Source organism: Electrona antarctica, assembly GCF_951216825.1.
Source record: "Electrona antarctica genome assembly, chromosome: 24".
Lineage (NCBI taxonomy): Eukaryota > Metazoa > Chordata > Actinopteri > Myctophiformes > Myctophidae > Electrona > Electrona antarctica.
The window spans coordinates 5,174,588-5,302,121 of record NC_136803.1 but is presented as its reverse complement, the minus strand read 5'-3'; the positions used below and the strand labels follow the sequence as shown (position 1 = coordinate 5,302,121).

At 44.2% G+C, this 127,534-nt stretch overlaps 6 protein-coding genes and 1 long non-coding RNA gene across 14 annotated transcripts in view; 4 read left to right on the top strand and 3 right to left on the bottom strand.

Annotated features, from left to right (window-relative positions):
* The window catches only part of gart (phosphoribosylglycinamide formyltransferase), a 38,826-nt gene extending 32,743 nt beyond the window's left edge, over positions 1–6,083 (top strand). The window contains exons 17-22 of the mRNA XM_079495442.1: positions 1–102; positions 1,587–1,748; positions 2,753–2,883; positions 3,260–3,401; positions 4,473–4,588; positions 5,164–6,083. The exon at positions 1–102 is cut by the window's left edge and continues 105 nt beyond it. Coding sequence (XP_079351568.1) covers positions 1–102; positions 1,587–1,748; positions 2,753–2,883; positions 3,260–3,401; positions 4,473–4,588; positions 5,164–5,361 — 851 coding nt within the window. The 3' untranslated portion in view covers positions 5,362–6,083. The remainder of the gene's footprint in view (positions 103–1,586; positions 1,749–2,752; positions 2,884–3,259; positions 3,402–4,472; positions 4,589–5,163) is intronic.
* Positions 6,084–6,698: 615 nt separating this feature from the next.
* Positions 6,699–8,363, bottom strand: LOC306917187 (GTP-binding protein 2-like; the record flags this gene model as incomplete). Its single annotated transcript, XM_079495320.1, has 1 exon — positions 6,699–8,363. Exon 1 carries the CDS (start codon positions 8,238–8,240, stop codon positions 6,699–6,701), a length of 1,542 nt encoding a protein of 513 aa, XP_079351446.1. The 5' UTR covers positions 8,241–8,363.
* A 4,542-nt stretch (positions 8,364–12,905) lies between these two features.
* On the bottom strand, positions 12,906–23,865 carry LOC306917259 (carboxypeptidase O-like). Of its 2 annotated transcripts, XM_079495399.1 has the most exons (10): positions 23,615–23,865; positions 22,426–22,508; positions 21,888–21,927; positions 21,557–21,658; positions 20,718–20,825; positions 20,482–20,601; positions 17,916–18,018; positions 16,732–16,934; positions 15,311–15,395; positions 12,906–13,319 (listed from the first exon to the last, which is right to left on the bottom strand). In XM_079495399.1, exons 2-10 carry the CDS (start codon positions 22,491–22,493, stop codon positions 13,036–13,038), a joined length of 1,113 nt encoding a protein of 370 aa, XP_079351525.1. In that variant the 5' UTR covers positions 22,494–22,508; positions 23,615–23,865; the 3' UTR covers positions 12,906–13,035. The 2 variants fall into 2 exon arrangements, with proteins under 2 accessions (XP_079351525.1, XP_079351526.1); XM_079495400.1 differs by lacking the exon at positions 22,426–22,508.
* Positions 23,866–26,849: 2,984 nt separating this feature from the next.
* stoml2 (stomatin (EPB72)-like 2) lies at positions 26,850–38,795 on the top strand. The gene is made up of 10 exons (XM_079495448.1): positions 26,850–27,055; positions 28,904–29,056; positions 29,826–29,925; positions 30,927–30,985; positions 31,456–31,557; positions 32,910–33,044; positions 34,767–34,911; positions 36,162–36,241; positions 36,907–37,035; positions 37,799–38,795. Exons 1-10 carry the CDS (start codon positions 26,993–26,995, stop codon positions 37,913–37,915), a joined length of 1,083 nt encoding a protein of 360 aa, XP_079351574.1. The 5' UTR covers positions 26,850–26,992; the 3' UTR covers positions 37,916–38,795.
* A 2,256-nt stretch (positions 38,796–41,051) lies between these two features.
* On the bottom strand, positions 41,052–88,832 carry LOC306917299 (vascular endothelial growth factor C-like). 2 transcript variants are annotated; one of them, XM_079495447.1, is made up of 9 exons: positions 87,474–88,832; positions 68,355–68,601; positions 65,669–65,859; positions 60,155–60,285; positions 59,773–59,876; positions 58,068–58,202; positions 57,452–57,653; positions 42,769–42,907; positions 41,052–42,706 (listed from the first exon to the last, which is right to left on the bottom strand). In XM_079495447.1, exons 1-8 carry the CDS (start codon positions 87,582–87,584, stop codon positions 42,790–42,792), a joined length of 1,239 nt encoding a protein of 412 aa, XP_079351573.1. In that variant the 5' UTR covers positions 87,585–88,832; the 3' UTR covers positions 41,052–42,706; positions 42,769–42,789. The 2 variants fall into 2 exon arrangements, with proteins under 2 accessions (XP_079351573.1, XP_079351572.1); XM_079495446.1 differs by having other exon boundaries at positions 41,052–42,907.
* Positions 88,833–98,654: 9,822 nt separating this feature from the next.
* On the top strand, positions 98,655–111,009 carry LOC306917032 (kelch-like protein 24). Of its 6 annotated transcripts, none has more exons than XR_013789088.1 (15): positions 98,655–98,808; positions 101,196–101,278; positions 101,381–101,575; positions 101,751–101,885; positions 101,986–102,177; positions 102,986–103,129; positions 103,249–103,411; positions 104,377–104,496; positions 105,034–105,162; positions 106,072–106,236; positions 106,449–106,589; positions 108,905–109,103; positions 109,202–109,451; positions 110,505–110,676; positions 110,780–111,009. XR_013789088.1 is itself a non-coding variant. In XM_079495155.1 (13 exons), the coding sequence occupies exons 2-13, from the start codon at positions 101,198–101,200 to the stop codon at positions 109,362–109,364; spliced, it is 1,830 nt and encodes a 609-aa protein (XP_079351281.1). In that variant the 5' UTR covers positions 98,655–98,808; positions 101,196–101,197; the 3' UTR covers positions 109,365–109,770. The 6 variants fall into 6 exon arrangements, 1 of the variants encoding a protein (XP_079351281.1); XR_013789089.1 differs by having other exon boundaries at positions 105,031–105,162; positions 106,072–106,230; XR_013789090.1 differs by having other exon boundaries at positions 105,031–105,162.
* Positions 111,010–114,107: 3,098 nt separating this feature from the next.
* Positions 114,108–116,906, top strand: LOC306917451. Its single transcript, XR_013789181.1, has 4 exons — positions 114,108–114,270; positions 114,369–114,618; positions 116,402–116,573; positions 116,677–116,906. It is a non-coding gene; the product is annotated as an uncharacterized lncRNA (long non-coding RNA).
* The last annotated feature ends 10,628 nt before the right edge of the window (positions 116,907–127,534 follow it).

Below are 127,534 nucleotides of genomic sequence, written 5' to 3'. Positions count from 1 at the left end.
TGCTGGTGGTGGCCTCTCCCGACGCCCAGACGGTCCTGCGGCAGCTCCACGGGGCCCACGAGGACGCCTGGATTGTCGGCTCGCTGGCATACAAGCAGCCTGGTGAGACAGTGGTGGACAAAGCGCTTACATGTAAAACGAAAATGTGATGAGGTCGGCACATTTGGGCAAGTTACTATGGCCGTTTTTTAGCCCTAGGAGTGTTTTTCGTGCAAAACGAATGCTTGCAATGGATTCAGAATCATGAAAGACCCCTAGTTTGACACGTCACATGCTACTTAAAGCAGGGGTTCCCACACTTTTTTCCAGGTACCCCCTCATCTGAAGCGGCCGCAGAAACCTTTCAAGTGTCCTGAGTCTTTTTGTTGTTTCTGCAGCATGCGTCCTGCTGTTACTGTTTGGGGTCACGACAGGTTGACTGATGTTGTAGTTTTAGTAATCATGTCAGCTATTGGCCCAAAGCAAACATGGGAGAAACACAATGAACAACACAAAAAATACGTTTATTGCGCAACTTGGCAGAAATGACCACATAGATAAACATTATTTATTATTATATTATTATAATAAATTATTATTATTATTTCGGGTACCCCCTGGCTATGCGTCCCGTACCCCTAGGGGTCCGCGGACCCCACTTTGGGAACCGCTGACTTAAAGCATAATGAAATTTCGAAATCTTTGCCTTTTATATAGGATGTTAATTACATTACATTACATTACATTACAGTCATTTAGCAGACGCTTTTATCCAAAGCGACTTACAATAAGTGTATTCAACATAGGTAGGGAACAAAAACTACTAATCACCAGAAGTCTTTAGTGCATTTTCTGCAAAAACAAGCAACCAAGAGTATACCTAGCGCTAAGGTAAAAGTGCAATATATCAGCTACCTATTTCCTTAAACAGATGAGACAAAATAGCTAAATCAAATGAGCATGAGCTAAAACAATTAAGTGTATCGACTAAACAAGATCCAATAAACAATACAACAATAGAAAACAAGCGTTCGTACAACTAGTTAACAACAAGTAGGTCAGGCAGAGAGGAAGGGTAGTGTTTCCTGAAGAGGTGGGTTTTCAACCTGCGGCGAAATATGGGCAGTGACTCTGCTGTCCTAACATCAGTGGGAAGTTCATTCCACCACTGTGGGGCCAGAACAGAAAAGAGTCGTGACCGTGTGGATCGGCCAGAAGGACCCTTGAGTGACGAGGCAATCAGTCGCCCCGAGGTGGCAGACCGAAGTGGTCGGGCAGGGGTGTAGGCATCGACCATAGCCCGGAGGTAGGAAGGAGCTGTTCCTTTCACTGCCCTATAGGCTAACACCAGGGTTTTGAACTGGATGCGGGCCGCTACGGGGAGCCAGTGTAGAGAACGGAGAAGGATGGTTGTGTGGGAGAACTTGGGGCGGTTGAACACCAGACGATAATGGTGGGCATATGGATTTGGCTGCTGTGGCGAATGAAATATCCCTATTCTCCTCCACTATTCACCGTTCCATGATTGTTGACCAGTAACTCATTTATGACCAGTTAATGTTGGTCAGTGCATGACTGCCGTCACTAACCGCATCACCATTTTGCAGGGGCGGAGCCTGTAGTGGTCCGTAACCTGAAGCACAGCCTGTACGTTGTCCCCTCCTCCCCCGGCGTGGATCTGGAGGCGCCGCTGAACGGTCGTCACCATGGCGACGGTGACACCAAACCACACAGAAGGACCAAAGTGGGCGTCCTCATCTCCGGCACAGGTGTGTTTAATTCCTGACACGACTGTAAATACAGGAATGTCATCTCCGAACGATACCCTTACACATTGTAATCACAATATATATATGATCAATTATGGCTTCATTGTTTTATACGAGAGTATGGAATCCTCTTCGCGTTTGAGTAAGGACGCGCTATGATTGGCCAGTGCACTTGTGCAAGGACGTGCTGTGATTGGCCACGGTGGTGTCTCTCGTGGCTCAAGTTCGCTTGAGACAGCGCCCCTCCATCGTGGTCTAAAACCAAGGGGCCAGTGAGGCACTCCAACGTTGAAGCACTGGGCCCTAGTGGTAAGAGGAGGGACTACAGGCGGACCCGTGGATTCATGACCGGGAAACCCTGTGTAGCTGGGCGTTAACATTGAGCGCTCGGTTGCACTTCCGCATTTGACCACCAAAATTTGGTGGTCAAATGCGGAAATAGACGTTTTGAGACGGTCCTTCCGGGTGCTTCAAAACGCCACTGAGCAACTTCCACTGACATGAATAGCGGGGGGGGACTATACTTAATCCCAAAGTACTAGTAGGAGGGGGGCGTGACCATTTACTCAAACATGAAGAAGATTCCACGCTCACGATTTTTACACTGCACAACCACCTAGGCTAATTATTTGTCACATTTAATTCATGATCTAAATGGCAACATTCCTGATGATGCTAAAATAAATGCATAAATTAGGTATATGTTGTAAAAATTACAAATTTGTCTGCATTTTATTTTTCAGAAAGAAATCGTTGAATTCTGTTTATCGAGTTATGGAAAAACAATACAAAGATCAGAAAATTAAAATGTCTTCCATTCCAAGCTGTTTTTCATTTCGAACTGATTAACACGACTAGTGACAAAGACAAACTGATATCTGAATCAATAGCTTCAGTCTGACGCGTGAGCGATTTCCAAATGGAAATCTGTATTGGTCAGACTTTGCATCAGTCTTCATTGGAATAGATGTTCGCTCAAGCATTGTGACTGTGTGTCCATGCAGGCACCAACCTCCAGGCCCTGATCGAACAGGCCAAGCGTCCGTCCAGCTCGGCTGAGATCCTGGTGGTCATCTCCAACCGGCCGGGCGTGCAGGGCCTGAAGAGAGCCTCCCTGGCCGGCATCCAGACACGGGTACGTACTACGTACGGAGCAAAAGGGCCACACATACTCAACATGACGGATGTACCTGTTTACTCCAGATAATGCCATCTGTATGGAAACAGAAGTTGAGTTCTTGTCTTGTTCTGACCAAGGTGGTAGAACACAAGCTGTACGCTGTACAGTTTAGAAGTACAGTTAGGGTTAGTGTACAGAAGTTGAGTTCTTGTCTTCTTCTGACCGAGGTGGTAGAACACAGGCTGTACGGGTTAGAAGTACAGTTAGGGTTAGTGTACAGAAGTTGAGTTCTTGTCTTCTTCTGATCAGGTGGTAGAACACAGGCTGTACGGGTTAGAAGTACAGTTAGGGTTAGTGTACAGAAGTTGAGTTCTTGTCTTGTTCTGACCAGGTGGTGGACCACAAGCAGTACGGGAGCCGAGCGGAGTTCGATAAAACCATGGACCGCGTGCTGGAGGAGTTTGGGGTGGAGGTGGTCTGTCTGGCGGGATTCATGAGGATCCTCACGGGACCCTTTGTCAAGAAGTGGAATGGTGAGACCATGCTGCTGCATTTTGACAGCAAATTTAGATTTTAGTTTAGTTATAGTCTTTTGAATAAAACCTACATAAAATGACTTGTCTTTTAGTCCTACTGGATCTCTTCTTCACTAGTCTCTCATTGCCAGACTGTTGGCTCTTGCAATTTTCAAATTCTTCCGTCTTACAGTCAGAAGCTCTAATCAAGTGGGAAACTCCCCCTGTCAGGTGCATGAAGGAAGCATGAGTTCAAGTCCGTTGCTCTCCCCAGGTTGGCGGAGGGTGTGTAGAGCTCAGGATCACATTAGATAATTGACACAGGGGTGAAAAATGGGTTACAAAATCGTGGGATAAAAATTATAATAAAAAAAAGAAGCTCTAATCATGAGCCACTTCCATGATGACAATTACATATGATTAAAATACAAAAATGAGTTATTTAATAAAAATCACACCCGTGTGAAGTGAGGGGTGCTCTTATCATCATACAACATCATGATTTGCTCAGACACCATGACGTAAAATTCTCCATTCATTGTCAATGGGAATTTAATGTTAGAATCCAGTTTTCATGGATCTCATATAGGTTGGGCTAATTGCGAACGCAGTGATTGCGAACGCAGTGAGCATTTACTATGAGACCCAGCAGATCATGTCTGTCTGTGTGTCACGCTGTAACACCACCCGCCCGCCACCAGAGGGCGCAGCTGTATCACACACAAAAACACACACACACATGCACACACACACGCACGCACGTGCATCGCACGCACGCAAAAAAAACCCTACAAAAATAAAATAAATACATTTTAAAAATAAAAATAAATAATAAAAATAAATAAAAGAAAAAAAAATTAAGAGGAAAAAAAAGCTCTGTGTGTATGTGCGTCAGACTGCCACAACAGCTGCGTTCGCTTCCCGCGTTCACGCGTCTTACTTGTCTGTCAATCTGGGTGGGCCCAGATTGTGATCTGTGGATCACTGACCTATATGTAGTTGCACATCAGAACATTTGTTTTAATTCAAGATGGTAAGATCTGAAACCAAATTGTGTGCTAACCAGATGTGTGTGTGTGTGTGTCACAGGTAAACTCCTGAACATCCACCCATCCCTGCTGCCTTCCTTTAAGGGAGTGAATGCCCAGAAACAGGCTCTGCAGGCTGGCTCCAGGGTCACCGGCTGCACTGTCCACTTTGTGGCTGTAAGTACAACAGGCTTCCTGCAGTACCTTTTTTAGCCTGTGACCGAAAAGAGAGGTTTCATGTCTCCCCGGGTCCCAAACTAGGGAAAATGGCAGATCTACAAGCTCACAACACGTCGTGAAGTGACGCGTTGTGAGCTTGTAGATCGGCTATTTACAGTACTTATTAAACATTTGTTTTCTAATTCATGGAATTTATTTATTTTCTTTGTTTTCTTCATGAAAATACTGAAAAGAAAATCATTGAAATTGTTTTTAATTCATGAAATGTTTTGCTTTTTTTGGGAATGTTTTTTGAAAATGTTTTGGAATTAAAGAATTATAAAAGCAAAATGTAGGAAACAAAATGAAGGGACACATAAAAATGTGTCCATGACCCACAAAAGGGTCCCGACCCTGTGTTTGGGAAACTTACTGTACCCTTCATTATACTGTAAGGCCTACTGACTAACCAGCCATCATGTCTTATGTATTTGTTAACTTTTATACAAACAGTTTACAAAATGAAATGATGACACATGTTGACAGAAAACATTACACTTAAGTTCCCAACGTCTCTTCATGTTGTCGTTTAGGAGGAGGTTGACGCGGGGGCCATCATCGCGCAGGAGGCGGTGCCTGTCCTAGTGGGGGACACGGAGGAGAGCCTGGCGGATCGGATCCGCGAGGCCGAACACCGCGCCTTCCCCGCTGCCCTGGAGCTGGTGGCCAGCGGCGCCGTCAAGCTCGGGGAAGACGGCCGTATAGTATGGAACTCTGCCGTACTAAGCTAATAGGGTAGAGACAGAGACCCCACCACCACCCAACCTAAAGCCCCCCCCCCCCCCCCAGGGACGGCTCTTTAGCCCCCTCTGGTGGATGCTTAGCCCCTAAGCCCCCCGTCCAAACAAGCCCAATTGACTGACTTCTATGTAAACCAAGATACATTAGCCCCCCTTCTAAATAGCCAGCACCCCTATAGCACCCCCAGTCACAATTGTCTGGAGCCGTCGGTGACCACCGAGTGGCGCGCTACGAGCTTGTAGGTCTGCTATTTTTGAAAAGTCGAAGAACCACTGATATAGAAACATAGCTTTTTCAGAAAACTGTCAGGATGTAGAAGACATTTTTAGAATCAGAAGTAGGAAGAGCGATTCCGTGTGCACATAGCCCATTAGCACACACCTACGCTGGTTAACGTTGTGCTGTAATGGATAACTGTCTGGTTTCAAAGCTGGTAGTGGATCCATTGGATCCATTGGATCCATCCATCCATCCATTGGATCCATTACTTTCATCCTCTAAACATTCCTTGTGTTTTATCTCTACTTGAAAGAACTATACATTCCATTAGTGGTCGCCTACCTTTTAGAGCAATGTTACAAGAAATAGATTTTCACACATTTATTTTCGAATGTTACTTGCAATGCCGTGTGAATGCATAACCACGTGTTAGAATGATTACAATTAAATGTCTTGTACTGTCTAAACTACTATTATAAATTAATTACAATTGTTGTGCGAGACATCTCGATTTAATTTGATAGTGTTTCATAGAGAAATAAACACCAGGTAGTAAGGAAACACCCAACTATGGTCAAAGGGCCAAAAGTGTGATTTTTGTATGTCGCCAACCTGCTGGGCCACAAATTGTATACCCATTGAATGCACGATTATTGAAATGGAGTTATTTTCAGATACTTCTGTTATGTATAGTACCTCATATGCTATGGAGGTACGAGTGTATTCATAGTTTATATGCCACTTAGTCTTACTGCTATGAGTACTAGTGCTAAAATAGTGCAATAAAGTCAACGCGTCAACGTTTTTCCCAGGAAATATATTTCCAATGATTGATTTATTGATTATTGTATAACATTGTGTAACAGTTTGTAGAATGGGTACAGGTCAATACAGAAATTGCTAAGCGGATAAAACTAGAAAAAGCTTAGTTTATATCATGGTCCTCCATTTTCAAATCATCAAAACATTTAAAGACATACAGATATATTTGTATATCCGTTGAGCGCGGTTTGAGCGCGATTGGAACATTGGCGCTGTCTAGAGCTAGTATGGCACCCAAGCGCCATACCAGCTTCGTCCAGCAGGAGGCACTCATTGTGTTAATGCTTTAGACCTCATCCTCGGGGCTGGGTTGGTGGTACTGCCAGACGGGGTGTAGTTTAGTGACGTGACCAATGCCCTTGGTCACACCCTCTCTGAACACCAGCTTGGCCCCCACCTTCAGGTACTCTGGCTGCTTGATGAACTTGAACTGCACCACCGCCTTCTCTCCCGTCCTCAGCTCGTCCGTGCTGTGCACTGCCGCCACCGTGGCGGTCTGTTTCACGTTGCCGATGAGAACGGTAACCTGAAACCCCCGGCGAAACGTCTTCGCGTGGAACAGCAGCACGATCTCGGCCTCAAACAGCCAGCAGATGGTAGGGTCCATCTCCGGGCTCACCATGACCATGCCCTTGCGAAGCAGCGACCGGTCAAAGTCGCCCAGCGATAGCGTGGCGACCTGGCCAGCCCTGAGCACCCTGCACGCCAAGCGGTTTCTCTGGATGCTCCTGACGGTCACCTGGTGGAACCGGCCGAGGTGCGTGGGCCCCGCCACCAGCCGCTCTCCCTCGCGGCAGACACCACTGAACAGAATCCCTCCCACTACGGTCCCGACGTCGGGGACCGTGAAGATCTCATCCACCTGGAACTCTGTGAGCTGCTGGGTGAGTTCCTCCTGCTCCTTGCTGTTGCTGAGGGGAGGGATGACGTTGAGGAAGACCTTAAGCAGATCCAGGCACTCCCCCGACACGCTCGACACGACGAAGACAGGCGTGACGTTGGGCGACTGGGCGAACTGCTGCGCCGCCGTGACGGCGTCGTCCGCGTTGCCGACGATCAGCGGTGCCTTGTTGCATCCCGGCTGCTTCAGCAAGCGTGCCAGCTGCCGCACCGTGCGCTCCACTGTGGCCCGTGTGCACAGGTCCACCTTGGTGACTACCACGAAGATGGGCACCTTCAGGGCCATGGCCAGCCCCAGGTGCTCCCGCGTTGTTCCGGCGACGCCGGTATTCGCAGCGATGACCAGCATCACAAAGTCCGGGCAGGAGCTGGTAAGGCCAAAGATGGTAGTGTTCAGGTACTTGTGGCGGCCCGCCAAATCGATGAACGTGATGATTTTCGAGGCGCTCTCGCAGATCTCCTCCGCCGTCCGAGACTCGCTGTAATTCACGACCTTTCCTTTGCCGTCGAAGCCGAGGATTTCTAACTTTATGCAGGAGGTGCGTCCGGTCTGGATCTCGTGGAGATGTCTGAAAAGGTTGAGCCGTGCCTTCCCCCGTCCGTTGTCCAGCTCGCCTTGTGTCAAAACGCCCAGAAGTGTGGATTTTCCCGAGTCCATGTTGCCCAGAAGGGCAACTCGCAGGTCCAGGAACTGCTGGTCATCTGGCACCTTGCGGACGAGCACCTCGGCGGTCCTGCGAGGAGTGTCGGAGTCCAACTCGTGCTCCCTGAGGATGGCAATATCTGCTCCCACTTTCTCTCCCATCCTCCGGAGGGTCTGCAGTGACAATTCCATGTCTTCCTCCGATAGGCCCACGAACATGCCGTTGTCCTCGACACCAATTTGATACACGGCTTCGCCCCGCCCCTCCTGTAGACGCCATTTCATTTGCGTGGCCAGTTGCTCAAAGCGTTTTTCCGTGGGATTCAACAGCTTCCGCTTGTACTCGATATTTCCCTCTTCGACCTCTGGAGGTAGATCTGGGCGGTTGTTGCCACGTTTCAACTCTCTAGATGATGATTGACGTGTTGATTCCTCATTCTTTGCCCAAGATTTATTTTGCACCATTCCATAGCCATCACCAGGATTAGTTCCAACTCCTTGAGACCCGGAGTTCTGTTCATCAGATAATGTAATGTTACCAAAAAGCTCTGGTAACTGCGAGTGTGTATCCATTACATTGGCTTGGTGGTTTAAATTCTTCTAGATCAATATAGGGTGGCAGCGATCACTTGTCACACGTATTAGACCATAATTTGTGAATATAATTCTCGAAAGAATATGAAATAATGGCTTGGATAAGCCTTGACGGTCAGGGGCTCAGGATGTCATCTCATAGATTGTTCTGAATGTATACATAATATGGACTTTCCGACTGCTTTTATACAGTCTGGCAGTAGAATAGTGGATACCTGTTGCCACGGAAACAGGTGACAGTGTGACATCACAGTGTGACATCACAGCATGACGCTGGGGAGCGGATGATTTGATGATGTCACTAAAGTGTATTTCGATAGGGCTAATTTGGGCCCTTTCCACAGCCTGGGCAGGGACCCTGTCCAGAGCCTCTAGAGCAGTGCCCGTTGGGCACTGGCCTATAATTTTGTTGCACATTGGAGGAAATTATTCATTGTCATTTGTATTTAAACTGAATTTACCCCTCCTCGGGATTACAGCACCACCTCCATCTAAATAACAATTCATGACATTCTTCACTCAAAAAAATACGAAAATAAAAATATTCTTATGATTAGGATTACTAGAGCAGTCAGTGCCTGTGCCTACTAGGAACGATGCAAGTTGGAAATGCATGCCCCACCCAGTTATGTCTGTGTCCCTTTTTATGCCCATATATGGAGTTCTTTGTCAGGCATGCCCAAATATGGAGTCTATGCAGATGTCAGAATTATGTCGGAACAGGCCAGCTCCATATATGGAGATATAGGGGTGATCATGTCCAGAGTCCGGCAAGAGGTTTTTGTGCTGGTTCTCGACAACCGGCTATCCGACGGACTCGACACCTGGCACTGCACTCCCTGTGGGGGTGTGGAACACTGCCCTCCCTGTGGGGGTGTGGAACACTGCACTCCCTGTGGGGGTGTGGAACACTGCACTCCCTGTGGGGGTGTGGAACACTGCACTCCCTGTGGGGGTGTGGAACACTGCCCTCCCTGTGGGGGTGTGGAACACTGCACTCCCTGTGGGGGTGTGGAACACTGCACTCCCTGTGGGGGTGTGGAACACTGCACTCCCCGTGGGGGTGTGGAACACTGCACTCCCTGTGGTGGTGTGGAACACTGCACTCCCTGTGGGGGTGTGGAACACTGCACTCCCTGTGGGGGTGTGGAACACTGCACTCCCCGTGGGGGTGTGGAACACTGCACTCCCTGTGGGGGTGTGGAACACTGCACTCCCTGTGGGGGTGTGGAACACTGCACTCCCTGTGGGGGTGTGGAACACTGCCCTCCCTGTGGGGGTGTGGAACACTGCACTCCCTGTGGGGGTGTGGAACACTGCCCTCCCTGTGGGGGTGTGGAACACTGCACTCCCTGTGGGGGTGTGGAACCCCCTCCCTGTGGGGGTGTGGAACACTGCCCTCCCTGTGGGGGTGTGGAACACTGCACTCCCTGTGGGGGTGTGGAACACTGCCCTCCCTGTGGGGGTGTGGAACACTGCACTCCCTGTGGGGGTGTGGAACACTCCCTGTGGGGGTGTGGAACACTCCCTGTGGGGGTGTGGAACACTGCACTCCCTGTGGGGGTGTGGAACACTGCACTCCCTGTGGGGGTGTGGAACACTGCACTCCCTGTGGAGGTGTGGAACACTGCACTCCCTGTGGGGGTGTGGAACACTGCACTCCCTGTGGGGGTGTGGAACACTGCACTCCCTGTGGGGGTGTGGAACACTCCCTGTGGGGGTGTGGAACACTCCCTGTGGGGGTGTGGAACACTGCACTCCCTGTGGGGGTGTGGAACACTGCACTCCCTGTGGGGGTGTGGAACACTGCACTCCCTGTGGGGGTGTGGAACACTGCACTCCCTGTGGGGGTGTGGAACACTGCACTCCCTGTGGGGGTGTGGAACACTGCACTCCCTGTGGGGGTGTGGAACACTGCACTCCCTGTGGGGGTGTGGAACACTCCCTGTGGGGGTGTGGAACACTCCCTGTGGGGGTGTGGAACACTGCCCTCCCTGTGGGGGTGTGGAACACTGCCCTCCCTGTGGGGGTGTGGAACCACTCCCTGTGGGGGTGTGGAACACTGCACTCCCTGTGGGGGTGTGGAACACTGCCCTCCCTGTGGGGGTGTGGAACACTGCACTCCCTGTGGGGGTGTGGAACACTGCACTCCCTGTGGGGGTGTGGAACACTCCCTGTGGGGGTGTGGAACCACTCCCTGTGGGGGTGTGGAACCACTCCCTGTGGGGGTGTGGAACACTGCACTCCCTGTGGGGGTGTGGAACCACTCCCTGTGGGGGTGTGGAACCACTCCCTGTGGGGGTGTGGAACCACTCCCTGTGGGGGTGTGGAACACTGCACTCCCTGTGGGGGTGTGGAACCACTCCCTGTGGGGGTGTGGAACACTGCACTCCCTGTGGGGGTGTGGAACCACTCCCTGTGGGGGTGTGGAACACTCCCTGTGGGGGTGTGGAACCACTCCCTGTGGGGGTGTGGAACACTGCACTCCCTGTGGGGGTGTGGAACACTGCACTCCCTGTGGGGGTGTGGAACACTGCACTCCCTGTGGGGGTGTGGAACCACTCCCTGTGGGGGTGTGGAACCACTCCCTGTGGGGGTGTGGAACACTCCCTGTGGGGGTGTGGATCACTCCCTGTGGGGGTGTGGAACACTCCCTGTGGGGGTGTGGATCACTCCCTGTGGGGGTGTGGATCACTCCCTGTGGGGGTGTGGAACACTCCCTGTGGGGGTGTGGAACACTCCCTGTGGGGGTGTGGAACACTCCCTGTGGGGGTGTGGATCACTCCCTGTGGGGGTGTGGAACACTGCACTCCCTGTGGGGGTGTGGGATCACTCCCTGTGGGGGTGTGGAACACTCCCTGTGGGGGTGTGGAACACTCCCTGTGGGGGTGTGGAACCACTCCCTGTGGGGGTGTGGAACCACTCCCTGTGGGGGTGTGGAACCACTCCCTGTGGGGGTGTGGAACACTGCACTCCCTGTGGGGGTGTGGAACACTGCACTCCCTGTGGGGGTGTGGAACCACTCCCTGTGGGGGTGTGGAACACTGCACTCCCTGTGGGGGTGTGGAACACTGCACTCCCTGTGGGGGTGTGGAACACTGCACTCCCTGTGGGGGTGTGGAGCACTGCACTCCCTGTGGGGGTGTGGAACCACTCCCTGTGGGGGTGTGGAACCACTCCCTGTGGGGGTGTGGAACCACTCCCTGTGGGGGTGTGGAACACTGCACTCCCTGTGGGGGTGTGGAACACTGCACTCCCTGTGGGGGTGTGGAACACTGCACTCCCTGTGGGGGTGTGGAGCACTGCACTCCCTGTGGGGGTGTGGAACCACTCCCTGTGGGGGTGTGGAACCACTCCCTGTGGGGGTGTGGAACCACTCCCTGTGGGGGTGTGGAGCACTGCACTCCCTGTGGGGGTGTGGAACCACTCCCTGTGGGGGTGTGGAGCGCGTGTGTTGACATTTGAAGTCTGTGGGACGAACGGTTCTCGAGTTATGTGGATTTCAGACGTTCAGTTCAGTTCAGTTCAGTTCAGGTCAGGTCAGGTCAGGTCAGGTCAGGTCAGGTCAGTTCAGTTCAGTTCAGTTCAGTTCAGGTCAGTTCAGTTCAGTTCAGTTCAGTTCAGTTCAGTTTTATTTTGGTCATAAAAACAAAAAAACATTACATTACATGTATTCATTTTGTCGTGTTTTTTTACACTTCGACCAAAAGGGTTTAGGCTGAAGCCAATGGCTTATTGTGCCTATCCCAGGGGGGGAGTGGCTTATTGTGCCTATCCCAGGGGGGGAGTGGCTTATTGTGCCTATCCCAGGGGGGGAGTGGCTTATTGTGCCTATCCCAGGGGGGGAGTGGCTTATTGTGCCTATCCCAGGGGGGGAGTGGCTTATTGTGCCTATCCCAGCGGGGGGGGGGGTACGTACGTACACAAGTAGGCCATTCATGGCCAACTTGTGTGCAAAGCGCAAGTTGGCTGCTCGACAGAGTGCGTTTCTAGTTTCCTCTGCTCCTCACGAGAACTCCGTTGCCTTCCGTACGAGATAGGATGTTTGGCCTTACAACCCAGACAGGCCACCTCGTTAATATTCATTTGGCCTTACAACCCAGGTACCGTTGTGTCAGGGATTTAGACATCTCGGTTAAGTTCTTACTTACCGGACACCACTGCAGTGGGTTCTAAACTCAGACAACCCCTTTGAGTAGTATAGTGGCATTAGCCAATTCACTAATATGGATATAAGAAACTTTGTCTTCGTCTTCTTGATGCAAGTTTGAGAATGAGAATGTGTGCACGAACGAGTGCATTGACAGAGTGATGATGAAAAAAATCAATTTAATTGAAAAATATCAAATTGCAGACAGAAGTATGTGACAGAAATGGAAACAAAGTTATTAACAGCCTTTTAATTATTTAAAAGGTAGGTTAAGTCATTTTCTTTGGTTAATGTTAAATGGTGCAGCCGGTGACCCATGCCGCCACGCTGCCCCTCTCACAGTGCAGTGGTGCAGCCGGTGACCCATGCCGCCACCAACAGTGTGGTCCACAGTGTAGTAGTGGTAGCAGTGATGGCGACCGCGCCAGACCGACAAAAGATCTTGTCGTGCACGTGGCGGACGATGTGCAGCACTCCGGCGTAGGCCTCCTCGCACGTGGCCCTGACCTGCTCCTCTGGCAGCTCGAAGCCGTGCTGGCCCTTGTCCCGGAGCTCCAAGCAGAACGAGAAGGGGATCCCCACGAGACGGGCCCAGTCCATCGAGAGGCCGGAATGCGGGTCTACAACAGGGTAAGGGTTAGGGTCTACAACAGGGTAAGGGTCTACAACAGGGTAAGGGTTAGGGTCTACAACAGGGTAAGGGTCTACAACAGGGTAAGGGTTAGGGTCTACAACAGGGTAAGGGTCTACAACAGGGTAAGGGTTAGGGTCTACAACAGGGTAAGGGTTACAGGGTCTACAACAGGGTAAGGGTTAGGGTCTACAACAGGGTAAGGGTTAGGGTCTACAACAGGGTTAGGGTTAGGGTCTACAACAGGGTAAGGGTTAGGGTCTACAACAGGGTCTACAACAGGGTAAGGGTTAGGGTCTACAACAGGGTAAGGGTTAGGGTCTACAACAGGGTTAGGGTTAGGGTCTACAACAGGGTAAGGGTTAGGGTCTACAACAGGGTCTACAACAGGGTAAGGGTTAGGGTCTACAACAGGGTCTACAACAGGGTAAGGGTTAGGGTCTACAACAGGGTCTACAACAGGGTAAGGGTTAGGGTCTACAACAGGGTCTACAACAGGGTAAGGGTTAGGGTCTACAACAGGGTCTACAACAGGGTAAGCCAAGGTGAGCAAATGGTAAGCAAACGTTTGCTGTGAAATTATATTCAAAGATTTTCACACACTTTCACGATTTTTCAAAAATCAGATCTACAAGCTCATAGTGCCGTGCTATGAGCTTGTAGATCTGCTATTTTACAATAACTAAAGTTTAAAATAATGGTTAAAAGTGGTTAAAAGCCAAGGTGACAGAGATATAGTTATACAGTGGGTGCATTATTATACAGACGGATGTCACAGAGTAACAACAGATGGTGCAGACCAATAAATGAAAACATTCAACATGAAAAATTCACAATTTGTATTTCAAGTTCAATTCCAAGATCACCCACATAATCCTTAGTTATTTGGGGTGCGTTCGGAAATGCGCACCGGGAGCGCACTCGCCTATTAGTTTGCATTGCACAGTGCGCTCAGTGCGCTATTTCCGAACGCGCCCTTTAGATGGAGAGGTGCTGTATACCCGAGGAGGGTTTAATAGTTAAAAAATGATGATGAATAATACAAATAACTTCTGCATGTCAGGAGCACCTCGTTTAGGGAACTGTTATGACATTAAAAGCCAAGTGATTTAGATCAGTGGTTCCAAAACTTTTTAGCTCGTGACCCCAAATATAAATTAGACGTGTGCACAGGACCTGGGGAAAATAGCAGATCTACAAGGACGCAATGTGTTGCTTCACGTAGCGTTATGAGCTTGTATTTTCACTACTTGTTAATCATTTGTAAAAAAAAATGTATCGAATTTCTTTCTTAGAATTTTGTTTTGAATTCTTTTTGTTTTTAGGGAATGTTTTCTGAAAATGTTTCGAAATAACAATAATCAAAAACAAAATGTAGGAAACAAAAAAAATAAAGAGACTCATAAAAATCTGTCCGCGACCCACATATGGGGCCTAACCCACTGTTTAGGAAGCAGTGGATTTAGAACATTGCTATATAGTGGTTTTTGTGTAGTTCTTTCCACAGTGGTTCTGCTCCTACTTACACAGTATGTCATGAGATATCCCCACAGTGGTTCTGCTCCTACTTACACAGTATGTCATGAGATATCCCCACAGTGGTTCTGCTCCTACTTACACAGTATGTCATGAGATATCCCCACAGTGGTTCTGCTCCTACTTACACAGTATGTCGTGAGATATCCCCACAGTGGTTCTGCTCCTACTTACACAGTATGTCATGAGATATCCCCACAGTGGTTCTGCTCCTTACACAGTATGTCATGAGATATCCCCACAGTGGTTCTGCTCCTACTTACACAGTATGTCATGAGATATCCCCACAGTGGTTCTGCTCCTACTTACACAGTATGTCATGAGATATCCCCACAGTGGTTCTGCTCCTTACACAGTATGTCGTGAGATATCCCCACAGTGGTTCTGCTCCTACTTACACAGTATGTCATGAGATATCCCCACAGTGGATCTGCTCCTACTTACACAGTATGTCATGAGATATCCCCACAGTGTAGCTCGTCCCATGAACCCCACGTATGGCATCTGCTGCAGCAAGGCCCACCTCCATCTGACAACACAGACATTAGTTTAACGTTCATTGTGCGGCTTCTAAATGGTAAAATGGTAAATGGTGCATTTATATAGCGCCTTTATCCAAGGCGCTTTACATAGATTGTGCATTACATTCACCCGGCATTCACACACATATTCATACACTGATGGCAGCGGAAACCATGCAAGGTACCAACCAGCACATCAGGAGCAATTAGGGGTTCAGTGTCTTGCTCAAGGACACTTCGACACTGACTCTGGGGGAGCCCGGGTTCGAACTGGCGACCTTGCGGTTACCATCCGGAAACTCTACCCCTGAGCCACCGCCGCCGCCACTTCTACTCTTTATGACCACTCAAATGCGCTTCGCAAGGTACGATGGAGTGCTGTGATTTTTGTACTTTTTCTGTTTGTATGTGTCTATCTTCTATGGAGTTCGTCATACCTGACGAAGACCCACAGAGGTCGAAACGTTGTAACAAATAAATAAATGTTCCTGGGAGCTACAACTCAGTGTGCGGACATCCCTTCCTTGTACCTATATTTTTGACCAGCACCTGCAGAATGTCTTGAGATGTGCGTGCTTCCTGTCGGATCCTATATCTATGGAGTTAACATTACAGACCCCCAGGTGTGGTTAGAATATTAAAATATGTCTTCCCTGTGTATTTTTGTGTTTCTTCCTGAAAGCTGAAAGCCTTTGAGTCAAAAGGCCCAATCGAAATACCATCACTTTAGTGACATCATGAAATCATCCCGTAACCCCTCCTACATTAGCATACAACACACAGCTGTGGGCGAGGCTTAAGTTCAGGTGGGTGGTGCTAAGGTGAAAACCAGGTATGAACCAAGGGGCCAGTGAGGCTATTCAACGTTGAAGCACTGGGCCCTAGTGGTAGGAGGAGGGACTACAGGCGGACCCGTAGATTCATGACCGGGAAACCCCGTGCAGCTGGGCTTTAACACTCGGTTGCACTTCCGCATTTGACCACCAAAACTTGGTGGTCAAATGTGGAAGTAGACGTTCTGAGACGGTACTTCCAGCAGTCTTCCGGGTGCTTCAAAACGCCACTGAGCAACTTCCACTGACATGAATAGCTGGGGGGCGGAGCTTCGCGCCAGTTCAGTCTCTATCCTTTTATATACTCTATGGTATGAACTTATGGGTACATCACACCACATAAAAACATTATTTTAACTTTCTGTACACTCTTTTTGAAGAAAAGAAATACATAATCTCATAGTACTTGATGATCATATTTTTTTGGGGGGGGGGGGGGGGGGATCACGGCACTCCATTTCATTCATCAACTGCATGTATCTATTTCCTCAATGAAGACTTTCATACATACCAGCTCATTGTGGTTGGGGGAGATGATATTGGGATGCCCGTATGGGACCAGAACCATCTGGCCGTAGTTGTGGATGGTCAGAAAACACAGAATGTCGGCCTTCCTGCTCCCCACAAATTCGGTGACGGCCTGACTCTCAGGCTCGGACAGGGGTCCGGCACCGGCGTAAAACAGAGAACAGCAGTTGTGTGACATTCCAACGGCTGTGGAAACATACCGGAGACATTGACTGAATGTGCTGAGTAGTACGTATATTAAAGCATATATATATACACATTAAAGCATAATAGCATACTGAGTACACCTGTTGAATCATGAGGATCAGAAACAAAGTGTATTGCTCCTGCAAGTATTATGTTCATTCTATCGATGTGGTACAGTGGTGCCCTCGCTCTGTGACCACACACTTTTGTCTAGTGGTCGACAAAGTTTCATATTTTGTGTTTTGTCACTCATTATGGCCCCTCCAAGGCAATAATTATTGTCTCCACCAGGCCGAAGGCATGGGGAGAGACTCTGATGACTGATGTTTTTCCCTCCGTGTGTGTGTGTGTCAGTCCGTCCGTTACCAGCTAATCTCCGGCACCGTTAACCCGGTCGATGCCAAACTTTGCACACACACTCCCTGGATGCCAACAACGAACCTCTGCCCCACATTTTCCAGATCGGCCTGTTACCACCATGAGGCAGATTTTCACATTGTTACCTATAACTGCACCGATCTGTGTGAAACGTTGAATGCACACTCCCTAGAGACCAAGGAAAAACCTTGCTGCATTTTTCACATCTGCCTTTTATAGCGCCACCAAGAGGCAGACGTTTTTATATTACTCCTACATATTCTGTCCAAACATCCCGCACATCGTTACAGTATCTCTATAGTCATGTCATGTGCTCAAGACAGATCTATTTCATATCCCATCCTAATTGGCTAACATTGGCTTCCAAAGTGCAGGATAGGCCTGTTTTGAACAAAAAGACTCAAAAATGCAGCATGCAATTTACGCGACATTTTTCACGCACTTTCCTACTAGGCTGAGGAATAAATCCCACCCTTTTCACATTGGCCTGTTATAGCGCCACCAGGAGGCCACAATAACCTGACCTGACCTGCTTTGTGTTAGATCTGCCCAAACACGGCTGAATTTGGAACACATCCATGGATGTTGTAGAAGAACACTCACTCCCCCATAAGGCATCAAAGTTGCGGTTGAGATCAGTGCCACCGTCACCGAAACAGACACAGTCCTCGGGTCCAGGTGATCTGGTCTTCCTCCAGAGTCGAGTCTGCAGAAGTCAAATTCAATTCAATCAATTCAAAAACATTCAGTCAATCATTCACTTTATTATAATAATAATAATAAAAATGTATTTGTATAGCACCTTTCATGACATGAAATGCAGCTCACAGTGCTTTACAGAGCAATGGAGAAAAAAAAAGAAAGAAAAGCAAGGCATAAACATAAAAAAAACAAGAGCAGTAATGCAATACAGTGAGGACATGAATAACAAAAAAATTAAAAGATCAATTAAAAGCAAGAGTGTAGAAGTGGGTCTTGAGCTGCGCTTTAAAAATGTCTACAGAGGCTGCCTGTCGAAGGTACAGTGGGAGTTTGCTCCACGCCGTCGGCCCGTAGAAGCAAAGCGCTGCTTCCCCGTGTTATGTAAAGCATTTCCTATTTCTGTAGGCCTACAGATATTTGAGCTCATATATTTCATGTTTTCACCTTTTACCAGCATATGAAAGTATTCTTGAATGATAAAAGTGACAGACGTGATGCAAAAATCATTTATTCCACCTGATAAGCTTATATCTCATTGTAATTCATACACTAACTCCTGGCCTCTGACAAAGCCTTCCTTCTTCTCTTATCTCCACTCACTCCCTATAGGGCCATATATTGCTGTCGTAGCAAAATAGCCGATCTACAAGCTCAAAACGCGACGCGTTTTGAGCTTGTAGATCGGCTATTTTTGCTATGTTCGAATTGAAATCTTGAATTTTTGCTATTTTTGAATTGGAATCCTGAAAATTAACATGTTTATGTCATTTCAAATACCTTTAATTATACTTGTGTTGAGCATTGAGCTGCTAATTTAGACTGAAGTAATAACAGCGGGTCATGTTTGCATGTTGTGGAATTGTAAACAGCTGAAACCAATATTATAATCAGTATTCTGACATTAACCTGAGGGCCGCATTAAGTGAAGGTGGGGGCCGCATGTGGCCCCCGAGCCGCCAGTTGCCCACCCCTGGCCTAAGGAGTGCTTTTTCTTATCTGTTTTACAGGCTGCCTAGGACACCATAAAAGTAAAACATAAACAAGAGTGAACTGCCAAAACAATGGAAGCATCTGATGCAATTCAGAAAGTTATAAAGTACATTTAAAGCAGGGAGTTTTGGTGAGGCTTATTTTCATAATCTAAAATTCATCTCTCACCAAAATCAATAAAATCATTTGATTGATAATAATGAATTTGGAAATGGTTAGAAGTGCTAAATGGCCTGGGCCGTGGCACAGCGGTCCAGGCACCTTGGCTGGTAATCCAGTCTGGCAGTGTGCCGTGGGTTCGACTCCCGATCCCGGCCTTTACTGCATGTCTTCCCCCCCATCTCTCTCCCCATTTCCTGTCAGCCTACTGTCTGTCCCTCCATAAAAAAATATAAAATAAAGGCGAAAGCCACAAAAAAAAAAAGAAGTGCTAAATGGAATGCATTTAAATGTATTGTCCTTTTGACCACTCAAATGCCCTTTACAATGCTCTTCCCTCATTGTTCACTTCAATCGGTGTTCCGCCACAATGGCGGAACAAATGGCAGAACACTGTTAGACATAACGTGCTACAATGCGGTTCATATTCACACACCGACAGCGGAGGGAACCATGTAGGCCCCAACCTGCTCATCAGGAGCAGCTAGGGGTTCCGTGTCTTGATCAAGGACACTTCAACACGTAGCCAGTAGGATCCGGCCGGGATTGAACTGGGAACCTTCCGTCCCCCAGGCTCTATACCTCCTGAGCCACTGCCAGGCCCATCCCAGAAGAGAAGACACTAAATGCCAGTGAATCTACTGTATGTAAACAAAATAGATTCGCCCTAAGGACACTAATGTTCACTGAATAATATTGTCTTGGCACTGAGACAGTACTTTCTATAACTATGAACACTAGTGTTTCCATTACTGCACCTCCTGTAAGCATCAGACCAAGGGTTTGGATTTTTCATTATAGTTTAGTTTTTGTTAGTTTTGAAGGGAAAAAAATCTAATTCAGTTTCTTTTAATTCGTTTTTAGAGCGGGTTTGCTAGTTTTTACTAGTTTGTATTTTTGTAACAACGCTTTATTCGTTTTAGTGTTAGTTTTAGGGGTTTAGGGTTCTTTGGGTTATTTGTCAGGTGCTGGATTAAAAAAGCCTATTGTGTAACAATAGGCTTTTTGAGTGGTGTAAACCACTCCTACAACTGGCTTTTTTTGTGCAGAGAAAATGACCACGGTTGCTACGGTCATCCAGTTCACCCGGGTGTGATTTAATTACGTCAGAAATTATTTTGAACATAGCAACCATGGTCATTTTTTTATGCACACAAAAGCCAGTTGTAGGAGTGGTTTACACCACTCAAAAATTCAACAAAAGATACAATTTAAAAATATATATTCAGTCACTGCTGATAACTATAAGGGCATATACCTATAATTTCAGTATGTTTTAGTTAACTATAATAACCTTACATCAGACACTGGTACTCACTGTGTTATCCGTCCATGAGTAGATGTATCCATCCACGTTCAACACAGGGGTCACGTAGAAGTCCACGTTCTTCATCATCTCCCTCATCTTGGGGTCTGTTTTGTTGTATGCCTGGAGGATCTGATGGTGGGCGAGTTGAACATGCACTCGTGTGAACACAAATGAGATGCATAAATTCGGCCCTCTATTCACAGTTTATTTACACACACCCATACACACACAGACAGTACACACACCTCTCTGACAAAGTACTGACAGAACGCCGGGGCGATCCATTCTCTAGCGTGGATTCCACAGTCCATCCAGATAGCTTTCTTTTCCACTCCACTAGTTCTTTCGCCAATCTATGAAACAGATTTCGGAGTTGACTCGAGAAAGCTAATGTTTTGATACAATAGGTATGTCGTATGAGCAGTGTTGGGCAGTAACAAGTTACTAGTAATATATTACTGTAATATTATTTTAGCCAGTAACGAGTAAGGTATTACTCTGCCAAAACAGTAATATTATACCATATTACTTTGTAAAAATAGCACATATTACTGAGGATTACAGTTTGAAAACATTTCATTTAAAAGGTCAAGAGAGATTGTTGATTTATTGTCTTTTAGGTAATTATATTACACAACACAGATTGTGTTGTGTAATATAATTATTCCACTCTTGATTCCAAGTAATAAGTAATATACTATTACTTTTTTAAGGAGAAACATGTAACATATTACTCTCTTGAGTAATATTGCCCAACACTGTATGGCCTCACTCACACGGTCGCAACAGATTGCTGTATGCTTGTTGTATACAAAGGGTGTGACACAGCTTGCCCCAATGCATTTCCAATGGGAGTCACATGGTTTGACACAACATTTGTGTTGTATGAGGGGGAGGGGCGCAGTCGAAACACAGCCGAAAGCCATACAACAGCTTGTAGTCCAAAATGTGGACTACAAACCATGTGACTTCCATTGGAAATGCATTGGGGCGGCCATGACACTCACAACATTCATACAATCAGACAAGCATGCATCAATGTTTTAAAGGTCTGAGTGAGGCCTAAGAGAGGGAGATGGGTTACTTTGAGAAGGCTAATGGTTCTGTTTTCAAACGTCTTGCCATAAGCCTCTGTGGACACGAGTGAAGGGTGTTCCCTGACGATCTGCTGCATCCATGAGGTGATCTGTGGGGAGGAACAGAGCAACAAGGCCTGTGTGTATTGTAGAACGAATCAGACTGTGTGTGTGTGTGTGTGTGTGTGTGTGTGTGTGTGTGTGTGTGTGTGTGTGTGTGTGTGTGTGTGTGTGTGTGTGTGTGTGTGTGTGTGTGTGTGTGTGTGTGTGTGTGTGTGTGTGTGTGTGAGTGCTTGCCAAAACATAAGCTTACATGGTGCACACAATGTGTGTACTTACCTCTGTCATTGGATGGTATTTGTAGTAGCCATGTTCCATTCTGTCAAAATACACACACACACACAGTCACACACACACACACACACACACACACACACACACACACACACACACACACACACACAGCATGTCATAAAAACATGTTATTTTACTTATGGCATTTTCTACCTCTATGTATTCTTGTCATGTCCAGTGAGAAAAATACTTAGTTATGTTAGAAATACATTATTTTAACATACATAGTAAGAAAGCCTATACTAATGAATCACTTATTTATTACAAAGTCAAATAAACAATCGATCAAGTGTCAGGGTCCAGGGAGGGATGACCCCTAAGCCCTGCTATACAAATAGATATTACATAATATATTAGATGTTACAGGTGCAGATAGAAATGCGTTTGTAATTGTGTGCAGGCATAGCTCTATTGTAATGCAACAAATTCTATAGCAATTTATTGTGCAGAGCAGAACTCGCTATATACTCTAACTGAGCAGTTTAAACCCAGGAGATCTCTGCCATCTCCACTCCAGACTCACCGCTCCTCCATTGTCGCCCCAATCTGAGACAGCAGAATCAGAAAAGCAAATCCCACAGAGCGAAGCATTGTCGCCTGTTCTTCCTTTTTAGAAAATAAATACACTCTGAGTGACTGCATGGCACATTGGAGATCTATTTTAATAGTCTCTTTGGATCTGATAACGACAGACCTTTGTCTAACAGAATAGTGGGTCCTCCTCGGGTTATGCAAGGTCCCGTGATCTCATCTGATTGTTGCCTGGTTAATGTTTAATGCATTCTTTCCTCTTTTGTCGATAATCATCAGATGTCCAGGTTTAATGTTGTGTAGCCACACCCTTGTCTCAGGTCCCCCACGTACAAAGAGTTTTGTAATAATCCAAATTTACAAAGTAACTATAGTAGCTGTCAAATACATGTAGTGGAGTAGAGGTAAAGCAAGTATTGGAAGTTGGAAATACTCAACTAAAGTGTCTTTACACCTGCTATGTTGTACTATGTCTCAACCCATCTCTCCTCTTTTGCAGTATATATTTGACAAGGACATTGGTATTGCACCATCAATCTTGTTCCACAAAGGGGGGGGGGGGGGGGGGGGGGGGGGATCATATGTTTTATTATACCAGCTTCTGCCTTGTGGTCAGACAGACTGGACAATCTACATGCATCATGCATGCATGTTCCAAAAGTAGACTGATATTTATGTTTGCATAAACTTTAAACGTGTGCCGAGGTGAACAGAAGGTGGCGCTAATGCAACAGCAGTACTACTGTACTAGATGTCAGCCGCCGTGTTAAAAAACAAAGGCTCCGTCTTTTTGGCAAATCTAGAACTTCCTGTTTGAGAGCTAGCAAATTTAAGACATCCGGTTGCTTTCAGAATAAAAGTGTAGTTCATTAAATAATTATTACATTACATTACATTACATTATTAGTATTATTATTACATTACAGTTATTGTGAAGACACACATTATGTTTCTGTGTAAAAATAAGTAATGAAATAACGTAAAAAAGTTATCTAAATGGATTGTTGCATATAAAAATCCGGCGACCCAAGGATCAATTTGTTGGAAAGATGGCGAGAAAGGCCATTTAATGGATAAAAATAAATTATATCTATTCTGTAATGTTAATTAGAAAGGACTGTAAATATATATATATACCTTCAATAACCCAGCAGGGAGACCAAATACCGTGCTGTATTTACCTTACAAATGAGTGGATAGCCCTTTAAATCTTGAATGACAGCCACGGTACCATAAAAAATAGAAGGATACCTTAAAAACGAATTGGAGACAGACGAAATAAAGTTCTGAGAGGAAGTTTAAGGTTTTAACTGTAATTTTTAGTAGGTAATAAAGTCAATTTACATAGAGAATGTGCTACATGGTTCAGATAATAATAATAATAGTACTATAATTTAGAGTATTCAATTGTTCCAATATGGATCCGAACTGAACCTGAACCTGAACCTGAACCCCTCTTCACAGTATGTTACTGGCATTAATAGTGCATCTGACGTCAGTTGTTGATAAAATGTTCATTGGCTTGAGATAGTTCATTTCCGCAATATCCCACGGTGGTGCTGGTTGTCGAGCACTCATTGGACCAGCACATGGATGATATCTTCCTTGGTTCCGTCATTGATGGCCATAGACCGGGAAAGCACAGAGGCTGGCGTTGCTATGGCAACCTGAAGATAACATTCTTTCCCTGCTAGCTGTGAACTCTTTAACAGAGAAATGGCCGGCTATCTACTTTCTCACTAGGCATCAAGGTCAAATACATGTAGTCTCGAATCAAAATAGACCTTTCATTATGGCAAGTTTACTTGACTGGGGACAGACATTATGGAGACCGAATAAGGAGTCAACAAGATATAAGATATTAAATCTGAATGTGGCGTCAGGAAATCCATAATATAAATATGATAAAATAATATAAAGGATAAGATGAACAATCCTGTGTAAACAGGCAGTAGGCTATGAGTAAAATGATGATAAAAGGGCAAGATGACAAAATATGACCTATATGGAACACGGTCTGGGCCCAAAGTTCTATATGTGTTGACCAACAGAATATGATGGAATGGCCAACTTGACATGACGTGTAAACAACATGTCAGAATTTATCTAACATGGATAAATGCCCAAGTCCATGCACTGGAGTGCCCAAGTCCATTCACTGGAGTGCATGGACTTTATAAAGTGGATGCTGGACAAAAATCCCTTCTATGTATCGACTAGTGTGACATACGCACATGTCCGGGGAGACCTCCTCTACAACACCACACCGTCTGCTAAGCAGCAGAGGTGTAAAAATAATTGCACGCCATACAGCGAGGTCAGAGGTAAAATAAAATATCCCATTTCCAGACTAAAGTGGACGCTGGACAAAAATCCCTGCTATGTATCGACTAGTGTGACATATGCACATGTCCGGGGAGACCTCCTCTATAACACCACACCGTCCGCTAAGCAGCAGAGGTGTAAAACAAAAATTAATAGTGACAGGTCCATAGTGCTTTTAAAAGCCAGTATGCGTATCTTCAATCAAGATAGCATGAGTATGTACTTGTTACGCTGCTGGAGAATAGTGGTAGGAAAGGCAGATAACAAAGATTTACATTTCTGTACCACAAGGGCATGTAAGAGTAATTTGATGAAACAGGCAAGTCACATTTGCAAACAACAGTACATACACAGAGATAAGAGGTATACTTTGGCTATGTACATCTTCAGCATGTATGCACTTATAGGTACGTTGCACTTATAGTATCATTTTTAATTTTTGAGTGACGTTTGCACTGATTGACGTTTGTAGTTTTTGCATGTTTTGCATGTGTTTGAATAATGTTTGCTGTATTAACACAGATGCACACACATACAGTAAATTGATCAAAAGTTACTACTAAACTATTAAAGTAGCTTCTTAGTCCACCTTAAGACAAATTACATTTAAAAACAAATATTGTAGGGATTTGGAAACTTTTTTTGCAGAGTGAATTTTTCTTCTTCTGTGTAACAGTGAATGAGAAACACCGTAAGCAAACTGTATGCCTTTTTCTTTCCATTGAAAGTGTACACTGTTATATTAGCAATGATTAATTAAAAGGTATTTTTTTGTAACTTTCAAAGCCTTGTCTGTATTCTTTTATTCTTTTATATTCTATAGTATTTTAGTCCACTTTTTGACCTTTCACCTCGCTGTATGGCGTGCCAATTTTATTTTTAGACCTCTGCTGCTTAGCGGACGGTGTGGTGTTGTAGAGGAGGTCTCCCCGGACATGTGCATATGTCACACTAGTCGATACATAGCAGGGATTTTTGTCCAGTGTCCACTTTATAAAGTCCATGCACTCCAGTGAATAGCATTTATCCATTTAGATAACTTTTTAATTACTTATCTTTACACAGAAACATTACTTATTACTTATTTTTATTTTTTTACATAATGTGTGTCTTATAGCATCGTTTAAATGCTTAATTTATAGTTTGAAGGTGCAAATGAATCTTTTTTTCAATACTCTAGAGGGTACTTGTTGCGAAGGCTCTCAAATGGATCTCAAATGGATCTCCATATATGGGGATAAAAGGCCGTCACTTGGATCTCCACATATGAGGATAATTTATAGCCCATATGTGGAGATAATGGAAATATCCAATGCTGACATCAGATTAATATGGGAACCCCATATAGGGATATACACGTGTGTCATCGTCATATCACTTGGGCGACTGTGGCTCAGGAGGTAGAGCAGGTCGTCCAATGATCCATGGGTCGGCGGTTCGAATCCCGGCTCCTCCTGTCTACATGTCGAAGTGTCCTTGGGCAAGACACTGAACCCCAAATTGCTCCCGATGTGCTGGTTGGTACCTTGCATGGCTTCCGTCGCCATCGGTGTATGAATGTGTGTATGAATGGGTGAATGTAATGCACAATCTATGTAAAGCGCCTTGGATAAAGGCGCTATATAAATGCACCATTTACCATTTACCATTTACTTGGATCTCCACATATGAGGATAATTTATAGCCCATATGTGGAGATAATGGAAATATCCAATGCTGACATCAGATTAATATGGGAACCTCATATAGGGATATACACGTGTGTCATCGTCATATGCGATTGGATAGCATTGTCATTATGACACACATATAACTAAAAGTATAAAAGGATTACAGTCAGACACTTAAGGGGGCAGAATATATCTTCGGCCTGAGTCAGTTGGATAGGACGGAATATCTGGCCAAGCAAATTATAGAGCTTTTCATTGGAGGTTTCCATATCCCGGTTAAGTTCGTATCGAACACCACTGTAATGGGTCCTAACTAAATAACCAGCATTAGTCGAGCTATTTTTCTCTTATTTTGAAGAGATCGTCCACTGGAAGTCTTATATTTGCTGGCTTAGATTTGCCAAAAAAACAGTGCCAAAAACAAACGAGAAGGAGCAGGTTGTGGGCGTGTTGAGTGCGCGCGCATCGGTGGAGGAGACAGCAAGACAAAGCGTGTGTTGGTGTTTCATGACAATCATCAATTAAAAAACAACACAAACAAAAAAATAACTCTTCAGCACATCCATGGTTCAAACAAACATGCTGCGGGCGTTGTGTCGAACCAGCGGGGCACTTCATCTTCTGAAGGTACTACTTTCTCTTTGACTTGCTAACGCTTCTACTCTATGCCGGCTAGCTTCCCATGCTAACTTGGGCTAACTTACTTTAACGTTTATGTCGGTGACAGTTTGTTCCTAAACGCATTTCGTTCACAGGAGTGATATTATATGGTCGTTACATGATACTCGTGTGTTCACCGAGTGTTGACCGTGTGTCTACCAAGGAAAGGCTCGTGTGTTTGGGTTTTAATGCACTCTTGCATCAACCATGCACGACCTTCTGCTGTTGTAAAGTGTCATCATTCATTCTGCATGCTGAAACACACTGGTAACCTAGCAGGGCTAGCAACGTGCCTTTTAAAAAGCCCCAATTCATTCATGTTAGTTCAGTTACAACTCTAACCAAATGGGTAAAAAACTAAATAAGCATTTGACTCTGCTTTTAATAGAGACCAACAGTTATACACTTATAGAGAACAAATGCGTGGTTTTAAACTCCATTTGATATTTTTGGGGGGACTGAAAGGGATTTGTTTACATCTTTTTTTGACTGATTTAGTAACAGTTTGCAGAATTCCAGTACATTTCAAGTACAACTCAATACAAAAACTGTTAACAGTGAGTGGACGACACCATAGAGCATTACACTTGTTTACAATAGGGCCCACCATTTTCAATTCATCAAATCACATCAGTGATGTTTTGTAAATATTGGGCTTTGGGTGTGAAAGAGACTTATAGTTTGATTCATGATAGGGTTCCAGAATGCATATTTTGTCTAATAAGTACAAGCACTTGAGAATTGATGTGAAGAGAACTTAACACAAGCTGTCACACTGCAGTGCCAGTGTTCAGTCAGTGAGTCACTTTGGTTGCTCTCATCATGTCTATAATGCTTTATAAACATATTGTGCATAATAATCTAAAACTGTATAATTACAGTTGTCATTTAAGTAATAAGTACTACTACTAATCATAATGCCCCATTATTAAACATTTTATAATGACTTCAAGGTCAAGGTCTCTTTAATTGTTTTGATTCATTGAAAATGTCTTAGTGCTTTTTCTGGTTTTATCCTCTTAGCAGATTTTGTATTGACCTGTACCTTCTTTGAACTGCACCCATTCTGCAAACTTAATACAATTTTCTATCAATCAGTCAAATATCATAATCCTAATACTTCATATTTTCTGATCACTCACAGATCTTTTATGCACCCACTGGCAGAATCATAAATCCGGGCCCCACCTAGACCACTGACCAACCCTGAATTCTACCTTTACTATAAATAAGGATTATTTATTATCATGTGTCACATTGAACTTAAGTTACATAAGTTACATAAGTTACAAATCCAAATATTGTTTTTTTTTTTTTTATGTTTTATCCCACAATTTTGTAACCCATTTTTTCACCCAGTGTCAATTATCTAATGTAATCCTGGGCGCTACACTTCCTCTGCCAACCTGGGGGGGCAGCGGACTGACCTCATGCTTCCTTCTATGCATGAGGAGTCCAAGCTGCTTCTTTTCACCTGACGGGTGGAAAGAACACGTTATTCCGACCAGTTCCTTTCCCCTCCATCAGGCGCGGTAGGTAGTTTAGAGACCAGGATTACGGCATGTTTTTGTGAGGGTATCTACCCTAGGGGACACGGGGAGAACATGCAAACTCCACACAGAAAGGCCCTTTCGCCAACCCCGCCTCGGGTATGGGCACTGATGACGCGGAGGAGGGAACACGCCCCCAGTGCCCGCCCACAGCGTCCCCAGCGGGAATCGAACCCAGGACCTTCTAGCTGTGAGGCGACAGCACTACCGACTGTGCCACCGTGCACCAGATATTGTCACTTTTTGATGGTCTGTTTCTCCTCAGCATTCCCAGCGGACCGTGCCCAGGTTTGGGGCGACAGCAGCCCAACAGAGATGGGCTTCCTCACTGCCCATGAACACCGTCGTCATGTTTGTGCCACAGCAGGAGGCCTGGGTAGTGGAGAGGATGGGGCGCTTTGACCGCATCTTAGAGCCGGTATGTGCCACAGCAGGAGGCCTGGGTAGTGGAGAGGATGGGGCGCTTTGACTGCATCTTAGAGCCGGTATTGTCCTTGTATTACAACTACCTCTTTACCCATTAAGATCTGAGGACTCTACACATGTCTTCTAAATCATGAGCTTTCTGAAAAAACTATTTCTATATGAGTGGTTCTCAAAGTATTTCATGTCAAGGACCCCAAATTATATGTAATAGGCTGCCAACCCCCAATCTGAAAATATGTTGTTCCAGGGACCCCCCAGAAGCAAAGATATGAGTTAAAAATGTTTGCTGGGTGGGAACGAATATATATTCAAAGATTTGACCACTTTTCTTTTTATGGCTAAAGTTTAAAGGGTTAATGCTATAACTAGTTATTTAATACATTTTGTAAGAGGAATTGGCTGTTCATTATAATGTCTGCATGTCTCTCATTCGATCAATATCTGTTATTTATGTATTTAAATACTCTATGTAGCAATAAGAATAACCTTTGATCAGCAGCATCATATTCAATAATTATTGGTGAAAAGACATAACAGGACACAAGTGATAAAAATTCACAACAGGAGGAAACATGGGGGGGGGGGGGGGGACAAAAAGAGTAAAATTATAATCAAAATGAAAGTGGGGAAAAACAACTGTGTGGGTGGGTGTGGGTGTGAGACTGTGAATTGGTTTAATGGATGATGACCAGGCAAGAAGAATCACTGGGTTCTTATGATTGAAGATAATGAATGAATCCTCTTTTACTTCCTGACTGCAGGGATTGAACTTCCTCATTCCCATATTGGACCGTGTTCGTTACGTGCAGAGTCTTAAAGAGATTGTCATAGACGTCCCAGAACAGTCGGCTGTATCGCTAGGTGAGTAACGTCATTTCATTGATCGAAAAGAAAAATTCAGGGACGGATTTGAGTGTTATCAACCCATATCAACCAGTAGGTAACTTATCAAGCCCATTTAATGGAGCCAGTATAGGCTCTACTGGAGCGGAGACGTTCTTGTTGTCATCAGCCATTGTCCGACGTCACGTTGTCCGACTATTACTAAACCTAACCCTAACCTCAGTCTTAACTGGCCACGTAAGTCAGTTTCACGAGGTTTTCGCTTCGGCGGCAGTAATTTGTTTCCTAATCGTAGCCAGTAGGCTCCAGAGCCTATTGGCTCTATCATAGATATTTAAAAAATAAAGATGCCTCATTGGTCGCTGCACTTTCGTTAGAGAGACCTGTCTGCAACAGGAGGAGGAAGTCAAGCGGAATCTCGGAAGGCTACAGTCGATACAGATTGGATAACACAACGTTTTATTCATTCATTAAATAAAATAAGTCCTGGTTTAATGTTTGTAGAAATAATACATTGTTGTTAATTTGAAGATTTTGTGTATTGCATAATGTCGTTGATGTACTCGTCTAATCTCTGCTGTCAGGAAGAAACCACCTAACTCCAAAATTTCAGGAAATGAAGAAAACCGTATATTTTGAAAACAAAGCAATACTGCCCCATCAAAGTTGGTGTTGTGACTTTATATATTGTCAATTACTTGCATGAGAGGGGGAGAGGTGCTGGAGTTACTTTAGCAGACAGTTTGAAGGTCCAATGGAGTTTGTCCGAAGCACTTTTTACTACTTTCCATTGGTTCAATATATATTTTTTAACCAACACACAGGGTGTTCAATAGCACTGATTTATGCAAAAAAAATGCAGTTAGGTGGTTTCCTCCCAACAGCGGCGAAATGCACATGCTGGACACATGCTTCCTCTCAAAATTGTTTTCTTGTTTAGATAAAGGTAGGTTCACTTTGTGAATGTCCTCAATTCAATAAATGGGCAATTAATGGTGTTTCATTTGTGTTTCACACAGATAATGTGACACTACAGATTGACGGAGTCCTCTATCTGAGGATTTTGGATCCTCATAAAGTATGTTTCTCTTTTATTTATCAATCTCTGGTTATTGTATTGTTGTGAGATGTGTTTTACAATACAGTACAGATATATATATATATATATATATATATATAGATATAAAATAAACGTATCACATATAAATGATATACATATCCAATTTGGAAAAGGTTTTGATGGCTGATGTCTTTGGGGGATATCAAATACAACATTCATTTGATCATTTATTGCAAAACTAATTTTGTTACTTAATCATGATGTCAGAGCATATTACCAATTTACACGCACATCAATGGCGCGTGCTGGGCCAATAAGGCATGATATTCATAACTTGAAAAGAAAAGCATAACACAAAGCATAACTGTGTGTGTGTGTGTGTGTGTGTGTGTGTGGTGTGTGTGTGTGTGTAAATAGCAGCCGTGGCAGCAGATTTGAAAGTACACATGATCCTAGCAACTGATGATTGTTTTGATGTTTTGTTTTAGGCTAGTTATGGCGTAGAGGATCCAGAATATGCCGTCACACAGCTTGCACAGACCACCATGCGTTCAGAGCTCGGAAAACTCACCCTGGACAAAGTATTCAGGGTAAGAAAGAATCTACATTAGCAAGGCTGCAAAAACAAATGTATGCAGAAACTAACTTTGTGTTAATTCAGTTTGAATGAGACAGTGTGAGAGTAACATTTGATTCGGGGAGGGACACATGTTGAGATTTCTTTCTTATGTCACTTACATGTGGTATTACTGCAATACCAGATGCTGCCACGGGGTGGTGCTTTTGTTATGAAGTTCACACAGTGACATTACAGGTGATGGTGTTATTTATAACTTAACTAGTGAATATAGTGCCATGGAGTCCTGTCATTGTATGGTCACCATGAATGGGTATTGCGTAATAATGTGGAAATGTCCATTCTTGGTCTGTCAATTCTTGAGGCAGGTCATCTATCCTGCTTGTAGGCCACATCTAGGGCTGTCACGATTACACATTTAGGTTGACGATTAATTGTCACTCAAATAATTGTGATTAACGATTTAATTAAGAAATTAATTACATTTCTTTTTGGCTTTTAGGATTTGTAATTAAAAAAGGGCAGATATGACATAACTAAAATATAACAAGAAATTACTGGCATTTTTATAAATAATATACTTAAAAAAATGTTTTTACAAATATCGGAAATAGCTGATCTACAAGCTTAGACCACGTCACAACACAGTACACATTGTAAGCTTGTATATCTGCTATTTCATTTCTGCTTTTCTTTCAACATAGACATAGATTATGACAAAATAATTGCCATTATCTCAAATGACTGCGATTAGACGATCATGTAATAAATTGTGACAGGCCCAGCCACGTGGCCTCTACAGCTGCCCCATCATACTGTGTAATAGCATAACAGCCTAGACTACAAAAACAAATCGATAAATAAAACATTTTGGTAATAATAAATGGTGACCGTAGATGGATCTAGTCAGTGTGACAAGTACATAAAGTGTCAAATTGCAACAAACAAAGAGGTTGGAGCGCACACCAATAGTGGGGAGGTGCTGACCACGGGAGACAACTTGTAAAGGAAGGAGAGGTTGTACAGCTCGGATGCAAAAAACTCTTTTATTGAAAGACCCAACGTTTGGCATGTAGGACTGCTCACATTTATAGTAGAGATTATAGAGATTGGGACAAAGTTGCACTCATCTGGGGCATCCTTTGTCCCAATCGCTATAAATGAGCAGCCCTGCTTGCCTTGTTGTCATACCCTGAAGAAGGCATAATGTTTTGCCGAAACGTTGGTCTTAAAATAAAAACGTTTCTTTTGCATGGTGACTGCGAGCTGTGCAACCTCTCCTTCCTTTTATATGTTTCAAATTGCACTTGTCACTTGAACATGTTTCTCTTTTTCAAACGTATTATTATTATTATTTATCTCAAGGAAAGGGAGAACCTGAATTCCCAGATAGTCCACTGCATCAATGAGGCATCAGATGACTGGGGGATCCGCTGCCTCCGTTACGAAATCAAAGACATCCAGGTTCCGCCTCGCGTCAAAGAGTCCATGCAGATGCAGGTAAGACTCATTCAAATTAACCCATTTAGGCCTGACGTCGAAATAAAAAAAAACGTTCGCTCTGAAAGAATATATATTCAAAGATTTGTGCCGCATTTTTACGATTTTTCAAAAATAGCAGACCTACAAGTTCATAGCGCGCCACTCGGTGGCGTGCTATGAGCTTGTAGATCTGCTATTTTTCAATAGCTAAAGCATAATATAATGCTTAGTTAAAACACCAAAAGGGGTTCCCGTCCAGAATGGGTTAATAAAAAGAATTAACTTATTTAAGAATGTTCACAGAGCACAATGCAAAGAAAGACACTTTGGGTGATGTTAATACTGTGTAATTATGTACTTTGTCCAGCAGAGTGTGCTCTGTCTCCATTTTTGCAATCTCTGCATTGTCCCTGTATGACAGTTGAGCAGACAGTCCTGCTTGTTTGTGCAGAATACTAATGTTTTAAGAAGGAATAACCCTCATTTCTTTCAATAATATACACACATACATACTGAAAATTACATATAGCTATATAACATTATGTATAACTTGTATAGTATATTTACAGCACTGACGAAGGTCCCAGGACCGAAAGTCCATTTTGAGAACGGAGCACTTTATCATGAGCGTATAAAAAATAAAATAAATTATATTTAAGTCTCAGACTAAGGAGTCTTCCTTAATGTTTCATGCAGGGAACAAGTCTTTTTCTGCCAGTTTTGCTTATTGTTTTAGAGACCACCGCATTTGCAGTTAACCTGGAACAAAGGACGAAGAACGGCGCAACGGTTTCTGTGCTTTAGTTTTTAACTCGTATAATACATCATTTAAATACTACATTTTTTTAATCTGACCGTCGGCACTTCTCCGACTGTATTTAACCCATTTAGGCCTGACGTCGAAATAAAAAAAACGTTCGCTCTGAAAGAATATATACCTATTCAAAGATTTGTGCCGCATTTTTACAATTTTTCAAAAATAGCAGACCTACAAGTTCATAGCGCGCCACTCGGTGGCGCGCTATGAGCTTGTAGATCTGCTATTTTTCAATAGCTAAAGTATAACAGAATGCTTGAAACACCAAAAGGGGTTCCCGCCCAAAATGGGTTAATATATTCATTAGTTCTACAATCTGCTTTGAAGCACTGACGCGAGTGCTAGTGGCGAACTTCCTTCTACTGTATGTCCAGAGCCGTCATTCATCCATTGTATGCACAATTATGCAATGTTGCTAGCTGCCACAAATACTATATTACCACCAGTCCAGTAAGACGTGCTGAGAGCGAGAAGTGCACACATCCGCCTGGGTGACAGCAGATTGCTGGGCTGGCGCTTTGGCATGGGGGGGGTCAGATCAACATATGGAATGACTTCTGTACTGGCCGTGTCTTGAGTGTACAGGGTTTGATGAGGTCAGATCAACATATGGAATGTCAGAACAGGTCAACTCCATATACGGAGATCTAAGGGTGGCCCATAGATGGTGGCGTGACATCACATCAGAAAGGTGCCACGGCCCAGGCACCTTGGCCGGTAGTCCGAGTCTGGCAGTGTGCCGCGGGTTCGACTCCCGATCCCGACGGCTTTTACTGCATGTCACTCACCCATCTCTCTCCCCCATTTTTTCCTGTCAGCCTACTGTCTGTCCCTCTATAAGAAATATAAAATAAAGCCGAAAGCCCCAAAAAAAAAAAAAACACTAGAAAGGTTTGTCAGACGTTCTCTGTATTTCTCTTTAGGTGGAGGCCGAGCGCAGGAAGAGAGCCACAGTCCTGGAGTCTGAAGGGACCAGGGAGGCACACATCAACGTGGCCGAGGGCTACAAGCAGGCTCAGATCCTGGCCTCCGAGGGAGAGAAGGCAGAGCAGATCAACAGAGCAGCTGGTAGGCACATTCTTCATCTGATCACTGATGCACTGATGATCCACAACAAGATGACTCAATTTCTCCCAGATTTCCGTGGATGGTTATTTCCTTTTCCATTGTACTTGTCCTTCATTGCTCTGCATCTCATTGTTTAAGCATTTAACATGAGCAAAGCAACGCACGCCTTTTAGACCCGTGGTTCTCAATAAATACATTGCTAAAATTGTGAGAAATCGATTTATTTTTATTTTTTGGTACTTTTTCAAAATCCTTTGGAATAATAAAAACAACACTGCATGTAATGAACTTACAGTGCAGTTTAGTGTGCAGGGTTTCTCCGCATGTTGTCAGCACTGAGCCTAGCATCTTGTTCTGGATATGCATGTGACTGTCACACAATGTATTTTTAAAAAAAGTACATGGTCATGTTATTCACACTTGCCAGATTACAACTTGTCCAAAAATGCGGCAGCCAGAGAGAACATATTATTTTAGGATTGATTTTAAATTATTTGACTTATTTATCCCATTTTGGGCGGGAACCCCTTTTGGCGTTTTAAACATTATGTTATAATTTAGCTATTGAAAAATAGCAGATCTACAAGCTCATAGCGCGCCACCGAGTGGCGCGCTATGAGCTTGTAGGTCTGCTATTTTTGAAAAATCGTGAAAATATTTATTTCAGAAAACTGGAGGATTTAGAAGATTTTTTTTAAATTAACCCTAAATGGGTTATAAAGCTCTCAATGGTCTCGTACCTTCCTACCTACATGCCTGCCAGCCTAGATACGGTATGTCCCAACCGCTACCCTCAGGTCCTCCACTGCTGGCCTGCTCAATGTCCCTAAAAGAAATGGCAACTAAAAAACACGGTGAAGCAGCTTTCTGCTTCTACGGGCCGAAGTCGTGGAACAAACTCCCACTATACCTTCGACAGACAGCCTATGTAGACCTTTTTAAAGCATGGCTACCTACCTACTTCTACACTCTTGCTTTTAGTTGAGCTTTTAAAATTGTTGTTATTCATGTCCTCACTGTATTGCATTTACATTTTAATGTTTTACGCCTTTGCTTTTCTTTTTTTTTCCTCCATTGCTCTGTAAAGCTCTTTGAGCTGCATTTAATGTCATGAAAGGTGCTATACAAATAACGTTTATTATTATTATTATTACTTAAAGATGTATCTTTGTGAACATCTTGTCTCCTCTGAGCTATGCGAGGTCATAGTTTGTGACGTCCAGCTCTCGTTGTGCTGTTTGTTCCTCAAGGTGAAGCCCAGGCTATGCTAGCCAAAGCAGAGGCCAAGTCCAAGGCCATCCGTCTTCTGTCAGACGCTCTAGCCGAACAGGTACAGTGAACTAGTGTTGATTTTGATGTTTTAGTCGTAGTCTTTTGAATAAAATTAAATTTGGTTTTAGTCACATTTTGGTCGCCTGAAATGTTAGTCTAGTTTTAGTTAACTAGTGTTGATTTTGATGTTTTAGTTTTAGTCGTAGTCTTGAATAAAATTTCATTTGGTTTTAGTCACATTTTGGTCGCCTGAAATGTTAGTCTAGTTTTAGTTGACTAAATATCATACGTTTTAGTCGACTAAATGTAGAGTTGATTTAATCGACTAAAATTAATTTTGGTGGGCCTTGATGGTGTAGTAATGGCTGATTTTAGACTTGGTTGCATGCTGAAAATAGCAGATCTACTATTTTCATTTTTCAGCATGCAACCAAGCATAAAATGTATTAGTTCTACTGGAACTCTTCTCCACTAGTCCCCCCCCCCCCCCCCCTTTTTATTTGTTGACGAAATTGTGAACATTATTAGCCTTAGTTTTACTCATAGCATAGTTTTCATTTAGTATTTTTTTAGTTTGTCTGTGAAAAAAAGGTAGTCGACGAACATTTTTCGTCAGTTTTAGGTGACGAAATAAATACTAACAAGGCAGTTTCATATACACTGAACAGTGTATATATATATGTTTTGTAATCTGGAGATCTTGTGATTTTTCTTTTTGTACAGAATGGAAACGCAGCAGCCTCCCTCAGCGTGGCGGAACAGTACGTCACTGCGTTCTCGAAACTGGCCAAAGAGTCCAACACAATCCTTCTGCCTACCAACACTGGTGACATTAGTGGAATGGTCACACAGGTATGTGTGTGTGAGAGTCGTGACGACAGAATATTATTTTTCTTAAATGTAAATGATACTTGGTTCAAATGTCTCATGTCACATATTGGCAATACAGACTTAGGATGGTCAAAACAAGCAGCGATCAATAGAGAATTGAATGACCAGCAGTGGTTCCCTATGGAGACACAGAGTCTCCTTTGTGTCTCCTTAGGGAACCACTGCTGGTCATCACATTATTGGCTTAGGAATGCGACAACAAATATATATCCATGAATTCATGAAGTCTCCATGGGGTGAATAATCCATAGGAAAAAAAAGGATCGGATCGGTGATCCAACTCACCAAAGAAGAGTCCATGTATCTATGTTCGACAATTCAGTGCTGAATCAGTCGGATTATGAATCAGATTGTGACTAGGGCTGTGAATCTTTGGGTGTCCCACGATTCGATTCCGATTCTTGGGGTCACGATTCGATTCAACTTGATTCTCAATCCAAAAACGATTCAATACATAGGATTTCATCACAATCTACTCTAGTCTTGAACTGAAGTGACTACAGTAACTTGAAAATGACAAGACATGATGTTTACTGTGATTAGGGTGAGCTTACAATTCATATCAGACACAATGTAGTGAAAACACCTGTACTGTAACCAGAAAAAAAAAAAACGATTTTTGGAAATTATGAATCGATTTTGAATCGTTCATAACAGAATCGCAATTCTAATTCGAATCGATTTTCTTTGACACCCCTCTCCCGTCTTGCTCTTCTGCCCTCAGGCTTTGACCATTTATAGCACGCTAGCCAAGCAGAGCCCCCCAAAGGCAGAGATCTCAACACCAAGCCCAGCAGAGCAGACAAGCCAAGCTGCCCAAGCATCCACGTCAGCCCAGTAGTGGAGCTCAGGACACCATCATTTATATAGTTTGTTGCACGACCGCGTTGTTCTGTAAAAAAAAACCATATAATTGTGCTGTCGTTTGCAAATAAGCAATGGAAGACTGGTTTCAGTCTGCTCTGCACAACTGGGGGTATCTACATTTTGTTTGTCATCGTCGACATAGTTATGAGTGTTGACCCCTGAAGTTGTACTACACACAATACACAATTTAAATGGGATATTTCACTTACTAAAAAACATTCACTCATTTTATAATCTACTCATGCTTTTGTGAACACCCCAGATTCAGTATTTTTTATTCTGGATTTTTTTTATGCATCCTTATTCTTTTCATTTTCCAAAATAAATATTACAAATAAATGAAAAAAAGTAATTGAAAAAAAACGGGCACCTCACGTATTAGAAGGACAATATAATCAGTTACCAGAAAAAAGGACGGTGTTTTCGATGAATCTAACATGGTTAAAATTGAGTTTGAAATTACAATGGGTTTGTATAGGGAGGTGGCAGCCTGGCAGGGCAGCTACATTGGATATCAAATATCTAAATACTGAATCAAGCAACTTAAAAACTGTCAGGGGTGTCGTGTTCACATAAGCCTGATTAGACGATGAAATTACTAAAAGTTTTTGTGAAAATGAAAAAGATCCCTTTAGCTGTTGTGCTGTTCACTATCCTTTATTCACTTGGTACAGCAACAGTTCCAATAATACTACAAATTATTTTATAATAACTGCCATTCCAAATGAAGAAAATCCACCATTCACCTACTCGTGTAAAGTAAAAGCAGTTTTTTGTTTTGTTCTCCTCTTTTTGGATATAAAGCATTGTGAATAAAAATATATGGGCATTATGTGCCAATGTAAAAGTGCAAACCTGATTCCTTGATTTCAAAGCGTTTGTTCATCGTTTAAACGTTTCATGACATATTTTCAGTACACACTGACACTACACATGTTTACTCCTCATGCTTTTATTTACATGAGTCAAAATGCAGTGTTGATACTCACTAGTGGAGCAACAGAGCTAAAACACTGATTTACTATGGAACTGAAGTTCTTTTAACACAAATTGTAGAGTTTCCACTTTCCCCTGTTAAATGGACACTTTGACCTGACCGGTCATATTCAACACATTGCTGGCCATCAGGCCTGGAATTGAACCTGGGGTGGGCAACTGGGGACTAGTCTTGCCCCTAATTACAATGGTGCTTCAAACTGGTGGAAGTGCAGCAAGCCGGTTCATAAAACAAAATGCCTGCAGACGGTCCCCGAGGCTAGCTGGTTCACGGCTTGTTCCATGAAAGCACCAAGGTTCCAATAATGATCTAGAACGGAACCAGTTCTTGAACCAAAGTTATTTTTGGTGGAAAAGAGGCCTAGCTCTCTGGCCCTTTTCCCTACCAAAATAACTAGTCTGGCATGGCTAGGCCAGAGCCATAGAGTATAGACAGAGTTGCGACATTGAGGGGGCAGAAAACAGCCCGGTCACGTGGTTCATGTACTCGCGAGCCCATAGACTCCAATGCATTCCGTAAACTTCTGGTGTCCCTATTCGCCAATAGAAGTCTATGTAGACGAGCCGCCATTGGACTGGCCCCATGAAGTGAACTGAGTTGTCGTAACTCTGTCTTACTCTATGGCTCTGGGCTAGGCTAATATCACGGTGTAGATATTGTGGAACCTGCATTAAAATCAAAAAGGGACCATAGGCCCTACGGGCTTGGCCCCTTAATAATAAATTCCCACCCAGTTGAACCCTGCAGGAATGCCACTGGCTGTATGCTCCTATGTCACATGTCAAGCTCATGGAAGCATGCTCATTGGGCAGTCAAGTGTCAATCAACTCTAGTCAACTAGGGTCTGAAAGGGGGTGGGACTTAAACAAAAAAAGAGGAAGGAAGCCATTCTGAGAGTAATGGATGAAAACAAAGATGTGGAAGTGCTGGTTATAAATGCAGTTAAATAGAGCCACCTAAACCCAATTAAGAGCAAGGGATTAGTATCACTGTGGATCAATCGGCATGTGTTTGGAGTTGAGGTTTTCACTCAGTATTTCTATTCTACCATAGCCAGCTGACATTAATAACAACAACACCAGCCTGGAGGAGAAGACAGAGTGTGAGAGACATTTCAACACTGTCAGTGAGTATGGAATGGATGCTATAGGAGTACTAGAATGGCATGGATAAGTAGAGTTGCTCAGTCACTGCAAACTGCATACCAGAAGATCCAGGTACAGACTAACTCAGGGGTTCTCAACCCGTGGGTCGTGACCCCTCGGGGGGTCACCAAATTATTTGGGGGGGTCCCCAAATTATTATTTTATTTTTTTGCAACTGAATGTCTGGAAAGTGGAAATGAAGAGTTTACATATACACATAGTACATGCATACACCTTCCCTAATGATTATATCTGGTTTCAGTATTTATGTATGGTGTATTGTCTCTATTATTAAGGTTATTGTAGCAGTCAATTTATATTGGGGGTCGGGAGGGGGCGGGGCGGGGGTCCCGAGACATTGCCAAAGCATTTCTAGGGGTCCCCGGCCAAAAACGTTGAGAACCCCTGGACTAACTGACTGACTGTCTTCAAATGAGTTTTCAAAGGAACTGTGAGTATACAGACCATACTTTCCTCTTTGTAAACCTCTAAGGAGTACACGCAAAGGACAGCACTTTGAAGTAACAAGGACACAAACAAGTCGGTCCCAGTGAGAGTTTTAATTAATTACATTTTAATTATTCAATAAGAGCTTAAAAACTTGGGAGACAGCAGTTTCTCTGCAGCTGTTCTCTTTCCCCCATTGCTATGTAGCAGTAAATAACACTGCCCCGCCCACACTGCTAGAGAAAATGGAAAATAAAAATCTATATAACTTACCCCAATAATCTCCCATTCAAATACACATGACCAAGACCAAACGTGGAACTGAACCACTACTGCTATCTCTACAAACCACATGAAGAATGCATTCAGGGGGAACACTGAATCCACTTTCCTTCAGATCTCTGCATTTTCCCATACCTTGATGCAGTCAACTAACCTGACTCCGCCAGATGGGGCAGCAGAGAGTGGGGGAACCCAGTGTACTCTCTGCTGCCCCATCTGGCGGAGTCAGGTTAGCAGTCAACACAAGCTCAGTAAATGATTGGAGCATAAAGACATTAAGTTTCTTTTCAAAACCAGACACTTATCATCCATTTTGCAGAAAAAAGGTTAACATTAATTCTTAAATAATATGCAATTACAGAATATTATATCCATACAGTATATCAATACTTTAAATATGTTGAAATGTTTAAATATTTACTCACAAGTGAAAAGAATTGGACCGAGTCCTGGAGAAAAACAAAATAAACCTAAATAGGGTTTATTAGTTGTTAGCATACGTTTCGTATGTGAGATTTTGGGATCTATAGACAATGTACAATACATGTAAGTGAAACTAGTTAAAGGACCACTTCACCACTTTTCAACTTCTCTTCCTATAATTGGTCCTCACTAATGATCATGATAAAATACCGCAGTTCTTTTTCTACCCAATCTGTGTCTCATAGGAGGGCTGTGGGCCTATAGAAACTACAGGCTTTCTTTTCCTGAAAAGTTGCAATGCAAAAATGGAAGCCATCGTTCTCACGATAATAAAAAAAACTAAATATATTTAAAAACAAATATACCACAGCTACCCACAGCCCTCCTATGAGACACAGACCGAGCAGAAAAAAATGGTGGGGTTTTATCATGAACATTAGTGAGGACCAATTATATGAAGAGATGTTGAAAAGTGGTGAAGTGGTCCTTTAAGGTAACACTCCTCCAGAGCCGTCTTTTGAATGTTCAACCAAACTGATTAGGTTGGCAGTATTTCTAAACATCAAAATTGAACCAAGAAGAGTACATTCATGAGACTGGGGTGTTATCAAATGATCATCACAGGAGCATGCTAAATGAAGATCCACAAAGACCATACATTGTGGATGAACGGGAAACGTTCTTTTCTCACCATTATATTCACTATTCTTGTGTTTTCTTTTATTTTCTTCCCTCCGTTAGGAAAGTAGAGTAGTTGCTGCCAGCGGCCAGTATGGAGTCTGATACTGGTCTGGTCTCTGGTGCCCTGCTGGAGTTGTTCAGCTCCAACCAGCCAAGAACATCATGTGTTTGGGGGTGAATATAGGATCAGGATTAATGATGCGATTGTAAACACCACAGTCCTTTGAAATGTATCTTGCAACCTGATCACCCAGGTCTGTTCACTGCTCTGCCCTTTTCAAAAGAGTAACCCGGTTAGATTGCAAAATGTGAATATCTCACCATCCGTGATTAATGTAATTCCAGGTTGATTCTTTTTGTTGCCTCTCGGCCTCGAGGGCCACTCTCCTGCTCCAGCTCAATGATGGGAGTTCCCCAGCCTCCCTCCTTTCGATTGGTCCATTCTGGTTGCCATCGAGTCATATTCAGTTTCCATTTGAGTAGTTCGGTTCACCCTGGCCTTGTATGTTGAAACTTTTTGGAAGTGAGTCGTTACATGCCCACTCTCACTATTATGCGCCATAATATGCAATTTGTGGTCTTCTAAAATTCTTTAACCCTCGTGAAATTAAGTAGTTCCACTTTCCTCACTTCAGTTCCATCTTTTTGGCTCCATTTAAAAAAAGCAGATGATCCAAATCATTTCTCTCTCTGAGAGGAAGGTCAGAATACTGTTAAATTTCCCCCCTGGCTTATAGACACAGTTTGAAGTCCATATTGTCCAATCAAAGTTCAGTTGTGCTACTTCTGCCTAGTTCCCACGCATGATTGGTTACTTCTGCCTAGTTCCCACGCATGATTGGTTACTTCTGCCTAGTTCCCACGCATGATTGGTTACTTCCACTCTGGCCTCATGTGGTTTGGAATACACGTGCAGACCTGGTGGCTGTAGTAGAAACCATTCTGACACTTCCTGAAGTTCCTCGGCTTCCTGCATGGCAACCTGTAACAGCTGGACACAGAGAGGACATGGTCAGTAACAGCTGGACACAGAGAGGACATGGTCAGTAACAGCTGGACACAGAGAGGACATGGTCAGTGGTGGACTAGGCTTCCTGCATGGCAACCTGTAACAGCTGGACACAGAGAGGACATGGTCAGTGGTGGACTAGGCTTCCTGCATGGCAACCTGTAACAGCTGGACACAGAGAGGACATGGTCAGTGGTGGACTAGGCTTCCTGCAGGGCAACCTGTAACAGCTGGACACAGAGAGGACATGGTCAGTAACAGCTGGACACAGAGGACATGGTCAGTGGTGGACTAGGCTTCCTGCATGGCAACCTGTAACAGCTGGACACAGAGAGGACATGGTCAGTGGTGGACTAGGCTTCCTGCATGGCAACCTGTAACAGCTGGACACAGAGAGGACATGGTCAGTGGTGGACCGGAACCAAGTACATTTACTTGAGTACTGTACTTAAGTATTTTTACCCAAGTATATATTCTTTTTTAAATATGTATACTTTTTTCTTTCTCTTTCTTTTTTTTTTGAGGGCTATGCCCAGCTTTGTGTGTTTGTGTCAATCATAGCGATGATTTGATTGGCTGATCACCCCATATAGCGATGATTTGATTGGCTGAGCCGGAATGACAGAAAAATGAGGACGCCAATTGTGATCGGCCGGAATGTGATGATGTATGATGATAAGAGAGAGTGCCTCACTTCATACGAGTGTGAATTTTCTTTTTAAGCAATTACGCCAGTACTTTTACTCATGTAAAATGAGCAAACTCTTGTTGTTGAGTGACATTTTACCAGGATTGTCTATACTTTGACTTGAGTAGACTGGAGTTTTGACTGGAGTTGAGTACTTTGTCTTATACGTTGTCCATCGCTGCATTGGATGGAACAGATGGAGAGATGGGGAGGGAGATGTGGTGGGGAGAGTAAGGCCTCACTCAGACCTTTGCAGCATTGCTGCATGCTTGTTGTATGAATGCTGTGAGTGTCATGGCCGCCCCAATGCATTTCCAATGGAAGTCACATGGTTTGAGGACTACATTTTGGACTACAAGCTGTTGTATGGCTTTCGGCTGTGTTTCGACTGCGCCCCTCCCCCTCATACAACACAAGTGTTGTGTCAAACCATGTGACTCCCATTGGAAATGCATTGGGGCAAGCTGTGTCACACCCTTTGTATACAGCAAGCATACAGCAATCTGTTGTAAAGGTCTGAGTGAGGCCTAAGAGTGTAATTATCTGGATGGATGGATGAATGATGGTTCAATAGATGAGCAGAAGGAGGGTGGTCAGTGTAGTGGATCTGGAGATGGAGATGTTGGAGGGGACAAAGAGGGTGGGCAATTTGAACAGTAAGAAATAAAATGGAAGTGCAGTGAGAGGGAGGACGTTGGAGAGAGTGGGCGGGAAAGGAAGAGCGATAGAGAGAGAGAGAGAGCAAGAATGAAAAGATGTTAGTGGGAAAGAGATTATATCACTTGGCATGAATGCACTTGATCTTCCAAGTCCTCACATCCCTTGTGGATAGACCGTGATCCAAGCTGCCTGCTGTGTACAGTAAGTGTGCGTGTGTACGTGCGTAGTGTGCGTGTGTGCGTGTGTAGTGTGCGTGTGTAGTGTGCGTGTGTGCGTGCGTGTATTTTTCCCTAGGGAATGAAAGGGAATTTGGTTGTTTTTTTGAGAACTCTCTTCTTCTTCAAAAAGAAAAGGGGATTAAAAAACAGCAGGTGTACTACGTCCCACATGCGTCTGTGTATGCATGCATGTGCTGTGCCTGTACAAATGGACACTTATGCTCTGTGGGTCAGTGAGTGCTGTGCATGCGTGTGTAGTGTACCACCTCCTGTGACCAGATGTCAAATCAAACTCCCAAAAGATGACAAACAATGAAAAGAATGTCAGAAGAGATAGGCTGAGATAGGCCTGTTTTGCTCATAAAAGTGTCCGTCAAAAATAACGGACTCTCAATCTCTGTTATTCTTGTCTTATGAGTACAAGTAAGACGCGTGAACGTGGGAAGCGAACGCAGCTGTTGTGGCAGTCTGACACACATACACACAGAGCTTTTTTTCCTCTTAATTATTTTTTCTTTTTTTTTTCTTTATTATTTTTCTTTATTCTTAAAAAAATAATAATAATAATAATTTAATTTTTTTGCGTGCTTGCGTGCGATGCACGTGCGTGCGTGCATGTGTGTGTGTTTTTGTGTGTGATACAGCTGTGCCCTCTGGTGGCGGGCGGGTGGTGTTACAGCGTGACACACAGACAGACATGATCTGCTGGGTCTCATAGTAAATGCTCATTGCGTTCGCAATAAGACAGCCTTAACGCCAGAGGAAGGAGTTTGTCTCTCTCACAGGTTCCCACAATGAATTAGCGTGTATAAAAATGGGTTAAAACTTCCCAGTGTCACAACTCTTTGTACAATGTTTTCATTAGCGTGGACCTCAGGATGAGAAATCATCCGGACAAACATGTTTAAAAAAAAAAAAACATTCTATGAATGTCATAATTCCATGCAGAGGCCATTTCATAGACATATAGTAGCCTCGGAAACCCAGACGTTTTTATTTAGACATAATAGTGACCATATATGGTTTCTATATGTTGCTGAATTTAAACAAGCCACTTCATATGATTGTAGCATGTATAGTGTATACGACACAAGACACACACATATGACCCTCCATCTCTCTCTTGGGTCAGAGAGCTCCATCTCTCTCTTGGGTCAGAGAGCTCCATCTCTTGCATGATAGTTCTGGGAACATATTAAACATATACTCTCAGGCACACATGAGTGCACGCACACACGCACACACACACACACACAGCTGAGAGCAGGCCAGTGCAGTTTGGACATTTGTCCATAAAAGGCCATGGAAATAAATATCTGCAAGGCCGCGAAAGGAAAGAGAGGAGAAAGAAAGAGTTCTTTCTTTCTGAGGGTGGAATGTATGAAATGTCCATTGAGATTATGCTCTCATTAGCATTCTCTCTCTCTCTCTCTCTCTCTCTCTCTCTCTCTATCTCTCTATCCCCCTGCAGATGCCTTTCGCTCAAAGCACCCACTTCTCTCTTTGTTAGTGACTTCAGTGGCTTGTTTCCGTTCTATCGTGTATCCATGTGTGTGTGTGTGTGTGTGTGTGTGTGTGTGTGTGTGTGTGTACAGAGCATGCATTGCATTAATACATCTGTCTGTCTCTTTGTAGTCTGGGAATCCGAACATCCCCGGTTTGACCCTTCCTTTGCCGTGTGTGTGTGTGTGTGTGTGTGTGTGTGTGTGTGTGTGTGTGTGTGTGTGTGTGTGTGTGTGTGTGTGTGTGTGTGTGTGTGTGTGTGTGTGTGTGTGTGTGTGTGTGTGTGTGTGTGTGTGTGTGTGTGTGTGTGTGTGTGTGTGTGTGTGTGTGTGTGTTAATTGATCCTGAGCTAGATACACTCCGCCCCCCGGAGCTCCTCCCCCAGACCAGTGCACTCATCAGAGCCATCTGAGAAGAAGCCATCTGCTGGGCGAAGCAGTAGCGGTAAATCTCCCTCTCTCCTGTGGGGACCAGAACATACTCCCCTTTTCCATGATGGGTAGTTTAATGTGAAAATTATGATTTCAAATGTTAACTAGAAAAAGTGCCCTTCTGGGCACAGGTCTCCACCAGGAGGATAGGAGTGTGTGTCATGTTTGGCAAAATGTTTAGGAGTAATATAAATATGTTTTTTTGTTTGTTTGTTTTTTGCAACAATTTTCTTCATTTTGTTGAGGAAATGCAGAGCCAGATCACTCATAGCATCTCTGAGGATATAATTCTGGATGAGCAGGACATGTGCAGCCTCTAGGGAGTGCGCATACAGAAGTTGTATACAAATCGATGCAGGAACAGGAATTGGCCATGAGGCTGATTTGGAAAAAAATTAGTGGCATGTCGTCCTCGGCTTAGTGGAAATGTGCGTGTATAATTTCACGGAAATTGCTCACTGTGTTTGTGATTTGTGGCATTTTGTTCAAAACGGACCAATCATGTGAGCTTTGGAAGGCAATCTTAGCCAATCAGGATGGAAGATGGGAAATGGGGCAGATCCGTGTTGATCACATGACTATGGAGATAGTGTATACCGAATTGTGTGATGTATGGATAAAATGTGTACGAGTAATCTACAGAAATGTGTTTTGCCTAAATCGGCCTCATGGTGGCGCTATAACAGGCCGTTGAAATATTTGGGGCAGAGGTTCGTCTTTGGCTAAGTCAGAGTGCCGCTGTGTGTGCTTGTTGGTTAGCTACAGTATATGCTAAAGGTCACATGCATGGTGGTGAATCAACCTGTCAGTGTAGCCTCATTTATAGCCATATATGTAGTCATGATTACCAGGTGTGTATCTGGATTCAGACCTGTGATGAATACACCTGCATCTCCTTCATTGTCTGTCTAGAGTCTAGAGTAGACCATTGATTCCCAAAGGTTTTAGCCTGTGTCCCAAAATAGAATTGATATGTTTGCCCGGGAGTGGGACCCAAACTAGTGAAAATAGCAGATCTACAAGCTCACAACGTGCCGCTTCGCGCCATGTTGTGAGCTTGTACTGTAGCTATTTTCACTTACATCTTTAACATTTGTTTTCTAATTTATGGAATTTCTGGGATTTGTCTTTTATTTCTTCATGAAATTAATGGGGGAAAAGAAATCATTGAATTCATTTTTAATTCATGAAATGTTTTGCTTTTCTTTTTTCCTTTTTTTTTAATGTAACTAAATGTAGGAAACAAAAAACAAAGGGACCCATAAAAATATGCCCATGACCCACAAATGGTTCCCGACCCAGTGTTTGGGAACCAGTGGTCTAGACCTCTGCGTTCACACAACGTAGATCACAGGATATCTGTCGCTTTGTATATCTGTTGTTCAAACGGTCGTCGACGTCATCAAGCATGCGTTCATAGTGACGTGTGTCAGTGCCGCCCGCTACAGTTGCAGCTTTGCATCTGGAATTTGAACCCAGCTCTGCTTCAATTTGTAGCTTTGTAGCTTTTGCTGCAGCTACAAACCGTCGGATGCATCTTTGCATCGTCATGTCGCTGGCCTCCATTGACAATGAATGGTAGACTGTATCTTTGCATCTGCCCGTGTGAGCGCAGCAATAAAGCTAATGGTAAACAGAGAAGGCTGTTCAGCACCATGGACAGCATCTGTTAGCTCAGTGTGGGTGGGACACCCACCCATGAGCACCATTAATGGCACATATAGACCAGGGGTTAGTCTCACATAGTCAGACAACTATTCCACAATCTCCGAATGCTATATAGAGTCTGGAACTACACCTCCCGAAATCCGAGTAAGGAAGCTGCCATTTCCGTTCACGAAAATATATTTTTGAGTGGTGTAAACCACTCCAACAACTGGCTTTGTACCCGTGTCTGTCCGTACCAAAAAAAATCACACCCGTGTGAACTGAGTGGTGTAAGGTTTTATATAGCCTGATCAGCTCTGATCTGACGTAATGAAATCACACCCGGATGTGATTTCACAACTGGCTTTTTTTGTGCAGAAAAAATGAGCATGGTTGCTACGGTCATCCAGTTCACCCGGGTGTGATTTAATTACGTCAGAAATTATTTTGAACATAGCAACCATGCTCATTTTTTTCTGCACACAAAAGCCAGTTGTAGGAGTGGTTTACACCACTCAAAAATGAGCACGGTTGCTATGATTTCATTACGTCAGACATTACGTCAGACCACTGCTGATCAGTCTATATAAGACCTTACACCACTCAGTTCACACGGGTGTGATTTAAAATATCTTTACACTATATTTTTGAGTGGTGTAAACCACTCCTACAACTGGCTTTGTTAGTTTACGTGTCTGTTCGTACCAAAAAATGATCATGGTTGCTATGGTCACCCAGTTCACACGGGTGTGATTTCATTACGTCAGACATTACGTCAGACCACAGTTGATCAGTCTATATAAGACCTTACACCACTCAGTTCACACGGGTGTGATTTTTGAGTGGTGCAAACCACTCCAACAACTGGCTTTGTGAGCATGGTTGTGAGCAACAATGAGCATGGTTACTATGGTCACTCAGTTCACACGGGTGTGATTTCAAAAAAATGAGCATGGTTACTATGGTCACTGACATTACGTCAGACCACAGCTGATCAGGCTATATAAGACCTTGCACCACTCAGTTCACACGTGTGTGATTTTTTTATTTCCTTTTCTGCTAAGCAACAAGCTATATATGCTTTAGGTGATTTCTATTTATATTAGGATACATTTGCGTTACTGTAAAGACGAAACGGAAGTGGGGAGGAGGCTCCACTTCCGCTTTATCGCTTACTCACGATAGAGCCTGCGGAACCATTAGAACAGCGTGAGGCAACAGTCTGGCCACGCGAGACTAACCAGGGGTGGCAACTTTGATGATGGAGAGGGCCACTATTTTATTTCCACACTCACACCAGAGGGCTGAAACCTCTTTATTTAACCCGTATTTAAAGGACCACTTCACCACTTTTCAACATCTCTTCATATAATTGGTCCTCACTAATGTTCATGATAAAACACCACCATTTTTTCCTACTCAGTCTGTGTCTCATAGGAGGGCTTTGGGCAGTTCAGACACCCGTCCACCAGTGACATCATCATTAGGCAGATTTTTTTTTTTAAAGATTTGTTTTAAAATATATTTAGATTTTTATTATTGTGAGAACGATGGCTTCAACTTTTGCATTGCAACTTTTCAGGAAAAGAAAGCCTGCCGTTTCTATTAGCTTGGATTCACCATCGATGATGTCACGGTCGCAGAGACAAGGAGATAAACAGCTACACAGCTGTTTAAACTTTGAATCTCTGCACACACACACACAGGTAGAGGAACACACTCTGTTCTTTTTGCACTTATTCTATTCTAACCACTTAAAAACTATCTCTCTCATTCTCACTCCTTTTCTTACCACTCTGCCTTTCTGTGTTTTTGTTATAGCTTGTTTCTGTTTGTCTGCATTGTTTTTTACCCTCTCTGCTAATATTCTGTCATCTTGTATTTTCTCTGTTTTGTCTTTCTATACTCTGTGGGTACTTTAAGTCCTTGTGGGAGTGACTCTTTTGATCTGAATTTTGAATCAGCCATCAGACAGAATCAAACAGACCACTCACTGAGTGATCTACTTGAGTCCCTCTGCTGGCCAGATCAAGGCTTTAATTAAAGGCCTCAGGCAGTATATATCTGCTCTCAAATCACTCACTCACGGTCGCAGAGACAAGGAGATAAACAGCTACACAGCTGTTTAAACTTTGAATCTCTGCACACACACACACAGGTAGAGGAACACACTCTGTTCCTTTTGCACTTATTCTATTCTAACCACTTAAAAACTATCTCTCTCATTCTCACTCCTTTTCTTACCACTCTGCCTTTCTGTGTTTTTGTTATAGCTTGTTTCTGATCTGAATTTTGAATCAGCCATCAGACAGAATCAAACAGACCACTCACTGAGTGATCTACTTGAGTCCCTCTGCTGGCCAGATCAAGGCTTTAATTAAAGGCCTCAGGCAGTATATATCTGCTCTCAAATCACTCAGTCACTCACTCACGGTCGCAGAGACAAGGAGATAAACAGCTACACAGCTGTTTAAACTTTGAATCTCTGCACACACACACACAGGTAGAGGAACACACTCCGTTCCTTTTTGCACTTATTCTATTCTAACCCCTATAAACTATCCATTAAAGCTACCCCTCTACTCTTCAACCATCTCTGCGGTTGGTTCTTTTACTTCCTCCCTTTCTTCCATACATACTGCCCTAGTACGCGCGTGAATGAACCTTGATCCGTAGCTCATTCCGGCTAACCAACGACCACTTTAGCCTGGTGCCCAAGCCAAAGACCCGGACATCCAGACACATCTAACGAAGGAGGCAGCCTCCCAGGGTTTTGTATCAATCTTCTTCTTCTTCTTCTTCTTACTATTATTATTATTATTTTTTACTATTATTACGCTCTTATTTCTTTTTTATTTAACTGTGTACTATGTGTTTTCCCACCATCCCTATCCTGCCCTTTTCATGTCGCCCTAGACACTACTTCCCCCGCCACAGAAATCCCTCAAATCTCATATACCCAGCTCGTTCACCCAGTCACCACATTGTGGTGGAGGGAGGCCTTTGGAACTGCCACGCAGCTACCAAAGAGGAAATGCCTGAATTTATCTCAGCCCACGCCACCCTCAAGTCTCTGCATTTCCTTGCTCTAACCGAAACCTGGATTACCCCTGATAACACAGCTACCCCCGCCGCCCTCTCTGTTTCACACAAATTCACACACACCCCTCGCTCAACAGGTAGGGGGGGTGGTACAGGGATACTCATGTCCCCGAAATGGAATTTCCGTGTCTTAAATCTCTCTCACCTTTCTCTCACCACATGTGAATTTCATGCTATCTCAATATCACAACCAGTCCCCCTCACCCTCATTGTGCTCTATCGCCCCCCAGGAACCCTTGGGAACTTCCTGGAAGAACTAGACTCTCTGATCAGCTCGTTTCCGGAGGATGGCACCCCCCTGATTCTACTGGGTGACTTTAACCTACCTACGGCAGAGAAGTATCTTCCCGTTACGTCCCTCCTATCCTCGTTTGACCTCTCCCTTTCTCCCTCCCCTCCCACTCACAAGGCTGGTAATGTTTTGGACCTCGTGTTCTGCAGAGCCTGCTCCCCCTCCACACTCTCTGTTACTCCCTTAATTAGGTCTGACCACCACTTCATAACCTTCTCCCTCTCTCTCTCTACTCTCCCACCTAAACCTACTCACCCTCCGACCGTCACCACCCGACGCAATCTCAAGTCCCTAAACCCCTCCTCCCTCTCATCCTCTATTCTCTCCTCTCTACCCTCCCTAGAGTCCTTCCTCTCTCTCTCACCCGACCCCGCAACCACATCCTTCCTCTCCTCTATCTCATCTGCATTTGACCAACACTGCCCTCTCTCGACCAGGCCAGCTCGCTCATCCCCACCGGCCCCCTGGTTATCTGAAACCCTCAGATCTGAACGAACACCTCTCAGGGCAGCTGAAAGGAAGTGGCACAAGACAAAGCTACCAGATGATCTCTCCCACTTTCATTCACTCCTCTCTGCCTTCTCCCTCTCACTAACCACCGCTAAAACCTCCTTCTACCACACCAAAATCCAATCCTGCACTTCTAACCCAAGGAAACTCTTCTCCACTTTCTCCTCCCTCCTTAAACCCCCTCCCCCCACTCAACCCTCATCCCTCACCGCGGAGGCCTTTGCCAACTACTTCGAAAAGAAGGTTGATGATATCAGTAGCTCCTTTACCCCCCTCCCCCATAAAGAAGCACTCGACTCAACCAATGCTAACCATAACATACCATGCATGTCCTCCTTCTCTCCTCTATCCCCAGATGAGGTCCTGAAACTAGTCACATCCACTAGACCTACCACCTGTCCTCTTGACCCCGCCCCGTCTCCAATCTTCCAGACCATCGCACCTGACTTGCTCCCCTTCATCACTTCCATTATCAACACCTCAGTAACCTCAGGCTGCGTCCCATCTGCCTTCAAGTCAGCCAGGGTATCACCACTCCTCAAAAAACCAACTCTTGACCCCTCAGATGTCAAGAACTACAGACCGGTATCACTCCTTTCCTTTCTTTCCAAAACCCTTGAACGTGTTGTCTCTAACCAGCTTTCTCTCCATCTCTCAGAGAACAACCTGCTGGATCCCAACCAGTCAGGATTCAAGAAGGCACACTCCACGGAAACTGCACTCCTCGCAGTCACAGAAGCACTACATGCTGCCCAGGCTGCTTCCCACTCTGCAGTCCTGATTCTCCTAGACCTATCGGCGGCATTTGACACAGTGAACCACCAGCTGCTCCTAGGCACCCTAGCTGATCTAGGCATAGGCGGGACGGCGCTGAAGTGGTTCTCCTCCTACCTCTCTGACCGGACTTACCAGGTTTCTTGGAAAGGTTTGCTATCACCCCCCCGCACCCTCCAAACTGGGGTCCCACAGGGATCTGTACTTGGTCCCCTCCTCTTCTCACTGTACACTAAATCCCTTGGCACCATCATCTCTGCTCACAATATATCCTATCACTGCTATGCCGATGACACACAACTGTTTCTATCCTTCCCCCCCTCTGCCACCCAGGTAGAAGAGCGCATCACTGCATGCCTGGCTGACATCTCACAGTGGATGTCTTCCAACCACCTCAAGCTGAACCCAGACAAGACTGAGCTTCTGTTCTTCCCAGCTAAGTCCTGCCCTATGCGGGAGCTAACTATCTCCGTAGACAACGCCCTGGTAAAGTCTGTCCCGACAGCCAGGAACCTTGGTGTTGTCCTGGACAGTCAGCTCTCGTTCAAAACACACATCACAGCTGTCACTAGATCCTGTAGGTTTACACTCTACAACATACGACGAATTAGACCGTTCCTCACCCAGGAGTCAGCCCAGCTCCTAATCCAGACAACAGTCTTGTCAAAACTTGACTATTGCAACTCCCTCCTTACTGGCCTACCGGCATGTGCACTTAAGCCCCTCCAACTGATCCAAAATGCCGCAGCACGCTTGGTCTTCAACCAGCCAAAATTCTCACACGTCTCCCCCCTTCTCCGCTCGCTCCATTGGCTCCCGGTCGCTGCCCGCACAGAATACAAAACTCTGATGCTGGCATTCAAAGCAACCAAAGGCATGGCCCCCCCATATCTCACAAGTATGATCGTACCCTACAAACCCTCCCGCTCACTCAGATCAGCCAACGCAGGGAAGCTGGAGGTACCTTCACTAAAAACGCCGGGACAACGCTCCACACGTCCCAAACTCTTCTCCCTTCTGGCTCCAAAACTATGGAATGCACTTCCCATTGCAGTCAGAACTGCAGCCTCACTCCCAATCTTCCGCCGTAGTCTGAAAACCCACCTCTTCAGACTCCACCATGGCCCGTAGCACTTGCCCTAGCCTAGCCCCTTAGATAGCACATTATGTAGACTTAGATAGTATTTTAAACAGACTTATAGCTTGTTATATAGACAGCTCTAGAATTGCACTTTATGTAGTCATAGCACTTTATAGTACACATGTATAATATATTATATAGTATAGTATGTATAGTTTACATAGATACTCCACTGTTACGTTCTTAGTTTACGCATGATTCATGATAACTACTTTTTATACATGTGATGTATGCCATGCTTTTTGTTTTTGCTTAATGTAAGTCGCTCTGGATTAAGAGCGTCTGCTAAATGCCTAAATTGTAAATTGTAAATTGTAAATTGTCACTGGTGGACGCGTTTCTGAACTGCCCACAGCCTTCCTATGAGACACAGACAGAGTAGGAAAAAATGGTGGTATTTTATCATGAACATTAGTTAGGACCAATTATAGGAAGAGAAGTTGAAAAGTGGTGAAGTGGTCCTTTAACTCTTTTTCATAATGCCCTACTACTTCTATTCTAGCAAAAAAATTTAGTTGTTTTTTGTTAACTCTGCATTCAAGTAGTAAGACTGCTTTGGGTGCCTGGGCCATGGCTCAGTGGTCCAGGCACCTTGGCTGGTAATCCAGTCTGGCAGTGTGCCGCGGGTTCGACTCCCGATCCCGACGGCCTTTACTGCATGTCTTCCCCCCCATCTCTCTTCCTGTCAGCCTACTGTCTGTCCCTCCATAAAATATATAAAATAAAGGCGAAAGCCACAAAAAAAAACATTTAAAAAAGACTGCTTTGGGTGGATATGTAATGGTGCGGACGGGAGAGCAGTTCCAGGTTTAAGTGGTTGGCAGGTTTTTCCAATTGTATAATAATTGTGCTCTCCTGTTTACTAGCTAGCAAGTAGCATGCTGGAGCGGCCTCGGGGATATACACACATACATAGCAGAGATAATCACATGGCTATAAATTGTATAGCCATAAACTAGGTAGGATTAAATAACTGTTATCTGAATGCATGCCAAGCAACAGACCGAGCGATGCTGGGATATATAGAATTCCCACACTAATATAATCCTGTGTTGCTCATGTAGGCTATATATGGGCCCTATCTTGTAAGGCCCTACCTTACTAGCCTGGCTAATAAGCCAGACTCAAATCACACTGTCGTGTGGTATTTGAGTCTGGAGATGCTGTGTATGGATCTTGTTTCCCGGGGGGCGGGTTCAAACATTTTCTCTTTGACGCAATTGGTCAGAGCTACTGTCAGTCAAAGGTCTCAAGCATTGATTGTCACTGTACCAAAGCCCACCCATATTGCATACCGTGTCCCGATTGGCCACACCAGTTCTCTGGTGTAGGAAATGGGCGTACAATTGAGCCTCTCCAGACCGTAATCCGCCAGCAGTGTGCCAAGCACGGCTACATATCCCATAGTGTGCCAAACAATGATAAACAACACAATACTGCCTCATCAAAGCACGGCTACATATCCCATAGTGTGCCAAGCACGGCTACATATCCCATAGTGTGCACGGCTACATATCCCATAGTGTGCCAAGCACGGCTACATATCCCATAGTGTGCCAAGCACGGCTACATATCCCATAGTGTGCCAAACAATGATAAACAACACAATACTGCCTCATCAAAGCACGGCTACATATCCCATAGTGTGCACGGCTACATATGTAGCCGTGCACACTATGGGATATGTAGCCGTGCACACTATGGGATATGTAGCCGTGCTTGGCACACTATGGGATATGTAGCCGTGCTTGGCACACTATGGGATATGTAGCCGTGCACACTATGGGATATGTAGCCGTGCTTGGCACACTATGGGATATGTAGCCGTGCTTGGCACACTATGGGATATGTAGCCGTGCACACTATGGGATATGTAGCCGTGCTTGGCACACTATGGGATATGTAGCCGTGCACACTATGGGATATGTAGCCGTGCTTTGATGAGGCAGTATTGTGTTGTTTATCATTGTTTGGCACACTATGGGATATGTAGCCGTGCTTGGCACACTATGGGATATGTAGCCGTGCTTGGCACACTATGGGATATGTAGCCGTGCACACTATGGGATATGTAGCCGTGCTTGGCACACTATGGGATATGTAGCCGTGCACACTATGGGATATGTAGCCGTGCTTGGCACACTATGGGATATGTAGCCGTGCACACTATGGGATATGTAGCCGTGCACACTATGGGATATGTAGCCGTGCACACTATGGGATATGTAGCCGTGCTTGGCACACTATGGGATATGTAGCCGTGCACACTATGGGATATGTAGCCGTGCACACTATGGGATATGTAGCCGTGCTTGGCACACTATGGGATATGTAGCCGTGCACACTATGGGATATGTAGCCGTGCACACTATGGGATATGTAGCCGTGCACACTATGGGATATGTAGCCGTGCACACTATGGGATATGTAGCCGTGCTTGGCACACTATGGGATATGTAGCCGTGCACACTATGGGATATGTAGCCGTGCTTGGCACACTATGGGATATGTAGCCGTGCACACTATGGGATATGTAGCCGTGCACACTATGGGATATGTAGCCGTGCTTGGCACACTATGGGATATGTAGCCGTGCACACTATGGGATATGTAGCCGTGCACACTATGGGATATGTAGCCGTGCACACTATGGGATATGTAGCCGTGCACACTATGGGATATGTAGCCGTGCTTTGATGAGGCAGTATTGTGTTGTTTATCATGTTTTGGCACACTATGGGATATGTAGCCGTGCTTTGATGAGGCAGTATTGTGTTGTTTATCATGTTTTGGCACACTATGGGATATGTAGCCGTGCTTGCGGTCCCAAGTCTGCACATAGTTTGGGTCACATCACCGTGTGGACTTGTGAAGATTGTACTCTCAACCACCCAATTCAGACATTTAACCCATTTAGGCCTGACCTCAACATTTAAAAAATCTTCTAAATCCGATTTTTCAATAGCTAAATTATAACATAATGTTTAAAACACCAAAAGGGGTTCCCGCCCAAAATGGTTTAATAGTATACTATCATCAAATCAAAATGTTTTGTATAAACGGAGACATCTGTGGAAATGTATTTGGTTGTTTTTCCTCAACATTGTTCCCCACATCATTTCTCTTACATCTTTTCTGGTCACTGTGTTTTAAATTTAAAGATGTGCCGTGACCATGATCACCAGGTACTATGATTATACTAGGAGGAAGATGTTTTTCAAAAAAGTGTACAGAAAGTGTTAAAATTGTGTTTTTATGTGGCCACACCCACCAAGTATACCTGGTTTTCACCATAGCACCACCCACCTGAACTTAAGCCTCGCCCACAGCTGTGTGTTGTATGATAATAGGGGAGGGGTTAGGGTTATGATGTCACAAAAATGGTGTATTTTCGATAGGGCCTTTTGACTCGAAGGCTTTAATCCAAATTAAATAGATTGGATACTGTGCGTGCGTGCGTGCGTGCGTGCGTGCGTGCGTGCGTGCGTGCGTGCGTGCGTGCGTGCGTGCGTGCGTGCAAATCTTTTTTCCTCTTTGATTGTGTTGTTGCTCGTCTTTACCTGCAGGTATTGGGGTTGAATCTCTTCCCCTGACGCAGGCAGGACTGCGGGCTCTCCCGGCACTGACACTGGCAGGTGTCTGGGTTCAGAGGCTGGCTGCCGGGGCACTCCGCCTCACACACACACCCACAGAGCTCCATGTCCCAGCGCTGCCCGGGAGGGCACCACCTGCCATCCCCCTGCACCTCGCACTGACACTCACCTGGGTGGGGGGGAAGGGAGGGAGGGGTTGGACGGGCGGAAGAGAATACTGCATATTTCAGATGAGGTGAGAGTTGTTCCATTGGATTTCACTGTATACTGCACTTTTGCATTTTTGTAAAAAAAAGGTATATATATATATATATGCAGCTTGGAGTTGGACAAACATTTACTGTCCATTAACCAAAACAAAAAACAATCGATCGACAAATTAATTGATCACTAACAAAGGCCATAATAAGTATCAAGTCATTTACCAATGCCAAATTTGTGTATTTCGATATTATAAATATTTCCATTTTCAGTATAATAAATGGTAAAATGGGAATATTACAATTGTAACGATAATAATACAACAATCCTTTCATGTAATCCTAAAATTGTGTTCATAATAACTTTTAAGCCTCCTCCTCACATGTGTCGTGGTCCAGCCTCCAGCCGGGGTCGCAGCTGGCCTCGGTCAGCCCGTTGCGACAGATGCACTCGCAGCTGGACTGATCCAGAGCCCTGTTGGAGCCACACAGAGCCAGCAGGCCCGAGTCCAAGGCCTCTGGAAGCACAGACAGCACAACACACACACAACAAGGTAAAACAATGGAGTCCAAGGCCTCTGGAAGCACAGACAGCACAACACACACACAACAAGGTAAAACAATGGAGTCCAAGGCCTCTGGAAGCACAGACAGCACAACACAACACACACACAACAAGGTAAAACAATGGAGTCCAAGGCCTCTGGAAGCACAGACAGCACAACACACACACAACAAGGTAAAACAATGGAGTCCAAGGCCTCTGGAAGCACAGACAGCACAACACACACACACAACAAGGTAAAACAATGGAGTCCAAGGCCTCTGGAAGCACAGACAGCACAACACACACACAACAAGGTAAAACAATGGAGTCCAAGGCCTCTAGAAGCACAGACGGCACAACACACACACAACAAGGTAAAACAATTAAGTCCAAGGCCTCTGGAAGCACAGACAGCACAACACACACACACAACAAGGTAAAACAATGGAGTCCAAGGCCTCTAGAAGCACAGACGGCACAACACACACACAACAAGGTAAAACAATGGAGTCCAAGGCCTCTGGAAGCACAGACAGCACAACACACACACAACAAGGTAAAACAATGGAGTCCTCTGGAACCACGAACGCCTACTGGTGAAACGCCAGTAGGCGTCCGACGTGGCGTTGGTTGCATTGACCCAACTATTACTAACCCTAAATCTAACCCTAACCTCAGTTTTAACCGGCCACGTAAGTCCCCTAACCTCATATCAGTCTTAACCGGCCACGTAAGTCCCCTAACCTCATATCAGTCTTAACCGGCCACGTAAGTCCCCTAACCTCATATCAGTCTTAACCGGCCACGTAAGTCCCCTAACTTCATATCAGTCTAAATTTAAAAAAAATCTTCTAAATAAATATTTTCACGATTTTTCAAAAATAGCAGACCTACAAGCTCGGAGCTTGTAGATCTGCTATTTTTAAATAGCTAAAGTATAACATAATGCTTAAAACACCAAAAAGGGTTCCCGCCCAAAATGGGGTTATCTATAAACAATGACCACCTAGCCATACATTATCCCGCTTATTACACGGCTACTTGATGCATAAATTAATACATTTACCCAAAAGTGACAACAAAGCGAAGCATTTTCTTGCTTACGGTAATGAAAGTATTCCAAGTTGGCCCCGCAGGGCGCAACGAGTCGCCTCGGAAACAAGGAAGTGAGTGTTGATCAAATGGAGTCAATTGTCGGGTAACTGCATCGTCTATTTCTCGCTTCAAATGTTTTCAAAAACAATTTTTGAAAGCAATGTTTAGTTAAATGACATTGTGTGTTTGTTTACATGGCTGTCATGTTGGATACAGTATAAGATCCAAGCAGCGCAGCCAGGTGCTCTGAGGCTTTGATTAGACAGCGGTCTGTTATAGAGCGGAGCGGTCTGTTATAGAGCGGAGCGGTCTGTTATCGAAATAACCCCACGGCTGAATTCAACGATTGACCGATCAGAATCAAGCATTCAACCAAGCCGTGTAATAAGGGTTGATAACAATTGGAAGCAGGTGTAGAAGAAGCCCTGTGCAGTGTGCACACATACCCGACTCTCTCTCAGAGTAGTTGGTGATGTCCATCGGCACACACAGACAATAGACTGCATCCCATACTAGTCCAGGAGAACAGGGGCTTTGAGGGCGTGGGCACCTGCACACGCACACACGCATGCACATGCGCACACACACACACACACACACACACACATGCACATACACACATGCACATACAGTACACACACACACACACACACACACACACACACACACACACACACACACACACACACACAACACAAAAACATAAATAAATTAATACATAGTTCTATAAATGTGCACACATAAAAACACACGCACGCATGCACAGTTTTGCACACACACACACAAGCACACGTGGAGACCCAGCTCGCATGCACCATGTACACTCACAGGTGTTCGTTTGCAGCTCGACGTATGATGGAGTGCAGCGGTCGTTTGTGCAGGCACTCACAGGAGGTGTGATTGACGAACGCCACCATGACGATGGAGCGGTCCATCCTTGGCGGGGACATTTCCACCAACTGAGTGAGGGACACAGGAAGAGAGAGAGGTCAGAGTGTGTGTACACATACATTAACCACTTCAACCCTATACATTTCGGCTATTTTCAATAGATTTTGTACACATTTTGGACTTGTGAAATGGCACATTCTGCACAATGAGTACTTTTACTTTTAGTACTTTAAGTACATTTTGATGCTGATACTTTTGTACTTTTACTCAAGTACATTTTCAATTCCGAGGTAGTTCTAAATTGCAGTATTGGTAGGCCTACTTTTACTTAAGTAAAACAATTGAGTACTTTTTCCACCAGTGAGTGAGTGAGTGAGTGAGTGAGTGAGTGAGTGAGTGAGTGAGTGAGTGAGTGAGTGAGTGAGTGAGTGAGTGAGTGTGTGTGTGTGTGTGTGTGTGTGTGTGTGTGTGTGTGTGTGTGTGTGTGTGTGTGTGTGTGTGTGTGTGTGTGTGTGTGTGTGTGTGTGTGTGTGTGTGTGTGTGTGTGTGTGTGTGTGTGTGTGTGTGTGTGTGTGTGTGTGTGTGTGTGTGTGTGTGTAAAATACCCCATGAACACTGCATTGTATCGTGCCTAATACCCCTCGCACTAAAATCAATGTAAACTAGCTCTTGGGGGCGGGGCACCCGCTTCCAATGTTATCAACCGATAATCACCAATATGTTCCTTATCAGACCATGCAATGAAGCCAGTATGGACATTTCCCACATACTGCCTACCGCAAGTAGGCGACTAGGAAACACAGAATTGACATTACTGCCGCTGAAGCGAAAACATTGTGAAACTGCTCTATACAACAAACTTTTCTTTATGTTTACTTACGTGGCGGGTTAGAACTGAAGTTACAGTTAGAGTTAGGGTTATAATCTAATAGATTTAGGGTTAGGGTTAGATTTAGCGTTAGTAGTGGGACAACGCCACCGTCTTGATGACGGCTGATGACAGAGATTACATCTTCTGATAAAAACCGAAACCGCTACTTGGGGCGCATTGCTTAAATTAACGATGAGTATTCTCCTTTGTATCCTGCTTCCCTCTGTTTAACCCACACACTGGAAAGACACGTCAGGCATACTAATTTAAGTTATTTTTGTTTTAGGCTATTGATGTGTATGTAGACTTGTTTATTTGACTTTATTCATGGTTTATTCGGTTTTAAACTTTAAACTTTGAGTATTAATAAGCAAACAAACCGTGACCTTAAACGGCATGCTCAAATGGACCTGGTTTCCGGTTTAGCTCAAAGACACATCTCAGCACAGCCACATGAGATGGAGGTCATGTCGTTGCATATTGTTATCACATGGTTTCTATGCTATTTGTTGATTAAAACAAGGCTTGCTGATAAAAAGGGGGGTTTAAGGCAATTTACAAATCTGTGCAAGGGACACTTCTGAGATAGACTGGGAAGGAGTTCCAGACTGAGGCATGTCTGTCTCCCATCGTCTGGAGACGTAGGGGGGGGGGGGGGGGGGGGAGGTATGCTGCAGAGGGGATTGGCTAGAGCGTTTGTGAGGGTTTCTGTTCTGGGCGGTTATGAGGTCACTGATGTAACGGGAACTTTGGCCATTAATGCTTCACTCTGTATAGTGGACTGGGAGCCAGTGGAGTTGGCCAATACGGGGGTTATATGTATGTGGGCTGACGTTTTGGACCGGTGAGGACTGGTGGGGTATTCGAGCCAAGACCCAACTACATGTGATGCATACTCAATAGGTATAAGCACTACTAAACACTACAAAAGTAGCACACGTCAAACACATGAAAAGCCATTACATTATGGTCCATGTTAGTATGTCTAGTAGTAACTGTACTGCAGCATACTTTTTGTTAATTCATTTCACTAGACCGGTGCCCGACTGTAGAGCACTGAGTCAGTAACGATAGAAGTTGGAGATCCATGCCCGGCTATGAAATACCTGTTGTACCCGTGTCAGAGTACCCGTTCCACCCATCTGTCTGTGTCCCTTTTATGCCCATAATATGTCCCTTTATTACTATATATGGATATATGGACGCTGGGCAGGGGCCCTGTTTAGAGCCCAGGCAGGGGGCTTTTGTGGTGGTTCTGGACAACTGTGGGTTCGACGGACTCGGCGCCGGGCACTGCACTCCCTGTGGGGGTGTGAAACGCGTGTGTCGAATTTGAAGTTGGTGGGAGGAACGGTTCTCGAGTTACGTGGATTAGCCATACACACGTACAGACAGACCTACGTATGGTGCATTTTTAGGCCCTCATTTATCAACCGTGCGTACGCCAAAATATGGGTGTACGCCGAAATTACCGCAATTTTCGGCATTTACGATTTGCGCCAAAGATTGAAAATGATCTTGTGCCAAGACAAAACTCACGTCTGGTCGGGAGCTGTCGTACGCTTTGTCCTCACCTGTTTTTCTGTCGTAGAACAGCGGAGCAGCATTGTTTGACCAGCTGAGAGGCTGTCACAGGCATCGAAACATATGTATTCACTCCTAAAATGTTTATATAAAACTGTATAGGTATATATGGGCTAAATACATATAAGATGTGTCTTTGTGTCATATGAAATTAGTAGGAGATTTCCAACTTTACAAGTAATTATCGCGCAATTAAAAACAATGTTGCAAGTTAGATGCTTAAGCCATTTAAACAGTGTTTTGCATGAGCGCATACATGCGAGGATTTGGGCTGTCTGTGCTGAAATATTTCCATGACGGGACGTTGGAGAGTAGGCTACTATAGGCTAGTGCAGTGCTGCAGCTGCGGAGAGTCCCAACGTGGTAGCCTACTGTAGCCTAATCTACAGCAGGCCGATGTCTTTCTGGAGTTACGGTATGTGCAATCTCCTCCTCGTTTAATAAACCCGACGCGTCGCTCGAATGCCAAATGTACCGTGGGAACCGCATCGGAGATATAGGTAGGCTACCCAGCCAGCCCACCACCACCAGTGCCCAGCCACTGCAGCGACTGCGAGGCAATCTAAATAGTCTGTCGAACGTGCGGTGCATGGTCAGTTGGTCACGGTCACGGACGGACCACAGTGATAGAGAGAGACAGACAGACAGGACAGGAGGAGCACCTATGCAAAACAGCAGCCTGTGTGTGCCTATTTGTTATTTAATTCATGGTTCACAGGTTCAGGTTTTCGTTCACCAATATATCTTGTTGTATATTAAATTAAAAAGACTTTAATAATTTAATATACAACTAACAACACACAGTGACAGTTGCTTGCAAATTGCTATATGTGCGTGCGTGCGTGCGGGGGGGGTGATGCGGGCAGCAAGGGAAGCGAAGCGAGAGGAGAAACAGACAGCGTAGTCCTACAGCTTTATTTAATTCATGCAGGTTTATTTATTTAAGATACAACAAGTTGCTTGTGCGTGCGTCTGTGTGTGTGTGTGTGTGTGTGTATGGGAGGGGGCAAGCGAGTGAAACTTTTATTTTCCTGTAACCATGGTTTCCAGGTCGTATTGCAGTTGTTCATGTCGCAAAAACGAGGGCGAGGCTTGATTTTATAGGGCGTGCCAGATTGATTTCAGCCGTCACATTTATCACTGCTAGGAATTAAATTAGGAAGGAACAGCTGTCTACGATCACTTTGTAAATGCCGACCCGACGTGGGTGTACTACGAATCCTACACTCGAATTTGGGGCAGAATTTGCACTCAATTGATAAATGAGGGCCATAGACCGATTCAGAAACGGGTCTCATGGTCGCAGGCAACGTATTTCCTGTAGGCGGAGACGACATATCTGCGGTAGAATCGGTCTATAGATAGATAGATAGATAGATAGAGAGATAGATAGAGAGATAGGCCCTCATTTATCAATCGAGTGTAAAATCGCCCCCAAATTCGAGTGTAGGATTCGTAGTACACCCACGTCGGGTCGGCATTTACAAAGTGATCGCAGACAGCTGTTTCTTCCTAATTTCATTCCTAGCAGTGATAAATGTGACGGCTGAAATCAATCTGGCACGCCCTATAAAATCAAGCCTCGCCCTCGTTTTTGCGACATGAACAACTGCAATACGACCTGGAAACCATGGTTACAGGAAAATAAAAGTTTCACTCGCTTGCCCCCTCCCATACACACACACACACACACACACAGACGCACGCACAAGCAACTTGTTGTATCTTAAATAAATAAACCTGCATGAATTAAATAAAGCTGTAGGACTACCCTGTCTGTTTCTCCTCTCGCTTCGCTTCCCTTGCTGCCCGCATCACCCCCCCCCGCACGCACGCACGCACATATAGCAATTTGCAAGCAACTGTCACTGTGTGTTGTTAGTTGTATATTAAATTATTAAAGTCTTTTTAATTTAATATACAACAAGATATATTGGTGAACGAAAACCTGAACCTGTGAACCATGAATTAAATAACAAATAGGCACACACAGGCTGCTGTTTTGCATAGGTGCTCCTCCTGTCCTGTCTGTCTGTCTCTCTCTATCACTGTGGTCCGTCCGTGACCGTGACCAACTGACCATGCACCGCACGTTCGACAGACTATTTAGATTGCCTCGCAGTCGCTGCAGTGGCTGGGCACTGGTGGTGGTGGGCTGGCTGGGTAGCCTACCTATATCTCCGATGCGGTTCCCACGTGCGCTGGCACGGTACATTTGGCATTCGAGCGACGCGTCGGGTTTATTAAACGAGGAGGAGATTGCACATACCGTAACTCCAGAAAGACATCGGCCTGCTGTAGATTAGGCTACAGTAGGCTACCACGTTGGGACTCTCCGCAGCTGCAGCACTGCACTAGCCTATAGTACTCTCCAACGTCCCGTCATGGAAATATTTCAGCACAGACAGCCCAAATCCTCGCATGTATGCGCTCATGCAAAACACTGTTTAAATGGCTTAAGCATCTAACTTGCAACATTGTTTTTAATTGCGCGATAATTACTTGTAAAGTTGGAAATCTCCTACTAATTTCATATGACACAAAGACACATCTTATATGTATTTAGCCCATATATACCTATACAGTTTTATATAAACATTTTAGGAGTGAATACATATGTTTCGATGCCTGTGACAGCCTCTCAGCTGGTCAAACAATGCTGCTCCGCTGTTCTACGACAGAAAAACAGGTGAGGACAAAGCGTACGACAGCTCCCGACCAGACGTGAGTTTTGTCTTGGCACAAGATCATTTTCAATCTTTGGCGCAAATCGTAAATGCCGAAAATTGCGGTAATTTCGGCATACACCCATATTTTGGCGTACGCACGGTTGATAAATGAGGGCCATAGATAGATAGATAGATAGATAGAGAGATAGATAGATAGATAGAGAGAGAGAGAGAGAGAGATATATAGATATAGATATAGATAGATAGATAGATAGATAGATAGATGTCCTCATGCTACACACAATAAGTGCTGGTATAGGCGCTTACCGTCTTATTAACCAGTGCGTGGCTGGTGTTGGTGCAATACCAGGCTTCGTTGTTGCAGCATCCGCCGCAGCGGTGCAGCGCCACGCAGCGGGGGAGGTAGAACTGGCTGGTGGATTCTGGGTATTCTTTGGAGACCTCCACGCACACTTCTCTGGGCTGACACTGCGTTTTATGTATCTCCTCGATTATGACTGAGAACATAGACAAATATGCACTTACACTAGGGGTTATGTATTGTAACATGTCCTGGCATTCAAGTTAAATAGTTTCTATGAAAACATTGACCCACAGACACTGGTGGAGGTAGTCCTGTTTTGACAGTGAATAGCTGATGGCGTGCACTTAGCCACTTATACCCACTATAAAAGTATACAAATACTTAGTTGACTGTGGTCGGCTCTGTACTTGGTCCACTCTGTTTTCCCTCTGCAACAAATATTTTTTCTGAAAACAAGTGATGTACAGCTAACAACGCCTCACAGCACAACCATTATAAGATATTTATGACGATTGTGAGGGAGGGATGCTAGGGTTCAAGTGGTTGAACATTTGTTTTTCAAGTGTTCTGAATTTAGCAAAGGCTACAGTTGGGTGCCACCGATATTGTCCCTTATCATTTGACCCATTTAGGCCTGACCTCAACATTTTAAAAAATCCTTCTAAATCCTCCAGTTTTCTGAAATAAATATGTTCAAAAATAGCAGATCTACAAGCTCATAGCGCGCCACTCGGTGGCGCGCTATGAGCTTGTAGATCTGCTATTTTTCAATAGCTAAATTATAACATAATGTTTAAAACACCAAAAGGGGTTCCCGCCCAAAATGGGTTAACTGTCCTTTTGCGCAGATCACGCAAACCTCAGCAAAAAGAAAAGGACAATATCGATGGCCTCCAACTGTATATCTGCATTCTGGCAGGCAGCGGCAGGATATGTGTAAGCCAGAGGAAGGAGACAGGTTTAAACGCTATAAAGATGCATATTAGAAATGCAGAAAACCTGCCATTTTTCTATTGAACCATGTGTTTGGAATTAAATGTATTTGTAACGTGCCATAATACGCCAGAATGTGCCAATGTACCTAAATATAAAGTGTAATGATAATAAGTACGTCAGAACTAAAGACTTAGATGACTCCCAGTTCCTGTTCAAAGAGATAGGAATCTTGTCTTGTCAGTCAGAATTTACTGCCCGGGGATGTTTCCAAGATGGCGTCAGAGTGAACCAATTTAAAGAGACTGCTCTAAGCCTTGTTTGCAAGCATTGTCTGACGTCAGAGCGCATGTGTTCACTGCGTCTGTTTAGGACTCTAGGTGAGGTATTTTCAGTTTCACAGCTCAACAATGCAGTCAATGACTGACATATGATGACGCGTCGATGTTGTCAGTTACTGGGCAGTCGGACGTCAAGAACTTCCACAGAAAAGGGAGGTAGAATCTCAAGGGAAACTGTACCGGATTGCCTGGTTGAGTCACCATTATAAGGAAATGTGCCCATAATTAATTGCATTGTGCTCGCTCATACATACAGTAAGTTACAATAGCAACATGATTTTTAATATGGAAGGTTAATTTCCCCCCCACACAACGCCCATATCCCCCCTCCCAACACAACAGTGGTCCCCAGGTTGATTCTCAGTCAGGGTGGTGGTCCCTGGTTCATAATCAGTTGGAAACCCCTGCTCTATGCCCTACCAACAGACATCAGAATGTCTTCCAAACCGCCACCGCACCTGTCTGCAACTTGCTATAGTGTTGATGTCTTGTATATTATTGTACGTCTTTAAATATCTGAATGCAGGACCACAATGGAAAGAAGCCCTTAGGGCTTTTTGTGTTATCCCTCTATCACTATTGTATAATTATCATACTACTGTAGTATTTTGTGAACTGATTTAGGCTGCCAGTCTGAACATAAACTAAGATGCATCTATTTTTCCACAATGCTTCACGACCACATGATTTCCAGAATGTGCTAATTATGCACACAGATTAAAACCCATTTTGGGCGCGAACACCTTTTGGTGTTAGCATTATGTTATGCTTTAGCTATTGAAAAATAGCAGATCTACAAGCTCATAGCACGCCACCGAGTGGCGCGCTACGATCTTGTAGGTCTGCTATTTTTGAAAAATCGAAGAACGACATAGAAATAGAAACATAGCTTTTTCAGAAAACTGTCAGGATGTAGAAGACATTTTTAGAATCTGATCTCAGGTCAAAATGGGTTAACACTTCCTACTGCCGGGCACTTCAGGTGCCGATGATACTAATTAAGGCTCTGTTCCAGTTACTGTGCAGTGCTTCTCAAACCTTTATATTTCTGAGAGTGTACAAATGGAACCAATGAACCCTTACATGTCCATTTGGTTCCATTTGTACAGTTTCTACACCCATTTGTACACTTAAGTTAGACTTAACTTACACTTAACTCCATTTGTTACACAACACCCGTATGGGGTCATTTGGAACCCACTCAAGGACACTTTGAGACCCACTGGTGTAGCAGAGTGTTTCCAATGAGCCAACAACCAACATACACAACAGCAGCAGCAGTGCAGCACCCTGACTCTGTTTGACCAGAATGGAACAGAGCCTTCATTAGTATCAGCGGTAACACCTGTGAAGGAAGTAGGGCCTAAGTTATTTTCTAAAATGGCGTGCGTGTCGTGCATAGAGCCCATTGCACCTTCAAATGTGCCGTCGTCTCTGTAGAGCGCCGCCTCCCGCGGCCGCCCCCACAGATCCTCGTCGTCTTCTTCCGTTCGGCGGACGGGGGGCGCGGAGGAGGACGTGATGGAGTAGGAGTTGAGCTGCGAGTTCTTCCTCTGACAGTGCCGAAGCAAACTGAATTCCGGATACCATAGTTCTAACAGTTCGTCCACGCTTCTCGCCGTCTCCAAACTTAGCCGGTCGTTCGCCGCTCCGGGAGGAGCCTACACGGGAGAGAAAGAGGGAAGAGGAGGTGGTGAGGTGTTGGAAAACTCCAAGGGTGCTTTGACGTTGGCAACCGCACACTTTTTATGGCATGGCGTGCAAATCTGTATGTCTCCCGTTTGTACAGTACTGTATGTACTTAATGAATGTAATTATTATGAAATTCTACGAAATTCTACGAAAGTCAATAAGCATTGTTTGCAACTACTACACACACTAACATCAAGTCGATTCCTTAATGACTGGAGACCGGTCGCTCTGACCGGTCACTCTGACACCGATTATCAGTAAGTGTTTTGAGAGACTACAGACTACATCTGCTCCGTACTGCCTGCCACACTGGGCCCATGGCAATTTGCTTATTGCCAAAATCGATCAACTGACGATGCAGTTGTCTTGGCCGTATATACACTCTGCACTCTCCCACCTGGACAAGAGGGGGAAGAACAGATGTGTACGGATGCTCTTTGTGGACTACAGTTCTGCCTTTAATACCATCATACTGTACCAACCAGACTGGACACGAAGCTCAAGGACCTAGGCCTGCACTCGACCATGTTCAGCTGGATACTTGACTTTCTGTCCGTCCGCCGTCAGGTGGTGAGGATGGGCGACATCACGTCGGACCCCCTGACCCTCAACACAGGAGCCCCCCAGGGCTGCGTGCTGAGCCCTCTACTCTACTCACTGTACACACACGACTGTACAGCCACGCACAGCTCCAACGTCGTGATCAAATACGCGGACGACACAACAGTGATGGGCCTGATCGGTGACGATGACGAGACGGCCTACAGAGCAGAGGTTCGAACGCTGACACAGTGGTGCCACGAGAACAGCCTGGCTCTAAACGTCAGCAAAACCAAGGAGCTGATCGTGGACTTCAGGAGGCCAGAGAGAGAGCACGCACCTATTGTCATCAATGCATGGTGCTGCAGTGGAGCAGGTCAGCGACTTCAAGTTCCTCGGGATACACATCTCGAGGGACCTGAAGTGGGCCACACACACAACCAAAGGGACCTGAAGTGGGCCACACACACAACCAAAGGGACCTGAAGTGGGCCACACACACAACCAAAGGGACCTGAAGTGGGCCACACACACAACCAAAGGGACCTGAAGTGGGCCACACACACAACCAAAGTGGTGAAAAAAGCCCAACAACGGCTCTACTGCCTGAGGCGCCTGAAGAAGTTCAGAGTGAGCCCCCCCCCCCCCCCCCCCCCCCCCCCCCCCCCCCCCCCCCCCCGCATCCTCAGAGCATTCTATAAGGAGAGTGTTCTGACGAGCGGCACCACTGCCTGGTTCGGGAACTGCACCGCTGCAGAACAGAAAGCACTGCAGAGAGTGGTGCGAACAGCACAGCGCATCGTGGGAGGGGAGCTTTCCCCGCTCCAGGAAATACACGAGAGACGTTGCGTGGCTAAGGCTGAAAACACCATCAGGGACATCCATCACCCCAGCCAGCCATAGCCTGTTCAAGCCGCTGCCGCGCCCACGGCCGGGCAAACGCTACATGAGCATCAAGAGCAGCACCTCACACAAACGGATTATACTGTAATGTAAACGAGAGCTTTCTGCACCTGGCAGTTATGACCTGGTATGGCAGTCATTCTTGTTTTTGTGGTTAAAAACTAGACACTCAGGCATGAGGGAAGCATGAGTTCAAGTCTATTGCTCTCCCCATGTCCCCCATATATGGGGACTAGGTTGGCGGAGGGTGTGTAGAGCCCAGGATCACATTAGATAATTGACACAGGGGTGAAAAAATGGGTTACAAAATCGTGGGATAAAGATTTTAGATTAAAAAAAAAAACTAGACGCATAATTCTTAATGAATGTGCAAATAATTGGCGGGTTTGTATTCTACAATTACAGATGATAGGAGTCAAAATGAAACAAATGATAAAACACATGAGGAAACACTACACCGTACAATCAACTGATCATAATGTATACACTCAGAGCTAAATGAACACTGAGGAATCTACTGGGTGTCTGTCCTGGATGGTTTCCAGGGTAAATTTCCCTTGTTCCTCGCGGCTGAATGAAACATGGAATGCCACAGCTGCCAATGTGTTGTAACACGTTGCCGTTGGCTACTACTCTTATTATGGATTAGTCTGTCCTTTCTTCACCCACTCTCACACACGCACGCACACACATGCGTGCGTGCGCACACACACACACACACACACACACGCAGGAGCGCTGCCTGGCATTCGGGTCCTCGTAGTCGCATATCTTACTGGATATTGAATAATACTTTTGCTAAACAATAAAACATAACAAACCGTGGCATTCGTGAGGGCCCATGTTAGCCAATAGCCCTTGGATTCTTATCAACGTTTCAACCCCAGTGGGTTCTATGGACGCACGTGCGCACGCACGCATGCCCACACGCACGCGCGTGAGCGTTGCATGCAAGCATACGCGCAAGCATACGCGCAAGCTGCGCTGCTTTCCTTTATCTTTTCATTTTTCCTCGCTCAGACACAGACTCCCTGTCTGTCTGTCTGTCTATCTATCACCATCCATCATTTCAGATACAGTATTACACTAACAGTGGCGCCATGTTTCCCTGAGCAGAGAAAGATAACAGAAAGTCAGCAGAGCCTACAATGTGCTGTGCTTTACCAACAATCACCTAATTAGTTACCGTTAGCGGTCTTTAAACTGCCTCTTGTCAGTCACTCTTATTATTTCTGCTCTCGTATCTCAGCACAGAAATGTCACTCACAGGCCCAACTTTATTATTATTTTTGCAACGTTTATTGATGCAGGGAATGTGAGCCGTGCATGTATTTGTAACATGTTTGATATGGGTGTTATGTTCCCCCATGTCTCACTTCTACTGTTTGCTCCTTGGATTGGGCCCTTTTTTCGGCTGTGAAATGAAACAGTCAGTTGGTAGGCTATTTAACACTATAGTGGTTAAGTGCTGAATGCTATGTCATTGTCATAAGTGGTCACTGTCCCTTGGCCCTCAAGCACCGTCTGCCAGCTGGATAGCTACATCCACATTAACCCATTTACTGTAGGCCTGACGTCAAAATTAAAAAAATGTCTTCAAAATCTTTTTGACAGTTTTCTGAAATACCTATGTTTCTGTATCAGTGGTGCTCAATATTTCATGGCAAGGTCCCCAAAAATCATATGTATTTGGCCACCGACCCCCATCTGAAAATATGTTGTTCCAGGAACCCCTCAGAAGCAAAGATTTGAGTTAAAAATGTTCGCTCTGAAAAATATATATTCCAAATTTGCGCCACATTTTCACGATTTTTCAAAAATAGCAGACCTACAAGTGGCGCGCTACGCTTGTAGATCTGCTATTTTTCAATAGCTAAATTATAACATAATGTTTAAAACAATCACTGGTGAAAGCTTCAGCTCTCACCATTGTACCCTCTATGACAGCGTATAGGCTGGTCCTCCCTCTCTGAGAGGAGATCCAGGCACTGGCACCAGTTTATTTTTAAAGCTATTGATGGGAAGTTACCACCCTAGCCTGGCTAATAAGCCAGACTCAAATCACACTGTCGTGTGGTATTTGAGTCTGGAGATGCTGTGTATGGATCTTGTTTCCCGGGGGGCGGTTTCAAACATTTTCTCCTTGACGCAATTGGTTAGAGCTACTGTCAGTCAAAGGTCTTAAGCATTGAACGTCACTGTACCAAAGCCCGCCCATATTGCATACCGTGTCCCGACGATTGGCCACACCAGTTCTCTGGTGTAGGAAATGGGCGTACAATTGAGCCTCTCCAGACCGTAATCCGCCGGCAGGCAATTTTTGAGTGGTGCAAACCACTCCAACAACTGGCTTTGTACCCGTGTAACCGTGTTTGTTCGTACCAAAAAAATCACACCCGTGTGAACTGAGTGGTGTAAGGCTATTATATAGCCTGATCAGGTCTGATCTGACGTAATGAAATCACACCCGGATGTGATTTCACAACTGGCTCTTTTTGTGCAGAAAAAATGACCATGGTTGCTACGGTCATCCAGTTCACCCGGGTGTGATTTAATTACGTCAGAAATTATTTTGAACATAGCAACCATGCTCATTTTTTTCTGCACACAAAAGCCAGTTGTAGGAGTGGTTTACACCACTCAAAAACGAGCATGGTTGCCATGGTTAGCAACCAAAAAAACGAGCATGGTTGCTATGGTTAGTATGTGACGTCACTAAATACAACAATAAATGTTGTATTTAGGTGCACCACTCAGTTCACACGGGTGTGATTTTTTTTTGCCAACGGCTGATTCGGTCTGGCTTATTAGCCAGACTATTACCACCCTACATCACGTTGTTGCTAAACTGGAAAATAAATACTCAGTACTCGGTAGTCAGACCCGTTCAAGTGTCTGAACTGGGGAAATCTGCTTTCTGCTTCGATGCCCCTACTTCATGGAACACTACAACAAACACTAAAGATTAATACCCCAATATCCTATGGACAATTTAATACCCTGCTTTTAAATCTCCCTACCTCAATATTGTGATTGTTTTTAACGTATGCTTTATTTCACTGCTTGTGTGTCATATCTTTATGCCTTACTTGTAGATTTGTTTTTTTACGTTTTATATCTGTCTTCATTTTTGATTTTGTGTATTGTGATCTCGGCAGCACTACAAATGAGGGCGAACTGTCATGATCTGTCTCTCCACAGACCATGTCAGCCCTGGCCACTCCCACATTCCATTCCTTCACTGCAGTCCCCTTCACTCACCTGTCTCCAACTCCCTCGTCATCCCACCTGTGAACACTTCTACAATCAGCCTGCCCCCTATATCACTGGACTCATTGCAAACCACATTTGTCAGTTCATAGTTTTGTTGTAGCAGATGCATGTTCCTGGTTTTCCTGTTGTTCCTGGTTTTGACTTTTGGACATTTATGATTTGATTCCTGATTCCTGCTTTCTACTCAAGTGTGAGTTTTTTTCCGGTTTCCTGTGTTCTACTCTAATGTGAGATTTATGCCTGGATTCCTATTTTCCTCATTAAATACTCTAAAATCAACACTGTTTCCTGTGACTCTGCATATTGGGTTCAAATCACTCTGCACCATAACAGTATGAACTGACCATAAAGATGAACCCAGCAGAGTTACGAGTGTTGACAAAGAAGGTGTTGCTCTTTGAAAGTGTGGTGAATCGTCTTGTGGCCTCTCCTCCTAACCTGCGTGCTGAACTTCTAAAGGAGATTTCAGTCCAGCAGCAGTGGTTTACAGAGAGGCCATGGACAAGCCATTGTGTCCCCCATTTTGATGTGGTTTGTGGGAGGCTTAAGAACTTTGACACCAGCTCACTACCACATGCTTCCCAGCCAGCTCCTCATTTTGTTAGGGTTGGAGTGATGAGCCTGCGTCCCGCTAGCCTGGATGCTAACCAGCAGGGCACCCAGTCTATGGATTATTTTTCCCATTTTCGAGGCAATGAAGTTCATTCAGAACAACTTCATGCCACTAATCCGTTTTATGGCACCCGTCTGGCTCGGGGAGGTCCCCGTTGCGTCAACAGGCGGGGGGGTGTCTCCCTGGGTCTCCCAGTCACCAAGCCCACCCGGCCAGCCTGTCCTGACAGTGTGGGGAACCGGGTGCCTGCTAGGAAAAGGCATGGCCGCCTACACCGCCAGGAACCTCCACCCAGCCTGCCCAGCTCTCCGCCGTCCTGTTCAGGCCACCCACCTGAGACTCTGTGCCCAGCCCTGGTCTCCGCCGCCTGCAGCTCCGCCTCCTCCGCCTGCAGCTCCGCCTCCTCCGCCTGCAGCTCCGCCTCCTCCGCCTGCAGTTCCGCCTGCAGCTCCGCCTCCTCCGCCTGCAGTTCCGCCTGCAGCTCCGCCTCCTCCGCCTGCAGTTCCGCCTGCAGCTCCGCCTCCTCCTCCTGCAGTTCCGCCTGCAGCTCCGCCTGCAGTCCCGCCTGCAGCCCTGCCTCCAGTGTCTGCAGTTCCACCTGCAGCCCTGCCTCCATCGTCTGCAGTTCCGCCTGCAGTCCCGCCTCCATCGTCTGCAGTTCCGCCTGCAGTCCCGCTTCCAATGTCTGCAGTTCCGCCTGCATCCCCGCCTCCAGTGTCGGCAGCTCCGCCTGCATCCCCGCCTCCAGTGTCGGCAGCTCCGCCTGCATCCCCGCCTCCAGTGTCTGCAGCTCCGCCTGCATCCCCGCCTCCAGTGTCTGCAGCTCTGCCTTCAGCCCCGCCACCTGCGTTGGCAGCCCCGCCTCCTGTGTCTGCAGTCCCGCCTGCAGCTCCATCTCCTCTTCCTGCAGCTCTGCCTGCAGATCTGCCTGCAGCCCCGCCTCCTGCGTTGGCAGCCCCGCCTCCTGTGTCTGCAGTCCCGCCTGCAGCTCCATCTCCTCTTCCTGCAGCTCTGCCTGCAGCTCTGCCTGCAGCACCTCCGGCGTCGCCCTCCGAGCCTGCAGCACCTCCGGCGTTGCCTTCCGAGCCTGCAGCATCTCCGGCATCGCCTTCTGAACCTGCAGCACCTCCGGCGTCGCCTCTGTCTGCAGCATCCCTGGCGTCGCCTCTGTCTGCAGCATCCCTGGCGTCGCCTCTGTCTGCAGCATCCCTGGCGTCGCCTCTGTCTGCAGCATCCCTGGCGTCGCCTCTGTCTGCAGCATCCCTGGCGTCGCCTCTGTCTGCAGCATCCCTGGCGTCGCCTCTGTCTGCAGCATCCCTGGCGTCGCCTCCGTCTGCAGCATCCCTGGCGTCGCCTCCGTCGGCAGCATACCCGGCTCCGCTTCCAAGGTCCTCCGCCTCGTCTCGGCCTCCAGGCCGCCCTCCTGACGGCGCCTCCTCCGCCTCGTCTCGGCCTCCTGGCCGCCCTCCTGACGGCGCCTCCTCCGCCTCGTCTCGACCTCCGGGCCGCCCTCCGGATGATGTCACTGCCTCATCCCAGCATCCTGGCCGACCCCCAGATGGCGCTCGTTCTGCCACCTCCCATCCTCCTGGACGTCCCCCTGAAGTCACCAGCCCTGCCTCTGGCCGTCATCCTGGCCGCCCCCCCTGAAGATCCCCTTTGCTCTGGTCCTGCGCCTCAGTTTCCCTCCTCCAGGCCCCCTCCACCCGCCCTGCTCGTCCCTTGGCAATGTTGTGGGACGTCTGGTATCCGTCCCTTGAGGGGGGGGTACTGTCATGATCTGTCTCTCCACAGACCATGTCAGCCCTGGCCACTCCCACATTCCATTCCTTCACTGCAGTCCCCTTCACTCACCTGTCTCCAACTCCCTCGTCATCCCACCTGTGAACACTTCTACAATCAGCCTGCCCCCTATATCACTGGACTCATTGCAAACCACATTTGTCAGTTCATAGTTTTGTTGTAGCAGATGCATGTTCCTGGTTTTCCTGTTGTTCCTGGTTTTGACTTTTGGACATTTATGATTTGATTCCTGATTCCTGCTTTCTACTCAAGTGTGAGTTTTGTTCCTGTTTCCTGTGTTCTACTCTAATGTGAGATTTATGCCTGGATTCCTATTTTCCTCATTAAATACTCTAAAATCAACACTGTTTCCTGTGACTCTGCATATTGGGTTCAAATCACTCTGCATCATAACACGAACCTCAATGCTTTTTAGAGAATAGATAAACGTCTCAATTCAATCAAAACATTTCCAGTCGGCCACTGTGTGATTTATCCAGACTCTGATCATTCCCCTGCAGCAAGCCAAATGTCGTCATGATGACGTCCGGCTCCGACTCCTCCGGTGACGTTCAGGACTAGGCCAGATCACAGCCCATATGGGGATGATGTTTACGTCATTTCCAGGACGTCTTCACCAGTTGAAATAATATAGCTTATTCTGGGCCAGATTTGACTAGTTATGATATGACTTAAATTGAACTGACCTCGATCAGACTCTCTCTGCTTCATCCAGGGGCGTCTGTGTGAGTGGGCAGAATTTATGTTGGTTGAAATCAGGTGATATTCTGGGCCAGATCTGACGTCCAGGTCCTGGCCATGATGGCTGGGTACTATTTATTTAAGGAGCCTCGCATCCAATATATCAGAACTATACTTCGCCAAAATGCGACATCACCTGTGGTTGGTTTGTGTGCGTGCACCTGTCAGACGGCCTGAGATATTTGCACAATTTGTCAAGTAAAATAATGTCTTTTCTGCTCAATCCCATTGTCACATATATATACTTATAGTAGATCGTGTCCCCCAGGGGTCTGTACTCGGACCTTTAACGATATTGACAATTTTACCTCAGTGTCACGTACTAAACATAGAGGTACTAAAGCTAAACCCCAGGGTGGGAAAGAGAGCTCTTTGTCTTGGTTCCCAGGAGGAAAGATAGAAACCTGATCTTCCTTTCCTTTTCTTCACCCTCGCTTTCTCCACTCCGTCCTGTCTCCCTGTTTCTGGCGTTCCTTATGCTACGAAGGGGTCACACACCTTGAGGAAAAGGATGGCACGGCGCCAGCAAAGACACCTCCGTGCTGTTCCAGTACCACCTCAGCCTCCTGATCCAAGCATCACATGTCCACACTGTGGCATGGTATGTGGCGCCAGAATCAGGCTTCATAGTCATCTACGGTGGCATCGTCGCCAGCAACGATGACCACTGCCAAACCCACAGCACAAGGAAGCTACGTCATCTTCGACAACGATAGACTACCGTCCGTGTGTGTGTGTGTGTGTGTGTGTGTGTGTGTGTGTGTGTGTGTGTGTGTGTGTGTGTGTGTGTGTGTGTGTGTGTGTGTGTGTGTGTGTGTGTGTGTGTGTGTGTGTGTGTGTGTGTGTGTGTGTGTGTGTGTGTGTGTGTGTGTGTGTGTGTGTGTGTGTGTGTGTGTGTGTGTGTGTGTGTGTGTGTGTGTGTGTGTGTGTGTGTGTGTGTGTGTGTGTGTGTGTGTGTGTGTGTGTGTGTGTGTGTGTGTGTGTGTGTGTGTGTGTGTGTGTGTGTGTGTGCGTGCGTGCGTGCGTGCGTGCGTGCGTGCGTGCGTGCGTGCGTGCGCAATGCAAAATAAACTTCATAGCAACATTTTTATTTTTAATTCAAGTCTCCTGTCATGACTTGAGAGAGGTCACCACTAGATTTGTCATTGGTCCATTTTTATGCCCAAACCTATCTCTCTGCCAGAATTTGCATGCGCGTGTGCGTGCGTGTGCGTGTGCAGTCTGCATCCCCTCCCAACAGGAGATTACATGACATGAGGTCATCGCTCATGGGAACATGAGGTCATGTTGGACCAATAGCTTCCAGTCTAGTCCTCTGGGGTATACGTTCAAACGGTCCATCATCGCTTATTATTTCACGGCATGCGCACGCACGCACGCACGCACGCACGCACGCACGCACGCACGCACGCACGCACACACGCACGCACGCACGCACACACACACACAAACATGCGCACACAGCATGCGCGTGTACACGTTTTGAGATTGTAGGTCTACTTTTGATGCTTTTGAATTTGAATCCTGTCTCTTTCTACCTTTTATCTTTCAGCTAAACCTGTGCTTCTCAAAGTGGGGACATGATTGACAGCAAGGAACCAAATGGACCCGTACAGGTCTGTAACTCAGAGAGTGTATACTGTAAATGGAACCAAATGAACAGTACAGGTCTGTAACTCAGAGAGTGTATACTGTAAATGGAACCAAATGGACCCTTACATGTCTGTAACTCAGAGAGTGTATAAATGGAACCAAATGGACCCGTACAGGTCTGTAACTCAGAGAGTGTATAAATGGAACCAAATGGACCCTTACAGGTCTGTAACTCAGAGAGTGTATAAATGGAACCAAATGGACCCTTACAGGTCTGTAACTCAGAGAGTGTATAAATGGAACCAAATGGACCCTTACAGGTCTGTAACTCAGAGAGTGTATAAATGGAACCAAATGGACCCTTACAGGTCTGTAACTCAGAGAGTGTATAAATGGAACCAAATGGACCCTTACAGGTCTGTAACTCAGAGAGTGTATAAATGGAACCAAATGGACCCTTACAGGTCTGTAACTCAGAGAGTGTATAAATGGAACCAAATGGACACGTACAGGTCTGTAACTCAGAGAGTGTATAAATGGAACCAAATGGACCCTTACAGGTCTGTAACTCAGAGAGTGTATAAATGGAACCAAATGGACACGTACAGGTCTGTAACTCAGAGAGTGTATAAATGGAACCAAATGGACCCTTTCAGGTCTGTAACTCAGAGAGAGTATACTGTAAATGGAACCAAATGCAGTTCTGTAACACAGTGTATAATTGGAACCAAATGGAGCATTACGGTTCCATTTGGTACCATTTGTACATTCTGTGAGTTACGGGGTGGGGTGGGGGGGTTTGAGGCGGGGGGGGGGGGGGGTTTGCGGCGGTGTCCATGTCCTAATGACCACCAAACGGGCTGGTCATTCTGTGAGTTACGGGGTGGGGGGGTTTGAGGCGGCGGGGGGGGGGTTTGCGGCGGTGTCCATGTCCTAATGACCACCAAACGGGCTGGTCCTTGAAGTTAAAACGTTTAAGAATCACAGATGGATAACACATCCATTGCCAATTTCATTTCACAACTTCAATGACATCAGCATTGTTCTCTGTGATGGTGAGTCATTTCACCACAGGGATTCCTGTCAGTCTGACCATCCAGACTGATTTGTTTAAATTAGATTGTGCTATAAGTGCCCACACCATAAACCACTTTATTTCTTAATACATTGTCAGCTTTTATTTTCATGCATTCGTTCGTTCATTCATTCATTCATTCATTCATTCATTCATTCATCCATCCATCCATCCATCCATCCATCCATCCATCCATCCATCCATCCATCCATTCATTCATTCATTCATTCATTCATTCATCCATCCATCCATCCATTCATTCATCCATTCATTCATTCATGCCAGATACCCTTTCATCGTATTCAGGAGTCAGGACACCAGCTGAAGTCACACGCTATCTTTAACGCAGCTTGTTGGCTTCACCCCAAACAGGTCATTCACCATTGACGTCATACACACAAATACGTGTCCGGCGAGAACTGGGACTAACATGACTTATAGCACGATCCAATTCCACGAAAACAACAATGTTTTCATCACTGAATGATGGTCTGGAAGCCCTGTGGTAAAATATATCACTGTTACACATAACAATGCTGACATAATTTTATTAGGGGAGGAACAGCTTTTCTTTTCTTTTTCTGTATGCAGGAAAATTACAATAAACTAAATCTTGAATGAGCGTCAAAGTGTTGAAACGATACTGGCAGTAGATCGTAACATGGGGCTGAAAACACCACATACTGAAGCCAACACTAATGATGAAAACCTCTCGGTTCACATTTGGACGTCAACATTAATACAATGTGTTTGGAACACCTTTTAAGCATGTATGCTGCATGTACTAGTCTGTAACTCAACCTACTGTTGTGCTGCCTGTGTGCTAACTTGGGACGTCCTCCTGTGTTCCGTTCATGCTCAGCACCTATGGTGAATGTTTTCAATCTCCTTCACACTTGTCTTAAAAGACCACTTCACCACTTTTCAACATCTCTTCATATAATTGGTCCTCACTAATGTTCATGATAAAACACCACCATTTTTTTCCTACTCAGTCTGTGTCTCATAGGAGGGCTTTGGGCAGTTCGGACACCCGTCCACCAGTGACATCATCATTAGGCAGATGTTTTTTAAACAAGAATTTGTTTTAAAAATATATTTAGATTTTTATTATCGTGAGAACGATGGCTTCAACTTTTGCATTGCAACTTTTCAGGAAAAGTAAGCCTGCCGTTTCTATTAGCTTGGATTCACCATCGATGATGTCACTGGTGGACGGGTTTCTGAACTGCCCACAGCCTTCCTATGAGACACAGACTGAGTAGGAAGAAATTGTGGTATTTTATCATGAACATTAGTTAGGACCAATTATAGGAAGATAAGTTGAAAAGTGGTGAAGTGGTCCTTTAACAAAGCAGATATTCTTCATCATCGACAGAAAAACATTCATGTTGTTGATATACACAGCGCTGCTAAGTGTTAATTTTACTTTTATTAGTGTACTGCAAATATGGACCATTAGGTCCACAACTCCACCTGGGTTACATTCATTGGTGTAAGGAAATCTGATCAATTAACCCATTTTGACCTGAGATCAGATTCTAAAAATGTCTTCTACATCCTGACAGTTTTCTGAAAAAGCTATGTTTCTATGTCAGTCGTTCTTCGATTTTTCAAAAATAGCAGACCTACACTCGGTGGCGCGCTATGAGCTTGTAGATCTGCTATTTTTCAATAGCTAAAGCATAACATAATGCTAACACCAAAAGGGGTTCCCGCCCGTTAAGCTATAAATGAACCAAGGCTGACATCATGATACTCCAGAATCTGGCTTCTGTCAGTGTTCCAAAGAGACATACTCACAGAGAAGCATGGATTAACTGTGGATTAGTGGAAACCCCTAGACAAATCTAACTTCTTATTCTAAAATGTCACGTTTAATAACAAAGTTTGGCTATTGTTTTCTGGAAAGCATACCTTCATTTACCAGCTCAGTGGCCTTGTGGTTAGAGTGTCCGCCCTGAGACTGGGAGGTTGGGGTTCAATCCCCGGCCGGGTCATACCAAAGACTGTAAAAATGGGACCCAATGCCTCCCTGCTTGACACTCGGCATCAAGGGTTGGATTGGGGGTAAGTCCCTGTGACATACTAGCGTCATGTCCAGGGGGTGTACTTGTACATCAAGCTGCCTCACGCTACAGAAACAGGAGATAGGCTCCTGCCCTATGGGCCTCATGGCTCAGCAAGGCTACTTACTTATACCTTCATTTACTGTATACAGTATTGCATGGTCTATTATTATTAATTACTAGAGCGGTGCCCGTGGGGCCTCTACAGCGGTGCCCGTTGGGCACTGGCCTACTTGGAACGATGCAAGTTGGAAATGCATGCCCCACCCAGATATGACGTCAGAATGATGTCAGAACAGGCCAGCTCCATATATGGACACTGACCAGTGGCCCTGTCCAGGGCCCGGGCAGAGGCCTTTTGTGGCGGTTCTGTACAACCGTGGGTCCGACCGACTCGGCACCGGGGCACTGCACCCCCTGTGGTGGGGTGGAGGAACGCGTGTGTCGAATTTGAAGTCGTGGGGCGAACAGTTCTCAAGTTACGTGGATTACAATTTACAGATGTACAGACGGACACACAGAGACTTGGTGCATTTATATTTATATTATTATTATTGTCTCCACCAGGCCGAAGGCATGGGGAGAGAGTATGTTTTGCACTCCGTCCGTCCGTGTGTCCGTGTGTCCGTGTGTGTGTGTGTCCGTCCGTACGTCTGTGAACAGCTAATCTCCGGCACCGTTAACCCGGCAGCAGAGAGTACACTGGGTTACCCAGTGTACTCTCTGCTGCCCCATCTGGCGGAGTCGGGTTAGGTTTCAGGCAGAGTAGAAAGAAATTGTTATCATGAGCATTGGTAAGGACTAGGGATGTGCCGATGAAACAATTTGGCCGATATCGATATCCGATATAATTAATTGCCATTATGGCTGATAACCGATATAACCGATGTCGATATTGTATTTAAAAAATATAATTATTTTGGCCATTCTGAAAAAAGGCTGAATTTGAAAAAAGCAATGCCTCTTTATTTATAAGACTTTTTCAGGCTTTTTTAAATTAATTTTTCAACATAATTATAATAAAATTAATGAATGAATGAATTATTATTTTACCGATTACTGATTAATTGGTTTTCGGCCAATACCGATGTGTTTGCCGATTAATCTCCCATCACTAGTAAGGACCAATTATATGAAGATGGGTATGAAAAGTTGTTCTGCTATTTTAAATATTTGTTTAATAAGACAACTAAAATAAAAACATAAAAACACCTTTAAATATTTTATTTCTTTCATAAATAAAAAGGTCTTTCACTCAATAGGAACTACACCTGTCGCAAGTTGATGATGTCATAAGTCCAGATGGTCTAGCCCAGAGCCATAGAGTAAGGCCTGACTCACACCTTCGCATCTAGAATACAACATTGTTGGATGCTAGATGCATGAGACTTGTTTACTGATGCAAGCTCGCAATGCATTTCCAATGGAAGTCACATGGTTTGACACAACATTTGTGTTGTACGGCTTTCGGCTGTGTTTCGACTGCCCCCCACCCCCTCATACAACACAAATGTTGTGTCAAACCATGTGACTCCCATTGGAAATGCATTGTGAGCTTGCATCAGTCAATAAGTCTCATGCATCAGCTATACATCAATCTGTTGCGAAGGTGCGAGTCAGGCCTAAGACAGAGTTCTGACAACTCCGTTCACTTCATGGGGCTTCAGTCCAATGGTGGCTCTTCTACATATTCTATTGGCGAAGAGCATTCCTGGACCGGAAGTTGGCAGAAATGCATTGGACTCAGGCAACAGCCCAGCTTTAATGATCTTAAATCCCTTTATTTTAGATTGTTTTTTAGTAATAGTACAACATAAACATTACATAGGCTTTAATTGTCACTGTACACTACTTTAAAACAGTTGTCATGTTGCACACATGCCTAAAATTGCTTTTATTTGCGCCGCCCTCGTTGAAAACAATGTATTTCAAACTCCAGCTTGTCCCAGTTCAGGCTGCATGAACAGCGCTCAGTTTTCTGCCCCCTCAATGTCGTAACTGTCTTACTCTATGGCTCTGGTCTAGCCCTATGGAATGTATGGAATGCATATGCTAATAAAAAAACAACTTAATACTTCCTAAGGAAAATATGAGCATCAAGTAGCTCAGGGGTAGTGTGGCTGGATGGCAACCGCAAGGTTGCCAGTTTGAACCCGGGCTCCCCCAGAGTTGGTGTCGAAGTGTCCTTGAGCAAGACACTGAACCCCTAATTACTCCTGATGTGCTGGTTGGTGCCTTGCATGGTTTCCACCGCCATCGGTGTATGAATGTGTGTGTGAATGGGTGAATGTAATGCACAATCTCTTTAAAGCACCTTGGATAAAGGCGCTATATAAATGCACCATTTACCATCAAAGCAATATTTTAAATACTTTTCTATTAGCAATTGCATTCCATATATTCCATAGGGCTGGACCACACATGGACATATGACATCATCAACTTGCGACAGGAGCAGTTCCTATTGAGTGAAAGATTCTCTATTTATGAAAGAAAAAATCACACCCGTGTGAACTGAGTGGTGTAAGGTTGATTCACCTGGAGTTTTTGTCCGATGTGAGGTATTATATAAGGTAAGGTATTATATACCCTGATCAGCTCTGATCTGACGTAATGAAATCACACCTGGATGTGATTTCACAACTGGCTTTTTTTGTGCAGAGAAAATGACCATGGTTGCTACAGTCATCCAGTTCACCCGGGTGTGATTTAATTACGTCAGAAATTATTATGCACACAAAAGCCAGTTGTAGGAGTGGTTTACACCACTCAAAAAAATATTTAATATGTTTTTAATTTTTAATTTTAGTTATAGAGGGCAGTATAATGTTTTAAGGCATATTTATCTTATCAGCCAGGGATCCTTTTAAATGAATGAGTCTGTCTAATGGTCTTAAAACCGGCTGTCAAAAGGTCTGGATCCTCACAGCTTTCAACTGCTATTGCTAACACTCTGCTGTGTCGTCTTAGCCTGGTTTCCAGCCCATAGACCCCGCCCACTCGACTGAGCGCACACTCTCAGAGTCTGACAATCAGGCTAGTGTCGTCTGTCATCTTGAGACACAATTTTCAAATGCTTCCGCCTGAACAGTCTGCTGAACAGTCTGAACAGTCTGCTCTTCAGTCTGAACAGTCTGCTCTTCAGTCTGAACAGTCTGCTCTTCAGTAGCCCTGATGATGAGCAGTGGTTGCTTTACTTAACCCATTTAGGCCTGAAAAACATTAAAAAATGTATTTTTTTTAAATGTAATTTTTTCTGAAAAACCTCATGTTTCTACATCAGTGGTTCTCAATATTTCATGTCAAGGACCCCAAACATTATATGTAATATGCCGCCGACCCCCATCTGAAAATATGTAGTTCCAAGATTTGAGTTTAAAACTGAAACTCTGAAAGAATATATATTCAAAGATGTGAGGGACATTTTTCACTGTTTTTCAAAAATAGCAGATCTACAAGCTCGTAGCGCCTGCTATTTTTCAATAGCTAAATTATAACATAATGTTTAGAACACCAAAAGGGGTTCCCGCCCAGAATGGGTTAAGTAAAAGTGTTAATACTGCAATGTAGAACTACTCCGTTACAAGTAAAAGTCAGGAATTCAAAATGTACTAAAAGTACAAAAGTATTGGTGTCAAAATGTACTTAAAGTACCAAAAGTAGAAAGTACTCACTACGCAGAATGTCCCATTTCAATGTCGCATTGTGAGCTTGTAGGTCGGCTACTTTCAAATGGCCGCGATGTATATAGGGCTGGGCTGAAGTGGGTAATACATGTTTTGTAATAATAATAACTAAAGTTTTAAAATAAAATAAAAGTACAATATTTGCCTCTGAGATGTATTGAGTGAGTAGTATTGGAAATTGGAAATACTTAAAGACCTGATGATCATGTTTTAGGGTGTAAAAAAATCATGGCACTCCATCTTTAAAGGAGCATTCAGTGATTTGGGTGATTTGGAAAAAACTCTGGTCCGCCCCGGTAACAAGATGTGCACATGCACACGCTCTACAGTGGGGGAAGTACAACAGACCAACAGCACGTGCACCAAGGCCCGCCCCACTCGATCATGATTGGAGGAAGGCCCCTCTCATCCTGATTGGATGACGGCTTTGCCACCCAAAGCCAAAACCGAAACTAGGGTTTTTTGACCCCAGGGAGGAACTCCTTGTATGGTCAGCACACTTTATAGTAGGGAGGATTGTCCAAAAAATAAGTGATATTTGAATTAAGTGAAATCACTGAATATACCTTTAAGTAAAGTACAAAATCGTACTCAAGTACAGTACTTGAGTAAGTAAATGTAGCCTACTTAGTTACTTCCCACCACTGACAATGAGTAGACAACTAGTAGGTTTCAACTAGTTGTTGAAACTTCCGTTTCGCCAGTGCAGTTGCATAATTAACTCCTACTGGAAAACCAAATGAGTCAAAGCCTAGTTTAGCTGCTTAACAAAATTGAAGGGAGGAGGAGGGGGAAAAAAAGAATTTTAGAGATATATTAATATTTTTATGAACACTGCACCGTGATTGGTTGAGTTACCCTTCCGGTCTGCGGAGCATAATGACAGCTTCCTCTTCTCAAATTTTACGAGACAGAATTATAGACTGTAAATATGCTACTGTAGCGTTCAAAGGTTTGTGGTGGAATTGGCTGGCCTATTTTCAAGTGAATGCATCATGCAGTGTGAAATGTATTAACCCCTTTTGGTGTTTTAACTAGCATTATGTTATACTTTAGTTATTGAAAAATAGCAGATCTACAAGCTCATAGCGCGCCACCGAGTGGCGCGCTATGAGCTTGTAGGTCTGCTATTTTTGAAAAATCGTAAAAATACGGCACAAATCTTTGAATATATATTCTTTCAGAAGACTTTTTTTGTATTTCGACGTCATTTAATCCTAAATGTATTAAAGCAGTGGTTCTCAACCTTGTTCTACTTTTGAATAACTGATGTTAAAATACAGGAGCGTAGACCTGCCCCCATCCTATTCAGCTATGCACAATAGGCCTATCTCACAGCCCGCTTTCCACGCCCACTTCCGGTAAATAGTGGTGTCATTAACATGAGCATTTACACGTTTTTTTCTCTGGAGAATCTAAGTACATTTTCTAATGTAAAAATGTGACAGACCAATATTATTATGAAGCAAACAAGATGGTAAATCAGGTCGAACAGATAGAACAAACCTTACCTTGAGAAAACAAAAGTTGTAGACTTCTTAAATTACCTCTGTTAACATGTAGTGTCTATGGAGTGACGTCACGCTATCGCCACTAGCCCAGAAAGGGGGCGTATTTAGGGGGGCGGGGAAATTCTGTGAGATAGGCTTATTAACACAGGAGGGAAATTTAATTTATTCAATAATGCTGCTGCTCTGATGAGAATCAGTCTAATCATCGCAACTGATTTCTAATTTGATTCATCCGATTCCGTTCTCAAATCTTCTATTAATTTAACAGCTAGGTGTACTGTCATGCTCATTGCATCATGGTTGGAGTGCCTATATTTCAAGTTAACCAATTGCTTGGTCAGAAGAACTACCTGTAGTAATATACATTTTTCATTCCACTTTCGTCTTTTTTGTTATTTTTTGGGGCGACGACTCTATGTACCTCTGTACCCATGTACCTGTCTAGATACTTCCTTAATGTTAACGAAGTCCACACCCACAACACCAGAGGGAGTGCAACGAACCATGTACAACCCAGATTCGGCACAAACAAGGGACTAAATTATTTTCGCTCCTATGCCACCAAAATGTGGAACGCCCTACCAACAGTCATTAAGACATGCGAATCCCTTGACTCCTTCAAAACCGCTCTCAAAGGGCACCTACAGACGGCTGCAATTCGAAACTGGCCCCCGTAAAATCTGAATCCACCCCCATTCCCCCCCCCCCTTTTCCCCTCACTGTATATGTTTCTTTTCCCTTTTTACCTCCATTATGATGAATTCCTGTTCTGTTCTTTGTCTATAGAAGTGTCTATATGTACGTCTCTAAATGTTTTGATGAATTGAACATGGTGGACCCTCTTGTAAACAAGTGTAATGCTTAATTGGGTCGTCCACTCACAGTTAACAGCCTTTGTATTGAGTTTGTGCTTGAAATGTACTGTAATTCTGCAAACTGTTAATAAATATTTCAATCAATCAATCAATCAATCCTCAAGTACCACCAGTGGTAAACGTTGAGAATCACTGTATTAAAGAATACGGAAGGTTTACCTCAGTGCCCTGCATGTTGTCTCCAGTCTCGTAATATTCCTTATACTCCTCCTGTCCGAAGCACAAATGACTGACTTTGAGAATCCATAGGAACACGGCTAGTATCCACATAGTGGGAAGAGAGCGGGGAGAGGAGGAAGGCAGCGTAACGATTGATCAGGGATGCAGAGAGAGGTGATGATGGGGAAGAGAGGCGTAAAGCACGGTGGGAGTAAGAAGAGCTGTAACTGGGTCCGCTTCGGTCTTCTCTTCTCCGTCTCATGTCTTCCTGCTAGCCGGGAACATACTTGGTTTTGAGGCCCGGGAGGACGAGGCTTATTACCAAAAGGCAAGTTATTAAGCAAAACATTTTGACAAAACAAAAATATAATCCTCTTTGATTTCTTGTGTTCAAAGACGCAGCGTTTCCTCTCGGTCCTCTCTTCATAGAAATGTATCCCTCGTCCTCTTTTCAGTCTCACTCCATCCTTATTCTGCAAACTTTCGCTCGCCGCCAGAGCCAGTGAGGGTTGTTGTGTGTCGGGTAGTAGAGCGGTGCTTCGCTGCTAAATTGGTTAAAAACAAAAAACAAAACATAAATAACTGTCACGAGAAAGGAAAAAGACCCACAATTAAGTACATTTCCTGTCGGCAGGCAGCTGGTCCAGTTTTAATGCAAGTCAAATGACCTTGCATTTGAAACAGGAACTCTTCAATCTGAGTCTGTGGTGGAGTGTTGTCATCCCGAATGCCTTCATAATCTGTTTTTCCAGCGCTTGTCCTTTGTTTTATCCGTGTCTGACTTTCTTCACGCTTTATCTCTTTATTTTGTGTCCTCTCTCCTCTGTCCTCTCTCCTCTGTCCTCTCTCCTCTGTCCTCTCTCCTCTCACACAGATGTCTTCTTTACTCTCTCCTTCCCTCTGTTTCTCACGGTCACTCCACTCTTCTCTCTCTCTCGTTTTCTTAAGTTGTTGTTTCCTTCAGAAGACTGCGTTTTTCATTCAGGCACTCTTTAAAACATGCTGCGTCTTAAGGATGGAGCACAGTTTTGTCCCACATTGTAAATCCATCCTAACCTACTGTTGGGGTACTTTGATCTCAGAGAGAGAGAGAGAGAGAGAGAGAGAGGGAGAGAGAGAGAGAGAGAGAGAGAGAGAGCAGGTATGCAGAGCTACAAGAGTTTATTTCAAATAAACCTGCACAAGAAGAACTGTAAATGTACCAAACGGCTTCCTTGCTTAGTCTTCAGTGCGTGCCGTGTCCGAGGGGAGCGAAAGAGAGAGAAAGAAAGAGGGAGGGATGCGTCCAATAAGTCCAAATAAATCTCTGTCCCGGTGGGCTGAATGAAGGAGTGGATTGCGGACTGAGATGTTTCTACATGTGTGAACACAGCTCTGTACTGACGTGGTCTCTCTCTCTCTCTCTCTCTCTCTCTCTCTCTCTCTCTCTCTCTCTCTCTCTCTCTCTCTCTCTCGCTCTCTCTCTGTCTCTCCCTGCTGTCCTTCCCTCACTCTATGAATGGGAGGAGCTGCTGTGAATGTGTGTGACTGCAAGCACACACACACACACACACACACACACACACACACACACACACACACACACACACACACACACACACACACACACACAGTAGTACTGTAGTCTGTATATGTCAAAGGTATTGCTACTGTTTACCTGATGGGGAGAGAGAGTGTGTGTGTGTGTGTGTGCGTGCGTGTGCGTGTGTGCGTGCGTGCGTGCGAGTCGGACGGACCTTGTTATCTAAGCTCTGAAACTCAGATTTGTGTTGAGCTTATTTATACATTGAGGTTACTATCAAAGCATACAGTATAGTTATATGTATTTGCCAATGTCTGAGTTTAACCAAATTAATGTGAACAGTGCCCCCCCCCCCACACACACACACACACACACACACACACACACACACACACACACACACACACACACACACACACACACACACACACACACACACACACACACACACACACACACACACACACACACACACACACACACACACACAATCAGCCTTTTATCAAAAGCCAGTCTGTGTACTTCCTATAGCTCCCAGTATGTTCTTCTTATCGCTCTGTGTGCACGTGCGTGTGTGTGTGTGTGCGTGCGTGCGTGCGTGTGTATGTATGTGTGTGTGTGTGTGTGTGTGTGTGTGTGTGTGTGTGTGTGTGTGTGTGTGTGTGTGTGTGTGCATGCGCGTGTGTGTGTGTGTGCATGCGCGTGTGTGTGTGTGTGCGTGCGTGTGCGTGTCAGTGGGTGGGTGGCCGGCCCAGTGTGATGTCTAGAAACTGGAGCTCTCTTCCTTGCTTCTCCCTGGGGTGGTCCTTTGATCAACCCCCCCCCCCCCCCCCCTCCCCCCCCGATGGATTACACACAGTAAAATGCTCAGTATTGGTTTAACTCTGGGTGTAAAAATTTAACATTTTCTGGGTAGGCTGTGTGCGTGCGTGTGTGTGTGTGTGTGTATGTGTGTATGTGTGTATGTGTGTATGTGTGTGCGTACTATTCACAGCCCCGAAACCAAGACGAGACCTTACATACCTCAGTGATTCCACTGCCCTAGGGGGTTGTGTGTGTGTGTGTATGTAGGTTTGTATGTCGCAGTTAGGGAAACGTGCACACAGGTGCGCACAAACACAGGTGTGTGCACTACTACTATGTCTGTGAGGAACTGTGACTGATTCCCTGCTAGATGTACTTCCCTAACAGTAACTCCAACCCTCGCCCTGCCTACAGAATACTATGACGAATAGAGAAAATAGCCGATTTACAAGGATGTAGACGTGTTATTTTTGGTACTTAAAATAACACAATACTTTTTTTAACCCTACTGTCCTTACTCCGGGGTGAACATGCATAACTATCAGATCTACAAGCTCACAACAAAATGCTAAATAGGCTATTTATGGCAAAGACATTTGGTGTAATTTGCCCAGTATGCGGCCCTTGAACCGATACTAGCCGTCCTTGAAGACGAGGCCAAATGAACATCCTCGGATGTGTGTGTGCGGACTGGTCCTTGCAAACCGGTGTGTGTGTGTGTGTCACCAGCTTGTGTGAATGACTTGACTCACTCTGTCTCTGTCGTGGTGTCTAGGGGCAAGGTGGTTACTGAGAGAGCTGTGACATAAACGATATAGGGCAGTGGTTTTCAAACTGTGGTGCGTGCACCCCTTGTGGTGCGCGAGCGCCTTCTAGGGGGTGCGTGACATGAAAAGTCTAATGGTGGTGCTATGGTTTTATTTTAAATATATTAACATAGTATGCCAATATATGGCAAGTAATGCAGAATATAGCCTATGCTGCATATATTATGCAATATTCAGGTTCATATATGTGGATAAAAAGGAAATATATGACTATATAGCTTATGCAATTTATATTTCCATGTGGGGGGTAACAGGGGGTGCATCAGTTAGGTCGGGAGGTAACGGGGTGCATCAGTTAGGTCAGGAGGTAACAGGGGGTGCATCAGTTAGGTCGGGAGGTAACGGGGTGCATCAGTTAGGTCAGGAGGTAACAGGGGGTGCATCAGTTAGGTCGGGAGGTAACGGGGTGCATCAGTTAGGTCGGGAGGTAACAGGGGGTGCATCAGTTAGGTCGGGAGGTAACAGGGTGCATCAGTTAGGTCGGGAGGTAACGGGGTGCATCAGCTAGGTCAGGAGGTAACAGGGGGTGCATCAGCTAGGTCGGGAGGTAACGGGGTGCATCAGTTAGGTCAGGAGGTAACAGGGGGTGCATCAGCTAGGTCGGGAGGTAACGGGGTGCATCAGTTAGGTCGGGAGGTAACGGGGTGCATCAGCTAGGTCAGGAGGTAACAGGGGGTGCATCAGTTAGGTCAGGAGGTAACAGTGGGTGCATCAGTTAGGTCAGGAGGTAACAGGGGGTGCATCAGCTAGGTCGGGAGGTAACAGGGGGTGCATCAGCTAGGTCAGGAGGTAACGGGGTGCATCAGCTAGGTCGGGAGGTAACAGGGGGTGCATCAGTTAGGTCAGGAGGTAACAGTGGGTGCATCAGTTAGGTCAGGAGGTAACAGGGGGTGCATCAGCTAGGTCGGGAGGTAACGGGGTGCATCAGTTAGGTCAGGAGGTAACGGGGTGCATCAGTTAGGTCGGGAGGTAACAGGGGGTGCATCAGTAACGCCGGGAGGTAACAGGGGGTGCATCAGTTAGGTCGGGAGGTAACAGGGGGTGCATCAGCTAGGTCGGGAGGTAACGGGGTGCATCAGTTAGGTCGGGAGGTAACAGGGGGTGCATCAGTTAGGCCGGGAGGTAACGGGGTGCATCAGTTAGGTCGGGAGGTAACAGGGGGTGCATCAGTTAGGTCGGGAGGTAACAGGGGGTGCATCAGTTAGGTCGGGAGGTAACAGGGGGTGCATCAGTTAGGTCGGGAGGTAACAGGGGGTGCATCAGTTAGGTCGGGAGGTAACAGGGGGTGCATCAGCTAGGTCGGGAGGTAACGGGGTGCATCAGTTAGGTCGGGAGGTAACAGGGGGTGCATCAGTTAGGCCGGGAGGTAACGGGGTGCATCAGTTAGGTCAGGAGGTAACAGGGGGTGCATCAGCTAGGTCAGGAGGTAACAGGGGGTGCATCAGTTAGGTCGGGAGGTAACAGGGGGTGCATCAGCTAGGTCGGGAGGTAACAGGGGGTGCATCAGTTAGGTCGGGAGGTAACAGGGGGTGCATCAGTTAGGTCGGGAGGTAACAGGGGGTGCATCAGTTAGGTCGGGAGGTAACAGGGGGTGCATCAGCTAGGTCGGGAGGTAACGGGGTGCATCAGCTAGGTCGGGAGGTAACAGGGGGTGCATCAGTTAGGTCGGGAGGTAACAGGGGGTGCATCAGCTAGGTCGGGAGGTAACAGGGGGTGCATCAGTTAGGTCGGGAGGTAACAGGGGGTGCATCAGCTAGGTCGGGAGGTAACAGGGGGTGCATCAGTTAGGTCGGGAGGTAACAGGGGGTGCATCAGTTAGGTTGGGAGGTAACAGGGGGTGCATGGCCAAAAAGGTTTGGGAACCAATTGATATAGGGTGATAGACAGAGGAGGAGATGGGGGGGGGGGGGGGGGGGGGGGGGGCTGGGGACAGGAAGCGAGAGTGAGTGAAGAATTACAGACGAGACGGAGCAAAGAGGTGTGTCTGGGAAATGCTTGGATGAGAAAACATCCGATTTTCTGGCCAATCACAGCCAGCCATTCTGGGGGATTTAAGACACACGTGTGCGTGCACGCGGGTGGCAAGTGTCTGCTTGCACTATGCTTTATGTGTTGAAATCCATGTAACCAAATTCCACATTCCATTCATTGCTGTCTCCATTTCATCGTGTGAACCAAATGCTCCTAGCTCCTAGAATAGGGAATGATAGATGGTGCACTTCTTGGCATAATAATACAAAAAAAAGATCTACTTCAAAGGACAGGTGCGTAGAAGTAGGCAGACAAACTTTGAGAAGCAAAAAGAGAGTCCTGGCTGCACACTGACTTCACTTACAGCCAAAAGGGCAGGTACTTTTCGGTCGCCGAAATGTCCCTGCAATAAACCTTTCGTATGTAGGCTCCTGTCTGTCCATGACAATTCTTTGGCACAGGCCCAAAACAACTTGTAGTCCTAGACAGGATTTCTTGTCTCTATTACCATTGTTGATTATCAGATTTTTCCCAAAAGTGCAATACCTTTAACCTAGCACACGCACACGCACACGCACGCACGCACACACACGCACGCACGCACGCACGCACGCACGCTCGCGCGCACGCACACGCACACTCTGCACTTAATAACCGACTAGGCTACTAGTAGTATTGTTGACTGTAATGTGCCGTAGGGCCGATAGGGCCGATACTCCTATTTTACCGCTGTAGTGCCGAAATGATTTCGGCTCGTCAGAAATGTTCCCCCCGAACCTCAAATGACGTCACATTGTAGGCTCTACAGAGCCGAACCGACTTTTATTCGGCTCTAAAATAGGAGTATGAATCGCGCCTTAGAATAAAATACAGAATTACATATGCTTCCAGCAAAAATATCAAACTACCTCTGTCTGATATAAGTGCCTTAGTGAAGCATCAGCAGCTATGCTTCAGATTATAGGTTTGACTCTGATGTGGGACGGATGGTATTGAAAATAGCCTGCAATTTAATGTGTGGGTTAAAACATCAGCACTTTCTCACCAAGCATGCACGTGCAGGCAGCTCTGAACCTACAGACAGGTTAATGAGGTTAGTATGAGCTACAGACAGGTTAATGAGGTTAGTATGAGCTACAGACAGGTTAATGAGGTTAGTATGAGCTACAGACAGGTTAATGAGGTTAGTATGAGCTACAGACAGGTTACTGAGGTTAGTATGACCTACAGACAGGTTAATGAGGTTAGTATGAGCTACAGACAGGTTAATGAGGTTAGTATGAGCTACAGACAGGTTAATGAGGTTAGTATGAGCTACAGACAGGTTACTGAGGTTAGTATGAGCTACAGACAGGTTACTGAGGTTAGTATGAGCTAACAACTACAGACAGGTTACTGAGGTTAGTATGAGCTACAGACAGGTTACTGAGGTTAGTATGAGCTACAGACAGGTTACTGAGGTTAGTATGAGCTACAGACAGGTTACTGAGGTTAGTATGAGCTACAGACAGGTTACTGAGGTTAGTATGAGCTACAGACAGGTTACTGAGGTTAGTATGAGCTACAGACAGGTTAATGAGGTTAGTATGAGCTACAGACAGGTTACTGAGGTTAGTATGAGCTACAGACAGGTTACTGAGGTTAGTATGAGCTACAGACAGGTTACTGAGGTTAGTATGAGCTAACAACTACAGACAGGTTACTGAGGTTAGTATGATCTAACAACTACAGACAGGTTACTGAGGTTAGTATGAGCTAACAACTACAGACAGGTTACTGAGGTTAGTATGAGCTAACAACTACAGACAGGTTACTGAGGTTAGTATGAGCTAACAACTACAGACAGGTTACTGAGGTTAGTATGAGCTAACAACTACAGACAGGTTACTGAGGTTAGTATGAGCTAACAACTACAGACAGGTTACTGAGGTTAGTATGAGCTAACAACTACAGACAGGTTACTGAGGTTAGTATGAGCTAACAACTACAGACAGGTTACTGAGGTTAGTATGAGCTAACAACTACAGACAGGTTACTGAGGTTAGTATGAGCTAACAACTACAGACAGGTTACTGAGGTTAGTATGAGCTACAGACAGGTTACTGAGGTTAGTATGAGCTAACAAAATACACTGCCTTGTATACGTACTGCCCTACAAAGCCAAAGTGCTGTAACTATGTTTTTGGACACACCAACTTTATTTGTGTATCCCAAAGGTCAAATTACAGATATGCAATTAGTGTAAGATCACTTACCGGTATATGCCGATATCTCATTTGGCTGAAACCAATGGGAGAAAAGAAAACACAAATGCTTTTAAATAGGAAATGCTTGAATATAGTATACACCTATTTATGACACGTGTTTATGTACAGTAGCGTCATGTAGTGTCAATTAAATAAGCATATGTGAAAATGTTCACTGAGGCCTCATTCACACGTACCAAACACCAATCAAGCAATGTTTGGTCGTTTTTTTTTGTTTTTTTCGGCCACCACAATGCTTTTCCAATGGGAGTCACATGGTTTGATCAAACATTTGTGTTTGATTGCTAATTGCTGGTGGTGTTCTGCCCTCCCCCCTCATCAAACAAAAATGTTTGGTCAAACCATGTGACTCCCATTGGAAAAGCATTGTGGTGGCCCAAAAAAACGACCAAACATTTCCTTGATTGGTGTTTGGTACGTGTGAATGAGGCCTAAGTAAAGGTTTTGGGTTCAAAACCAGCACGGATTAGTTTTTCAAATTTGTACCTGGCTCGTCTTTACCCATACCTAATCTTTTAATGAACAGCACACAAGAGAACAGGTTGAGTGTGAACCACAGTGGTGCAGCGGTTAAGATACAGGTCTTGCAAACACAATGTTCTTGGTTCAAAACCACCAAGGACATTTTTACAAGTTTGTATCTGCATTACCATAAGCAGATCTTACCATTATCTAATCTTTCAATGAAGAGCGTGCACAATACTAGGTCAATTATGAACTGTAGTGGTGAAGATACAGAACCAACAATCAAAAGGTTCTTCGTTCAAATCAAAATTTTCCAAGTTTTACTTGGCTCTTAATTGTACCTGTACCTGTAATCTTTCACTTAACAGCATGCAAGAGAACAGATTAAGTATGAACCTCTGTGGTGCAGTAGTTAAGATGAATGCCTCATAGCGTCAGTTCAAACCTCACCCATGGTGAAAGAGAAACTCTGAAAGATGGTAAAAGAGAAAGATCGGAACATGGTGTCAACTAAGTGATAGAGAAGACATCGGAATACAGCGCCTTGATACGAATGAGATTCTCACACCAATGGTCTCAAAGTGACAGAGATGAGAAGAGGCAGAGAGTAAGGTAATGGATTATATATTTGATTTATATAAATGTTGGTTTTGGTGTAAATCCTGGATTAGTTTATCCAAGTTTCGTGAAACAGGCCCCTGGAGCAGAGCTAACCCAAGTTCACAAACAGGTAAGACACAGCACAACACTGACACCTGCTGGACGCAACATTTATTACGTCTAGTGCAGATGGTTCCAGACAAAGCAATGTCATACAGGACAGGTGTCAATCAACTCTAGTCAACATATTACAGGTTTGACAGGGGGTGGGTCTAAAAAATAAATAGCAGGAAGGAACAGTCAGAGTGAGAGATTTGTGAAAACAGAGATGTGTGTATCAGCATGTTTGTGTGTTCGAAGCTGGGTTTTCAGTCAGTATTCCTACCATAACCAGCTGACAAGATGGGATGTGACTGTCAACTAACACACTAGCCTGCCCTGGAGGAGAAGAGAGTCAGGTGTGAGAGACATTTCAACAAGTTTCTGAGTGAGTATGGGTGCTATCTGAGAAGTGTAATGACAAGGACATTTAGTTAAAGTCATCATCATCATCCTTCGAGTGCCCTCGAGATCTGCGACACAAGCTGCTTCCACTGGTCTCTGTTGCTCATCGCCACACCAAGTTGATTCACAGTCAGTCCTGTGTCCCTACTCAGAACATCTGGAAATGTGAGAGGTCATGTTCCTCTTGATGGGCAGGGTAGTCTCCACAGAAGAATATCCGAAATGACCTGGTCTTTTGCTCTGTGGCAGTGTCCAGCAAAGCGGAGTCTTCTTTCTGCCACAACAACTGAGATGGGGGGGTTAATTTCTGTCCGGGCGCAACATGGCGGCATGTGATAACTGTTGTACTCGCCCATTAAATAATTCCAAAGACGTGGAGTGCCCACTGCTGTTATAAGAACCTTCCGCCACTGCCGTGCATAATTCAATTCAACCAGGAGCGGACGGAAGGGGTCTATGCCTGTGATACATGAAAATTTACGAAGTATATGAATCACAGACATTATAGGTCTACCCTAGAAGCATACTGTCATATTGCATACATTTCACTGTTTTCACACACAGGAGGGCATGTGAGGACACAGCCATAGGAGTGACCTATGGCTGTGTCCTGTATATGAAATGTATGTAATATCACAGCCATTCTAGGACTAGGACCTTTAATAGTGTTCCAGGGGCAGGATAGGATCCAGGTGCACACAGACAATGATAGTGATTCACTGCTTCTTTCTCTTTTTCAAGACTGTGACGCTGCTTTAATTATCTTAAAATAATGTGGTTAATTAGGCCTAAATGACTATGGTGCCCACATATCGTGTATCCCACTACAATTACAACCAGAAAATAACAGATCCTCACAACGCTGTGAGCGTGTAGATCTACTATACTACTATGTTCAGTGCACGACACTGACCATCGTGCGACGAATTAGGCCTATATAACAATTTTGATTGTGCTTTAGGCCTAGCTCTGGTCCATAGCATTAGAGCTATGGATCAGAGCTACTTTAGGCCTACAAATTGCACATGTCTTTTGAAGCAGTTATGTTATCTGACATTGTGGCAGTGGAAGCATGTGGGCTACTGTAGGTTTAACATGTACATTAAATAGAAATGGGAATAAAATGTTATGGGTCACGTCACTGTAAAGCCCAAACCACACCAAGGGGTCGGTTTGGGACAAAAACGTTTTTAAGGTCAACCACACCAAATGCTTCTCATTGAGTTGCAATGAGTTACACTTTTTTTTTCAATCACCTTGCCAGTATTCAGTCAGTGCAACCAACCATAGAGTGCAACCTGTCATCTTCCTGGTTAGACCCAACTGACTACCTTTTTAGATTGAGTAACCTACCTATATTACCTGGTTAGACCATGCTGTTCCCCAGGTAACTCCAAAATATCCCCCACTCCTATAATCACAAAATACCATTACCTAAACCCCTACCATATGCATGCACCCTCAACACACTTACAGTTAGCATTATGCAATTTAGCTTACACACATGATTACATTCATTATAGTCCACTCCAACCGGAACTAATAAAAGGGGTGCGTATACGAAGTTTTTTTTTACCTCTGACCTGGTGCCAATTTTTGTTTTACACCTCTGCTGCTTAGCAGACAGTATGGTGTTGTAGAGGAGGTCTCCCCGGACGCGTGCGTATGTCACACTAGTCGAAACATAGCAGGGATTTTTGTCCAGTGTCCACTTTAGTCCACTGTAGTCTGGAAATGGGAAGTTTTTTGACATTTTTGACCTGTGACCTGGTGCCAATTTTTGTTTTACACCTCTGCTGCTTAGCGGACAGTGTGGTGTTGTAGAGGAGGTCTTCCCGGACGCGTGCGTATGTCACACTAGTCGAAACATAGCAGGGATTTTTGTCCAGCGTCCACTTTAGTCCACTGTAGTCTGGAAACATAGCAGGGATTTTTGTCCAGCGTCCACTTTATAAAGTCCATGCTCTCCAGTGAATAGCATTTATCCATTTAGATAACTTTTTAATTACTTATCTTTACACAGAAACATTACTTATTACTTATTTTTACACAGAAACATAATGTGTGTCCTATAGCATCGTTTAAATGCTTAATTAATCGTTTTAATGTGCAAATTAATCTTTTTTTCAATACTCTAGAGGGTACTCTTATTTTGAAGAGATCGTCCCCCGGAAGTCTTATATTTGCTAGCTTAGATTTGCTAGAAAACAGTGCCGAAGACATGCAGGAGTAAAGTTATCTTATTGTTAAAGTTTAAAACGTCTCAAAGTGAAACTTACATTGTTTGACGGACTAATTCCATTGCTGTTTGTGTGCGTCTGTCCGTCTGTTGTGAACACTTGGTTGGACTTTGGATTTGTAGGCAGAACAACGAGGTTTGTTTATTTGAGTTGTGTTTACGTTATGTTTGTATCATATCATTACATGCGTGTTGTCGTGAGAGCTTGTTTATAGTCGGACGTTGGATTTAGGCTGATATTAGAATGGTGTACTTCTGCGTGTTGCCAAGTGTTTGCACATGGACTATTGTCTCTATGAGGTTGGTGGATTGAACGAGGGTAGTATTAGCTTATAGTATACCAAACTATACTTGTGTAAATTAAATGATTGCACACAAACATTTCATTTCATATTCAGTACACTTGGTGGAGTGGATTTGTGTGAAGTGGACCTCTACTAGCCGCAATTTGCAATTCTAGATCTCTTTATAATGTGATGAATCTAGAGTTGCAATACCCTCCATTGACTTTTTTTTATTTTTACAACTCTAGCAGTGATTCTCAACCTGTTTAATTTCAAGGACCCCTATTTCGACATGCATCCACGGACTCCCATTTAATGGCATTTCTATCTCTGGGACCCCCAATTTATATTCTCAACTCAACTTTATTTATATAGCACATTTTACATGACCAGGTCAACCAAAGGGCTGTACAGGTGCAAAGAACAGAACAATACAATATAAACAGCCATTTAAAACATGAAAACAAGCATTTAGAAGAAATGAAAGCAAAACTATCCAATATAAGCAGACGATACAAAGGAGCAAATAATGCAGACTAGTGAGGGGAACAGGGCTACCTCAACTGACATTAAAAGCCAGGGAGAATAAGTGGGTCTTAAGCAAAGATTTAAAATCTTGTATCTTTTATATTGTAAAATCAAAGTTAATTTAACTCTTGAGTGTACAATGGGGGTCTGTTTGTTCCAAACTATAATTTAGCTGGGAACCCCCTGGAACTCCCTCAAGGACCCCTGGGGGTCCCCGGACCCCACGTTGGGAACCACTGCCTTATATCATCATTATGGGAGGGAGAAGAGTCTAGGATGTGTAGCTGACATGATGTTTAATGCCACAATGCATAGGAACCAAATGATGCTTACTAGTTGTTCTCACTCTCTGAGAAACATGTACGTGTTCATTTGTCAAAGAAGTAACCCAGAGAAAGAATCCTGATACTCGGACTGCTCTAGTGGCCAGTCGTTGCAGACTGGCTGTACTCAGTTACAAATGCTTGTTTAACTGAACAGAGTGTAGTAGCCAGGACTAGCGATGAAAATGATCAGTTAATTGTTAATTGATAAGCATATCAATCAATTAACCGGTTAGTCGATAATCTGTGTTTTTTTGTTAAACCCCAGCTGCGTGCCCTCTTGCTCGTGCTACATGTGCGAGTAGAACCGCCCGCTTGCAGCCCCAGCTTTGGCCAGTAGGGTTAGGCAGCTTCAACGTTTCCCAGCCGCTCTGGGGGTTGGTGTAAGCACATGTAACAGTAATGTAGTGTGTTGTCTCTCCACCTCACCTCAGCCATGAGTTAAACCACATGTAACCGTAATGTAGTGTGTTCTCTCTCCACCTCACCTCACCTCAGCCATGAGTTAAACCACATGTAACAGTAATGTAGTGTGTTCTCTCTCCACCTCACCTCAGCCATGAGTTAAACCACATGTAACAGTAATGGTGTGTGTTCTCTCTCCACCTCACCTCAGCCATGAGTTAAACCACATGTAACAGTAATGTAGTGTGTTGTCTCTCCACCTCACCTCAGCCATGAGTTAAACCACATGTAACAGTAATGTAGTGTGTTGTCTCTCCACCTCACCTCACCTCAGCCATGAGTTAAACCACATGTAACAGTAATGGTGTGTGTTCTCTCTCCACCTCACCTCAGCCATGAGTTAAACCACATGTAACAGTAATGGTGTGTGTTCTCTCTCCACCTCACCTCAGCCATGAGTTAAACCACATGTAACAGTAATGGTGTGTGTTCTCTCTCCACCTCACCTCAGCCATGAGTTAAACCACATGTAACAGTAATGGTGTGTGTTCTCTCTCCACCTCACCTCAGCCATGAGTTAAACCACATGTAACAGTAATGGTGTGTGTTCTCTCTCCACCTCACCTCAGCCATGAGTTAAACCACATGTAACAGTAATGGTGTGTGTTCTCTCTCCACCTCACCTCAGCCATGAGTTAAACCACATGTAACAGTAATGGTGTGTGTTCTCTCTCCACCTCACCTCAGCCATGAGTTAAACCACATGTAACAGTAATGGTGTGTGTTCTCTCTCCACCTCACCTCAGCCATGAGTTAAACCACATGTAACAGTAATGGTGTGTGTTCTCTCTCCACCTCACCTCAGCCATGAGTTAAACCACATGTAACAGTAATGTAGTGTGTTGTCTCTCCACCTCACCTCAGCCATGAGTTAAACCACATGTAACAGTAATGTAGTGTGTTCTCTCTCCACCTCACCTCAGCCATGGCTGACAACATCATGGATGCTGCCTGGCAGAGAGAATCACCACAGGCTGCCAAGAGGATGAGACTGGACACTGACCATGTGAGTGACCGTTTTCAAGCATCATTACCAGATCAGCAACATGACTCACAGATTGATAGTAGTTTATTTGTCTTGGATGTTGTTGTTGTTGTGGCACTTCAGGAGGACGGCACCAGTGTACCTCCATCCTCCCTGGATGCTGAGGTGTTTGTTGACCCCCACCATCCCAACAAGCTGTTAGAGGGTCTCAACAGGCTGCGTCTCAACAGTGTCTTGTGTGATGTGATTCTGTGCTGTGAGGGACAGGAGGTCTCCTGCCACCGTCATGTACTGGCCTCCTTCAGCCCTTACTTTGAGGTAAATACACACGTCTATTGACCTGCTGGTGTTCAGGCAATGATATTTCCAGTCTGCCTTGGCTTTTACATGAATCAATTTATCATTCTACACAAAATGAATTAATCAGTTAACAATGTAAATAAGAAAACTATGGACACTCCAAGCCAACCGTTCTCCTTTCCAACGTGCACAGGCCATGTTTACATCTGGTATGAGGGAGTCCACACAGGACAGAGTGACCATCAGTGGAGTGGAACCTCAGATGATTGGTTTGCTGGTGAACTACGCCTACACGTCTAAGGTCTCCATCTCTACTGATAATGTACAGGTAATGTATTTTATTATTATCATAAACATCAGTCATTGTCTCCATGTTAGTCCTACATAACATCAGTTCCCCATAAAGCTAATGTGTTCATTTGTTCTAGTCCCTGCTAGCGGCATCAGACCTGCTGGAAGTCACGGCTGTTCGAGAGGCCTGCTGTAAATACATGGAGCGTGACTTGGACACCACCAACTGTGTGGAGTTTTACTGCAGTGCTGATGACCACTCCTGTGAATGGTTAAAGAAATTCAGCTTGGATCACATTCTGGAACACTTCAGTGTCATATTCCAGAAGGTCAGTGGTTGAGGATCATACATTTCTCACAGTGTTTGTTTTATTACCATTACTTTTTCTTTTCTTTTACCCCACGATTTTGCAACCCATTTTTTCACCCAGTGTCAATTATCTAATGTAATCATGGTGCTACGCTTCCTCTGCCAACCTGGGGGGGGGGAGCGGACTGACATCATGCTTCCTTCTATGCATGAGGAGTCCAAGCTGCTTCTTTTCACCTGACCGGGGGGAATTTCCCCGGCCGGACGTAGCGCGTGGAAGGAACACGTTATTCCGACCAGTTCCTTTCCCCTCCATCAGGCGCCCCGGCTGGCCAGGGGGAGATAGTTTAGAGACCAGGATTACTGCATGTTTTTTGTGAGGGTACCTACCCTAGGGGACACGGGGAGAACATGCAAACTCCACACAGAAAGGCCCTTTCGCCAACCCCGCATCGGGTATTGGCACTGATGACGCGGAGGAGGGAACACGCCCCCAGCACCCACAGCGTCCCCAGAGGGAATCGAACCCAGGACCTTCTAGCTGTGAGGCGAAAGCACTACCGACTGTGCCACCGTGCCCCTCTTTTATTACCATTACTAAACTTCCCACCATCACAACTGACCCAGACCACCTGGGTAGAAACACGCAATCAGTCACAGTGATTAGATATATGCATATTAATAAGCTACAGTCATGAGCATTTCACTAAACAAATCATCTATCATCAGTGAACACTTCAGACGAGAAAATGTGACTTCAGTGTGAAGTATGGGAACAGTGTCTTCATCTATCAACTAATCTTTTTTTCTTCTTCTTCTACCAATAGGAAGAGTTTCTCTCTCTCTCTGTGGAAAGGCTGACAGGGGTTCTCTCCAGTGACCATCTGAATGTTCCAGAGGAGGACATGGTGTTTGAGGCTGCCATGCTGTGGTTAGACAAGTGTCCTACCCGCAAGCAGAGCTTTGGACAGGTCAGTCATTTCTTATTCTCTCACCTTGTAAGACAATCGTAGGTCTCTATCAATGTCATGTTGATCACCCAATATCCAGTTGGACTAGTATTAATACTTGGTGTTCTGTGTTCTTTAAGGTGTTAGAGCACATCCGTCTGCCTCTCATCAGTCCCTCCTACCTCCACACTGTGGTTGAGAGTCTGGATGTGGTGAAAGAACAGCAGGGCTGTCAGAGGTTCATCTCTGAAGCAAAGGGGGAGCAGCCATACTCTAACACAGCACGCCCACGCAGGACCACAGGTACCCTGCTGAACACATGCATGCATGTTGCACCTGATGATGCACCTTTTATTTGCCAATAAAATATATGACTGTGGTTTTCTATTCAGGCTTCATAGTGGTTATTACATCATGATTCCATTATTTTTTGTCATTTAGATTTTTGCGCTTTTATACATTTCAAAATCCACACCAATTGTCTCCTGGATTAATTCAGTGACTGCTATTTGTTTTGTTTCCTCTCTGGGGAGAGAGTTCCAGAGGGTTGGGGCTGCCACACTGAAGTCTCTATCCCAGAAGGTTCTACTCTCCATGGGGAGAGAGTTCCAGAGGGTTGGGGCTGCCACACTGAAGTCTCTATCCCAGAAGGTTCTACTCTCCATGGGGAGAGAGTTCCAGAGGGTTGGGGCTGCCACACTGAAGTCTCTATCCCAGAAGGTTCTACTCTCCATGGGGAGAGAGTTCCAGAGGGTTGGGGCTGCCACACTGCAGCCTCTATCCCAGAAGGTTCTACTCTCCATGGGGAGAGAGTTCCAGAGGGTTGTGGCTGCCACACTGCAGCCTCTATCCCAGAAGGTTCTACTCTCCATGGGGAGAGAGTTCCAGAGGGTTGTGGCTGCCACACTGCAGCCTCTATCCCAGAAGGTTCTACTCTCCATGGGGAGAGAGTTCCAGAGGGTTGGGGCTGCCACACTGCAGTCTCTATCCCAGAAGGTTCTACTCTCCATGGGGAGAGAGTTCCAGAGGGTTGTGGCTGCCACACTGCAGCCTCTATCCCAGAAGGTTCTACTCTCCATGGGGAGAGAGTTCCAGAGGGTTGGGGCTGCCACACTGCAGCCTCTATCCCAGAAGGTTCTACTCTCCATGGGGAGAGAGTTCCAGAGGGTTGGGCTGCCACACTGAAAGCTCAACCAAATACATTTGGTTTCTCCTTCATTCTTAAATCTACTCTGTCTCACCTGCTCCTTCTCCTCTGCTTGTTGAAGTGATTGTGATGCTGGGAAATACTAACAAAGTTGAGAGCTTCGATCCACTGACCAATCAGCGGAAGACTCTTGGACGACTGCCCATGGCGTGCATAAAGGAGTATGCTGTGTGTTCATCAGGTGAGGATTCCCATCCCAGTCAATCAATTTAAGACCTGTACTGCAGTGGTAACCAACCTTTTCAAGCCCAAGGGCACATTTTATTATGCCACTAAAATGTGTTTAAAACAATGTAAAATGAAAAAAACACAATTGCAAGCTCAATGCATGATCGCACATTCACACAAAGACTAGTAGTTTAAATAAGAATAAACACTATATTAATCTAATAATAACCAATATATAATTAAGACAAGACAGCTCGGTTCAATATATTTAACATAATTCCTCCTATGTCATGTATGAGCAGCTAAATTAGTTCCCATGTCTTTGCAAAGTTGCTGAGTCCCGGCAGATGAACGTTGCTCCAGTTAGATTTCTCCAGCCAGGATGAAGATACCAGGCAGCCGTTCGCTGCGTTCGCAGTAGCCTTTTGGTCAATCTGGGAACACACTTTACATTCTTGTGAATCTCACAGTGCTACAGGGTCTAGAAGCATTTATTCTAACAATCAAGGTATAACTTGTTTTTAATTCTGCTCTTTCTCCACCATAGAAGGTTCCAGTCTGTATTTGGCTGGAGGTTATGATGATGATGATAACGATAGTAGAGAGATGTGGCGCTATGATGTTCACCATAACTCATGGCTGAGGATGGCTCCCATGAATGAGCCACGCTTTTGTTTCAGTAAGATTGACAACATATATTTTATGTAATTTGATAAATAATTCTAGACAATATCAGAATATGGAAATTCATTAAACTAGCAGAGGCACCTGTACAGGTAGCAACATCTATGAGTTCCAACTGCAGAATAATGACATCACAAGTGGATCCAGTTGATAATTGTACATACTGTACTGACTGTAATATTGACCTAGCAGTAAGACGCCCTGAGGGGCGAGAAGCCCTTGGTGACGGCAGACTGCTGGGTGAGCGCTGGCGCTTTGGCATGGTGGGGTCAGATCAACATATGGAATGAATTCTGTACTGGCCATATATGGAGCGTGTCTTGAGTGCACAGGGTTTGATGAGGTCAGATCAACATATGGAATGTCAGAACAGGAAGGACGGGTGGGGGGGATCCTCATATGGCATGTCAGAACAGGTCAGTGTTGTGATCTTCATATATGGAGATGGCCATATATGGTGGCGTGACGTGTCACGAGATGTGATGTTACGAGGTGTGACCATATATGGAGGTGTGATGTCACGAGGCGTGACCATATATGGAGGCGTGATGTCACGAGGCGTGGCCATATATGGAGGTGTGAGTAACGGGAGATGCAGGTGTTCATAGTAAATGTAACCTACGATCGCAATAAATGTGGATCCATTACTATTGTTAAATATGAAGTAAATGTATATTCCTGTATTAGAGCAGTGGTGTGGTCAGGCAGCAGAGAGTTAATACTACTTCTATTCCTGACATACCGGTAACACAGAATGGGAAATATTGGAGGCAGGGTGGATTTAGCTCTTCAAACATGATTTCCAGAATGTTTATTTGTGTATGAGAATGCCAACTTATAACATATAAAACATTTATGCAGTTTCATGTTTATGTTTTCCCTGTTCAACCCCACATGTTCACAGGCCTGGTGATGCTGGATGGATGTGTGTTTGCAGTGGGGGGCTCAATGGAAAAATACCACCCGCACACAGACTCCTGGAGGCTCATGGAGTCTGTCGGTGTGGCAGAGCATTACGATAATGACGGCTGTAACGTGGTCGCTCTGGATGGACATCTCTATTGTTTTGGTATGGAACAGATTTATGGACCTGCAGGTTCAGCCTGTAGGTGTTGTGCAGTTGGGGTGTCATGAGATTGTGTTATTCATGTTCCCAGATTGGTGTATGTCAAGCATAATGGTTCACTGAAAATGTACAAATCCTTTGTTAATATTATGTATCCATGCTTCTCCTGTTGACAGTGAATAATGTTTTGATGTTTGTGTCCTCCTGGACTCTAGTTGGCACTCAAGGTGGTGAGCTATGTGACCAGGTGGCCAAGTACAACCCTAAAACATCTGTGTGGACACAACTCGCTCCTATACAGATTCCACGACGTCAACCAGCTGCTTGTGTTCTGAATGGAAAGATCTACGTTACAGGTATCATACCTCTACTTAAAGGCTCTTAGTCAGTGGTGGAAGAAGTACTCTGTTTTCTTTTTACTTAAGAATAGCGATACCAGAATATAGAAATACTTTTATACCCGAGAGAAAGTACAAACGTATAGGCATACAATTAAAAGGTGCTTGCAATACCAAAAATAAAAATACTCAATATGCAAAATGGCCCTTTTCACAGTTTTACTATTTAATTGGAATAAGTAATGTATTCATCACTTTAATGTTAGGTGTGGTTAGGGCTGACCCAAAAAAAACATTTGTTCGATAAGCACGGGAATCGATCTGGAAATAAAAAATCGACTATTCTATTTTAAAAAAGCCGCCCATTTTGGTCAGCGAGCCATGCTTGTGCCTCGCAACGCCTCCTCCGTCCTCACGTGTTAACGAGGAAGTCAACAAGTGCAGCTACAGTCATGCCGTCCACGCAGAAAAATAAGTAAAAAGTGATATGGTTGCATTTTAAAATATGCAAAGAAGTCCACGGCCACTGTCCACGTGCCATGGGTGCACGTGGTCAGTGAAGAATTAGTTTCTTACCTTGTGGCTCGTGCTGTTTGTTTGAAGAAAGAAGCATTATAATCCAAGGTTTGTTTGTCTGGAGATCCAACACTATGTCATATTATTAAAGTAAGTACACTTTAAGAAGAGCTGGTCATTGTGCTGCAGAGAAGCTGCTCCGCTCTGCTAATTGATCTGACCTATATTTGCGCAACTGACTGCATGGCATGAGGCCTAATTACTTATTTGAATTTGGCAATTCCAATAGTAACCTACAGTATACACATTTCAAAAGGCTTTCATATACTATTTTCTTTTTCTATAATTTTTTATCCCACGATTTTGTAACCCAATTATCTAATCCTGGGCTCTACACACCCTCCGCCAACCTAGTCCCCATATATGGGGGACATGGGGAGAGCAACGGACTTGAACTCATGCTTCCTTCATGCCTGAGTGTCCAAGTTGCTCCTTTACACCTGACAGGGGGGAGTTTCCCTGGTTGTACGTAGCGCGTGGAAGGAACACGTTATTCCAACCAGTTCCTTTCCCCTCCATCAGGCGCCCCGGCTGGCCAGGGGGAGGCAGTTTAGAGACCAGGATTACTGCCTGTTTTTTGTAAGGGTACCTACCCTAGGGGACACAGGGAGAACATGCAAACTCCACACAGAAAGGCCCTTTCGCCAACCCCGCCTCGGGTATGGGCACTGATGACGCGGAGGAGGAAACACGCCGCCAGCACCCACAGCGTCCCGAGATTTCATATACTATTAATATTTTTTCTAATAAGGTTTGTCCTTATAGATAGAAATGTGATCATTTTTGTATAGTTTTGGATATGAATTAATTAATTTTTAAAGCATTTCTCCCAGGCGGCTCTGATTGCAAAGCTTCCGCTTTTGGTCTGCGAGCCATGCGTGCGCCTCGCAGAAAGCGCTCGTCGCGCTGCTGTCATAAAGCCTTGATTAAATGACGCTTTATTTCAGTTAATTTCACGGCAAGAGAAGCAAAATGCTGTTTGTTTACACTTGACAGCGTGTGCTGTTTTGAATGGTAGCCAAACTGTTACTTTTAGGCCTACCATTATTTCGTTTTTTTGTTTGTTTTTAGTTCCTTGATAGAATAGAGCCTAGAGGGAACGGAACGCCATGTGTCATTGATTGATTTAAGAGTTCATTCATGTTACGGTCGGGTGGTGTTTTTTTCACATCTGAGTTTCAGTTCAATTTTAAGAGAAGCAAAATGCCTTTCGTTTACAATTGCTGCTTTGGATTATATATATTTTTTTAATTTGAGAGGTAGGCTAATGCCTGTGTCAGGCACTGTTTCATTGTTGACTTTGCCGTTTTATCATCATAAGCCTAATTTTGTGTCACTGCTTTCATGAAGGCTGATACACTTCTGTGAAATGAACATTTTGTTCATGTTGTTTATTGTTAAATAAAATAAGCTTAATTTAATTAAGACCAATCCAAGTAGCCTATGCGTTTCTCTCTACTATTTGCATCTTCTGCTATATCGCTGTTTTATTATAAGCCTAATTCATTGTGCGTCACTGCTCGCCACCCCAACATTTTAAAAGTAAGTAGTGAACTGTCAAATAATTGCAAAAAAATAAATAGTGTTTGCCTCTTAAAAGACAGGAAAAAGGAAACATTCAAGTAAATTATAAGTACACTAAAAGTATTCAGTTACATTCCACCACTGATCTTAGTTCCATAATAGACTCACTTAAACATTATAGTTTGGGCTCATAATAAAACACACTAATCCTGTTAATTCTTGGTTGTCTATAGGTGGTTGTAATAATAATTGGAAAATTGAAAATACGATGGAGTGCTTCAACCCCCAGACCAACCAGTGGACCATGTGTGCCTCCATGCAAATGGAACGCGGCTGGTCGAAGGTTAGAATGGTTGTGGTGGATGGAAAGATCTACGTTCTAGGAGAGCGAGACTCCCATGAGGGTGAAGACGATGACGATGACGAGGATAAGTATGACACTGTTGCTCCTTGAATGTCTGGGGAAATGTGTCTTCTTGTCCACACCAGACATTTCTCTCATGGCTGTTTGTTTGTGTCTCTTTTTGTAGTTTTATCCGCAACATGGAGTGCTACTGTGAAGAGACGGACACGTGGACAACTGTGGGAGAGATTCCTAATTCTCGCTTCGAGCTCGAATGTGTGTCTCTCAAGCTGAGGAGGGATCACGGTCAACCCATAGATGATGAAGAAGATGATTCTGATGGTGACTAGGGTCGGGGTATGGAACCGGAACCAGCATTGAGGAGCTGGAATCTGTTCCATCACACTTGGAACCAGTTTGCCACACTGTCAGAGCTGGTATGTGGACTTCATGTCTGCTAGACAATTACAATAGCAGTGGTTCTCAAACCTTTTTATTTTTATATCAAGCACTGACATAACTCTGAGTTAGACATTGTGTTTAAACAAATCTATATAATTTTGGCCTTCATTAAAAGGTTTGATAAATATAGGAATCATCAAAGGGGAACCGTTAAGGAATCTGACTGTTAAGAGGGACTCGTTAACAAACCAGAATCGCTCCTCGTTTTTTTGTTTTACACCTCTGCTGCTTAGCGGACAGTGTGGTGTTGTAGAGGAGGTCTCCCCGGACATGTGCATATGTCACACTAGTCGATACATAGCAGGGATTTTTGTCCAGTGTCCACTTTAGTTCACTTTAGTCTGGAAATGGGATCTTTTTTGACCTTTCACCTCGCTGTATGGTGTGCCAATTTAATTTTTACACCTCTGCTGCTTAGCGGACAGTGTGGTGTTGTAGAGGAGGTCTCCCCGGACATGTGCATATGTCACACTAGTCGATACATAGCAGGGATTTTTGTCCAGTGTCCACTTTAGTTCACTTTAGTCTGGAAATGGGATGTTTTTTTACCTTTCACCTCGCTGTATGGTGTGCCAATTTTTGTTTTACACCTCTGCTGCTTAGCGGACAGTGTGGTGTTGTAGAGGAGGTCTCCCCGGACATGTGCGTATGTCACACTAGTCGATACATAGCAGGGATTTTTGTCCAGTGTCCACTTTAGTTCACTTTAGTCTGGAAATGGGATAGTTTTTGTATCTTTCACCTCGCTGTATGGTGTGCCAATTTAATTTTTACACCTCTGCTGCTTAGCGGACAGTGTGGTGTTGTAGAGGAGGTCTCCCCGGACATGTGCATATGTCACACTAGTCGATACATAGCAGGGATTTTTGTCCAGTGTCCACTTTATAAAGTCCATGCACTTATCTTTACACAGAAACATTACTTATTACTTATTTTTACACAGAAACATAATGTGTGTCCTATAGCATCGTTTAAATGCTTAATTTATAGTTTTAATGTGCAAATTAATCTTTTTTTCAATACTCTAGAGGGTACGCTTATTTTGAAGAGATCGTCCCCCGGAAGTCTTAAATTTGCTAGCTTAGATTTGCTAGAAAAACAGTGCCGTATACCCGAAGGGAACTCTTTTGCCCGAACACTACACACTGTGGAAGGAGGGATGAGATCCTATTACTCTATGATGAGAACAGACAGAGACAGGTACGCTTAGACGTCAGAGATTTACATTCCTTCTTCACAAGTCTTACCATTATGCTGTACTGTTTAATCCTAAACTAATGTGCATAATTATCTGTTCATTTAGGTGTATGATGAGATCGGCACGTCCGCACCTTCCAAGAAATACACAGACAACTCTGCGCCCCCTCTGCATAACTCTGAGCTGCCGGCTGCACCCCCCCCTGCATAACTCTGAGCTGCCGGCTGCACCCCCCTCTGCGTCCCCCCTGCATAACTCTGAGCTGCCGCTGCACCTCCTTAGTTTCAATAAATGCATTTGTTACATTCTGTCTTTATTTACTCTATACCGGTCCATACCTATGCTATGCAGAGCTGTTTAAATATTAATTTGGTAGCCGCCGTTACAGTCACACAAACTGAGTGTGCACATAAGGCCCATAAGACAATGAAAATGAGATGTGATCCAAAGTCCAGAAAATAATTTCCTTATTTCACAGTTTATAATTTCCCTGAAATTGCTTTAATGTGGAGTTGTAGTAGCAAACTCTAAAATTGATGACCTTGTGGCAAGTTTGAATGAATTGCTAAATGTAATACATGGTTTCAAGCGCTAGAGGGTAGCATTGGCTACCAAACGTCATGTTTGGCATTTAGGTGCTATTACATTATATCTATCGGCAATTCGTCATTTTACTGGTAGGTTAGGGCAGGGGTTCTCAACGTTTTTGGCCGGGGACCCCCGAAAATGCTTTGGCAATGTCGCGGGACCCCCGCCCCGCCCCTCCCGACCCCCAATATAAATTGACTGCTACAATAACCTTAATAATAGAGACAATACACCATAAATAAATACTGAAACCAGATATAATCATTAGGGAAGGTGTATGCATGTACTATGTGTACTATATGTAAACTCTTCATTTCCATTTTCCAGCCATTCATTTTTTTTTATTTGGGGACCCCCCGCTCGTCGCGCTGCTGTCATAAAGCCTTGATTAAATGACGCTTTATTTCAGTTAATTTCACGGCAAGAGAAGCAAAATGCTGTTTGTTTACACTTGACAGCGTGTGCTGTTTTGAATGGTAGCCAAACTGTTACTTTTAGGCCTACCATTATTTCGTTTTTTTGTTTGTTTTTAGTTCCTTGATAGAATAGAGCCTAGAGGGAACGGAACGCCATGTGTCATTGATTGATTTAAGAGTTCATTCATGTTACGGTCGGGTGGTGTTTTTTTCACATCTGAGTTTCAGTTCAATTTTAAGAGAAGCAAAATGCCTTTCGTTTACAATTGCTGCTTTGGATTATATATATTTTTTTAATTTGAGAGGTAGGCTAATGCCTGTGTCAGGCACTGTTTCATTGTTGACTTTGCCGTTTTATCATCATAAGCCTAATTTTGTGTCACTGCTTTCATGAAGGCTGATACACTTCTGTGAAATGAACATTTTGTACCATTTTGAGTTAGACATTGTGTTTAAACAAATCTATATAATTTTGGCCTTCATTAAAAGGTTTGATAAATATAGGAATCATCAAAGGGGAACCGTTAAGGAATCTGACTGTTAAGAGGGACTCGTTAACAAACCAGAATCGCTCCTCGTGAAGGCCACTGTCCACGTGCCATGGGTGCACGTGGTCAGTGAAGAATTAGTTTCTTACCTTGTGGCTCGTGCTGTTTGTTTGAAGAAAGAAGCATTATAATCCAAGGTTTGTTTGTCTGGAGATCCAACACTATGTCATATTATTAAAGTAAGTACACTTTAAGAAGAGCTGGTCATTGTGCTGCAGAGAAGCTGCTCCGCTCTGCTAATTGATCTGACCTATATTTGCGCAACTGACTGCATGGCATGAGGCCTAATTACTTATTTGAATTTGGCAATTCCAATAGTAACCTACAGTATACACATTTCAAAAGGCTTTCATATACTATTTTCTTTTTCTATAATTTTTTATCCCACGATTTTGTAACCCAATTATCTAATCCTGGGCTCTACACACCCTCCGCCAACCTAGTCCCCATATATGGGGGACATGGGGAGAGCAACGGACTTGAACTCATGCTTCCTTCATGCCTGAGTGTCCAAGTTGCTCCTTTACACCTGACAGGGGGGAGTTTCCCTGGTTGTACGTAGCGCGTGGAAGGAACACGTTATTCCAACCAGTTCCTTTCCCCTCCATCAGGCGCCCCGGCTGGCCAGGGGGAGGCAGTTTAGAGACCAGGATTACTGCCTGTTTTTTGTAAGGGTACCTACCCTAGGGGACACAGGGAGAACATGCAAACTCCACACAGAAAGGCCCTTTCGCCAACCCCGCCTCGGGTATGGGCACTGATGACGCGGAGGAGGAAACACGCCGCCAGCACCCACAGCGTCCCGAGATTTCATATACTATTAATATTTTTTCTAATAAGGTTTGTCCTTATAGATAGAAATGTGATCATTTTTGTATAGTTTTGGATATGAATTAATTAATTTTTAAAGCATTTCTCCCAGGCGGCTCTGATTGCAAAGCTTCCGCTTTTGGTCTGCGAGCCATGCGTGCGCCTCGCAGAAAGCGCTCGTCGCGCTGCTGTCATAAAGCCTTGATTAAATGACGCTTTATTTCAGTTAATTTCACGGCAAGAGAAGCAAAATGCTGTTTGTTTACACTTGACAGCGTGTGCTGTTTTGAATGGTAGCCAAACTGTTACTTTTAGGCCTACCATTATTTCGTTTTTTTGTTTGTTTTTAGTTCCTTGATAGAATAGAGCCTAGAGGGAACGGAACGCCATGTGTCATTGATTGATTTAAGAGTTCATTCATGTTACGGTCGGGTGGTGTTTTTTTCACATCTGAGTTTCAGTTCAATTTTAAGAGAAGCAAAATGCCTTTCGTTTACAATTGCTGCTTTGGATTATATATATTTTTTAATTTGAGAGGTAGGCTAATGCCTGTGTCAGGCACTGTTTCATTGTTGACTTTGCCGTTTTATCATCATAAGCCTAATTTTGTGTCACTGCTTTCATGAAGGCTGATACACTTCTGTGAAATGAACATTTTGTTCATGTTGTTTATTGTTAAATAAAATAAGCTTAATTTAATTAAGACCAATCCAAGTAGCCTATGCGTTTCTCTCTACTATTTGCATCTTCTGCTATATCGCTGTTTTATTATAAGCCTAATTCATTGTGCGTCACTGCTCGCCACCCCAACATTTTAAAAGTAAGTAGTGAACTGTCAAATAATTGCAAAAAAATAAATAGTGTTTGCCTCTTAAAAGACAGGAAAAAGGAAACATTCAAGTAAATTATAAGTACACTAAAAGTATTCAGTTACATTCCACCACTGATCTTAGTTCCATAATAGACTCACTTAAACATTATAGTTTGGGCTCATAATAAAACACACTAATCCTGTTAATTCTTGGTTGTCTATAGGTGGTTGTAATAATAATTGGAAAATTGAAAATACGATGGAGTGCTTCAACCCCCAGACCAACCAGTGGACCATGTGTGCCTCCATGCAAATGGAACGCGGCTGGTCGAAGGTTAGAATGGTTGTGGTGGATGGAAAGATCTACGTTCTAGGAGAGCGAGACTCCCATGAGGGTGAAGACGATGACGATGACGAGGATAAGTATGACACTGTTGCTCCTTGAATGTCTGGGGAAATGTGTCTTCTTGTCCACACCAGACATTTCTCTCATGGCTGTTTGTTTGTGTCTCTTTTTGTAGTTTTATCCGCAACATGGAGTGCTACTGTGAAGAGACGGACACGTGGACAACTGTGGGAGAGATTCCTAATTCTCGCTTCGAGCTCGAATGTGTGTCTCTCAAGCTGAGGAGGGATCACGGTCAACCCATAGATGATGAAGAAGATGATTCTGATGGTGACTAGGGTCGGGGTATGGAACCGGAACCAGCATTGAGGAGCTGGAATCTGTTCCATCACACTTGGAACCAGTTTGCCACACTGTCAGAGCTGGTATGTGGACTTCATGTCTGCTAGACAATTACAATAGCAGTGGTTCTCAAACCTTTTTATTTTTATATCAAGCACTGACATAACTCTGAGTTAGACATTGTGTTTAAACAAATCTATATAATTTTGGCCTTCATTAAAAGGTTTGATAAATATAGGAATCATCAAAGGGGAACCGTTAAGGAATCTGACTGTTAAGAGGGACTCGTTAACAAACCAGAATCGCTCCTCGTTTTTTTGTTTTACACCTCTGCTGCTTAGCGGACAGTGTGGTGTTGTAGAGGAGGTCTCCCCGGACATGTGCATATGTCACACTAGTCGATACATAGCAGGGATTTTTGTCCAGTGTCCACTTTAGTTCACTTTAGTCTGGAAATGGGATCTTTTTTGACCTTTCACCTCGCTGTATGGTGTGCCAATTTTTGTTTTACACCTCTGCTGCTTAGCGGACAGTGTGGTGTTGTAGAGGAGGTCTCCCCGGACATGTGCATATGTCACACTAGTCGATACATAGCAGGGATTTTTGTCCAGTGTCCACTTTAGTTCACTTTAGTCTGGAAATGGGATCTTTTTTGACCTTTCACCTCGCTGTATGGCGTGCCAATTTTTGTTTTACACCTCTGCTGCTTAGCGGACAGTGTGGTGTTGTAGAGGAGGTCTCCCCGGACATGTGCATATGTCACACTAGTCGATACATAGCAGGGATTTTTGTCCAGTGTCCACTTTAGTTCACTTTAGTCTGGAAATGGGATCTTTTTTTACCTTTCACCTCGCTGTATGGCGTGCCAATTTTTGTTTTACACCTCTGCTGCTTAGCGGACAGTGTGGTGTTGTAGAGGAGGTCTCCCCGGACATGTGCATATGTCACACTAGTCGATACATAGCAGGGATTTTTGTCCAGTGTCCACTTTAGTTCACTTTAGTCTAGAAATGGGATATTTTTTTACCTTTCACCTCGCTGTATGGTGTGCCAATTTTTGTTTTACACCTCTGCTGCTTAGCGGACAGTGTGGTGTTGTAGAGGAGGTCTCCCCGGACATGTGCGTATGTCACACTAGTCGATACATAGCAGGGATTTTTGTCCAGTGTCCACTTTAGTCTGGAAATGTGATATTTTTGTATCTTTCACCTCGCTGTATGGTGTGCCAATTTAATTTTTACACCTCTGCTGCTTAGCGGACAGTGTGGTGTTGTAGAGGAGGTCTCCCCGGACATGTGCATATGTCACACTAGTCGATACATAGCAGGGATTTTTGTCCAGTGTCCACTTTAGTTCACTTTAGTCTGGAAATGGGATGTTTTTTTACCTTTCACCTCGCTGTATGGTGTGCCAATTTTTGTTTTACACCTCTGCTGCTTAGCGGACAGTGTGGTGTTGTAGAGGAGGTCTCCCCGGACATGTGCGTATGTCACACTAGTCGATACATAGCAGGGATTTTTGTCCAGTGTCCACTTTAGTTCACTTTAGTCTGGAAATGGGATAGTTTTTGTATCTTTCACCTCGCTGTATGGTGTGCCAATTTAATTTTTACACCTCTGCTGCTTAGCGGACAGTGTGGTGTTGTAGAGGAGGTCTCCCCGGACATGTGCATATGTCACACTAGTCGATACATAGCAGGGATTTTTGTCCAGTGTCCACTTTATAAAGTCCATGCACTTATCTTTACACAGAAACATTACTTATTACTTATTTTTACACAGAAACATAATGTGTGTCCTATAGCATCGTTTAAATGCTTAATTTATAGTTTTAATGTGCAAATTAATCTTTTTTTCAATACTCTAGAGGGTACGCTTATTTTGAAGAGATCGTCCCCCGGAAGTCTTAAATTTGCTAGCTTAGATTTGCTAGAAAAACAGTGCCGTATACCCGAAGGGAACTCTTTTGCCCGAACACTACACACTGTGGAAGGAGGGATGAGATCCTATTACTCTATGATGAGAACAGACAGAGACAGGTACGCTTAGACGTCAGAGATTTACATTCCTTCTTCACAAGTCTTACCATTATGCTGTACTGTTTAATCCTAAACTAATGTGCATAATTATCTGTTCATTTAGGTGTATGATGAGATCGGCACGTCCGCACCTTCCAAGAAATACACAGACAACTCTGCGCCCCCTCTGCATAACTCTGAGCTGCCGGCTGCACCCCCCCCTGCATAACTCTGAGCTGCCGGCTGCACCCCCCTCTGCGTCCCCCCTGCATAACTCTGAGCTGCCGCTGCACCTCCTTAGTTTCAATAAATGCATTTGTTACATTCTGTCTTTATTTACTCTATACCGGTCCATACCTATGCTATGCAGAGCTGTTTAAATATTAATTTGGTAGCCGCCGTTACAGTCACACAAACTGAGTGTGCACATAAGGCCCATAAGACAATGAAAATGAGATGTGATCCAAAGTCCAGAAAATAATTTCCTTATTTCACAGTTTATAATTTCCCTGAAATTGCTTTAATGTGGAGTTGTAGTAGCAAACTCTAAAATTGATGACCTTGTGGCAAGTTTGAATGAATTGCTAAATGTAATACATGGTTTCAAGCGCTAGAGGGTAGCATTGGCTACCAAACGTCATGTTTGGCATTTAGGTGCTATTACATTATATCTATCGGCAATTCGTCATTTTACTGGTAGGTTAGGGCAGGGGTTCTCAACGTTTTTGGCCGGGGACCCCCGAAAATGCTTTGGCAATGTCGCGGGACCCCCGCCCCGCCCCTCCCGACCCCCAATATAAATTGACTGCTACAATAACCTTAATAATAGAGACAATACACCATAAATAAATACTGAAACCAGATATAATCATTAGGGAAGGTGTATGCATGTACTATGTGTACTATATGTAAACTCTTCATTTCCATTTTCCAGCCATTCATTTTTTTTTATTTGGGGACCCCCCAAAATAATTTGGCGACCCCCCCCCCGCCGCCCCCCCCCCCCCCCCCCCCCCCCCCCCCGAGGGGTCGCGACCCACGGGTTGAGAACCCCTGGGTTAGGGTACAATATTGGTACTTGGTCCCTTCCATATATTCGCTGAAAATGGCAGATCAGATGTAGGCTCAGAAATGTTTGTTTCTCCTGTTTAGACATGTAAGTAAGACAAGCACATATTATTTTGTTAAACACTGTAATGATTTAGTGATTATGGGTTATCTTATTTATGCTGTAAATTGAATTGTATTTCTGTGGTTTAGGTTCAAATAAAGTCCAAAACCCCAACCCTGTTGCTGTGGGCTGGTCACATGACAACTCCAGAAAGCAGGATGTAATTAGTTTGATTGAAAACATGCAGGCTCAGAAATGTTTGTTTGTTGCAGGCTCAGATCTGTATGATATATTTAGTAACCTGCTGGTGCTGGAAGGGAAACAACTTAAAACTAAAAGTATGTTATAAATACAGTACACTTGTTTGCCTTCTACCCTTGTAAAAGAAAACAGTCATCGTAATTATTATCATTAGCCACTAATAATTTCATGATGTACTGTATGCTTGTTTTTCTAATTCAATTGAACCTTTTCAATGAAATCCTGCCAACATCACATGCAGAAAGGTGTTAAATTCCTACATTGACATCGGAATAGTATATGAAGTTACGATATATGTCATAATAATTAAGTTGTAAACAACTATAGTTAAAACATTTAGTACAGTGCTCTAGTTAAAAAAGAAAGTCATACAATGTCACAATGTGTTATTCTTGTTAGCCTAAATTGTTCACAGCACAGATGTTTTGATTGGTGTACTGTAAATACATGAAATGTAAGTGGTTGGATTCAATTTTCATCCCGGGTCCTACTTATACTTGATTATTAATTTGATATTTGTCATGACAAATAGTACATTTATATTTCTGGTTGATTAAAAATGCTATAGTTTTTAATTAAACAAGAGCATTTATATTTCTGGTTGATTAAAAGTGCTATAGTTGTTGTCATCTAAAACTAAGAAAAGAGATGACAATAACTGGTATGCAATGAATGACATTACTAAGGCAAACTAAACATCTTGTTTGCTCAATGAAAGATATGTTGGATATATTGGCGAATGTCTTACTTAACCCACCTTTCAGACATTAGATGGACAGTGAAAATGTGAGGTTTGAACACTGCACCTCTGGTTTCTAAGTTCCAGATTTATCTCTTGAGCCATACTGGGATGTTGGATATATCGGCAAACGTCTTACTTGACCCACCTTTCAGAAATTAGATGAACAGTGAAAATGTGAGCATTGAACACTGCACCTCTGGTTTCTAAGTTCCAGATTTATCTCTTGAGCCACACTGGGATGTTGGATATATTGGCGAATGTCTTACTTAACCCACCTTTCAGACATTAGATGGACAGTGAAAATGTGTGGTTTGAACACTGCACCTCTGGTTTCTAAGTTCCAGATTTATCTCTTGAGCCACACTGGGATGTTGGATATATTGGCGAATGTCTTACTTAACCCACCTTTCAGACATTAGATGGACATAGCCGCAATTTGCAACTCTAGATTTTTTTATAATGGGATGAATCTAGAGTTGCAATACCCTCCATTGACTCCCCACTCATCATTTTGCGTTTGCGATCTGCTTGTCTTAAACGACGTTAAACTCACCAACATTGCAGCTGTAGTCCAAGCTTGAATTATTCTCTTTCAATCTGCAAAGCTTGTTTTTCATAAAAATCCCCCGTAGACATGTTATGAGCTACTTTCTGTCAAGAAGAAGAAATGTTGGAGTTTGGAAGCGCTCGTTTGTATTAAGGGGTCGCGCTGCTGCCTCCTGCATTATGTGCAAATGGGAAACAGATGCATGCAGGGACGTTCAGTGACTTACGACGAGCGCTTCCAAACTCCAGCACTTAGAAAAATAATCACTTGCACATAATTTCTTGACAGAAAGTAGCTCATAACATGTCTACGGGGGATTTTTATGAAAAACAGGCTTTGCAGATTGAAAGAGAATAATTCAAGCTTGGACTACAGCTGCAATGTTGGTGAGTTTAACGTCGTTTAAGACAAGCAGATCGCAAACGCAAAATGATGAGTGGGGAGTCAATGGAGGGTATTGCAACTCTAGGTTCATCCCATTATAAAAAAATCTAGAGTTGCAAATTGCGGCTAAGATGGACAGTGAAAATGTGAGGTTTGAACACTGAACCTCCGGTTTCTAAGTTCCAGATTTATCTCTTGAGCCATACTGGGATGTTGGATATATCGGCAAACGTCTTACTTGACCCACCTTTCAGAAATTAGATGAACAGTGAAAATGTGAGCATTGAACACTGCACCTCTGGTTTCTAAGTTCCAGATTTATCTCTTGAGCCACACTGGGATGTTGGATATATTGGCGAATGTCTTACTTAACCCACCTTCCACAATATAGATGGACAGTAATGGACAGTAAGAATGTTCTTCAGGATAATTGAACTCTAATCTTCAGTTTATAAACCTGATTGATCTATAAGCTAACAACACGGAATTATCCTTTAATTTGTGTTTCCCTTTTTGAACTTCCATCAGTTTGATTGTAGTTTTAATTTTGTAGATCTATTTTCAAAAGATTTCCATGCATTTGAAAAGTTGAAATGGGGCATTTTGCATAATGAGTACTTTTACCCTTGATTTGTACTTTATTAATTTTCTTTTGTATATGAAACATTGACAGACAGACAAAACACAACCAAAGAAATGCATAACAAAACAAACACATAACATAACAAAACAAAACAAAACAATATAACAGATGTTAATTTTGATGTCAATACTTTTGTACTTTTACTCGAGTAAAGTTGCAATGCAAAAATGGAAAACATAGTTCTCAAGATAATTCAAATCTGAATATATATATATATATATATTAACGAAGATGTCACTGGTGGACGGGTTTCTGAACTACCCACAGCCCTCCAATGAGACAAAGACTGAGTAGGAACAAATTGTGCTATTTTATCTTGATCATGAGGACCAATTATATGAAGATAGGTTGAAAAGTGTTGAAGTGGTCCTTTAAGTAGAAAAAAAAACTAATTGACATGATTGACATGAACACACTGGGCTCACTGCTAAAATCTAAAATATCTAAAAACCACACATTACACACACAGACCACCAGGAAAGTGTTCTAAATCTTCTAAATGTCATTAAACATATATTTTTTTGCAAAAAGGGTGAGGTTTCCCTTTAACCAGTAAGGCGCCCTGAGGGCTTCTGAGGTTGCGTGCACGCATCCGCCTGGGTGACAGCAGACTGCTGGGCGAGCACTGGCGCTTTGGCATGGTGCGTCAGATCAACATATGGAATGAATTCTGTACTGGCCATATATGGAGTGTGTCTTGAGCGTACAGGGTTTGATGAGGTCAGATCAACATATGGAATGTCGGAACAGGTCAGCTCCATATATGGAGATCTAAGGGTGGCAGTGGGGGCAGTGTCTTGAGTGTACAGGGACTGACGGCACGACAGACAGGTTTTACAGGTTTTCATAGTCATCTGCGAACCAGGGTCGCAATATTTTTACTTTATGTGAATTTGGATGGCATATTTATTTATTTATTTATTGGCATATACTTAATTTGATTTGTTTATTTGCTGTGTGCAATTAGTTAGCCTTCACCGTTCATCCCCAATTTGCCACTTGTGGGCTTATAGTCCCATTTTTGAGTGGTGCAAACCACTCCAACAACCAGCTTTGTCTGTATCTGTATGTGTGTACCTGTACGTGGGGCCACGTACAGATGAGCACGGTTGCTTTGGTTAGTGTGTGACGTCACTGCACGACTCAGTTCACATGGGTGTGATTTTTTATGACTTTAACAACTTCCTTTTTAAGATTCAATAAACTTGATGTTGAATAAACCTTTTTGGTACATCGGCCTCTGGTTCTGTTCATTCTGAACACTTAACCAATTTGGGTTACCTTACCTTTGTTCACTTACCTTGTCCAATATAAATACAATATATGGTTAATGTGTTTGTAGGATCCCTCACTCCTATCTGTGAGGGTGGTGTAGTCATTATCTCCCATAATATATTATCCCTGCTACATAAACATTAGGCTATGTTTTCGAACATTGAGATTCTGTCACGGTCCGCTCCTCGCACCGTGGACTTTGACTGTCCTTATTTTGCTTTTGGACTTTGATTTGTCATTTCAGTACGCTCTGTTTTGGTCTTTGGTCATGTGTTCCTGACTGTTCTGTTTGTTTGTTTTGGTTACACTGTTTGTTACCTTGGTTTTGTTCGTCTTATTTTGTAGTATTGTTTTTAGTGTTTCCTGTCTTCCTAGTTAGCCTACTGTTTTCCTGCCTTGTCTAACCTTGTAATTGGTCAGTGTTTCCACCTGTGTCCTGTTAGTCCCCCAGCCTATCCCAGTGTTGATTGTCAGTTGAGTTCACCTGTGCCCTGTTATCCTGGGTCTATTTAAGTCCTGTGTTTGCATTGTTCTTGTTGGTTCGTTAGTTCCCTGTTGGGTGAGTTCCTGTTATGCATTCTGAGTTTTATCTGCCTTTTGCCCAGTTGTGGAAGATCCTGAGTTTGATTAATGAATCCTTCTAAGTTTAATTGTTCTGCCTCAGTGGTGTCTCCTGCATTTGAGTCCTCATCCCTACTCACCGTAACAGGTTCCTTACATACATAATTACTTAACACTTTGATTGCTACAAGATCTCGGCAGGCCTATTTGGATGTTGCTACCGTTTAACATTGCACAAAGGCCTTGTTCGGGGGCCCACAGCAAAATGTTCTCTTATAGCGAGAATCACACGCATACATCAAAAGAAAGCTGAACTTCAACTTCCACTTCAATTAAAAAAATACATTTTGATTTTACCATGTTCCATTCTGGAGATATTGACCTTTTTGCAACACCTGCATTTGCCTGGAAGTGGTTATCTTGAACAGCGAGCAGAGTTATGGATGGTTTAAAGTCAGAGACATTGACAGGCAGATATACAATTGAACCCAATAAATATCCCATACATCCTATACACCGAATGAAAGCCCTGAATGTGTACTTTTACGAGGAAAAGAGTAAACATTGATCCCATGTACAGTTAGACAGTAATTGGTTATTGAATGCAGCTTGTGCCCACCAGATAACTTCAGAGAAGACATGGACGTGAACTCCTCAATATTCACAAAATAAGGCCTATAGCGACATATAAATACTATATACCGTATGAAACAGAAGACTCTCTGCTTTCATAAGAAAAAAATCACACCCGTGTGAACTGAGTGGTGTAAGGTTTTATATAGCATGATCAGCTGTGGTCTGACGTAATGTCTGACGTAATGAAATCACACAAAATATGTTAAGTAAAAAAAGCTATCATTTTTGATAAATGTATGTATCACACCCGGATGTGATTTCACAACTGGCTGTTTTTGCGCAGAGAAAATGACCACGGTTGCTACGGTCATCCAGTTCACCCGGGTGTGATTTAATTACGTCAGAAATTATTTTGAACATAGCAACCATGCTCATTTTTTTATGCACACAAAAGCCAGTTGTAGGAGTGGTTTACACCACTCAAAAACTTCTACTGTAGTAATAATATAAATCACACCCATGTGAAGTGAGTGGTGCAACTCTGTCCCATATTCTGTTCTCTGCTTATTCAATACAGCTCGCTATATACGGACTGAGGCAGAAAGTCATGTAAACCTTTTATTTACAGTTTGGTCTGTAAACTTCTACTGTAATAATACAAATCACACCCCTGTGAAGTGAGCGTTGCAACTGTTCTGTACTTATTCACTACAGCTCGCTATATACGGACTGAGACAGAAAGTCATGTAAACCTTTTATTTACAAAAATCACACCCCTGTGAAGTGAGCGGTGCAACTGTTCTCTACAGTTGCACCGCGCAACTGTAGAGAACAGTTGCACCGCTCACTTCACCGCAATGTGCAATGTAACCAATTTATGACAAACTGTACATGGGATCAATGTTTACTCTTTTCCTCGTAAAAGTACACATTCAGGGCTTTCATTCGGTGTATAGGATGTATAGCATATTTATTGTGTTTATTGTTATATCTGCCTGTCAATGTCTGACTATAAACCTTCATAACTCTGCTGTCTTTAGATGATGATGATGATTGCCTCATTGTCTTGATCGCAAAACATTGGGGGGGGGGGGGGTTCATGGGCACATTGGGCAGCAAAAGTCTTGATCCGTACGGCTATAAAAAGTCCCATTCCACCGTTCGGTTCAGAACTATAGTATAACGGTGAGACGCGTTGTCATCATCAGCTGATTTTGTTTTTCAAGCTAGTGAAGTATATTTACTAACAAGAGAACATGCCTGGGCATGCAGGTTGGGGGCGATGGAGAAAAAAAAAAGATTCACCCGGCTGTGATGTCGACGACAACGGATCACAACACCACGGTTTAGGACGCGGAAAAGTTCGTTATACATTACACCCGGGTCGATTACGTCCCCGATGCGTTCATTGCAGTCTTATCACTACAATTATAATGAATAAAAAAGCGTTACAATCACACGTCCGAGCGATCTCCGATTATGACTGCTCTGCATGGCGATACGTGATCCCCCAACGGTAGACTGTCTGTTGTCATGGCGGCCCCTCTCGATACTGTAGTTCATTTGTTAGTTCGTAGTATTGTAGGCTCGGGGATCGTTTGGTCGCTACAGTATGAAGAAGGAAACATGCATCTGTCCATGTGTGTTGCAGACGTTATGCAATGCAATGCCGATCGGATCCGGTGCATATGTGTTTAGGCAGCGATCCGTTCATTTTTTTTCCGAGAGACAGAGCCAGGACAGAGCCCCCATCTCGCAAGGCCCTCCTCCTGCAGGAGAAACAGGAGGGGAGGGGGGAATCGAGTAGTATAGTGTTGTGTGAAAGCCAATAGGTGGAGGAAAGCCTGGTGAGGCGAGGTTAGGTGAAATTTGATTATTTTCACACACCGACTAGATCGGCATGGGCGCGTCCATTTTACACAGGCTTCTACACGTAAAGCGGCCCGACCTCCTGTTTTCAGGAGGGGAGGGTTTTTTTTTTTTTTTTTTTTTTTTCTGATCACGTGAGCGGGACTAAGCAGCAATGATAGGGGGATGGTTCTTCATTGTCCGGGTGGGTAAAAAGATGAATGAAAGTATGCTATAAAAAAGTGATTAAAACGTATGGATACGTGGTTCGCACCCGACGTTTGATTAATTGATAACGTATTGATACGCGATTTGCGTCGGCTGTGTTAATACATCTGCATAATTGCAATCTTTTACTTTGTCTATTGTAGTACACCTAGCCCTCATCGACAGTAACTCTTCCATGTGTCATTTATTTTAGAAAACATGCCAACGTTTCACCTCATCAATTCTAACTTGACAATCAAAAAGGTTATTATGATTATTCAACAAGAGTTCAAGGTGAATCCGTTATCAGTATCTTTTAACATTTTTGTATTTATTTTGTACGTGTTTATTTATTTTGTACGTGTTTAGGGAACAGTTTATGGACAACCTCGCTCAATGTCTTCGCTACTCCTACGCAGACAGACATAGCAACGACCCACTGCGCAGTCAGACCTATGACCCACTGCGCAGACAGACAGACCAACGACCCACTGCGCAGGATTGACGACCCAGGATGGACGAGAGACATCACAGTGGCCTCAGTTACATGCACAAAATGTATTCAGAATGAATGAATTCATTCCGAACAGAGATTCATACCCAACTGTTTACATGGAACCTGAGTACAAGTATTCCTATTCCTCAATTGTTTATAGGGCTGGGCGATATGACAAAATCTCATCACGATATAGATTTTTTTTTATCACGATAACGATATACTCACGATATAGCATATTTTTTACGATACCGATTGTTTTATCTAAAAAATAGATTTTTGTTCAGGCTGAGTACTTTACTGTACTGTACTTGGGCTGTACTGTACTGTACTCAATTAAAATTTTCAATTCAATTTTATTAAAGTGTCAAATCACAAGTTGTCTCAAGACACTTTACAACCAACAAAGATCCACCCAGAGCAAGCAATATACTGTACTGTACTGTACTGTACTGTACTGTACTGTGCTGTACTGTACTGTACTGTACTGTACTGTACTGTACTGTACTGTACCAAGTGACACTTGGTGGTGACAATAATTATGCTATTTCCGTGCTCGGATACAGGGACACACATAGGTGTCATAGTGGTTGCACCACTAAAAAAAACAGGTAAAGAACACTTATGCCAATATCAAACTTATGCCAATTACAATATGTAAAATCACAATATCCAGTCTAATTATATGAATATAATACTGATGCCCTGCCCATGCACAGACAGGCCTAAAGCAAGTACAAAAATAATACAAAATAAAATAATAATAATAATATAGTTATTATTATTATTATTATTATTATTTTGTATTCTTTTTGTAAAATACGACGATATAAACGATAGAGAACATTTTTCACGATAGACATTTTCTATCGTCTATACGATATATATCGTCATATCGCCCAGCCCTAATTGTTTACATGACCAAAGCATTCATTCGGAATTTAACTTTGGACTACAGAGATGGCCAATTACCCATAACCGTTATCCCTTAAGAAATGAAAAAATACTAACAGCTATTATCTGATAAAATAAATTTTGAGCAGTCCCTGCAACCACAAGCGACATCCACCCAAAACTAATAGCGCATAAATGTCTCCAAATGGCCATCCCTGCTTGGACACATGGGCATAAAGCACTATAGTCTACTAAGGGCAGACATGTGTAAAATAATACATGTATTCCAAACTCCCAGTAGCATTCGGAATAAAGTGTTTATATGGTGATCTATACCGATTCAAACGGTATATACCACCCCTCCAGACCCGAATGAAAATTCATTCGGAATGGGATATTCTATTCCAATTGAGGTGTTTACATGAGCATTTTTATTCTCATGACTGGAATGAATCCATTCATTCCGAATGAATGTCTGCATGTAAATGTGGCCACTGAGTACAACTCTGCACCCCCTGCTCTCTCTCTAACCGTGCACAAACACCCAGCATCATGTTTTATATTCAGTGGTGGAAGAAGTACCTTGCGTCACCTTGTGAGTTTGTAGATCTGTTATCTTCAAAGGATTTTTAAAAATATACATACATTTGTTTTATACATTTGAAAACTTCTTAATGAAATTAAATGAAATGAAATGAAATCTATATTTACCCAGGGTATCTGGGCTAAGCTCAAGAACTTGTTTCCAGCCAGGCCCTGCTCATAGAACACATTTCATCGTAGTGGTTCAATGCCTTGTTCAAGGGCACTTCAGCGGTGGTAATTTTAACGTGTCGGACGGCTGATTCTAACTAGGAACCTTCCGGTATCAAGACCGCGCCGCTATCCGTTCGGCCACCGCTGCCACTGAAACGTGACCTTCTGCCTAATCAGTACTTTAACTGTATATTTTGGTGCCAATACTTTTGTACTTTTACTCAAGTAAATCTTGAACACCGAACCAGACAATGTATACGATTTGGTACTGATACTTTTTAACGTTTATTTCTTTTCAAAAAGAGCCGTCATTTTCAATGATGCCAAGATTACAAAAGGCATAATACATAAGCAGTGTAATATTAAAAATAAGAACAGCACCACAAAATTAGTACCATCATGTCAAAATAAGCAAAGACCAGTGTGAAATCAATACCGACATCTTATTTAACAGTCTTTATCCAAGGCGCTGTAATTTTGCATTACATTCACCCATTCACACACACATATTCATACACTGATGGCAGAGGAAACCATGCAAGGCACCAACCTGCTCATCGGGAGCAATTAGGGGTTCAGAGTCTTGCTCAAGGACACTTTGACACAAACTCTGGGGGAGCCCGATCAACTGGCAACTCTACCCCTGAGCCACTGCCGCCCCAATAACTATTACGTATTTAT

What these genes read in the sequence shown, in the direction of transcription:
- LOC306917299 (XM_079495446.1), bottom strand. Translation starts at nt 87,584, where the DNA reads ATGTGGATACTAGCCGTGTTCCTATGGATTCTCAAAGTCAGTCATTTG. An exon ending in ACGCACTGGTTAATAAGACG is followed by an intron (nt 60,286 to 65,668) that starts GTAAGCGCCTAT and finishes TCCCTCACTCAG; the next exon opens with TTGGTGGAAATGTCCCCGCC. An exon ending in CTACTCTGAGAGAGAGTCGG is followed by an intron (nt 58,203 to 59,772) that starts GTATGTGTGCAC and finishes CTGTGCTTCCAG; the next exon opens with AGGCCTTGGACTCGGGCCTG.
- LOC306917259 (XM_079495399.1), bottom strand. Translation starts at nt 22,493, where the DNA reads ATGCTTCGCTCTGTGGGATTTGCTTTTCTGATTCTGCTGTCTCAGATT. An exon ending in GTCAGTACTTTGTCAGAGAG is followed by an intron (nt 20,602 to 20,717) that starts GTGTGTGTACTG and finishes GCCCACCATCAG; the next exon opens with ATCCTCCAGGCATACAACAA. An exon ending in CTTTGATGCCTTATGGGGGA is followed by an intron (nt 16,935 to 17,915) that starts GTGAGTGTTCTT and finishes ATGTTTCCACAG; the next exon opens with CCGTTGGAATGTCACACAAC.
- LOC306917032 (XM_079495155.1), top strand. Translation starts at nt 101,198, where the DNA reads ATGGCTGACAACATCATGGATGCTGCCTGGCAGAGAGAATCACCACAG. An exon ending in TCAGTGTCATATTCCAGAAG is followed by an intron (nt 102,178 to 102,985) that starts GTCAGTGGTTGA and finishes TTCTACCAATAG; the next exon opens with GAAGAGTTTCTCTCTCTCTC. An exon ending in TGGAAAGATCTACGTTACAG is followed by an intron (nt 106,590 to 108,904) that starts GTATCATACCTC and finishes GGTTGTCTATAG; the next exon opens with GTGGTTGTAATAATAATTGG.
- stoml2 (XM_079495448.1), top strand. Translation starts at nt 26,993, where the DNA reads ATGGTTCAAACAAACATGCTGCGGGCGTTGTGTCGAACCAGCGGGGCA. An exon ending in TTGACCGCATCTTAGAGCCG is followed by an intron (nt 29,057 to 29,825) that starts GTATGTGCCACA and finishes TCCTGACTGCAG; the next exon opens with GGATTGAACTTCCTCATTCC. An exon ending in TTAGTGGAATGGTCACACAG is followed by an intron (nt 37,036 to 37,798) that starts GTATGTGTGTGT and finishes TTCTGCCCTCAG; the next exon opens with GCTTTGACCATTTATAGCAC.